This window comes from Eretmochelys imbricata, chromosome 5 (genome assembly GCF_965152235.1).
Source record: "Eretmochelys imbricata isolate rEreImb1 chromosome 5, rEreImb1.hap1, whole genome shotgun sequence".
In the NCBI taxonomy this organism is placed as follows: domain Eukaryota; kingdom Metazoa; phylum Chordata; order Testudines; family Cheloniidae; genus Eretmochelys; species Eretmochelys imbricata.
The window spans coordinates 23087239-23223345 of record NC_135576.1 but is presented as its reverse complement, the minus strand read 5'-3'; the positions used below and the strand labels follow the sequence as shown (position 1 = coordinate 23223345).

At 44.0% G+C, this 136107-nt stretch overlaps 1 protein-coding gene across 1 annotated transcript; it reads left to right on the top strand.

The window, feature by feature from the left end:
• The first annotated feature begins 59724 nt into the window (after positions 1–59724).
• MTMR12 (myotubularin related protein 12) lies at positions 59725–122818 on the top strand. The gene is made up of 16 exons (XM_077816720.1): positions 59725–59967; positions 78794–78848; positions 80456–80595; positions 87510–87582; positions 89632–89762; positions 91942–92035; positions 94008–94131; positions 94998–95073; positions 97740–97846; positions 102163–102287; positions 110963–111044; positions 113247–113317; positions 115218–115390; positions 117139–117306; positions 118438–118599; positions 119855–122818. The coding sequence occupies exons 1-16, from the start codon at positions 59725–59727 to the stop codon at positions 120425–120427; spliced, it is 2397 nt and encodes a 798-aa protein (XP_077672846.1). The 3' UTR covers positions 120428–122818.
• Positions 122819–136107: the final 13289 nt, after the last annotated feature.

Sequence of the window (136107 nt, the reverse complement as noted above, 5' to 3'; positions counted from 1 at the left end):
AAAGAACAGAAAGATCAAATTTAGACTTTCAGTGGTGGAGCAAGCATTAAGATCAGCTTCTGACCCATGTACCAAGGACCTCCCTGTACACAGAGCTTCCAGTACCACTAGTGCTTCATGTCTCTCAAGACCACGCTCACTGAGCATCTCTGGAGATTCAAGTGTGAAAGTGTTATCCTCAACCTCTGGGCATCTGTCACTGAAAGCATCAGGAGAGAGACCTTCTGTGACAGTACCTAGGGAGCTCTATTATCGAAGCCTTTGACCACCAATAAAAAGAGTAGGAGCACCTGTTCTTCTATGAAATGTTGATCACCATCTGCAAGAAAGTTCTAGAGACCTCAGGTCCCAAAGAGAGTTCTTGTGAGGCTTTGAATGGCTCTGCTACGGTGAAGGTTTCTAAAGCATATTCTAATATACCTTGCAATGGGATTCAGTACTGAGGACCTCTTTAACTGAACCTAGGCTAATAGAGATTCTATCTCTAAGAGGTCTGTGTCATCAGACTCCATTATCCTTTCGGTACCTGTACTATCATCATGTACTGCATCGGTACCAATGGAGTTTGACCCTGATCTTTCTCATATCAGGGTTCTCTGTACAATCAATACCGAAACTGGCCTCCAAAGGAAATCATCAAATTCCCACCAATATACCATCGGTATTGCAGGAGTTTAGATATTCTAAAGACCACCTGGTCTCCACTGAGCCAAAATCTGTTACTGGTACCGTCACCTTGTGGTACTGCAATCTGCTAGGTCACCAGCTCCACATTTGTCACTGAGGCAATCTTATAGGCTTCAACCATAGAGGGCAAATAGTTATCGCCTCCCCTGGGATATGTTGAGGAGAGCTCCTCTGACTCACAGATTTTAGTATAGGGTTCTTCTGTATATTCTAGGCAGCATAATTAACCCACATGTACTGATACTATGGAGGATACCAGACCTCAGCTTCCACCCCCTTGGTATGATCAGTAGAGGCTGCTCCTACAATGCCCTAGTGGCCTTGCTGGGATCCTTGGCCCATTTACCAGCAACAATTCAGGTCAGCATCAACCCACTTGGAGCTTAGATAGGGGCATTCTTTTCAACCTCCTCTTCCATCTTTCCAATCAGAGGAGGAGACTTTTGAGGTGCAGGAGGCAAGGGCTGACAGAGGTGACACTAATATTTCACCACCACCTGATGAAGCTGTCATGCCTTAAACCTACTTCCATGGCAGATCAACTTCAGGACGTTTCAAGAGCTGATGAAATGTACTACCTCTATGCTTCAAATTCCATTACAGGAAGTCCAGGATTCCCACCACAAACTCCTGGACATTTTACATGCCTCAGCTTCTGTGCAGATAGCCATCCCTGTCAATGAAGCTTTGCTGGAGCCTGCTATAAACCATCTGACCGGCTCCAGCAACTTGCAAGCATGCAGATAAAAAGTACTATGTCCCAGCCAGGGGTTCTTATTTTCTTATGCTATACTGAACTCTTTGGTAGTAGAGGCTGTCAATAAATGTGGTAGACAACACAATTTTAAGTCTAACCCTTACTCCAAAGACCAAAAGAAACTTGATCTCTTTGATCATAAGTTCTACTCCTCAGCCACACTACAGTTTTTTGAATGATGAATCACCAGGTGCTTATGTCAAAATGATTATTTAAACTACAAGAAATTTTAATTCTTGTAACGAGCACCTTCAGAGAAGCATGGGAGCAATTCAAGGCTATCCTACAGGAAGGTCAGCTTTTGGCAAAAAGATTACAGGCCTCCTTAGATGCTGTCAGTACTGCAGCACAATCCATATCCACTGTAATTGTGATGCAACAGGCATCTTGGCTGCAGCTTTCTGATTTCCCTAGGGAGGTACAAAGTACTGTTGACAACCTTCCTTTTGATGGGAACAAACTGTTTGCTCAGTCTACTGATGACTCACTTCACACTCTCTAAAGACTTGAGGACCATGCACAAATACCTCGGAATCTATACACCTCTGAACACAAGAAGGTTTAGCAGATCTGACTGCACAAAGGTTCTGTCCAGCTCATTTTTTTTAACTTCTGTAGGCCACCTGAGCCACCAACCAATAAAGAAGCTGCCAGCTTCTGTCACAGCTACTTTTTCTCAGTCATCAGTGTCTTCCAACCACCAGTGTTGATGGTTTGATCAGAGTCTCACCTATCCAATCGACAGGGACTTACTGCTACACTGTCCTACCTCCCATTCCTCTTTTGGATACTCTCTCTCCCAATTTCAAGCTGCATTGGAGAGCATAATATTGGACAAATGGGTGTTGGAAGCTATAACATCTGGTGGTTCTTTGTGCTTGCTCATGTCCATTCCACATTAGGTGTGTGCGCACCGCTGCTGGAGATTTTCCCCTCAGTGGTATGTCGGGTCAGCTCTAGCACCCTCTGGTGCTGCATGCTTATGCACTGGTATAAGGGGCACAGCTGGCTCCTCACCCTCTCAGTTCCTTCTTTGCCACCCGTGACAGTTGCTGGAACATCATCTTGTGCTTTGGCCAGGCATTTTTCAGTGGTTTTCTTCTCTGTATGTTAGTTTTAGTCTTAGTATAGTTGTGTAAATATTGTAAATAGTATTAGTGTAGATAGTCCCCCTACTTCATTGTAGAGGGGTCAGGTATCCCCTGGGCTTCAAACCTTGTGCCTCCTGTGGGCAAGCCTGTGCCTGTGGAGAAACCGACAGCCCAGTTTTCTGAAGTGTCTGGGAGAGTGTCACGTCAGATGGCGCTTGTCCAATTTGTTGGAACTTTAAGCCTGGTATGAAGAAAGACACAGGCTAGACAGAGGGCTATCCTAATGGAAGCCGCTCTTAGACCGACATCGGAGCCAAGCCACTTGGATTCAGCACCAAAAACTTCCGCATCAGTGCAAAGCGCCCATCCCGGCACTGTGCGTTTCCCGGTACCATTCTCTATCTCTGGTGCCAGAAGAACCGTAAAAAGCAGCATGTTGCTCTCTCCAGTGTTAAAGAAAGGCAAGCAAGGGGAAAGCAGTGGAGTGCGACCCACGTTGGGCCACTCTATCCCCAGTCCCTTGGCAGCACCATAGAGTTAATCAAGAGAGATGTTGGGTCCTGTGTGGGACCCTCTGTTGATGCCAGGAAGTAATCACTGCACCAACAGAATCATGGTACCTTCTATCCTGGAGGCCTTTGTTGTGGCCAGGGACTTACCACTCCCAGTACCACCGACTCTGATTGGACAACTGCCGGCTCCAGTGAGCATGAGCAGGAGAGAGCATGGTGCTCCAAGCTCCTTCCCGGCACTGGGTCCCTCTGTATCCTCCAGGGGCAAGCCAACCCTACTTTCTTTTACAAGGTCATCTCTGGCACCAATCCCCATACTCTTGGTGCCAAACAGCAGAAGTAAGGGGTACTGCTCCCATGTGGTCATCATGGGAGGACTCTTCATCAGAATCTGAGGTGGAGCCCTACACCCATCCCAAGGACCACCATCGGTACCCATCCTACATACCACCAGACCCCTGTGTGGGTTCCCTCTGCCGGTACCTGGTCAGGTGGTCAGTGTCCTATGCAGTGGCTGATCTGGAACCCATGGGGGATTGCCCAGGTACTAGGTCTGTCAGCCTACCAATCATACTCTGTTGCTTCCGAGAGGTGGGCCCCCACACCACTCAGCTCGGCACTGGAACCTGATTCTAATACCAAACCCAGTACCAATACACAAGTCTTGGGCCCCACGGAGGTGATTGAGGCTGAAGAAGAGGAAGAAGCTCTTCCTCCTCTCCGTATAAGGCTGTCTCGGGACTGAGCAGCTTGCTGCTGGAAGATGACTTTAGAGCCCACTAGGAACTTCTAAACAGGATTGCAACTAACCTGGGTCTAGAGGTTGAGGAGCTCCAGGAATCATCCCACCGCCTCACTGACATTCTGGCTGCAGCAGCTCCATCTACAGTGCACTCTACCCATTAATGAGGCTGTAATGGGTCCAGTCAGCAGACTCCATCTTCTCTTCCTCCCACTTGGAAGAGGGCTGAAAAGAAATACTGTGTACCAGCCAAAGGGTACGAGTACCTGTACTTGCACCCTCTTGGGTCCCTAGTTGTTGTTGCAGCCAATGAGAGGGATAGACAGGGTCAACCAAGTGCTACCCCCAAACAAAACAATGCAAAGAAACTGGATCTGTTTGGGAGAAAAATTTATTTGACAGGTGGTCTACAGCTGCATATCTCAAACCAGCAGTCCCTTCTGCGGAGATATATTTTAGACTGTCTTCCTGCTGGGGTTGTATAGGTACTCCAGAGGACCCAAGCAGGCCTTTTGAAGGTGCGCCCAAGGGCACCATACCAGTTCCCACTTCGGATCCTGATACACATACCCCCATTGGTTTTGGGCCAACTTTCCCACTTCAGCTCGGCATGGTTTCTGCTAGGTACTAAATACACTGGTGGATGATTATATCCTTCAGTTTTCATCCATCCCCCTCCTACACACTCCCCTATCCACGTCCCTCTTCAGAGGCTGTTCTCACAAGCAACTCCTAAGTCAGGAGGTTCAAACTCTCCTATGGTGTGGGGGAGCCTGTGGAAGAGGTGCCTCAAAGCTTGAGAGAGCAGGGGTTTTATTCCCTGTATTTCCTAATGTCAAAAGCCAACGGGGGGGTCTTTGCCCCATCCTGGACCTGCACTGTCTCAACAGTTATCTCAAGAAATAGGTTTCACAGTTTCCCTGACCTCCATTATTCCCTCCCTGGATCTACGGGATTGGTACGCCACTTCTGACTTGAAGGATGCTTATTTTCACATTTCCATCTTTCGAAGCCGCAGAAGATTCCCTTTGTTCCCCACAAGCCGTGAGTGTTCCTGGTGTTGGATGCTTCAGACCTAGGCTGGGGAACCAACCTCGATTGCTTCAGAACACAGGGCCTGCAGTCCCAGGAAGAGCTCTCCCTCCACATAAACATCAGGGAGCTCAGGAGTGGTCCACTTAGCTTGCCAAGTGTTTCTCCCCAAGATCACAGGCAAAGTAGTATGAGTACTGATGGACAACACCACTGCCATGTGTTAATCAACAATCAGGGAGGAGCACACTTCTCCATCCTGTGTCAGGATATCCGGGTTGGAAGGGACCTCAGGAGGTCTAGTCCAACCCCCTGCTCAAATGAAGAACTCCATCCACCACAAGGCTTCCCATCTTCCAGGAACCCGGAACACTCTGGCAGATCACCTCAGCAGATCTTTCTCCTCTCACCACGAGTGGTCCCTTCACCCAGAGGTCACCAGTTTCATTTTCCAAAGATGGTGGGGGAGGGTTTCTTTTTGCCACCAAGCATAACAGGAAATGCCATCAGTTTTGCTCACTGCACAGGAACAGCCTAGGCTCCCTTTCACTTGCCTGCTTTTTATGGACAAAGCTATTCTGTGCACTTCCTCCAATACCTTTGGTTTACAAGGCCCTTCTGAAAATCAAGCAGGACAATGCAAGAGTTATTCGTATAGCCTCAGTGTGGCTGCACCCGCTCTGGTTTGGCACCCTGCTAGACTTACCAGTATCACTCCTGCTCCTATTCCCACTCTGCCTGCTCCTGATCTCACAGGACCACAGTAATTTACTCCACCTGAATCTCAGGACCTTTTACCTGACTGCATGGAAACTCCCTGGCTGAACCCAGAGGAGTAAACCTATTAGGGAACAAATCCACCAGACTTTTCTGGAAAATAGGAAGCCATCTACAAGGGCTACCTACCTTGCGAAGTGAAAGCATTGCTCGATATGGTCATCCCCGCAAGGACTCTCTCCAACTCCGGTCTTCCCTTCAATCTGTTCTGGATTACCTGCTCCACCTAAAACAGCAAAGCTTGGCCACTGCATCTCTGAGGGTGCACCTAGCAGCAGTTTCAACCTTCCACCCACCTGTGGGTGATAGGTCAGTTTTCTCATGACCTGAGAATCTGCTTTCTTAAAGGGTCAGAGGCTTTACTCATTGGATGTTAAGTGTGCCCTCACATTCTACATCAAGAGAACTAAACCGTTCCGTAGATCTATGCAACTCTTTATGGCAATAGCAGTGAGATGAAAGGCCTCCCCGTTTCAGCCCAGGGAATCTCATCCTGGATAACCCCTTGCATTTGGGCATCCTACAAACAGGTGAACGTTCCACCTCCAGCCATCTTGACTACTCATTCCAGAAGAGCCCAGGCCTCTTCAGCAACGTTTCTGGCCCAGGTCCCAATCCAGTCTGCAGGGCTGTAACTTGGTCGTAGGTACGTACTTCTCTCGCTGTGTCGTCACCTAACAGACTTGATGATGTCAGGTTTGGGAGAGCTGTGTTGCAGACCATATGTCCATGAACTCCGAACCCATCTCCTTGGGTACTGCTTGTGAGTCGCCTAACGTGGAATGGCCATGAGCAAGCACTTGAAGAAAAAAAGTTTACTAACATTTCTGTAACTTGTTCTTCGAGATGTGTTGCTCATGCTCATTCCACGAGCCACCTCCTATCCCTCTGTTGGGAGTTAAGACGGCAAGAAGGAACTGAGAGTGTGTAGAGCCGGCAGTGCCCCTTATATAAGCACATAGCACCAGAGGTGCTAGAGCTGGCCCAACTGATACCAGTGAGGGATAGATCTCTGGCAACGGTGCACACAACATATGCACACTTAATGTGGAATGGACATGAGCAACACATCTCTGAGAACAACAGTTACAAAAGGTTAGTAACTGTTTTTTACACTATCCATTTCAGTTCCATCCCATTCCTTTTCAGGGACCTATGTCATGATCAATTGCTGACATGAGATTTTCCTATATTCTGCATTTCGGGGCCATAGAACCAGTTCCAGTGCAGCGCAGGATAAAGGGATTTTACTCCAAGTACTTTCTGGTTCCCAAAAAGAATGGAGGCTAACACTAGTTCTCAGACATTCGAACAAATATATGAAATAACAAAAGTTCAAGATGATGACCCTTGCAGCCATAATTCCCTCTCTAGACTCCGGAGATTGCTTTGCAACTCTTGACCTACAAGACTGATGTTTTCATGTGGCAGTTCCCCTTCTCATAAAAGGTTTTTTCAATTCATATTCATTCATGAACCACTACCAGTAGCAGCAGATACTCACTTTCAGCTTATCCTTGGCCCCAAGGGTATTTTCAAAGATTATGGCGGTCATCGCTGAGCATCTTTGTTATCTAGGCATAATTTTCCCTTATCTAGATGACTGGTTGATTGGGGCAGATCTTATCAGGAAGTATTATCGACAGTTCAGGTGAAACTGTCTCTATTCCACAGTCTAGGTAGGCCTCCATCTCAATCTCAAGAATGTCTGTTTTTGACACCACTTCAACATCTACATTTTATAGACATTTTTGTGGATGTAGTGGCAAATGGGGCTTATCTGCCTTCTAACAGATTTCTCACCCTAGAGAATCTCATCTCAAGAATTCAGTTCAGTTCCCAAACACGAGTAAGAGACTGTCTTCAAGGGCTGGGGCACATGGCAGCTTGAATTTTTGTAATTCAGCACACTAGATTACATTTTCGATATCTCCAGGGATGGCTTCATATGGTCTACAGACCAAACAAACACAATCTGAACAAGTTTGTAACTGTTCCCCAGTAGGTTCTGCAGTCACTCACCTGTCCAGAAGTCCTATTTATCCAACATCCACAAACTGTTTTGACAACATCAGACACATCACTCTTAGAATGGAGGGCACACCTGGGACCTCACACAATTCAGGCAAATGGTCACTGCAAGAATAGCTCCTTCACATCAACCTAGCGTTAAGAGCGTTCAGAAATTCTTGTCTTCACTTTTTCCCTCTAATCAGAGCCAAGTCAATGAAGATAATGACAGACAACATGGCCTGCATGTATTATATCAATTGTCAGGGAAATGCACATTACTCATCTCTCTGCCCTGAATCAATAAAACTCTGGTGCTGGTGCTTAGACAACCAGATAGTCATCTCAGCTTCTTACCACTATGACAAACTACCTCAGCAGACACTTCTCCATAAATCATGAATGGGAGCTGGACTTCCAGGTTGTCATCAAACTATTCTTAGCTTGGGGATTCTTAGAGGTCAGTCTTGGTGCTGGAGCAAATTACACTATGAAGTACAGCAAATTCTGTTCCATAGGAGGTCATGAGGAGGAGATGCTTCTAATTTTATGGGCAGGGCCTTTTCTGTACTTACTCATTGCTTCTAAAGGTTCTCAACAAGATCAAGCAAGACTGAGCTAGAGTCATTTTGATTGCTCTAACTTGGCCAAGAGAGGTTTTGTATCCTTACCTCATCCAATTTGCCTCTTTGCCACTGTGGCTGCTTCTGATCTGCTCCTGTCTGTCTCAGTATGCCAGTCAGAAATTTCACCCCAGTCTGAAGTTTCTAGGGCTAGAGACTTCCTTTTCATACTCCTGAAGGCATTCTGCGCCAAAAAATTAAAAATTCTGTACACAGTAGTTGAAAATTCTTCAAATTTTATTTGTCAAATAATTGTGGAGGTTCCAGCCTTGCACTGGGGAGCACAAGCCAGGGGCTACATAGAGGTGGGAGATCACTGTGCAGCTCCCCCCCAAGACACAGACTCAGCGGTGAGACTGCACCCCTAGATACAGCGCAGGAACGGGCCTGCCTTAGAAACACTCCAGAGACCTGCCCCTCTGTACCAGGTGTGGGCAGACAGGCTCAGCAAAACAGGATCCACCTGTGTGTTGAGAGTGTTCTGTGTGGGGCAGTCGGTGTGGGCAGCTCTGAGGGAGTCAGATGCAGGGGGGATCTCGCTGCATAGGGGCGTGTAGAGGGGTTCTAGGTGCAACAGTAATAGGGCTCTGCAGCTTGGGTCCAGGTGAAGGGAGTTGGGGCTCAGTGGGGGGAGGATAGCTACTTCAAGAAGGAAAAGTTACTTGCCCTGGGAGTAACTGGAGTACATCTGTGCAGTATCCTTAGTGTAGGACATGAGGATGTAAGGGTGTATGCCTGGTTGAATGAGCACTGCTATCAAAAGTCTCCCATCAAAGGCACAGGGGCACATAAGCACCTGAAGTGGAACACCTATGTGGGGGACACATCTCGAAGTAGTTACTGCACAGGGCAAACTCTCCTTTGTATTTTTATTTAATAATGGTATTTATGAAAGCTGTTAGCACTTACGGCTGCTCTGTCAGTAGAAGACTTGTCAGACTGCAGTGCTAACTTTTCTTTGAATGTTCCATACCCCTGGAAGAACTATTCTTAAAACTGAGTGGTTCAGTTTCAAGACTTAGTATTCAGTCTGTGGTTTTTTTCCAACACTGATATCCAAGGTGCCCGTTACGGTTTACAGTGATGTTGACACTTCTGGATTAGGAATGTAACTGAAACAATGAAATAATTGGACTGCATATCTCTGAATAGAATTAGTGTGATTCAGAACAAAAAATGAAAATTTCACTTAACGAGAATATATTCCATTGAACACCCCAAAACAACCCCCCCAAACATTAAACTATGGAAATGACAAGCTATGGTTACATAAACAATTCACCAACTTTAACACAGTTTGTGCATGCACACCCCATTAAACAACATTTCTACATTTTGCCATGAATTCAAGCACCCTTAACTCTGCCTCTGTAACAAAATACACCAATTACAATGTCTACAACCTTGCCTACACATCCCCATGAAAGACTGGTTTAGACAGGCTGTGTCATAAATATAAAGGGAAGGGTAAACCCCTTTGAAATCCCTCCTGGCCAGGGGAAAGCTCCTCTCACCTGTAAAGGGTTAAGAAGCTAAAGGTAACCTCGCTGGCACCTGACCAAAATGACCAATGAGGAGACAAGATACTTTCAAAAGCTGGGAGGAGGGAGAGAAACAAAGGGTCTGTGGCTGTCTGTATGCTGGTCTTTGTCAGGGATAGACCAGGAATGGAGTCTTAGAACTTTTAGTAAGTAATCTAGCTAGGTATATGTTAGATTATGATTTCTTTAAATGGCTGAGAAAAGAATTGTGCTGAATAGAATAACTATTTCTGTCTGTGTATCCTTTTTGTAACTTAAGGTTTTGCCTAGAGGGGTTCTCTATGTTTTTGAATCTAATTACCCTGTAAGATATCTACCATCCTGATTTTACAGGGGGGATTTCTTTATTTCTATTTACTTCTATTTTTTATTAAAAGTCTTCTTGTAAAAAACTGAATGCTTTTTCATTGTTCTCAGATCCAAGGGTTTGGGTCTGTGGTCACCTATGCAAATTGGTGAGGCTTTTTATCCAACATTTCCCAGGAAAGGGGGGTGCAAGTGTTGGGAGGATTGTTCATTGTTCTTAAGATCCAAGGGTCTGGGTCTGTAGTCACCTAGGCAAATTGGTGAGGCTTTTTACCAAACCTTGTCCAGGAAGTGGGGTGCAGGGTTTTGGGAAGTATTTTGGGGAGAAAGACGCGTCCAAACAGCTCTTCCCCAGTAACCAGTATTAGTTTGGTGGTGGTAGCGGCCAGTCCAAGGACAACGGGTGGAATATTTTGTACCTTGGGGAAGTTTTGACCTAAGCTGGTAAAGATAAGCTTAGGAGGTTTTTCATGCAGGTCCCCACATCTGTACCCTAGAGTTCAGAGTGGGGGAGGAACCTTGACATGGTGGCAGCGGTGGGATTAACCTGAAATCATTTTGAGATCCAGTTGAGATTTTTTGAACTAGAAATACAGATTTTAAAAAGGAAATTTTTTTTTCCTTTGGAAAGGAAGTCCAGAAAGCAGCTGAAACTGAAAGCTGAAACTGTGGCCAAGCAGAGACAAAAGGGGATTATCTTTGTGAATTGCAGGTTTTCTTTGCCTGGAGGCAGGGTACTTAACTCCTGCAGGGAAATTCACAGTCTTCCAACCCAGAGTTTTTTTTTTTCTTTTCTTCCTAAAAGTAAATAGGGGGTGTGTGTTCTACCCATTTGCTTTTTCTTTGGGCTGGGTAAGCAGGTTTCCAAGTAGTTGGAGGTTTTTTGCTTTAATTTGGGCCCAGAGCAGAGACAAGGGAATTGTCTTTTTCTGTAGGCTGACAATCACTATCAGAGAATAGGTATTCTATTCCAGCACAGCAAAATTTTACAGCCAAGTTTTGTTTGTTTATTTCTAAACCTCGGGTGTAAAGTTAGTTAAAAACAGAGAGGTTAGAATGGCAAAATCCACGGCTCGACTACAGCTCGAATTAGCCAAATTTCAGGCTGAGGAAAGACAAAGGGAACATGAAAGACAGATAGAACTCATGCGGCTGAAGAAGGAACAAGAAAGGGAGGCAGCGAGAGAAGCAGAACAACACCAAGCGGCTGCTCACAGGAGAGCTATGGAAGCAAGGGACAAAGAACTGGAGGAGAAGGAAAAAGAGAGGAAGTATGTGGAGGAGATGGAGAAGATAAAGGCGCAGCAGAATATCCCAACAAATCCTAGTAATCCTTCTCCAAGTACCACTTCCCATCCCAGAAAGTTCCCCACCTACAAGGCAGGCGATGATACTGAGGCCTTCCTAGAAAACTTCGAAAAGGCCTGCCTTGGGTACAACATCTCTACTGACCAATACATGGTAGAGCTGAGGCCGCAGCTCAGTGGACCCTTAGCTGAGGTGGCAGCTGAAATGCCTAAAGAACACATGAACAAGTATGAACTGTTTAAATCCAAGGCGAGAGTCAGAATGGGGATAACACCCGAGCAGTCTCGTCGGAGGTTCAGAGCCCTAAGGTGGAAACCAGACATGTCATTTACCCGACATGCCTACCACATTGTGAAACATTGGGATGCCTGGATATCAGGAGCAAGTGTTGACTCTCCAGTAAATTTGCCCTTCCTAATGCAAATGGAACAATTCTTAGAGGGTGTTCCTGAGGAAATAGAAAGATACATCCTAGATGGGAAACCCAAAACTGTAATTGAGGCAGGAGAGATTGGAGCCAGATGGGTGGAGGTGGCAGAGAAGAAGAAAACTGGTCGCAGTTGGAGCGGAGACCAGAAGGGACCACCCCAGACCACACCCTATTACCGGGGGCCGCCCAAAGCCCCACCTACCTCCCAAAGAACCCTCCAGACCCCTTATCGTCCCACCACCCAGTTCTCCAGCAACCCTCCTCGCCCCAGTGACCCGTCAGCTGGACGATGTTTTAAATGTAACGAGCTGGGGCATGTAAAGGCCAACTGCCCCAAGAACCCCAACAGATTACAGTTCATTGCACCGGAATCACACCAGAGGTCCACAGGCCCAGATACCTCCCAGATACCCTTGGAGCGGAGGGAAACTGTGAGTGTGGGCGGGAAGAAGGTCACCGCGTGGAGGGACACCGGAGCACAAGTGTCAGCTATCCATGCTTCCTTAGTGGACCCCAATTTAATCAACCCAGAGATCCAAGTGACGATTCAACCCTTCAAGTCCAACTCTTTCAATTTGCCTACAGCCAAGTTGCCTGTCCAGTACAAGGGCTGGTCAGGAACATGGACTTTTGCAGTCTATGATGATTATCCCATCCCCATGCTGTTGGGGGAAGACTTGGCCAATCATGTGAAGCAGGCCAAGAGGGTGGGAACGGTCACCCACAGCCAGGCTAAACAAGCCGTGAGGCCTAGCTCTGTTCCGGAAACTTCTATCAGGACCCAGTCAGAGGTGATGGACCCGGACCCCAGGCCAATGTCTGCAACAGCAGTAGTGGATCCAGTCCCAGAGACCCAGACGGAACCAGTCCCAGAACCGGAACCAGCCGAACAACCAACACCAGACCCCGTGTCAGCACTGAATCCAGTACTTGCAACCTCAACACTAGAGGGCCCCACCGACCCTGTACTAGCAGCAGCCGATAACCCAACACAAGAGGCTCAGCCGGAGCCTGAATCCCAACATAGTGCACCAGCGGAGAGCGGTTCACAGTCAACAGAAACAGCTCCATCCCCTATATCGCTTCCAGAGGGACCAAGCCTAGGTCCACAATCCAATGAAGGACTGATGTCTCCAGCATCAAGGGAACAGTTCCAGACCGAACAGGAAGCAGATGAAAGCCTCCAGAGAGCTTGGACGGCGGCACGGAGCAACCCACCGCCTCTCAGCTCTTCTAATCGATCCAGGTTTGTTGTAGAAAGAGGACTTTTATACAAGGAAGCTCTTTCTGGTGGACACCAGGAAGACTGGCATCCTCAGAGACAGTTGGTAGTTCCAACTAAATACCGGGCCAAGCTCTTGAGCTTAGCCCACGATCACCCTAGTGGCCATGCTGGGGTGAACAGGACCAAAGACCGTTTGGGGGGGTCATTCCACTGGGAGGGAATGGGCAAGGATGTTTCTACCTATGTCCAGTCTTGTGAGGAGTGCCAAAGAGTGGGAAAACCCCAAGACCAGGTCAAAGCCCCTCTCCAGCCACTCCCCATCATTGAAGTTCCATTTCAGCGAGTAGCTGTGGATATTCTGGGTCCTTTTCCGAAAAAGACACCCAGAGGAAAGCAGTACATACTGACTTTCATGGATTTTGCCACCCGATGGCCGGAAGCAGTAGCTCTAAGCAACACCAGGGCTAAAAGTGTGTGCCAGGCACTAGCAGACATTTTTGCCAGGGTAGGTTGGCCCTCCGACATCCTCACAGATGCAGGGACTAATTTCCTGGCAGGAACTATGAAAAACCTTTGGGAAGCTCATGGGGTAAATCACTTGGTTGCCACTCCTTACCACCATCAAACAAATGGCATGGTGGAGAAGTTTAATGGAACTTTGGGGGCCATGATACGTAAATTCGTAAATGAGCACTCCAATGATTGGGACCTAGTATTGCAGCAGTTGCTCTTTGCCTACAGAGCTGTACCACATCCCAGTTTAGGGTTTTCCCCATTTGAACTTGTATATGGCCGTGAGGTTAAGGGGCCATTGCAGTTGGTGAAGCAGCAATGGGAGGGATTTACACCTTCTCCAGGAACTAACATTCTGGACTTTGTAACCAACCTACAAAACACCCTCCGAACCTCTTTAGCCCTTGCTAGAGAAAACTTACAGGATGCTCAAAAAGAGCAAAAAGCCTGGTATGATAAACATGCCAGAGAGCGTTCCTTCAAAGTAGGAGACCAGGTCATGGTCTTAAAGGCGCTCCAGGCCCATAAAATGGAAGCATCGTGGGAAGGGCCATTCATGGTCCAGGAGCGCCTGGGAGCTGTTAATTATCTCATAGCATTCCCCACCTCCAACCGAAAGCCTAAGGTGTACCATATTAATTCTCTAAAGCCCTTTTATTCCAGAGAATTAAAGGTTTGTCAGTTTACAGCCCAGGGAGGAGACGACGCTGGGTGGCCTGAAGGTGTCTACTACGAAGGGAAATGTGCTGGTGGTGTGGAAGAGGTGAACCTCTCCATGACCCTTGGGCGTATGCAGCGACAGCAGATCCAGGAGCTGTGCACTAGCTACGCGCCAACGTTCTCAGCCACCCCAGGACTGACTGAACGGGCATACCACTCCATTGACACAGGTAATGCTCACCCAATTAGGGTCCACCCTTACCGGGTGTCTCCTCAAGCTAAAACTGCTATAGAACGGGAGATCCAGGATATGTTACAGATGGGTGTAATCCGCCCCTCTGAAAGTGCATGGGCATCTCCAGTGGTTCTAGTTCCCAAACCAGATGGGGAAATACGTTTTTGCGTGGACTACCGTAAGCTAAATGCTGTAACTCGCCCAGACAACTATCCAATACCACGCACAGATGAACTATTAGAGAAACTGGGACGGGCCCAGTTCATCTCTACCTTGGACTTAACCAAGGGGTACTGGCAGGTACCGCTAGATGAATCTGCCAAGGAAAGGTCAGCCTTCATCACACATCTCGGGCTGTATGAATTTAATGTACTCCCTTTCGGGCTGCGAAATGCACCCACCACTTTCCAAAGACTTGTAGATGGTCTCCTAGCGGGATTAGGAGAATATGCAGTCGCCTACCTTGACGACGTGGCCATATTTTCGGATTCCTGGGCAGACCACCTGGAACATCTACAAAAAGTCCTTGAGCGCATAAGGGAGGCAGGACTAACTGTTAAGGCTAAGAAGTGTCAAATAGGCCTAAACAGAGTGACTTACCTTGGACTTTGGTGGGTCAAGGAACTATCAGCCCCCTACAGGCCAAAGTGGATGCTATCCAAAAGTGGCCTGTCCCAAAGTCAAAGAAACAGGTTCAATCCTTCTTAGGCTTGGCCGGTTATTACAGACGATTTGTACCGCACTACAGCCAAATCGCTGCCCCACTGACAGACCTAACCAAAAAGAAACAGCCAAATGCTGTTCAGTGGACCGGAAAGTGTCAGAAGGCCTTTAACAAGCTTAAAGCGACACTCATGTCTGACCCTGTACTAAGGGCCCCAGACTTTGACAAACCGTTCCTAGTAACCACAGATGCGTCCGAGCGTGATGTGGGAGCAGTTTTAATGCAGAAAGGACCTGATCAAGAATTCCACCCTGTAGTGTTTCTCAGCAAAAAACTGTCTGAGAGGGAAAGCAACTGGTCAGTCACTGAAAAAGAATGTTATGCCATTGTCTACGCTCTGGAAAAGCTACGCCCATATATTTGGGGACGGCGTTTCCACCTGCAAACCGACCATGCTGCACTAAAGTGGCTTCACACCGTCAAAGAAACTAACAAAAAACTTCTTCGGTGGAGTTTAGCTCTCCAAGATTTTGATTTCGACATCCAACACATCTCAGGAGCTTCTAACAAAGTGGCTGATGCACTCTCCCGTGAAAGTTTCCCAGAATCAACTGGTTAAAATCGTCCTTGAGATGTGGAAAATATGGTTATGTTTATGTACTTGGTAGTATATTTAGAGATGCATGTGTCTTATTAACTCTGTTTCTCCTAGAGCTCCAGGAAAAAATCCCAGCCAGTGTTTCACCCTAGCTGAGATTTGGGGGGCGTGTCATAAATATAAAGGGAAGGGTAAACCCCTTTGAAATCCCTCCTGGCCAGGGGAAAGCTCCTCTCACCTGTAAAGGGTTAAGAAGCTAAAGGTAACCTTGCTGGCACCTGACCAAAATGACCAATGAGGAGACAAGATACTTTCAAAAGCTGGGAGGAGGGAGAGAAACAAAGGGTCTGTGGCTGTCTGTATGCTGGTCTTTGTCAGGGATAGACCAGGAATGGAGTCTTAGAACTTTTAGTAAGTAATCTAGCTAGGTATGTGTTAGATTATGATTTCTTTAAATGGCTGAGAAAAGAATTGTGCTGAATAGAATAACTATTTCTGTCTGTGTATCTTTTTTGTAACTTAAGGTTTTGCCTAGAGGGGTTCTCTATGTTTTTGAATCTAATTACCCTGTAAGATATCTACCATCCTGATTTTACAGGGGGGATTTCTTTATTTCTATTTACTTCTATTTTTATTAAAAGTCTTCTTGTAAAAAACTGAATGCTTTTTCATTGTTCTCAGATCCAAGGGTTTGGGTCTGTGGTCACCTATGCAAATTGGTGAGGCTTTTTATCCAACATTTCCCAGGAAAGGGGGGGTGCAAGTGTTGGGAGGATTGTTCATTGTTCTTAAGATCCAAGGGTCTGGGTCTGTAGTCACCTAGGCAAATTGGTGAGGCTTTTTACCAAACCTTGTCCAGGAAGTGGGGTGCAGGATTTTGGGAAGTATTTTGGGGGGAAAGACGCGTCCAAACAGCTCTTCCCCAGTAACCAGTATTAGTTTGGTGGTGGTAGCGGCCAGTCCAAGGACAACGGGGGGAATATTTTGTACCTTGGGGAAGTTTTGACCTAAGCTGGTAAAGATAAGCTTAGGAGGTTTTTCATGCAGGTCCCCACATCCGTACCCTAGAGTTCAGAGTGGGGGAGGAACCTTGACAGGCTGTTTCCATACTCACTGCAGTGTGTAGCTACACACAGTAGTGAAAGGCTCTGGCAATGGGGAGGCAGCACAGAAAGGCTCTGGGGAGCTGCTGGAGCCTTTCCCTGCTAGTCCCCCTGCAGCAGGCAAAGGTTCTGGCAGCAAGGAGGCAGAAGGACACTACACTGCTAAATACTAAAATGTCAGTATAGGTGACATGGGAGGCACTGCTTGGGTGTCTATAGACACATGTAAGGTATATAAGGGCAACAAAAATGATTAGGGGTCTAGAACACATGACTTATGAGGAGAGGCTGAGGGAGCTGGGATTGTTTAGCCTGCAGAAGAGAAGAATGAGCGGGGATTTGATAGCTGCTTTCAACTACCTGAAAGGGGGTTCCAAAGAGGATGGCTCTAGACTGTTCTCAATGGTAGCAGATGACAGAACGAGGAGTAATGGTCTCAAGTTGCAGTGGGGGAGGTTTAGATTGGATATTAGGAAAAACTTTTTCACTAAGAGGGTGGTGAAACACTGGAATGCGTTACCTAGGGAGGTGGTAGAATCTCCTTCCTTAAAGGTTTTTAAGGTCAGGCTTGACAAAGCCCTGGCTGGGATGATTTAACTGGGAATTGGTCCTGCTTCGAGCAGGGGGTTGGACTAGATGACCTTCTGGAGTCCCTTCCAACCCTGATATTCTATGATATACCCTATGGTTCAGGTGTGTTGGGCACTCTACTCACCTCGGGCAGGTCTCACACTCCACACTGCTATTTATACCTGTGCTAGCTGAGCATGCAGAATATGTACTTGACATGCTCCTTTAAGCGTAGACCTATCCTAAATGAACCAACTCACATCTTTTTCTCAGCATTGTGTACACAAATTTTAATACCTTAACTTAATCATACAAAGCTTGTAAAAAGTTAGACCTTCCAAACAAGCATGTACAAGCTCCACAAACAAAAATCTTTAACAATTCAAGACCACCTCTGTGTAAGAACCTCTAAATTGTAATCTCTTACTGACCAAATAGTTGCATGTATCCCTACTAGACACATCGTTAGAAACAAAGGTGTACTGGACAAACACAGATCAAGCAACTCTTATATCAGATGGTAAATATAGTCCTAAGAAAACAAGAACTGTTAATGTTGTAACAGCCCATCAAACTCAATACTATAGAAAAAATACAGTAGGTGCATTCAAAAAGCTCACTCCAGTTTCAAAAGTGTATTACGGGGTTCAGGGAGTGTTTCCTATACTTAAAATGGGGAATACCATTTTATCCAGTAATAACTACAGCTAGAGTCAACTTTTTAGATGTTCCTGCTGTAGTTTACATACTCAGAATATATAGTGATAAAAAGATGTATTAAAATTTGGTGGGTGCTGTCCACTGAGAATTTTGCTGCCTCAGAGTGTGTGTGTGTGTGTGTGTGTGTGTGTGTGTGTGTGTGATTTGGGGGGCCAGATCCTCAGTTGTGCATTCAGCCACCATGAATTAATAAAATAGACCACATAGAGAAGGGCTAATTTGAACAAGCAGGGCTTCCAGAAGGAAGGTCAAATGCTAGCTGAAAGTTTGCAGTTTCTGCTCATCAGAATGGGAGAAGGGAAGAAAAGAGTCAACAAATTTAGACAAAGAAAATAAGTGGATGGAGACCTTGACTTTAGGTATCTTTGTTACAAAAGCTTATGATTAGATTGTTACAAATGTTTTGTTGATAAGTAGTTCATTGAAGTTAGAAGAAGTGATGACCAAATATGGGTCACTATCAGCCAATGTTCCCTCTAGTTTTTTCCATCCATGTGGGGAATGAATTTTGTTATGTGCACCATATTGGGATAATGCGACGTGTGCCACCCGTAGAAACCAAAAACCTAGATATATCTTTTAGAAGTTACCACCATAGAGATAATTACTTTAGCCAGGCCAGGTGAGGCATTTTAGAACTCACTACTCAAAGAATTCAATTTAAGAGAAAGAGATAAAAATTATGAAATGCATAGACCAGTCAAAAACTAAAATAACACTTTGAAAGAAGTATCAAGAAGTAACAACAACATTATTAGTGTGAGGGATAGCTCAGTGGTTTGAGCATTGGCCTGCTAAACCCAGGGTTGTGAGTTCAATCCTTGAGGGGGCCGTTTAGGAATCAGGGGATTGGTCCTGCTTTGAGCAAGGGGTTGGACTAGATGACCTCCTGAGGTCCCTTCCAACCCTGAGATTCTGTGATTCTGTTAATACAAGTATGTGTTCAGAGGTGGGTGGGGGTAAGAGAGAGAGAGAGATGTATTGCCCCTTTAAGTATGCTGCCCCCACTTTAAGTACGCTGCGCTCTCAAGTAGATCCGCGCATTCAGACACAGCAACAGCTGCCAGCAAGCTCCCTCTGTCGTGAGCCCTGTTATGTCCCGTCCCCCCCCCGCACATACTGCTCTGTGGAGATGAGGGGAGGGGGACACCCTGACATCAGTGCCCCGCTTCCCTTCCTCTGCACAGCATGCAGGAGGCTCCCAGGAGCAGCTCCAAGGCAGAAGGCAGGAGCAGCACACGACAGTCGGGGGAGGGACACCTGAAGAGCTACAGCTGACGTGCATGGGCCTTGATAGCCTGCTGTGGCTGCACAGGGAACTTAGCTATCAGCTATGGGTTTTGTAAAAATTAGTTATAAAAAGACTAGATAATAGAGTACTTTGGAGCAGTTCTCTGAAGCTATCTATCCTAAGGTACTTTTTCCTGACACCATATTCCCTGGCAGGTAAGTGACTGGCCATCGCTGACCTGCTAATTTACTCAATACCATCTCAATTCTAGGTAATTATTTGGGATGTTCTAAACTTATTGCTTAGGTCTGTATGTGCTTAAATGTAATAAATAGTAGTTTTAGATAAGAGCATGCTTCCTTGTATCCATTTTTTATTAGCTGGAAGTGCTGTGTTCCCATTGACTTATTCCTGACATCACCTGGAGTGAAACAGTTAAGTTACTCCTGCTTTGGGTTCTGAAAACTCAGGTAACAGCTTCTACTATGATTTGGACTCAAGATACAGGCAGATGTGAACAACAGTAACTCCTCACTTAATACTGTAGTTATGTTCCTGAAAAATGCAACTTTAAGTGAAACGATGTTAAACTAATCCAATTTTCCCATAAGATTTAATGTAAATGCGGGGAGTTAGGTTCCAAGGAAATTTGGGGGGGGGGGGCAGACAAAAGGCATAGACTGTACAGTACTGTGGTGGGGAGCTGCCCCTGGCTTACCCCACACAGACAACTCACTGCAGACAATGAGGCAGGAAAGGATGCTAGGAAGCACCTTGCGCAGCAGCAGCTCCCCCCAAGAAGAACAGGTGCTGACTGTGCCGGGGGATTCTCCGGCCCACCTCTTCCCATCCCTGCTCCACTGCAGGCCCACCTTTTCCCACCCCCCACTCCACCTCCTCCCCAGAGGAGGCCATGTCCCCGCTGCTCCCCCTTCCTCCCAGCGCTTCCCTGCCACCGAACAGCTGTTTGATGGCACTTAAGATTTTCTGGGAGGGAGGGGGAGGAGCAGGAGATGCAGTGCTTCCCTGCTCCTCCCCCTCCCTCCACTGGTGGATATAGAGTTAGTTGGGCCCTATGCTCAGCTTCATTTTTACCCCCGCCCTTCCCCCCTGCAGGGGGAGCATTTGCTCTTTTCTTTTTTTCTCCATTCTCCTCCTGGGGCTCGGGGTGAAGGGTCTGGGGGGGAGTTAGGGTGCGGGATGAGGCTCAGGGCTGGGGCAGGCAGGAGGTGCAGAGCACTTGCCTGGGGCAGCTCCTGTTTGGGGCAGGGGGTGTGCAGGTGGCTCCATGCAGTGTGGCATCACCCCCATGGCCATGATTCTGGGAGCTGCCATCCTGTCCCACCACCCCCCATAACCAGGCAGGACCACCTGAAGGGGAAAGAACTGCTTCTCTCCGGCCACTGGCTGCCCCTGGTCCTCCTGAGTCCTCTGCCCTGCGGTTGCAGGGCCGCATTCTGAAAGGGGCTTTAGAGCTGCAGGCCAGGGCCCTGCAGCCCCTAATGCCCCTGCATTCTGGGTGGCCCTGCCTGGCTGGGGGTTGGGGGGAAGCTTCCCCACTCCCTCCCTCCCTCCCTCCCAGAAAGCCCTAAGCGCTGCCAAACAGCTGTTTGGCAGCAGGGAAAGCACTGGGAGGGAGAGGGAAGAGGCGGAGAAGAGGAACTTGTGCAATGCTCCCTTGTAAAGTTGCTGCTCTTCCACAGAGTCTTACAAGCAGTGGACAGAGCAGGCAGCCAAACTTTATAAGGGAGCATTGCACAATTTTAAACGACCATGTTCCCTAATGGAGCAGTGATGTAACTTGGAAACAACATTAAGCAGGAGGACATTAAGTGGGGAGTTACTGTATATACACACACTAGTACTGTTTGGGCTCTTATTTCAGCCAACTATGGACCAAATACACACAGAGGCATTTTTTTTTCCTTTTTCCTCAGTGTATAGGTGGTCTGGGACATTGAGAGTGTGGCTGATTTATAAGTTGTTCTGTATTAACAGAGGGTACGTAAGGCTCATAATTGTAGTACCGCAATCCATGTTTCTAACAATCAGTGAGTAATGAGTAAAATATTCATGATAGCGGCTTGTTTAACTTTTCTCCCTTCAGTTTCTGGTGTCTATTTTGAATGCAACATGAGGAGAAAGGGACCCTAGGGACATGGCATATGTTCTGCCCTGAACAGAAGTGCACTACAACCCCGGCTTGTATTAATAAATGAATAGGGCCATAAACCCGCAATCCTTCCCAGCCATATATTATTAACAAACATGGTAACAGAAACTTACCAGGCTCTTCTGCTTCCTCTGCTGTGGGTTCCACTGCAGGATGACCTCAAGGATGTCCACTAATGGGTCCTCCAAATACCAACGTAGGACATGCTGTAGCTTCTCCAGCAGCATAGCCTCTTCAGAGACTGGCATTAGCACCCTGGACACTTCATGTACTTCATCCAGGCGCTGGCTCTCTTCTGGTGGTGCCTATAACTGGGGGCGGTCGTAAGGTGCCATCCCTGCTCAGCAGATTGCCAGGCACCACTATGAGCTCAGGGAAGTTCTCAGCACCTTCCTCAAAATCCTCAAAAAAGAGGAAGGAAGATAGGGAAATTCCCAGAGGTGCCTTTAGCAACTTTGTCCTGGTGGTTATCAGTCTTGAGCCACTTGATTTTCCTCTCTGCATTGATTGCTGATGCAGTAGATCCCCAATGCTGACAGCCACTCAGATATAGCCTTATCGACATGCTCATTTCTTGTGCTCTTGCTGAAATGGAATGTCTTGCTTGCATCACTCCAAAGATTAACCGGAATTTGGGTATGTTCTTCTGACCAGCTAGCAGCCTGCTTGGTACAGGACTTCTTGCAAGTGCTGGCCATAGCTAATGTGAGGGTTAACTGTGTTTTCAGCTGAGCATTCCATGTAGAAAGGAAGGGACCAACTGTAATTCAACCAGGACTTTGATTCTGGTTCCTGGAAATCCAGTTGGAAATGTTGGGATGGGAGGGCTGGGAAACACTGGAGTTGTAGCATGTCATTGGCAGACTTTCCAGATCTGCATCTGGCAACCTGGACTTCAGCAGCGTCCACACTGCAAAATGCCTGCATGACAGCAGGACTTGGGTTCAGCCTCGTACCCCTGGCTGGATCGATGATCCTGGGCTTTCTGGCCCAAGTCAGACTGATTTGTGTGTGGACAGTAGTGGGGCTTGGGCTTAAACCTTAGTCTGACCCTGAGTTGACTATGCAGTATAGACAACTACCTCTGTGCTTCCTGCCACCAAGCCCATTTTCCTGCCTCTACTGCAGATGTAGGGCAGCACCCCTTCACTGGACCGTGGTAGATCTGCCAGCTTCCAAAGATGCTTACACATCACAGTTCAGAGCTTTATTGTTCTCCCTGCTTGCCAACTAGTCCAAATTAACCCTGGGCTTCAGTTCTTCCTGTGACGCACTGAGGTCTGCCCCCAGAGTCCTGCTACTTCTGGGCTGCAGCTAAACACTTAATACTTAAATCATTTTAATTGCTGCTTAATTGACATTTTTAATAGGGTAATTAAAATGTTAATCATTAAGTGGCTGGTGAAGAGCTAATTTATTCTGATAAACATCACTTTTGTCTCAAAACCAAAGTTCTAACAACCTATACCAGTTCTCAGTGACCAGTCCAAGGACCCAGTGCCGCTCCCTGAGATCTCCCTGACACAGTTTAGGAAGGCAGCAGTAAAAAAAAAAAACAAATCGTTTGAATAAACATGGTAACTTCTTTTTATAAGTTTACTTGGCTGACGCATTCATATTCTTTTGTTTTTTCTGTGGCTGGCGTTGGACTGGGGTGACAAAGTGCAGTATCATACAAGGAGGAGGGAAATGCATAAAGATTGCTTATCACTAACAATAGTGAGTGGATGGAGCTGTTTATTTTCTTGTTCTTTATTCTGTGTGCGCGGTTTTGTTTTGTTAGTAAAGCACTTTTTATTTGTGGTAGACATAATTTCACAGAGTCAAGACTACATACCAAATGTCAGACTCATCACCAAACAACATTTAGGCTGCTGTGTGGACTAGTTGTATAACACAAGGAGGTTTATAATATTTGTTTTCTTCTGTAGCAGGCTAAAGGATAAGTCTTTCAGGGTAACCTAGACATTTGGGAAAACTAAGCACTAATTACCAGCTCTAATTATTCTGTGTCCAAAGATCAAATTCCATGGTGGTTATAGCGTGGTTTGCATGATGATATTTTGCTTTGCCTGAATAAAGCAATTCTTGTGATCTATTAACTGCTATATTGTTTCAGGAAATCATGCCATTCAGCTTCTGGTGCATGTTGATGAATAAACTATTTGCTGACTAAGTGTCAAACACCTCATAAACTTATTGGCTGGTATAGAGTTCATTAGGCATATTACTATCATCAGGAGCCGGGTTCTAGGATACCAAATGTGCCCACAGAAGGTCAAAAGACATAATAAAAGTTGTGTATTAGGGGTAGAAGGAATGGGGCCCTTGTGCATGGATATTTGAAACGACATAGTTTTTCCCGACATAAGTGGTAGTGTAGACATGGCCTAAATGGTGATCACTCACTTTACTATATGCTAATAGCACTTGTTGGGCAAAAGGTGAACTAATTGAAAGTGGAGTATTTTGATAGGCTAGAATTTTCTAAAAACCATATGTACATATATCACTATTTGTATACCAGGCCATCAATGTACATGGTGATTTACAAAGCACATTAAACAAGGCCAAGGACAAATAGTTTACAATCTAAAATGGCTGGACAAACATACAACAATTAACTCAGAAGGGAGTAGGGGAGGAGGAGGATTCACAGTCAAACTCCCAACTCAAAGAGAAAAGATGCAATGATTAAACATCTCCTTTAAGAAAAAAGTATCACAGCTCTTAACCAAACACCCCCAAACGTCTCTCCTGCCCATATCAAGGCAAACAAGCCACATTAAATGACGATGTAAATGAACCTCACTTGGCCCTTACAACAAAAATTCCCTTCATAACACCCCACCACCACCATCATGCTCATGTATACACACATCTCTCCAGCCAAACTTTGCCGATATCATGAAAAGGTCTATGCTAATGGAATGGGGGTTACATCACATCTCTATAGAAGCCCCTCCCTTCCTGCACTGCCTTCTGCTCCTACTTATGAGTCCATTGTGCTTGCTGCAAGGACGAGAGGTCACCAGACTCCTCTTCCTATGTGTGACCTCTAGGAGTCTGTAAGGGTTCTGGGAGGGAGTGGTCAGGATGTGTGAAAACATTTTGATTGGCTGGAATCTTCGGAACAGCAGCAGTTAGAAATTGTACTGAACTGAATAGCTACTGCTTGATTGCGAAATATCTCATGTTTCAATCCAGAGAGCATTCCAGAAGTAGTGAGACATTAAAAACAGTGACATAATGCATTTTGCAGAGTTGGGGAAAGTCAAAACCATTCGTGTGGAAATGTTTCACTAGATGTGAACAGGGCTATATGCAAGTTCTGTTCTTCTGTCGATGTGACACTTAGAATTTTCATGATGTGTGTCTAATTATTGTCAAAGATAGATTGTTGCAGTCAAACAGCAAGAAAGGGAAAGCTGGTCTGTATTAAAATGTGTTTTCTTCTGTGCATTCGCCTTCTTAGTCTTGGGCAGCATCAGCACAAAGCATAGAGTCTTTTGATGAAGATAGTGATATGGGTGATGAAGAAATGGAATTAGCTTCACCTTCATTATCTTCTAATAAGAATTTTGCGACTCCATCTGCATCAGCATTTAAAATGACTACTCCTGGAATGACTACTTCAGCTGTTCATTAAATGGCATTTAAAAGATTTTTAGTTAGAATATCCCATGACCAGAAAAATGAATTTGACTATACATTTGCTAGAGGTATTTATACCAGCTATATACCATTTTGTGTACTGTACATCCAATTTACAAAGTACCTGTTAGGATATAGATATTCAGGCCTGTCTGTAAAGGCCTATACTCTAAGAATTTAGGTGTATTCTTATCACTTGACTAGTTACAGAGGTATAAAAGAAAGAATCAAAATCACTGTCTGCCGGTGTAAGGACCTTCTCTTCCTGTGGCAGTCTGAGGCCCTGTTCTTAGGCTAAGGCCTTTGGCTAAACAGTGAGAGCAGCCATAAGCTGGGAAGCGAACATTCACATCCTCACATTCCAAACCAGTCACACTGAAATCAGGTGCTATTGGGCTGTTAGGAATACAATCCTGTCCTGATAATGCCTATCGCCTCCAGAGAAAGGGAAGTGCCTAGAAGATGTAAAAGGAAACTTAGTTTGATAACATCCTGTCTGGCAAGAACTCACTTGTCAATAGCTGGGATGTGAAATCCTCACTTCTGTATGGTTTTGTCATTATAGTTCCCACTTTGCTATTGTTTGTATAATCTCTGTCTGGTTTTGTGATTGTTCCCGTCTGCTGTATAATTAATTTTGCTGGGTGTAAACTAGTTAAGGTGGTGGGATATAATTGGTTACATAATCATGTTACAATATGTTAGGATTGGTTAGTTAAATTTCAGGAAAATGATTGGTTAAGGTATAGCTAAGCAGAACTCAAGTTTTACTATATAGTCTGCAGTCAATCAGGAAGTGAGTGGGTGGAGGTGGTGGTGGGGAAATGGGACGGAATGGGGGTGGGGAAATTGGAATCATGTTTTGCTCAGGCGGGGGGAGAAATGGGAACACGGCCACAGGTAAGGCTCTGTGGTGTCAGAGCTGGGAAGGGGGATACTGAGGAAGGAAACTGGAATCATGCTTGCTGCAAGTTCACCCCAATAAACATCAAATTGTTTGCACCTTCAGACTTCGGGTATTGTTGTTCTCTGTTCATGCGAGAAGGACCAGGGAAGTAAGCGGGTGAAGGAATAAACCCCCTAACAGTACCAAGTAGGAAAGGGCTTCTAGGATGCCTAAGTAGACGACGTGAAAAAGAGAGTGTTGATGTTCTTATTGTGCAAGCTCTTCACATGTCTCTAGTGTCTGATGGATGGAACAACAGTCGTGCAAAGGGTGCCATCAACTTTATAGTAACAACTCCATCACCAGTATTTTCCTCATTCCAGTGCAAAACTGAGGATTACCAGACAACCCAAGGTATTGGTAACTAGTTTAAAAATACAATCAATGAATTGGGTCTATGGAAAATTAGTTTGATTGTGACCAACAACACAGCTAATACGAAAGCTGCTTGGACTTTGTTCATAAATGAGCATCCATACTTTGTGTTATGGATGAGCTGCCCGTACGATGCGGCTTTTCATTGGTGATGTTGGAAATTGACAGCTTTCTCATCATGTCAGATGAAAGGCATTGTCCAGTTTTTAAAAAAAGCACCAGCTGGCATTTTTCAGAGTCATTTAGTGCAGCACTCAGTGTCATTCATGTTGAGTAAGCCTTGTTATACTCGATGGACATCTTCTATTAAATGTTTCAAAGATCTTCACATGTGCAAGAAGGCTCTTCAGTCAGCTGCTGTTGAAGAATGGGTGGGTGGGTGTTGCCACTGCATAATCCATACTGACATTTTTGAGGACAACGTCTTTTGGATGCAAAACTCATTTCATTGCTTGAGCCCATAGCTCAGTCCAATTAGAATATCAAAAATGTTAGTTCTACATTGTCTGATGTCAGGAATGAGTTCCTAAATACTAAGCACGTTTGCTTTCCTGGACCCTGAAGAAGAGCTCTGTGTAATCTTGTGTTTTTCACCAACCGAAGTTGGTCCAATGAAGAGATATAACCTCACTCCCTTGTCTCTCTAGTATCCTGGGACCCACACGGCTACAACAACCCTGTGCACAAGAAGCATATTTGTGAGAACATTGAACATGTAACCCTTGTGCCAGGTAAAGACAGCAGCAACAAGGGCCAGGTTCAGTATCTAGAGTTTCCTTTTCAACAATACAACACAAAACCGGCTCAAGCACCCACCTAGTGACCTGGGATAATTACACACCACTCCTTGGGTGTCTTTAAGAGGCAGTACCTTCCCCTTTGCAAGCACAGACTCTGAGGCCTGGTCTACACTATGAGGTTAGCAGCACTAGGTCAATTTTATAATGGAGTCGTCCACACAACCAACCCTGTTCCTGACCTAAAGGGCTCTTAAAATCAACAGCTGTACTCCTCCCTGACGAGGGGAGTAGCGCTAAAATCGACCTTCCTGGGTCGAATTTGGGGTAGTGTAGACGCAGCGTGAGTGTAGCAAAAACTTTTAATAAAAGGAGGGAAGTAACTCAGCATTAATTTGGGAAAACACTGCAACTAGGATTTGTAAACACAAACTGTGAGCAAAAGACCCCCCACCCCAAGTAAGTTGGGCACTGTCCTTTTCCCCTCGGGTTCTTAAGTCCAGCAACCCAAAAATCCATGTAATGTGCCCATCCCTTTTCTGTACCCCACTCACAGTTGCTGTCCTTGGCCAGGGCAGCCCCAGAGTTCACCTCCCAGCCTCTGTGGAGGGAGTGGTAAGGAGGCACCTTACATGCTCTGCTGCTCAGGCACTCGCTCATCACCCCAACGGCCGATTGCCGCACCTCTGCAGGGCTCTGCTCTGCCCTCTCCCCCAGCCGCCCTGCTGGCCATGTCTCTCTGCCCACCACCCTGCTGGCTGCTTTGCTGCGCCTCTACACCAGCTGTCCGGCTGGCCACTCACCAAGATGTCTTCAGCGCCCCCCCCACACACACACACTTAACACAGCTCTCAGTGATTTTAACTGTTAGTAGGGGAGCCTCATTGCTGGCGCACACTGGGCAGTCTCTTACAATAGAGACACTGTCCCAAAGTAGGTCTAATACATAGACCTGGGAATCAGTGATTTCAGCCCTGCAGTATGTAACAAGACTCTCAGTTGAATCTAGAACACTCTTATTATACCATAGAGAGAGACTGGGTCAAATAGTGTCTAAGACCCTTAAACAAGGCCCACACCCTCTCTCAACTTACTGTGCTTTGGAACCCATGTCCCCAGCCTAGCGAGTGCCATTCAGTTGAGGGCAAGGCATTGGGGTATGCCAGGTACAGTTCTGCTGCCCTTGTTCACACAATAAGGATAACAACGCTTTGGATCCTGCCCCAATAACAAGGAGACTGGGGATCCAACAACAGCCACAAATGGTCATTTGGGCAAGCAATCTTAGCATGCTGAGCACCTAGGCAGGGTGGGTGTATCCATGCAAATGAGATCAGCTTCTGAAGTCTTTCCACAGCTCCCCACTAGATGTCAAGGGAGAGTTCATTCAGACTCTGCTTGCAGACATAGTCCACGTACAACAACCAAAGTGAAAAAGTTTACAGACAGACAAAGTAATGTCGTTACTGCCTCTTGTCTTGATCCATGCTTCCAGGACCAAGACCCTTTTAATGACAAATCTGATCCAGCTTGTGACCGCATAATGGCTGATGCAAGTTTTAAGGGATATACAAATGAACAAACAATCCTGACAGAGGCATATATTATAGACAAGAATCATCCTGCTCAGTCATTTTAAAACAATGTGAATATAATCCCAGCAGTTGAATCAAAACAGCTTGCTCCTTCAAACTGGTGGAAAAGGTGGTGTTCCTCCCTGCACTACATCAACAGCAGCAGAAATTCTTTTAACACTTCAGTTTCATTTTGCAGTAGCAAACAGGTCAGTTTGGAGAATCATCCATTCAAAAAACAAGAAATAGACTGAAGACCTCCACGGCTGGCATCTGCTGACCACATATCACAATTTAAGATTGGAGAAGAAAATAGATGAGTTGATTCAATATCCAGCAGATGAAGAGGAAGAAGGAGATATGGATGAATTTAATGACTACAATAAAAGATGTATATATGAAGCAGTTGAAGTTTATAAAGAAAAATAAAATAATGAAGAGCAAGATGCTTGAAGAGTTAGACTGCTGCCTACCTAGCTTAAGTATATTTAAAAATGACTTATTTTATAGTTGCTAGATGTTTTTTCTCTTTAATTTCATTTCTTTTGTAACTGTTCAGCTTGAATAATGTTCACATTTAAACACTAACTTAACATTGATAGAATTACCTTTTCAGCATTTTTCAAAACTTCATTTCATTGTTTCATATTTTTCCTGAGTTAAAATAACTCATTTAAAATAACTTTTTTTGTAATCAGACATCAGTATCTAAGGCTAAGCCTATTGAAGACCATAAAGTCTTACTCTTTTTTGTTACTGTTCTAATAAATTAGTGTTTAAAAACCATCAGACCATTTTTTTTACATGATTTGACAACATTTTACCAATGTCTGACAGGTCAACTGACCAATTATTTTTGGACCAGGCAACCCTAAAAGTAATTGCCACATTGTCATATGATCTGATCCTACAAACACTGCCGAGTAGAGCTCATTAAAAAAAGGGAAATTTTCACAGAAAATGTTATTCAAAAATTTCAGCCAATTTATTTGTCAACATTCAAAATTTCAATTAAAAATGTAGTCAAAATTGAAAATTTTTAAAATAGTCCTACTGCTAAATGTAGTTCTTTAATATAGGTCAATATTTTGCTACTTCCCCCCTCCTCACCCCCGCTCCCCAATCAAGGAAGCTGAGCTCTATCTGCCCAGAGAACCCATCCCTTCCTACTTACCCATTTTCTTCCCCCTTCTCCAGTCCAGCATCTTCCCAATATATTTCTCAAGCTCTCACCTTCCTTGAATTAGTTTTCCTTTTGGTACATAAAGCATGTTTTTATTCCCTCCACCCCATCTTAAAAACCTACCCTTGATTCACCAGTTCAAAGATTAAGGACAGAAGGGGCCCTTATGGTCATCTAGTTTGACCTCCTTCATAGTATAGGACACAGCATTTCAGCCAGTAATTCCTGCATTCGGCCCATAACTTCTGGTTGAGCTACAGAACATCTTTTAGAAATACATCCATTCTTGATTTAAGGGCTTCCTGTGATGCAGAAACCACCCCATCCCTTGGCAAGCTGTTCCACTATTTCAGGGTGGGCAAACTTTTTGGCTTGAGGGCCACATCTGGGAATAGAAATTGCATGGCAGGCCATGAATGCTCAAAAAATTGGGGTTGGGGTGCAGGAGGGGGTGAGGGCTCTGGTTGGGGGTGTGGGCTCTGGGTGATGAGGAGTTTGGGGTGTAGGAGGGCGCTTTGGGCTGGGACTGACTGGTTCAGAGGGCAGGAGGGGGATCAGGGTTGTGGCAGGGGGTTGGGGTATGGGAAGGGGTGCGGGGTCTGGGGTGGGGCTGGGGATGAGGGATTTGGGGTGCAGGAGGGTGCTCTGGGCTGGGATCAAGAGTTTGGAGGGCAGGAGGGGGATTAGGGCTGGGGCAGGGTCCGGACAGTGCTTTCCTCAAGCAGCTCCCAGAAGCAGTGGCATGTCCCTTCTCTGGTTCCTATGCAGAGGCATGGCCAGGCAGCTCTGCATGCTGCTCCGTCCACAGGCACCGCCCCGCAGCTCCCATTAGCTGTGGTTCCTGACCAATGGGAGCTGCGGAGGCGGCACTTGGGGCAGTGGCAGCGTGCAGAGCAGAGTCCCCTGGCTGCCCATAGGCATAGGAGCCAGAGTGGGGCCATGCCGCTGCTTCTGGGAGCTGCATGGATGGCCCCCAACCCTGCTCCCTGGCTAGAGTGCTGGAGCGGGGCAAACCCCAGACCCTGCTCCCCAGCAGGAGTTTGAGGGCCAGATTAAAATGGCTGACGGGCTGTAGTTTGCCCACCCCTGCACTAGTTAAATACCCTCACTGTTTCTAATTTTTCAGTGTCCTTTTTGAAGTGCGGATACCAGAACTTGACAGAGTATTCCACTAACGATCTTACTAATGACATAGATGGAGATAATACATGGTATTCTCCTGCTTATACATCTGTAACCCTTCTGCCCATCAGAGTTGGCAGCAACAAGGGCTGGGTTCAGGATCTAGGGGTTCCATTCCAATAACATAATGCAAAACTGGCTCGAGCCCTCACCCAGCGACCTGGGACAAATATATACCACCCCCGCTGGGCACCTCCAAGAGGCAATACTTCCCCGCTCGCAAGCACAGAGTCTGAGTGTAGCAAAGCCTTTTAATAACAGAGAGAAACAATATGGCATTATGTTGGGGAAACACCACCAACAGGATTCCTAACACAACCCATGAGCAAAAACCCACCCCAAGCAAATTCATCCATGTCCTTTCCCTTTGGTTCTTGAGTCCAGCAACTCAGAATCACCCAAAGTCCCAAAAGACCAACACCCCAAAAGTCTCTGTCCCTGGTCAGTGCAGCCCCAGAGTTCAAAAGTTTATCTGCAGAGTTTTACCTCCCAACCTAGGTGGAGATGGGGGGTGGGTTAAGGGGCACCTTGCATGGCCCAAAGCTGATTGCCCCACCTCTCCATGGGGCTCCACTTCACCAGCCATCCCACGAATCGCTCCACTCTGCCAGCTGCCCCCATGAGCTGCTCCAGGCATCCCACGAACTGCTCCGCTCCACCAGCTGCTCTGCCAGCTGTCCCATGTGCCGCTCCAGCTGTCCCGCAAACTGCTGTGCTCCAAGAGCCGCTCTGCTCTGCCAGCCATCCTGCAAACTTCTCCGCAATATATCTTCAGGCTCCCCCACTACTTAACACAACACTCAGTGATTTCAGCTCTTAGTAAGTTTAGCTCTTTTGTGATTTCAACTTGTAGTAGGGGAGCCTCAGTGCTGGTGCACCATTGGCCCAATGTGAATTCAGCTCAGCAGCCTGTAACTAGATTCCTAATAGAATCAAAATTAGCTCTGATATTCCTCAGTGGAGAGAGGAGGAAGTGCAATTAGCATGCAAGACCCTTACCATCAACTATTAATACCTCTCTCCATTCATTGGGTTTTGGAACCCATGACCCTTGCCTAGCAAGTGCTGGTTAGTTGATGGTGAGTCCCTCCATCATAACAAAAGGCCAAGTCCAGTTCCACTGTCCTTGATTCACATAATCAGGATAATAACAGTTTATTCCTGCCCCAATAACAGAGAAACTGGGACTCCTACAGCAGCCAAAGTGACCATCCAGGCAGGGTGGGTGTGCCTATGCAAATGAGATCAGCCTCTGAAGTTTTTTTCCACAACCCACCATGACTCACCACCTGATGTCAGGGTAGAGCTCATCCTGACCCTGCTTACACATCCAAGGATCACAGTCGCCTAACTGCAGCTGGTTATGCATCTAAGTCCTTTTCAAAGTCACTTCTTTCCAGGATGCACTTCTTTTCCTCATCTTGTAAGTGTGACCTGCATTAATTTTTCTCTAGATGCGTGACCTTGCATTTGGCTGTATTAAAACATTATTTGCTTGCACCCGGCTTACCAAGCAATCCAGATCACTCTATATCAGTGAACTGTCTTCATTATTTATCACTCTATCAATCTTCATATCATCTGCAAACTATCAGTAATTTTAGGTTTTCTTCCAGATTATTGAAAAAAAATGTTAAGTAGCATAAGGCCAAGAACTAAAGTCTGTGAGACCCTGCAAGACGCACACCTGCTTAATGCTAATTCTCCATTTACAATTATGTTTTGAGATCTCTCAATTGGCCAGTTTTCAATCCATTAATGTGTGCCATTTAATTTGATTTTGTACAGTTCTTCTTTGAGTGCTTGCTCATGTAAATTCTATTCTAGGTGTGTGCGTGCCCACGTGTGTGGTCAGAGGTTTTTGCCTTAGTGGTATCTGTAGGGTCGGCAGTGGCGCCCCCTGGAGTGCCATGCTTATGCGTTGGCATATGAGGCACTGCTGGCCCTACGCCCTCTCAGTTCCTTCTTACTGCCCGTGGTGGTCAGTCGGAGCACCTTTCCTTGCATAGCAAGAGCTACCGGTTTTGTTTGTACTGACTTTGAGCCTTAGGGCCTTGTAAATATAGTTTGTCTATAATAGTCAGCGTTAAGTAGTTGTTACATGCAGTTAGTAGTTAGAATCCCACTGGGGACTTTGCCCCAGGCAAGGCGTGCCTCGGTCTCCCAGATTTAAGCCCTGCACAGACTGTAACAGGCCTATGCCTGTAAGTGACCCCCATAACAGCTGCCTCAAGTGCTAGGGGGAAATCACATAAAGGACAAGTGCTGCATTTATAAGAACTTTCAGCCCAGGACTCAGAGGGAGCGGGATATTAGTTTGAGGGCTCTCCTCATCGAGTCTGCCCTTTGTCCGGCTTCTGAGCCGTCCCACCAAGACTCACTGGGTACGTCGGCCTCAGCGTGCAGTGCGCCCCTGGCACTGGGCTCTGCCCAGTACCACTCCCCGTTGCTGGTGCCCAAGAAGAAAGCAAGGAAGCATGGCTCCCCAGCAGCAGGCAAGAAGGGCCATGGAAAGAGAGATGCAGTTTGGGCCACCCAGCCACTCTGGAGCCACACGTCTGTGCCTCCCTGACCCCTTAAAAATGTCCCTCACCGACTCCCGGGAGTAATATGGGACCCAAACTCCTGACGGCACTGAAGCCTTCCCAAGCTCCGCTGGCACCAAGAGAGCAGAGGCCTCTGCCCACTCCACTGACACAGCACATGCCACAGGAAAAGGCTCCCCACAAGGGCAAGCCAGCTGCAAAGACCCCTCAGGGGGCAGTGGAGCGCCACCAATCCCCTGAAACAAGACAGTTCTCTCCACCTCTGCACCGCAGATGACCAGAGTCGCAGCGCAGATCCTCTGGGGCTCACCCTTGGAAACTGGCACCGTGATTGCGGTCCCCACCGTCTCTACACAGATCGCCTAGAGGGAGGCGTCCGTCTCCATACTACCGGCACTGTTCGCCCTCCCACAGGATGTTCTCTCGGCACAGATCTCGGTTGCCTGCCCCATCACATCTCTGTTCCCTCAATACCGGCACCAATCTGCTCACTCCAGGCACTGGTCTCTGGTGGTGATGGTCAGCAGGCAGATGCAGGCATAGACGGCCCCACTGTGGTCACTGGAAGGGGATTCCTCAGGCACAGAAGGGCAGTTCAGTCCCTCAACCAGACCCCACCATGGCACCCGAGGCCATGTCAACATCGATGGTGCTGGTGTTGGTTTTTGTCCCCAACAGGCACGGCCTAGACCAGGTAGTCAGGGTGCCGGATCACATCCTATGGTTCCTGGATTGGTGGATGAACCCTGGGTCAGTATTGCAGGGAGTTCCCTTCATGGCCCTCTCCTCTGATCTCTGATGATTCAGACCTGGGCAAGCTCAGCATGCAAGGCTGTTGGCTGCAAGACAATCTGGCCCTCCATATCAATGTCAGGGAGCTCAAAGTGGTTCGCCTGGCCTGCCAGGCTTTCTTGCTCCACCTGAGGGGCAAGGTGATATAGGTCCTCATGGACAATACCGCCATGATGTATTACATTAACAGGCAGGGCGGAGCCAGGTCGTCACCCCTTGGCCAAGAACTCTCTGCCTCTGGGACTTGTGTGCGGCAGGCCATTCATCGGGTAGCCACGCATCTGCCCGGGACAAGAAACATTTCTGCATATCGCCTTAGCAGGACCTTCTCATCTCGCCACAAGTGGTCACTGCATCCGAAGGTGATCAGTATGATCTTCTGGAAGTGGGGGACTCCCCAAGTAGACTTGTTCACATCCTGTTAGAACAGGAAATGTCATGTGTTCTGTTCACTCCAGGGGATGGACAGGGGTTCCCCTGTCAGACGCTTTCCTGCTCTTGTGGTTTGGGGCCCTGATGTATTCCTTTCCACCAGTGCCATTGATCCACAGGAGTCCTCGTGAAGATCAAACAGGACAGGGCGAACGTTAGCCTGATAGCCCCTGGGTGGCCTCACCAACACGGGTTCATCACGCTGCTGGACCTTTCAGTAGCTGCCCCGCTGCAGACCTTCTGTCCCATAACCATGCCAGTCTGCTGCACCCAAACCTGGTGTGTTACCCTTGACAGCATAGCTACTACATGGCTGAATGTGGAAGAGTGGGAATGCTCAGCCTGGGTTCAACAGGTCTTGTTGGGTAGCAGAAAACCCTCCACCAGAGCTACTTACCTGGCCAAGTAGAAAAGGTTCACGTGCTGGACTTCGGAACGATGTACCTGTGCCGAGCAGGCCTCGCTGCAGGTGATCCTGGATTATCTTCTGCACTTCAAGGTCTCAAGCTTGTCCCTGACATTGATAAGGGTCCACCTGGCTGCTATTTCAGCTTTCCACCCTCTGTTTCAAGGCAGGTCAGTGTTCGCTCAGATCTGGAGCGTCTTTACCCTCATGTCCAGGACCCTGTCCCTACCTGGGACTTGAACCTCATGATGTCAAGTCTCATGGGGCCCTCCTTTGAACCTCTTGCTTTCTGTTCTTTTCTCCTTGTCTCCTGAAAGGTTTCATTCCTGGTTGTGATAACGTCTGCCCGCAGGGTGTCTAAGATCAGGGTGCTTACTTCAGAACTGCCCTATTCTACAAAGATAAGGTCCAGCTGCGGTCACACTCGGCATCCCTGCCCAAGGTAGTTTCCCAGTTTCATACGGACCAGGACATATCCTTACCTGTCTTCTTCCCGAAGCCTCATAAATCAGAAGAGGAATGCAGGTTGCACGCCCTAGATGTCAAGAGGGCACTGGCCTTCTACATTGACAGGACAAAGCCATTTTGCAATGCAGCTGTTTGTTGCAGTGGCACACACAATGAAAGGTCACCCAGTGTCTGCTCAAAGGATTTCGTCCTGGATCACAGCCTGCATCTGCTATTGCTATGAGCTGGCAAAAGTACCTCCACCAGCAATAGTCACAGCACACTCAAGGAGAGCACAAGGATCATCAGCGGCCTTCCTGGCTCAGATTACAGATCTCTTGGATCGGCAGAGCCGCTACGTGGTTTTCTGTCCATTTATGTCCCATTATGCACTTACCCAGCAGGCTTGCGATGATGTTTGCTTCAGCAGAACAGTGCTGCATGCTGTAAGACCATGAACTCTGAGCCCACCTCATAAGCAGTGTCAATGGAGTCACCTGGAATGGAATCTACATGAGCAAGCACACGAAAAAGAAAAAATGGTTACCTACTGTGACATTCTATCTCTTGGGGGAATGTGCTGTAACCCCCATATTCCTCATTTTCATATAATCGTCATCTTACGTATAAAGCATGCTTTGTAAGGTATTGGGGAAAGGTTATGATCTGCTGAAAGTCATTTCTATATCCATATATGTATATCATTAATGCATATGAAGTTATGAGAATTGTGTAGCATGGTTGTCACTAAAACATGCTGTAAGTTGGGGAAAATCAGCCAGCGATTAGCTCCCCAGAGGCAACAGCAAGGAAAGTAACCAACGCCCAAGTGGGATGTCAAACAACCCATCAACAGCCATTGTCCAGCAAAGGAGCTACAATGCAATGACTCACCTGGGTGAGGCCCCACCAGGGGAGTTACTCAACCTTGCTTGGAGGGACTCAGTAATGCTCACCTGACTCTGAATGGGAGGGTGAGGGGGCAAAGCCAAAGGGGAGGAAAGGACATGATAAAAGGAACAGATGTTTGTCATGCTCTTCCACCTACATCTACAGACACCATACCAAGCGACTGAAGCGCTGATCAAAGGGGAGAGCCTGACTGAAGAGCAACCAGCCAGCCTGCGGTGAGAAGCATCTAGGTTTGTAAGGACACTGAAAGTGTTAAGATCAGCTTATAACGTGTTTTGCTTTTATTTCATTTGACCAAATCTGACTTATGTTTTGACGTATAATCACTTAAAATCTAGCTTTATAGTTAATAAATCTGTTTATTCTACCCAAAGCAGTGCGTTTGGTTTGAAGTGCGTCAGAGACTCCCCTTGGAATAACAAGCCTGGTACATATCAATTTCTTTGTTAAATTAATGAACTCATATAAGCTTGCAGCCTCCAGCGGGCATAACTGGACACTGCAAGATGGAGGTTCCTAGGGTTGTGTCTGGGACCGGAGATAGTGTCATTCGGTTGTAAATAGCTGGGAGCAGCTTACATGCCAGAGGCTGTGCGTGTACAGCCCAGGAGTGGGGGTTCTCACAGCAGATCAGGTTCCCAGAGTCAAGGATTGGAGCGACCTCGCAGATCACCGGTCCAGACAACACCAGAGGGGAACATCACACCTACATATTCGTAACTGGTGCTTGAGATGTGTTGCTCATGTCCATTCCATTACCTGCCCTCCTGTCGGAGTTGCCAGCAAGAAGGAACCGAGAGGGCATAGGGCCGGCAGCACCTGATATACTGACGCTTAGTATACTGATACACTGTACATAGGTGTGGCACTCAAGGGGGCGCCACTGCCCACCCTATGGCAAAAATCTCCAACGACCGTGCACGTGGGCGTGTGCACACACAGAATGGAATGGACATGAGCAACATATCTTGAAGAATAACAGTTACAAAAAGGTAGGTAACTGTAATTACATGGGGTAGTCCTGTTAGCCCATTTTAAATGTTGGCATAACATTAGCTTTCTTTCAGTCCTCTGGAATTTCGCCAGTGCTCCAAGACTTATTGAAAATCAGCACTAGCTGTCCAGAGAGCTCCTCAGCTATCTCTTTTAAAACTCTTGGATGCAAGTTATATGGATCTGCTGATTTAAAAATCTCAAGGTTTAGTAACATCCTTCCAATAGTTGGAATGGAAAGTATTTAATCATCATATGACTCCATCATCTGGCTTTCCCCCCCAAATAAACAAAAATATTTATTGAACACTTCTGCCTTTTCTGTGTTATTGATAATTCTATTATTTCCATCTAGTAATGGACTCATACCATTATTAGGATTCCTTTGTTCCAGATATACTTTAAAAATGTCTTATTCCCTTTACTCTGCTGGCTATAGATTTCATCTTGTGCTTGTGACGGGGCAGAGTGGCCCCACGCTGGTACCACAGAGGTTAAACCTTCCTTTATAGCAGAGGAAGCCATGCTCCTGAGGCTCTGCTGGGCATGCTCCAGCTGGAGCACAGGTATAAAAGCCTGCAGAGCTGCTCAGTCAGGGCTGACTGCCAGAGGGGAAGGAGGCACACTGCCAGCTCCCAAGGAGGGATAGCCTGAGCTCCAGGATCTGAGGTCAGCCAAGCCAGAACACACCTGATGCCCGGAGTACGTCACAGGAGGAGAACAGACCAGAGGAGGCCTTACTCAGAGAACCTGGAGGTTATAGTGAGAAGTGACCCAAGGGAACTTTAGAGGAGAACAGCATTAGAGCCACACAGAGGCTCAGCATGTTTCCAGTGGATCCCCACCAAGCTCGTGGTAAGGGGAACTTGCCACTACCAGGGCCCTAGGTTGGGACCTGGTGGAGAGGGCAGACCCGGTCCCCTTACCACCCCTGCACACCACGGGAATCATACAGACTCTAGCCTGTCTGAGAGGGGTGATTATATGGACGCTGGCCATTGGGCCACACTGCCCTGACTCTTGGGGCGAGTTACATGGACTCCGGCCACTAGGCTGCACTAACCCACCTGTGAGGGGAGAGTTCTATGGACTCTGGCCATTGGGCTGCACTGCTCCAATGCTGGGAGCGATTTATATGGACTTCGGCCGTTAGGACACACCGCCCTGACCAAGGGGTGATTGCATGGAGGGAGGTCATTAGGCCGCATCGGGCCGCCCACAGAGAGGTGAGCACGTGGACTTGGGAGTGGTGAGGTTCCGACGTGCTATCCCACCCTTGCCACAAAGGGGCGGTGCAATGCCAGGCCCGTCACAGTGCCCTTTGGTGGTTTCTGTTTGAGGGCTTATTCCTTCACCCTCTTACTTCCCTGGTCCTCTTTGCATGAACAGAGAGCAACAATACCCGAAGTCTGAAGGTGCAAACAATTCAGTGATTATTGGGGTGAACTTCCAGCAAGCTTAAATCCAAGTTTTTTTTCCTTATTTTTGAATCCCAACTTACTTCCTGTTTGCCCCTAATTTATATAGTAATATTCTCAGCTCTACCTTCACCAATAATTTTACTGAAATTTACTTAACCAATCCTGGCATATTGTAACCAGATTAGCTAACCAATTATATCCCACCACCTTAATTAATTTGCACCCAGCAAAATTAATTATACAGCAGACAGAAACAATCACAGAACCAGACAGAAACCATGCAAACAACAACAAAGTGGGACCTATAATGACAAAACAATGCAGAAGTGAGGATTTCACAACTACATCTATAAAGACATAAGGGTTTCCCAGCTGTGTCTGTTGATAAGTGAGTTCTTACCAAACAGAAATCTATCAAACTAAATTTCCTTTTGCATCTTCTAGGCTCTTCCATTTCTCTGGAGGTGATAGATCCGATCACCTTCCTAACAGCCCCAGATTGCCTTATTTCAATATGACTAGTTTGGAATGTGAGGATGTGACCGTTCGCTTCCCAGCTTATCATAGAATCATAGAATATCAGGGTTGGAAGGGACCCCTGAAGGTCATCTAGTCCAACCCCCTGCTCGAAGCAGGACCAATTCCCAGTTAAATCATCCCAGCCAGGGCTTTGTCAAGCCTGACCTTAAAAACCTCTAAGGAAGGAGATTCTACCTCCTCCCTAGGTAACGCATTCCAGTGTTTCACCACCCTCTTAGTGAAAAAGTTTTTCCTAATATCCAATCTAAACCTCCCCCACTGCAACTTGAGACCATTACTCCTCGTTCTGTCATCTGCTACCATTGAGAACAGTCTAGAGCCATCCTCTTTGGAACCCCCTTTCAGGTAGTTGAAAGCAGCTATCAAATCCCCCCTCATTCTTCTCTTCTGCAGGCTAAACAATCCCAGCTCCCTCAGCCTCTCCTCATAAGTCATGTGTTCTAGACCCCTAATCATTTTTGTTGCCCTTCGCTGGACTCTCTCCAATTTATCCACATCCTTCTTGTAGTGTGGGGCCCAAAACTGGACACAGTACTCCAGATGAGGCCTCACCAATGTCGAATAGAGGGGAACGATCACGTCCCTCGATCTGCTCGCTATGCCCCTACTTATACATCCCAAAATGCCATTGGCCTTCTTGGCAACAAGGGCACACTGCTGACTCATATCCAGCTTCTTGTCCACTGTCACCCCAGGTCCTTTTCCGCAGAACTGCTGCCTAGCCATTCGGTCCCTAGTCTGTAGCGGTGCATTGGATTCTTCCATCCTAAGTGCAGGACCCTGCACTTATCCTTATTGAACCTCATCAGATTTCTTTTGGCCCAATCCTCCAATTTGTCTAGGTCCTTCTGTATCCTATCCCTCCCCTCCAGCGTATCTACCACTCCTCCCAGTTTAGTATCATCCGCAAATTTGCTGAGAGTGCAATCCACACCATCCTCCAGATCATTTATGAAGATACTGAACAAAACCGGCCCCAGGACCGACCCTTGGGGCACTCCACTTGATACCGGCTGCCAACTAGACATGGAGCCATTGATCGCTACCCGTTGAGCCCGACAATCTAGCCAGCTTTCTACCCACCTTATAGTGCATTCATCCAGCCCATACTTCCTTAACTTGCTGACAAGAATACTGTGGGAGACCGTGTCAAAAGCTTTGCTAAAGTCAAGAAACAATACATCCACTGCTTTCCCTTCATCCACAGAACCAGTAATCTCATCATAAAAGGCGATTAGATTAGTCAGGCATGACCTTCCCTTGGTGAATCCATGCTGGCTGTTCCTGATCACTTTCCTCTCATGCAAGTGCATCAGGATTGATTCTTTGAGGACCTGCTCCAGGATTTTTCCAGGGACTGAGGTGAGGCTGACTGGCCTGTAGTTCCCAGGATCCTCCTTCTTCCCTTTTTTTTAAAGGCACTACATTAGCCTTTTTCCAGTCATCCGGGACTTCCCGGGTTCGCCACGAGTTTTCAAAGATAATGGCCAATGGCTCTGCAATCACAGCCGCCAATTCCTTCAGCACTCTCGGATGCAACTCGTCCGGCCCCATGGACTTGTGCACGTCCAGCTTTTCTAAAGCTTTTCTAAGCTTATGGCTACTCCCAGTGTTTAGCCAAAGGCCTTAGCATAAGAACAGGGTTTCAGACTGAAACAGTGAGAGAAGGGCCTTACACAGGCAGACAGTGATTTTGATTCTCTTTTATACCTCTATGTAGCAAGGCAGTGTGGTTCCCTGCCACCCCATAGAGGGACGTGCCCCTCTGGACGCTAAAGTGGGGGGAGCCAGTGGAGCCTGTGCCCACCCCCCAGAAGTCAAGGCCCAGGACAAGAAGTACAAAAGCCCAACCCCAGAACTTACAAGAGACTCAGCCGCCAGAGAAACCTCTGGCCTAGCTCCTGGTTGGGAGACACTGGCAATTGGCGACTGACCCAAGGACTGGCCAGACCAGCCGAGGCCTGAAGCCGACCAGACCCCGGAGAAGCAGTTAAGCCTGCCCGTGGCAAGCTACCCAGAGGAGCTACCAAGCCTACCGCTCACTGGGTACCCGGAGGAGCCCATCGTGCTTGATTCCTTGGAGGACACCAACCAGACGCAGCTACCTCTAGAGGGGGAGGTAGGAAGTAACCTGGGGACAGCCGATCTAGTCTGGCTGCAGCACACCCAGAGCCGATGTCAGTGGTTTGCAGCCAGGTTCCCCACTGACATAGGAGCAGGCCGTCTGCCGCTGCTAGGGCCCCGGGCTGGGATGCAGTGGAGTGGGTGGGCCTCTGTCCCCCCTGCCACCCAGTGAGCAGGTGGCAGTCTCCCCCTCTCCCAGGCCTGTCGGAGCCAGGGCCTGGGCCTCCTGAACTTATTTGTTTGCTCAGCCCCTGCCCGAGGGCCTGAGTCCCAAACACTGCACTGCCCCAGGGCCTGGGCTTGTTGCTTATTTGTTTGCTCAGCCCTTGCCTGAGGGCCTGAGCCACGGACTCTTTGCTGCCTGCCCTAACACAGGGCTTGGGGTTATTGCTTAACACAGTTTGCCCTGTCCAAGGACTGGAGTGTGGGACTCGCTACTGCCTGCCAACTGGGCGCTGTAGCATTCATGCAAGGTTCATGCACTTGGCAACATTCAGGGCACACCCGGAGTGTTGTGTAGGAGCAGTGCACACACGGCTCCTCTCAAGGGCATGAACCTTGGAAACTCGCCCAGAGGACATGAACCGTGGGAAGCCTCCCAGGACTGGGCTCAGGGCCTGAGAGCAAGGAATGCGGTAGATAGATATTGGTAAATAAGAATATTAAACAAAGCCAGTGTATTCCTTTTATCTGTTGGAGTATGTAATGCGCGGGGGGAGAGAAAGAATAAAGGAGAGGGTGGAAAGCTGACAGGAGACCAGCCCGTCGGCAGACCAGCCTGCTTGCTTGCTTAAAGCCTTGTTCTGTCTTGTATTTGGACCGCAACAACTGGCACCCAACGTGGGGCCCTCAGCACTCACCTCGCCCGGCAAGGGTTTCAGACGCGTCACTCATCCGCTTCGCGGATCCCAGTGAGTATTTTTTGTTGTGGTAAGTATGGGAAGCTCCCTCTCTGCTTTGCAAGTGCAACACCGCAATGAGCTACAGTATTTGCTGCGTAAGGCTCAGCATGACTGCCCCTCTCGAGAACTCACTCTCCTGCTACAGGAGGTGAGTGCCCAATGCCCGTGGTACCCTGAAGCCGGAACCCTTAAGCTAGCAGACTGGGAGCGGTTGGGCCAGACATTGCACAAAGAGCCTCAGGCGCCCGTGCAGGCTTTACATGCCTGGCACCTCTGCCGCGACGCGATACAGCGTGTCGCCTCGGAAAGGCCCTCCCTCGCGCCAATAGAGAGGCTGGTGATCTCGCCACTCCCGTCCGCTCCTGCAGCCATCCCCCCTCCTGGCGATGCGACACAGTGTGTCGCCTCGGAAAGACCCTCTCCCGCGCCAATAGAGGGGCTGCCGATCTCGCCACCCCCGTCCGCTCCTGCAGCCATCCCTCCCCCTGCTCCGCCCCCAGTGCGTCAATTACTGCCACCTCCTTTGTCTTCCCCTCTGGAGCCGGTGAGTGGTCACCATCCCACCGTGGGGCCCCATGCTCCAGGGCCCCCCGGGGGGGGTCATCCGCGTCTGCTCAGGGGCTTTCGCTGGTGCAACAAATGGTTCACGCAGCGAAGACTCGCCCAGATCTTACAGCAGAGGAATTAGCTAATCTGGTCTCAGTTTGCCTGGTGACCTGGCAGGATGATGGCCAGGGCAACCAGCTTGCAAACTGGGTCAGTTTGCCTTACTCGGTGATCAGAGAGGTAAAGAAAGCCATTCGCGAGTTCGGCCTCACTAGCACGTATGTACGTGGTCTCCTTGAAGGGCTAGGTACTGGGTACACCCTGGTCCCTGAAGATTGGAAGGCGCTGTTGCGCATGATGCTGACGCCAAGTCAGTATGTTATATGGCTTAGTGAGTATCGGCAGATGGCGGAACGCCAAGCCCAGGTATATATAGCACAAGGTGTCACTTATGAGCAGTTAGCAGGGGAGGGCCCGTTTGCTACCATTCAGATGCAGTCTCAACTCCCTCAGGCCGTCTTCCCCATTATTTCTGCCTGCGCCCAGCATGCTTTCCAGAAGGTCCCGGATTCAGGCAAGCCTACCAAAAGCTTTGCCAGTATCCGTCAGGGTGCATTAGAGTCCTTTATGGATTTTACCAACAGATTGCAGGAGGCTATCCTCCGACAGATGGATAACCCTGTGGCAGCTCAGGAGATTCTGTTAAAAATGGCGGTTGAAAATGCGAACGAGGATTGCCGCCATGCTCTCCAGGCGGCACAAGCCGCTGGCGTTCTAGAGCTGTCGGACATGCTGCGGGCATGCCAAAACATCGGCACACAAGCACATAAAGCTGGGGTTCTGGCCGCCGCCCTGCGGAAAAGCAGGAAGGAGGGGAAGCGTTGTTATCGCTGTGGTAAGGAGGGTCACTTTCAGCGGGAGTGCCGCTCATCGACGGCGCCCGCCCGCCCCTCAAAGAAGTGCCCCAAGTGTCGGAAGGGCTATCACTGGGCTAATCAGTGTCGTAGCGGGTCGGGAAACTGCTCGACAGGTCCCCCCCTAACCCAGGACCAAACAGGGGTGTTCCCCACTCAAACAACTGTTCCTCTGCCTTAAAATCCATAGACTTCATGAGGGCAGCGACTGCCGGAAGTGCAGGGCTTGATTTGATTATGCAGGAGGACACTGATTTTCAGTTGCAAGGGGAGGTTTGCGCCATACCTACACAGGTGACGGGACCTCTCCCTGCCGGATTTGTGGGTCTGGTTCTCCCTCGCTCACATGCTGGGAAACAGGGTTTTTTTGTCATCCCAGGGGTCATTGACGCCGATTACACCGGCGTTATTAAGGTTCAGGTGTGGACCCATCTTCCGCAGTCGCTCCCGCGTGGACGGTCAATTGCACAATTGATTTTAGTCCCCTATCAGGTGCCAGCTGCAGAGGATCAAGCCCGGGGCAGAGGAGGCTTTGGATCTGTCTCAGTTGCCGTCTCACAACACGTCCTCTCAACTTGTTGCTCTAACAATGTCGCTCCACCCCTCGAAACCTCAGTTAACACTTCTTTTAAATAATTTTCCTTTTACAGGGCTGGTGGACACTGGAGCTGATGTTACGGTGATTCGTGATCAGGACTGGCCGGTCAGTTGGCCAACAGTTCCTTCTAAAGAGTTGTGGGGGATCGGGGGTAGCAAACCCAGGCGCCAAAGTTTGTCTTGGGTCACGGTCTCTAAACCAGGAGGCCGTGCCCTTGCTACGATCTGCCCTTTTGTGCTCCCTGTCCACCTCAATATTTGGGGCCGTGACTTACTTGTAAAGCTGGACACCACCCTCAATATTAATATATAATGGCCCAAAACCCTACCCCACCCACCTTGCCCTCCGCATTAAGGATTGCCATACCAATGGTAGAGCCCGTGTGGATTGACCAGTGGCCCCTCCCCCTAGAAAAGCTGAAAGCGCTTCATTCGCTTGTGCAACAACATTTGCATGCACAGCGCTTGGAGAGCTCCACTAGTCCTTGGAACACCCCGGTGTTCGTTATTAAGAAAAAATCTGGTGCATGGAGGCTGTTACACGATATAAGGGAAATAAATAAACGCATCTAACCCATGGGCCCCTTGCAGTTTGGGTTGCCAAACCCGAATTTAATTCCTCAAACCAATCAGCTTTGTGTGTTAGATTTAAAAGATTGTTTTTCACAATCCCCCTTTGCCCACAAGATCGCGAAAAATTTGCGTTTACGGTGCCAGAATATAATAATCAGCGACCCTCTCAAAGGTATCAGTGGAAGGTCTTGCCCCAGGGAATGCAAAATAGTCCAACCTTGTGTCAATTTTTTGTGGATCGGGCCCTTGCCCCTTTTCGTGCCCGATACCCCACACCAAAGGTCTACCATTATATGGATGATATTTTGCTTAGTGGTCCCCAGGTCACGGCACAACAGCTTGAATATTTGTCTCAGATTCTTGGCCAAAATGGCCTGTTAGTGGCACCAGAAAAAATCCAACGCTCTTATCCCTACCAATATCTCAGGCATAAGGTTTTACAAACCTATGCTGCCCCTGTTCGCCCGGAAGTGGTCCTACCCCAACCCCTAACCCTTGTTAAATTACAACAAATTTTGTGTCATTTAAATCGGATTCGACCCTATTTCCATCTCCCCACATCGATGCTGTAGCCGTTGTTCGAGCTCCTATGTGGAGCTCGGGCACCGGGCACAGTTATTGCCATCACTGAGGAGCACATTGCCTGCATTCGACAGATCAATGCAATGTTGAGTCAGCAGTTTGCGGATAGACTTACTGAGGTTCGTCCCCTGCGGTTAGTTCTCCTTGCCACCCCTCATACGCCTACTGCGGCTCTGTTTGTACCTCGTACAGACACAGCCTTCTCTATCATAGAGTGGATATATTTGTCTTCCACTCCTCCATTTATCCTGATTTAGACACCCTGTCCGACCTTTTTTGTAAAGCCCGCCACCGTGCAGTGCAACTCACGGGCACTGATTTAGTTGCCATTGTTTTCCCCTTATCACGTAGTGAATTTGATTTCTTGTATCACACCTCCTTGGCCTGGCAGGTTGCTCTTTGTGATTATGTGGGAGAGATTTCTTATAATCCCCCAAAAGATCCTCGGTTGGTGATCACACAAAAGGTGCCACTAATCGTACATCGTCTTAGCTGCTCTCGACCTATTGTTTCAGCTGTCACTCTTTTTACTGATGGCTCTCCACATTGTGGTGTCGTCACCTCTCAATTAGGTGACCCCCCTTCGTTGGCATTCTCATTTTACACTGCCCCAGCGTTCCGCGCAGCACTCAGAACTGGCTACTGTTATTTTGACCTTTCAATTTTTTGCTGATTGTCCCTTTAATTTGATTGTGGACACCCATTATGTTTATCAGGTAATTGATCATTTACCCCTTGCCCTCATTACCCCTCAGGTCGATGTGGACCTTCTTCGCCTGTTTTTGTCCTTACAGTATCTCCTCTTAATTTTTCTTATTTTGTTGCTCATATTCACAGTCATACCCCTCTGCCTGGGCTACTTACTGAAGGCAATGCGCGCGCCGATCGTGCATTACGTGGTCAGGTAAATTCCCTCTTTTCTGACCCCATTGAAAGCCATTCTTTTTTTCATCAGTCTGCCTCTGTTTTGGCCCGACAGTTTCACATTCCTGCTGATCATGCACATTCTATTGTTCATTCCTGCTCCCAGTGTGCCGCTGCTGCCCCTACCTTTTCTTATGCCGTTAACCCCAGAGGTACCGCAGCGAATCAGCTGTGGCAAATGGATGTCACTCCCGTGCCACAATTCAGCCCCTATTCGTTTTTACATGTTTCCATTGATACCTATTTGGGATTCCTCTGGGCGACCCCACAGCGTGGGGAAGCCACTCCCAAAGTTATTCACCACTTGCTAGCCTGTTTTGCTCTTATGGGTTGCCAGAGCCAGGTAAAAACGGATAATGCCCCAGCCTATTGCTCCACAGCCCTTTCCACCTTTTGTGCCCAATGGGATGTCCGTCTAAAACACGGGATCCCTTATAATTCCACAGGCCAAGCCATTGTTGAACGTGCAAATAGCACGCTAAAAACCTTGCTTGACAAACAATTAAAACAAGGGGAGCTGCGTCTCCGAACCTTAGGAGACATTCAGCAACAATTGCATGTCCTTTTGTTTACTTTAAATAATTTAACACCGAATACAGATCAGCAGACCCCCGCGGATCAGCATTTTCATAAGTCCGAGGTACTGGAAAGACCGCGTGTCTATAACCGTCAGCTGCCCGATCCGCAATGGTTGGGCCCAGTACCTTTAATTACTTGGGGTTGGGGATATGCTGCTGTGTCTCTCCCTACAGGACCGTTGTGGGTTCCGGCCCGGTGTGTGCGACCGGCACTGAAACAGCCTGGCGTGGCACCAGGGGCTGTCGAACCCCATACCGGAGTTTCAGCTGACCTTGGAGGAGAACGCGGTGCCTCCTGGGTCGACAATGGCGAGACGGAGGAGATGTAGCGTCCCAAGCCAGCCCGTGACATGGGGAGCAATGAAAGCTTTGGTCGCCGCGGCTCAACGAAGACTGGCAGCAAACCAACAGCCAGAGACTCCTGAGACTCTGTTTGTGGCCATTCTCGCCCAAATCACTGCTAATTCTGTATTGACTGTGTGCCTTATGTGCCTCCTATTTCCTGTAGGGGTTGACTCGGGAGCGCCTCCTCCGTTACGCGCCTGAATGACATATAACCTATGGGAAAGATTGGCCTCAATAGCAAATGTTACCCACTTTTGTTTATTTGATTTTGTAGCAGCTGAAGAATTGTTAGGTACATGCCTTATTCCAGTATGTCATCACCCTGAGGAAACAGGGAATGAGATGATGCTCGCTGCCTACGCGAACCTCTCTTCCCAGTACTCTAGCATGGTTAATTGGGGCCCGGCCAACTACACTTTACCTTCTTGGGCTTATTTTTTGCTGTTGCTGTGTGCAATGTATTTCCTTTTTGTTAAGGCTTTGTCGAGACCCGCCCTGGCAGGCTCCACGAGTTATGACCTTGTCTGTCCGGGAGTTAATTGGCTTGCAAAAGCAAATTGATGGCTACCATGAGATGGCCGAGCACAAATAAACAAAAAAGGAGGGGATGTAGCATTCATGCAAGGTTCATGCACTTGACAACATTCAGGGCACACCCGGAGTGTTGTGTAGGAGCAGTGCACACATGGCTCCTCTCAAGGGCATGAACCTTGGAAACTCGCCCAGAGGACATGAACCATGGGAAGCCTCCCAGGACTGGGCTCAAGGCCCGAGAGCAAAGAATGTGGTAGATAGATATTGGTAAATAAGAATATTAAACAAAGCCAGTGTATTCCTTTTATCTGTTGGAGTATGTAATGCACGGGGGGAGAGAAAGAATAAAAGAGAAGATGGAAAGCTGACAGGAGACCAGCCCGTCGGCAGACCAGCCTGCTTGCTTGCTTAAAGCCTTGTTCTTTCTTGTATTTGGACCGCAACAGGGCGCGAGTAACTGTTTTGCCTCTACCGCGGCGTGAGACCCTGCGGCCAGACTAGTTCCCCGGACATAATCAGATGGATGTAGTGAGGGGGGGACCAAGGCTTCTGCGGGGGGGAGCGGGCCCCAGGCCTCCATGGGGGGGCAGGGCTGGCTTGGGGGTTGGGGGGTGGGAACCAGCACTCACTAGCAGCGCAGCTGGGGCCAAGTCGCTGTACTCCCGCCGCTGTGAGTGCAGCCCCAGCCCTGCTGCAGAGCTCAGAGGAGTGGGGGCAGGGAAGGAGCGGGCGGAGCAGGAGCCCTGGGGAAGAGCTGGAGCAGGGGCTGGAGCAGCACGCAACTGCACAGGGCACCAGGAAATTTGGACCCCCAAAGTTCCTGGTGCCCTACGCAGCTGCAACTTTGCATATGGGTAAGGATGGCCCTGATTTTAGCAGTGATTTTAACATTCCTATCATGCAAATCTTCTCCCCCAGGGTTCAGCAATCCTAACTGGGTAAACTTATGCTCAGAAATGAGCAGTTCCAATTCCTCTTGTTTATTACCCAGGCTCGTAGCACTGGTACATAGGCAATTAAAGAATTTCTTCTCTTTAAGTCCTTGTGTCTTGATTAATTTTGCTCTCATCACCTCATTTTTATGCTAAATAAGTGCTTATTTGTTCCCTCTTTTCACCCTTTTTGTTGCTAGTCTAGCCAGCCTTTCTCCAAGAAGATTGGTTCCCCTTCTGCTGAGATGGAAGCCATCCAAATTCTACAGTCCCCTCTCCTCATTGAAGGTAGACCAATGTTCCACAAAATGAAAACACACTCTACTTACTGTATCGGGTTGGATCGCAGAAACCCCCTGGAAGTTGCCACTTGATGTGTCAAGACTACTCCTGCCCCTGCTTTCCTGCCCAGTCAGCTTAGGACTTCAGTGCCCTCCCTGGTTTGAGCCAGGCCCGCTGGCCTGCTGCAAACCCAGACCCAGGTCTGAACCACATCCCCTAACAGCTGTAGGCTCAATTGAAAGCAGCTTACAGAAGTGTTCCTGTCTTTAATACTCAGATGCCCAACTCCCAATGGGGTCCAAACCCCAAATAAATCTGTTTTTACCCTGTATAATGTTTATACAGGGTAAACTCAAATTGTTTGCCCTCCGTAACACTGATAGAGAGATATGCACAGCTGTTTGCCCCCAAGTATTAATACATACTGTCAGTTAATTAATAAGTAAAAAGTGTAAGTACAGAAAGTAGGATTTAAGTGGTTCCAAGTAGTAACAGACAGAACAAAGTGAATTACCAAGCAAAATAAAACACACCAGTCTAAGTCTAGTACAGTAATAAAAACTGAATACAGGTAAAATTTCACCCTCAGATGTTTCAAGAATTTCTTTTGCAGACTGGATGCCTTCCTAGTCTGGGCACAATCCTTTCCCCTGGTACAGCCCTTGTTCCAGTTCAGGTGGTAGCTAGGGGATTCCTCCTGATGGCTCCCACCTTGTTCTGTTCTACCCACTTAAATATCTTTTGCATAAGGTGGGAATCGGAATCCTTTGTCCCTCTGGGTTCCCACCCCTCCTTCTCAGTGGAAAAGCACCAGGTTAAAGATGGATTCCATTTCAGGTGGCATGATCACATGTCCTCTGAGGCCCCAAGCCTTCATTCCTCCCAGCCTGATTCACAGGAAGGCCTGCCTGCAAATAGCCATCCACAGTAAATTGTCCTGGTTGATGGGAGCCATCAAGATTCCAAACCACCATTAATGGCCCTCACTTTGCATAACTACAATAAGCCCCCAGTTATATTATTTCTAGTTTCAGATACAAGAGTGATACATTCATACAAATAGAATGACCATACAGTAGATTATAAGCTTTGTAATGATACCTTACAAGAGACCTTTTGCATGAAGCATATTTTAGTTTTTATATATAAAAAAGAGAGAGAGCACGCAAGCATCACTTACCTAGCTAGTGGTTCACTTCCAGAATCTTCTGTCTTCCTTTGTTCACGACACAAGGAGCTCCAAGATCACTTGGATGTTGTTCTTCTGCACTCTGAGTTTCCTGAAGTCATCTACGATCGGTTAGGTATCCTGCAAAGCAATGTTGATTGTGCATGTTGGCACTAACACCAGTGGATCCTGAACTTCAGAAGCCTGTCCAATGTTAATGACTTTTGTCTTGGCTCTGAGAAGGCAGCACGCCATCCTGTTGTTTGCCTGTCCACTGCAGAATGTTCTTTCCATTCTTCTTAGTATAGAATTCCCAAAAAGGATAGTCTTGGAGGACTGGAGATCTCTTTATGAAAACATTTGATTTTCTCCTGGGTTGGGCTGAGCAGCCCCACACAGATGGGTCCCATACTCCTCTTTGTTCACTCAGTTGTTTCAGTGCTGAGGACCTGGTGACTATTGGAAATTTCTAGGTATGTGGAATTACCAGAGAGACGAGGACCGGGAGGAATCACAGCCTGCCCACCCTTGTATGCCTCCAACTGTATAGAGTGCTGCCTTGTCCTCTTACCGCTGGTGGTTAGAACTGCCAAACCTCATCTCTGATTTCCTGTGTTTCCTTCGTAGCCAGTTCTTGTCTTCCTTAAATCTGAGGTGGTAATGATTCCCAACTCTGGTTTTCCAAGAGTTCCTCCAGCCTCTCTGTGGTGCCCCATAGTGCCTGTACTTGCCCTTCCAAACCAAGAATCTTCTTCTAGCACAGCCATCAATTTACACGTCAGACCCAGGAAGTCCATTCTGGCTTCAGGGTGAAAAGAAAACATCCCACATCCATTGCAGATTCGCCACCACTGTTCCGTCACTGGCCATCATAGTACTGAGCATAGAACTGTACCTGGCAAGCAAGGCTATCACATCCCCTTTGAAGCTCCACTGTTTGCCTACTCAAAAGTTTGCCTTGCAAATGACATATACTAAGACATACTGTCCAGCACTACCTCTTTGCTAACAGGGAAAGATTAACTACTCAGAGACTTCAAACATCTGGCATGTCAAAGACCCAAGAATCTTAGTCACAAGACCTATACCAAGACACATAGATCTTTCTCACCTGTCCTAGTTAGCAGCCCACATCCCAGCTATACAACTGTCACAGAAAACAAACAAGAGATAGACCTTAACATATGTATGTGAAAACTGGAAATTCACTGAGGGTATAGAGAGATGGCCAACTGCCTTCGAAAGCAGCAACCTCATGATAATTCTAGGCATTAAATAGAATTAATTTATAATCGGGGGGGGATGCATACTTCATAGCTTCTGCAGGCTTTGGCTTGCAACACCAGGAGTTTCTTGCATCCTTCCAATGCCCCCACAAGCTCCTTGTGTACCACCCTCCCATTTTCATCTATTTCAGGGACTCCCTACATTCTCACCACTGGTAAGAGTTCTGTGACCCCTCCCGTTTCCCCCTTCTTTCCTCCATATCAGCAACTCTGGTTGCTACCTCTCTCCTTATGCCAGGGGCTCTGTGTCTCCTCCTTCCCCACTTCTCAGACTCCTCCAATCTCCCCCCCCACACACACACAATGGGTTCTGTGTGCCCCCATTCACCCCACCACCAATGTCCCCCACTTAGGTTTCTATATATCAACCAACCCCTTACTCCCATACCAGGGTCCCCCAGCTGTTGCATACCAGAGGTTCTGTGTGCTCCAGTAAGAGAGTAATCTGAGTGCCCCTGGTTGAGTGTGTGCATCCCTGCAATTTCTTCTCTGCTCACAGTGCCCTCGGTCTGCCTCTGTGCTTGTCAGGCAGGTCTTCGGTGACTCAGCCCTCCAGCCAGGTCACACGCTGTTCATGTACAAAACAAACAAACCCCTTTCGGGGTCCACAGTCCAAAATGTCCCCAATGTCCTGCAGCCCTTCCTGGACTCAGGCTTCTAAGAGAGTCCAACAGGGCCCACCACAGTACCCTCAGTTGGTGTGTCGTTTTCTGCAGCCCTCCCTGGGCTCAGTCTTTAACCAATCCAACAGGACCCATCACAGTGTCCTTGCCTGGTCTGGCTAGGTTGCAAGGTTCCTACTCTGGAATTGAGCAGCACCCCGAGGGCTTCTTCCTTGAGGACTCGAGTCCTCAGTGACTCCAGCCTTGCTGCTGAGCCACCCCTCTTAGGGTATGTCTACACTACGAAATCAGGTCGAATTTATAGAAGTCGGTTTTTTAGAAATTGGTTTTATATATTCGAGTGTGTGTGTCCCCACAGAAAATGCTCTAAGTGCATTAAGTGCAGTAACGCGGCGGAGCGCTTCCACAGTACCGAGGCTAGAGTCGACTTCCGGAGCATTGCACTGTGGGTGGCTATCCCACAGTTCCCGCAGTCTCCGCTGCCCATTGGAATTCTGGGTTGTCGCGGGTGGTTCTGGGTACATATCATCAGGCCCCCGTTCCCTCCCTCCCTCCGTGAAAGCAAGGGCAGACAATCGTTTTGCACCTTTTTTCCTGAGTTACCTGTGCAGACGCCATACCATGGCAAGCATGGAGCCCGCTCAGGAAACCGTCACCCTATGTCTCCTGGGTGCTGGCAGACGTGGTACTGCATTGCTACACAGTAGCAGCAACCCATTGCCTTGTGGCAGCAGATGGTACAGTACGACTGGTAGCCGTCCTCGTCATGTCCGAGGTGCTCCTGGCCACGTTGGCCAGGAGCGCCTGGCCAGACATGGGCGCAGGGACTAAATTTGGAGTGACTCGACCAGGTCATTCTCTTTAGTCCTGCAGTCAGTCCTATTGAACCGTCTTATGGTGAGCAGGCAGGCGATACGGATTGCTAGCAGTCCTATTGCATCATCTTCTGCCGGGCAGCCATGAGATGTGGATGGCATGCAGTCCTTCTGCACCGTCTGCTGCCAGCCAAAGATGTAAAAGATAGATGGAGTGGATCAAAACAAGAAATAGACCAGATTTGTTTTGTACTCCTTTGCTTCCCCCCCGTCTAGGGGACTCATTCCTCTAGCTCACACTGCAGTCACTCACAGAGAAGGTGCAGCAAGGTAAATCTAGCCATGTATCAATCAGAGGCCAGACTAACCTCATTGTTCCAATAAGAACAATAACTTAGGTGCACCATTTCTTATTGGAACCCTCCGTGAAGTCCTGCCTGAAATACTCCTTGATGTAAAGCCACCCCCTTTGTTGATTTTAGCTCCCTGAAGCCAACCCTGTAAGCCATGTCGTCAGTCGCCCCTCCCTCCGTAAGAGCAACGGCAGACAATTGTTCCGCGCCTTTTTTCTGTGCGGATGCCATACCAAGGCAAGCATGGAGGCCGCTCAGCTCACTTTGGTAATTAGGAGTACATTAAACACCACACGCATTATCCAGCAGTATATGCGGCACCAGAACTTGGCAAAGCGATACCGGGCGAGGAGGCGACGTCAGCGCGGTCATATGAGTGATCAGGACATGGACACAGATTTCTCTGAAAGCATGGGCCCTGCCAATGCATGCATCATGGTGGTAATGGGGCAGGTTCATGCTGTGGAACGCCGATTCTGGGCTTGGGAAACAAGCACAGACTGGTGGGACTGCATAGTGTTGCAGGTCTGGGATGATTCCCAGTGGCTGCGAAACTTTCGCATGCGTAAGGGCACTTTCATGGAACTTTGTGACTTGCTTTCCCCTGCCCTGAAGCGCATGAATACCAAGATGAGAGCAGCCCTCACAGTTGAGAAGCGAGTGGCGATAGCCCTGTGGAAGCTTGCAACGCCTGACAGCTACCGGTCAGTTGGGAATCAATTTGGAGTGGGCAAATCTACTGTTGGAGCTGCTGTGATTCAAGTAGCCCATGCAATCAAAGATCTGCTGATATCAAGGGTAGTGACCCTGGGAAATGTGCAGGTCATAGTGGATGGCTTTGCTGCAATGGGATTCCCTAACTGTGGTGGGGCCATAGACGGAGCCCATATCCCTATCTTGGCACTGGAGCACCAAGCCGCCCAGTACATAAACCGCAAGGGGTACTTTTCAATAGTGCTGCAAGCTCTGGTGGATCACAAGGGACGTTTCACCAACATCAATGTGGGATGGCCGGGAAAGGTACATGACGCTTGCATCTTCAGGAACTCTGGTCTGTTTCAAAAGCTGCAGGAAGGGACTTTATTCCCGGACCAGAAAATAACTATTGGGGATGTTGAAATGCCTATATGTATCCTTGGGGACCCAGCCTACCCCTTAATGCCATGGCTCATGAAGCCGTACACAGGCAGCCTGGACAGTAGGCAGGAGCTGTTCAACTACAGGCTGAGCAAGTGCAGAATGGTGGTAGAATGTTTAAAGGCGCGCTGGCGCAGTTTACTGACTCGCTTAGACCTCAGCGAAACCAATATTCCCACTGTTATTACTGCTTGCTGTGTGCTCCACAATATCTGTGAGAGTAAGGGGAGACGTTTATGGCAGGGCGGGAGGTTGAGGCAAATCGCCTGGCTGCTGGTTACGCGCAGCCAGACACCAGGGCAGTTAGAAGAGCACAGGAGGGCGCGGTACGCATCAGAGAAGCTTTGAAAACCAGTTTCATGACTGGCCAGGCTACGGTGTGAAAGTTCTCTTTGTTTCTCCTTGATGAAAACCCCCACCCCTTGGTTCACTCTACTTCCCTGCAAGCTAACCACCCTCCCCTCCTCCCTTTAATCATTGCTTGCAGAGGCAATAAAGTCATTGTTGCTTCACATTCATGCATTCTTTATTCATTCATCACACAAATAGGTGGATAACTACCAAGGTAACCCAGGAGGGGTGGTGGAGGAGGGAAGGAAAATGCCACACAGCACTTTAAAAGTTTACAACTTTAAGATTTATTGAATGCCAGCCTTCTTTTTTTTGGGCAATCCTCTGTGGCGGAGTGGCTGGTTGGCCGGTGGCCCCCCCACCGTGTTCTTGGGCGTCTGGGTGTGGAGGCTATGGAACTTGGGGAGGAGGGTGGTTGGTTACACAGGGGCTGTAGTGGCAGTCCCTGCTCCAGCTGCCTTTGCTGCAGCTCAACCATACACTGGAGCATACTGGTTTGGTCCTCCAGCAGCCTCAGCATTGAATCCTGCCTCCTCTCATCACGCTGCCGCCACATTTGAGCTTCAGCCCTGTCTTCAGCCTGCCACTTACTCTCTTCAGCCCGCCACCTCTCCTCCTGGTCATTTTGTGCTTTCCTGCACTCTGACATTATTTGCCTCCACGCATTCGTCTGTGCTCTGTCAGTGTGGGAGGACAGCATGAGCTCAGAGAACATTTCATCACGAGTGTGTTTTTTTTTTCTTTCTAATCTTCACTAGCCTCTGGGAAGGAGAACATCCTGTGATCATTGAAACACATGCAGCTGGTGGAGAAAAAAAAAAAAGACAGCGATATTTAAAAAGACACATTTTATAAAACAGTGGCTACACTCTTTCAGGATAAACCTTGCTGTTAATATTACATACATAGCACATGTGCTTTCGTTACAAGGTCGCATTTTGCCTCTCCCTACCGCGTGGCTACCCCCTCAACCCTCCCCTCTCCCTGTGGCTAACAGCGGGGAACATTTCTGTTCAGCCACAGGTAAACAGCCCAGCAGGAACGGGCTCCTCTGAGTATCCCCTGAAGAAAACCACCCTATTTCAGCCAGGTGATCATGAATGATATCTCACTCTCCTGAGGATAACACAGAGAGATAAAGAACGGATGTTGTTTGAACGCCAGCAAACATACACTGCAATGCTTTGTTGTACAATGATTCCCGAGTACGTGTTACTGGCCTGGAGTGGTAAAGTGTCCTACCATGGAGGATGCAATAAGGCTGCCCTCCCCAGAAACCTTTTGCAAAGGCTTTGGGAGTACATCCAGGAGAGCCGCGAATGCCAGGGCAAAGTAATCCTTTCACATGCTTGCTTTTAAACCATGTATAGTATTTTAAAAGGTACACTCACTGGAGGTCCCTTCTCCACCTGCCGGGTCCAGGAAACAGCCTTGGGTGGGTTTGGGGGGTACTGGCTCCAGGTCCAGAGTGAGAAACAGTTCCTGGCTGTCGGGAAAACCGGTTTCTCTGCTTGCTTGCTGTGTGCTATCTTCTTCTTCGTCCCCAAAACCTGCTTCCGTGTTGCCTCCATCTCCATTGAAGGAGTCAAACAACACGGCTGGGGTAGTGGTGGCTGAACCCCCTAAAATGGCATGCAGCTCATCATAGAAGCGGCATGTTTGGGGCTCTGACCTGGAGCGGCCATTCGCCTCTCTGGTTTTCTGGTAGGCTTGCCTCAGCTCCTTAAGTTTCACGCGGCACTGCTTCGGGTCCCTGTTATCGCCTCTGTCCTTCATGCCCTGGGAGATTTTGACAAAGGTTTTGGCATTTTGAAAACTGGAACGGAGTTCTGATAGCACGGATTCCTCTCCCCATACAGCAATCAGATCCCGTACCTCCCGTTCAGTCCATGCTGGAGCTCTTTTGCGATTCTGGGACTCCATCATGGTCACCTCTGCTGATGAGCTCTGCATGGTCACCTGCAGCTTGCCACACTGGCCAAACAGGAAATGAGATTGAAAAGTTCACGGTTCTTTTCCTGTCTACCTGGCCAGTGCATCTGAGTTGAGAGTGCTGTCCAGAGTGATCACAATGGAGCACTCTGGGATAGCTCCCGGAGGCCAATACCGTCGAATTGTGTCCACAGTACCCCATATTCGACCCAGCAAGGCCAATTTAAGCGCTAATCCACTTGTCAGGGGTGGAGTAAGGAAATCGATTTTAAGAGCCCTTTAAGTCAAAATAAAGGACTTCATCGTGTGGTCAGGTGCAGGTTTACATTGATTTAACGCTGCTAAATTCGACCTAAAGTCCTAGTGTAGACCAGGGCTTAGACTTAGTTTGCTGACCACAGCTTCCTACTGAGTCAGTCCCAGTGCAGCCCACTTCCCTGGGGTACCACAGTTCTAATTCCCTTACTTAGTGCATAGCCCACTTCCCATGCAGTGCTCTAGATCCCAACCCAGGGACACTTTAAATATAGCAGCCTCATGCTGTGTCCCTTTACTAACTGCTGCTCTACATTTTCCTGGATCATTTCCCCGTAGTGTGTCTTAATTGAATCCCAGCAGCCAGCCAGCAGCTTTTTCCTCACTCCCCCAGTAACTCATCTGTCCAGCCAGAAACACCTCTTACTTCCCTAATTCTTGCCAGCAGACTGAACACACTTTAGCCCTGCCACTCCTTTTATATGAGTTGGCTGGGCCCTGATTGGCTGCATCCCACACTGCTTCTCTAGGCAGCTTGGAGAACCCTCTCCACTGCCCTTTTCTGGGACAGGTGCAGGAAGGCCAGGAGGCCTCCAGTAGGGGGCCCTCAGATCCTAGTCCAGCCCATCACAGCTCCCCTCCTCCACAGTAGGTCCCCATTCTTCCCACCATACCAGGGGCTTTGCTCTCCTTCATTCCCCACAGCCCACATCACAGTCCTCATTCTCTGTATCATGCCAGGGGCTCTATGTGTCTCTGTGTGCCTTCCTTTCCCTAGATTAGAAGGAAGAGATGGACAGATGGTGCCCTCTCTTTCCTCACTGGAGCAGGCTCTGAGGAGGCAGAACGTTAGGAAGGAAGGAAGTCTTCTGTCTCTTCTCCCTTATCTGCCTTGTGACTTTCAGCAGAAACCAATTATTTCTCTTCTGTCATTCAGGGTGTTAACATGTTAACTCTATTGGGAGGATGAACAGGGTTATTGTTATGCTGCAAGGTGTTAATGAGATGAGTGTGATCAGCAGATGACTGTGAGTCCATGTGTCCCCCGTGTTTCCCCTTAGGATAGTTCAGTTGTCCCCAAAACCAATAGGGTTCTGTTCACTGATGCCTAGAACATTCCCTGAAATATTAGAATTGATCAGATGCAGAGTTCAAAGGTTACCATGGAACATATAGATATAGAGAGAAACACCATTGAGTTGACAAGCCTTGCAAGTTAGGCCAACAAATTTTGAGGTTTGTCAGAGAGTTAACTTCTCTCCAAAGTTATCTAGAAAAGAAGATGAAAATATCTGGGATGTGTTAAGAATGAAGCCAGAGCATCTGCCAGGTGCAACAGTAGGAACATAAAAAGGGAGCTCACCGAAAGAATCCTTCCATCGAACAGTACTTGGAGAGGGAAAGGGAAACCTTATGGGATTTGACAATAGAGGACATGCAAAGTGCAGCCTAGGTTCGACACGGATGGCAGAGCCAAATTTGTGCCCTAAGTGAGGTCTCAGACGTCTGGTGCGGGAAGGCTTATTCCAAATGACAGACCTGGCATTTCTTAAAGAATTGGCTTGCGGCTGAGCAAAGTGCTGGAAGAGCTCTGCTCTCATGGGCTTGCTGCTCTCATGTCTACACTGCAGTAAAAGATCCAGGCTGACCTGAGTTGCAGTGTGAACATTAGCGCTTGCGCTGGAGCTGCAGAAGCCCGAACATGCTGCAATTGTATAGCCCCGCAGCCCGAGCCGCCCACTGCCGGTTTTTTCTGGTAGTGTAGACATAACCGTGGTGAACACTCTCCTCTGCCCTCCAGGCTAGAGCAGATTTGCATTTTGGGTGTTTTATTTCATGTTACAAACAAAACCTCCAGACCTCCACTGTCCCGAGCCTTGCACGTCTCTTGCGAGTGGGGGAGGCTGCAGAGAATCTCCTGACTGGAAAAGAAGGGTTAGTGAGGGGCAAACTAAATAATAACCATAAGTCACAGCAACACACGGACCCACCACTTCCAGAAACGACACACAACTCCACCTCCAGGAGCGGCGCGACTAGCCCAGAGCTGGCAGCTCCATCAGCCAATCAGCGGAGCGCTTAAGGAAGCGCTATTGATTTGTCGACAGGAGCTGTGTCCCTCTTGCCGTTCGAACTTGACTGGCGCTAGGACCCAGCAGTGAGCTCCGGCCTCTCCCCACTTTAGCAAATCCGAGCAGGGGATTTGGCTGTTAAGGCGGGGCTGAATTTGATTGACAGCGATCAGGGTCCAACAGTGAAGCAAGACGCTGTGAGGCGGTTACCAAGAAAGGGCCGGTGACGTCGGGCTGGGGCGGGAGCTGCTATGGGAGGGGTTAACTACGTGAGCCGGAGGCGGGCGGCGCTGCAGTCGGAGGAACCCGACGAGGAGTCTTGGGAGGAGCTGGTGCTACCGCTACCGCCACTGCCGCCGCCGCGCCCGCTGGCCAGCACCGCCGCTGGGAGCTGGGCCGGGCAGGAAGCGCCCGGAGCCATGTTGGGGAAAGGGGCCGGCGGCAGCGGGGCCAAGCCCGCCAAGCCTTCCTTCGTGTCCTACGTCAGCCCGGAGGTGAGTGGGGGCGGGCAGGCTTGGGGTTTGTGGGTGGGGGAGTTGGGTGGGGCGCTGGGCGAGGTGGGGAGGAGTAGAGGCCCGGGAGCTGGGCGTGGGGGCTGCATGTGGGGACTGGGAACTCGGGGGGGAGCTAGGTGTGGGGTTGGGGGGGGGGTGTCTGTGGGAGGGGTCAGCCGAGCTCGAGCTCGCTTGTTAAAAATAGCGATGTGGCGGTTGCTGCTTCAGAGACCCAGGCCAGCCCCCCGACTCGGACCCAGGAGGTCCGGTGGGCGCGTGAGTCCGAGCTGCCGCTCCCGGCTGCCGAGTAGACATACCGTTGATGGGCTCAGCTGCTGCGGAGCTTTGGGTGCTGAGCCTTGGGGCAGTGAGGTGCCTAGTGGTGGTGGAGCTGTGCCAAGTGGAATGGGGCACTGTGAGATGTGCCTTTATCTGTATTGTGGTGGCAGGCACCTTAGCCATGCCAGAGTTTGGATTCGCCAAGGGCAAGTCATGCCTGACTAATCTAATTGCCTTCTATGACGAGATAACTGGCTCTGTGGATGAAGGGAAAGCAGTGGATGTATTGTTCCTTGACTTTAGCAAAGCCTTTGACACTGTCTCCCACAGTATTCTTGTCAGCAAGTTAAAGAAGTATGGGCTGGATGAATGGACTATAAGGTGGATAGAAAGCTGGCTAGATTGTCGGGCTCAACGGGTAGTGATCTATGGTTCCGTGTCTAGTTGGCAGCCGGTATCAAGTGGACTGCCCCAAGGGTCGGTCCTGGGGCCGGTTTTGTTCAATATTTTCATTAATGATCTGGAGGATGGTGTGGATTGCACCCTCAGCAAGTTTGCAGATGACACTAAACTGGGAGGAGAGGTAGATACGCTGGAGGGCAGGGATAGGATAGAGGGGGACCTAGACAAATTGGAGGATTGGGACAAAAGAAATCTGATGAGGTTCAACAAGGACAAGTACAGAGTCCTGCACTTAAGACGGAAGAATCCCATGCACCGCTACAGACTAGGGACCGAATGGCTCGGCAGCAGTTCTGCAGAAAAGGACCCAGGGGTTACAGTAGACGAGCAGCTGGATATGAGTCAACAGTGTGCCCTTGTTGCCAAGAAGGCCAATGGCATTTTGGGATGTATAAGTAGGGGCACTGCCAGCAGATCAAGGGATGTGATCGTTCCCCTCTATTCGACACTGGTGAGGCCTCATCTGAAGTACTATGTCCATTTTTGGGCCCCATGCTACAAGAAGGTTGTGGAAAAACTGGAAAGAGTCCAGTGGAGGGCAACAAAAATGATTAGGGGACTGGAACACAAGACTTATGAGGAGAGGCTGAGGGAACTGGGATTGTTTAGTCTACGGAAGAGAAGAATGAGGGGGGATTTGATAGCTGCTTTCAACTACATGAAAGGGGGTTCCAAAGAGGATGGATCTAGACTGTTCTCAGTGGTAGCAGATGACAGAACAAGCAGTAATGGTCTCAAGTTGCAGTGGAGGAGATTTAGGTTGGATATTAGGAAAAACTTTTTTACTAGGAGGGTGGTGAAACACTGGAATGCATTACCTAGGGAGGTGGTGGAATCTCCTTCCTTAGAAGTTTTTAAGGTCAGGCTTGACAAAGCCCTGGCTGGGATGATTTAATTGGGGATCGGTCTTGCTTTGAGCAGGGGGTTGGACTAGATGACCTCCTGAGGTCCCTTCCAACCCTGATATTCTATGATTGTATGAAAGTTGGCTGACACAGGGGTCTCGGGACCGATCTGCACTTTGCGCAAACTACTGCACTCCTACTTTTGCAAACAGATGTGAGATCAGTCAGAGCTGCACTCTTGCCTCCCAAAAGCAGAGTGTAAAGGGGCATCAGCATGCAACTCGCACACTCAAGTAGTTGTTGGATACTGTAACAGTAGCATGTCTTTTGTAACCTAAAGAAAACCGGCGGCCAGCTGGTCGCTTAGACTGTTTGGAGAGGATAATGGTACTGCCAAACCTGCAAAAGGAATTAAAGTTGATAGATACTTGAACTTGCCCGTGAGGCCAGCACTGTACTGGTTTTTTTGGTTTTTCACTTTCATTCAGCTCTGGTACTAATTGTATGTTTAAAACAAAGTTTGAAATAGAAATTGTTAGAGTTCTGAAGACCTAAACTATAGCTCATATAAGCTAAAAATCCACTGTCATAGCTGACCAAATACTTACAACTAGTATTGGAGAATTGTGGTTTAATGTACAAATCTGGTTCCGTAAAGATAAGTTGTACTTGCAGAACAAGGGGAAGCATTTTACGGAAATTAATGCTGCTACATAAGATAACTTGACAAACAAATGTGTGTAGCCTTCAGTGTCTCATACTTTAGCGTGTTAATTCCAACTTTTTAAGCTAAATTTTTAAACTTTTCCGTGGTGTAATTGATCAGGTCAGATAAACCAAATGTCATGCTTAAGGTTATGATATACAATCAACTTGTAAAATGGCATATTTCCATTATTTTCTATTCCTTTCTTATATACATTTCTGGTATTTTGTTTTGCTTTTAATTGCTGCTCTGTATCGAACAAACTTTTTCTTTGAGCTGTCCACAATGAGGCCTGCGTTTTTCTCCTGAGCAGTTAGTTTAGAAAGCGTATGTGTGCAAATGCTTCAAATTGTTTTTTCCAGTGTACTTTACCCTTCATCTATCTATACTAAACTTAATCTGTTACTGTTTTGCCCAATTGCACAGCTTTAAATCACTTTGAATTTGATTAACCTAAATAGTCTTGTCAATAGCATATTTTGCTATCTCACTGTTTGTTTCTCTTCCAGATGATTAATCAATATATCATCATTGGTTCTAGCACAGACCCTTGGGTATATCACTATTTAACCTCTTTATTATACTGAAAATTAGCCTCTCTCTTGCTTTTAGTTTTGTCTCCCCAATCAATGTCTAAGTCATGACAGAATTTTGGCGTTTTTTTTCCCAGTTCATTGATAGCTAGTTTCCTTAGTAGCCACTTCAAAGGACAAATAATTTATTTTTATCCACTGTCCTGTCAACTCAAAGTGATAGGAAGATCTGCATTTTCTCTAAAGAAGCCTTACTAATATCAACCTATAATATCTTGATCTGTTTTACAGTATTACGTGTATTTTTATTAGCTAATCTGACAGATTTGGAAGTAAAACAGTAGTCTGTAATTCCTCTTACCAAAGACTCTTAAGCAAAGTAAGCAGTCATGCGGTAAGAGGGAAGTTCCTCTCATGGATTAGTAACTGGTTAAAAGATAGAAAACAAAGCATTGGAATAAGTGGTTTTCAGAACGGAGAGAGGAAAGTAGTGGTGTCCCCCAGGGATCTGTCCTAGGACCAGTGCTGTTCAACATATTCATAAATGATCTGGAAAAAGGGGTAAACAGGTGGCAAAATTTGCAGGTGATACAAAATTACTCAAGATTAAATACAAAACAGACTGTGAAGACTTACAAATGGATCTCACAAAACTGGGTTACTGGACAACAAAATGGCAGATGAAATCCACATTGGAAAACATAATCCAAATTATACATACCAAATGATGGGATCTAATTAGCTGTTACCACTCATGAAAAAGATCTTGGAGCCATTGTGAATAGTTCTCTGAAAACGTCATTCAGTGTGCAATGTCAGTCAAAAAAGCAAACAATATTAGGACCCATTAGGTAAGGGATAGATAATAAGACAGAAAATATCAGAATGTCTCTATATAAATCCATGGTACGCCCACACCTTGAATACTGCATGCAGTTCTGGTTACCCCATCTCAAATTGAAAAAGGAACAGAAAACAATAAAATGATTAGGACTATGGAACAGCTTCCGTGTGAAGAGAAATTAAAAAGCCTGTGACTTTTCAGCTTGGAAGAGAGACAACTAAGAGGGGATATGATATTCTATAAAATCTTAACTGATGTGGAGAAAGTGAATAAAGAAGTGTTTATTTGCTCTTTCACATAACGCAAGAACCGTGGATCACTCAATGAAATTAATAAGCAGCAGGGTACAAACACAGGGAAGTACTGCTTCACAAACACATAGTCAACCTGTGTAACTTGTTGGCAGGGGATTTTGTGAAGACCAAAAGTATAACGGGGTTAAAAAAAGAACTAGATAAGTTAATGAAGGATAGGTCCATCAATAACTATTGACCAGAGTGGTTAGGGATACAACCCTATGCTCTGAGCCTATGTTTTCTGGAAGCTGGGAATGGGCAACGGGGGATGGATCACTAGATGACTCTGTCTGTTCTTTTCATTCCCTCTGAAGCTTCTGGCATTAGCCACTGTCAGAAGACGGGATACTGCGCTAGATGGACCACTGATCTGACCCAGTATGGCTGTTCTTATGTTTATGTTCTTATTGTAAATGTAGATTCATTTGAAGCTTTTTTTCCTGCACAGGTATATATTTCACATCTATACAATAGAACCTCAAAGAGTTATGAACCTCAGAGTTACAAACTGGTTCGTCAACCACACCTCTCATTTGGAACCAGAAGCCTGCAAGCTGGCAGCACCCACCAACCCCCCCCCCCCCCAAAAAAAATAAAGGCAAATACAGTAGGGTGTTAAACATAAACTACTAAAAAAATATAAAGGGAAAGTTTTAAAAAAAAAGTTTTGACATGGTAAGGAAACTGTTTCTTTGCTTTTCGTTTAAGATGGTTAAAAGCAGGATTTTTCTTCTGCATAACAGAGTTTCAAAGCTGTATAAAGTCAAAGTTCAGCTGTAAAGTTTTGAAAGAACAACCATAATGTTTTGTTCAGAGTTACGAATAACCTCCATTCCCGAGGTGTTTAACTCTGAGGTTCTACTGTACATCAATTTTTCTATCATTGTTTCAAGTGTTTGAGATGTTAAACCGCTACTGGCTAACAACCTGAATTCCATTTTTCTTAAAATGGAACTTTAGTTACAAACCCACTGTCAGTTCAAAGCCAAAGGTCTTAGTCTTTAAAATGAGTTTAAACTGCTTCTCCAGGGTCGTCTCATAAGTTTAAAAAATGCTTTTACCGTGTTATCCCTTATGCATGAAATGTCCTCTAAATCTGATTTTTGCCAGGACACCATCCTCTTTCATATCACTCCTAAAAACCTCACTCGCTTTTGGGACGCTTAATTTTTCCATTTATTACAATCTGTGTTAGCCCTTTTCTCTAGGCCACCCAATAAATCCTGTCTTCTAGATCAGTCCTTTTTTTGTGAAATTTGTACTTTGGTGACTTTTGCACAAGTGTCATCCCTTATCTAACTGGGAGCCATGAAAATTCCTCTGCAATAGGGTGGATTGATTTAAATCAGTTTTAATCCTGTTTTGCATTTGTACTTTAGTTACCTTTCTAAAGGAAGGTTGACTTTTTCATTATTTGGCAACCATTAAAATGTGTTGCTTGGAACTAAATATATCCTTTACACTAAATTTGGTTTTACTTTTTGTGAACGAGGACAACATGCTATATCTATACACATTTACTGAAGCAATTACATAGCTTAAGTTATTCAGATTACTTATTTTTACATTTTTATGGTAGGAAATGGTGAATGATGCATTTCTTTACTTTTTTTGTACTTGTGATTTGTGTCAAGCTCTAGTTGGATGGAAGTGTAAGTTCACTTTTAAATTCACAAACAGCATTTTCATTTTTTTAAATTAAAGTACCTTAAATATACTGACTATATTAGGAAACAATTATCAAAATTTACCCAAACATTATTTGGATTTAAAACTGATTTATTAAACAAAGAAAGAATTGTCTATAGTGTAGTGAATTGAAGTCATTATTTTTGGTCACCATGTCCTTTGAGATTTTAGAACTAGTAAATCTCATCCTCTCTCACCTAGTTTTTATTCATAGATTGGAAGTATAAACAAGCTTTCCTGCTTTTTTTAACTCAGTCGGTTTGTTAACTTTGAATGAACTAGTCACTGAAGTGAAGTAATTGAATAAACTGAAAGGAAGAAAATCTTCTCTCTGCACCTGTGGAAGAGGCTACGGCTATCAAATGCTGATTTTAGTATTTGAACAAGCTCTGATTACACGTGTTTAGCTAGTGACTTCCATCGGTTCAGTGGTTTGACTTTCTTTAAAACTTGACAGCAAACATGTACTGTTTTAATTTTGGGGTTTTATTTAATTTTAATAGATTATAATACAGTTAAGCCTTAATATGGGTTGTCCATTTCAAATTTTATTTCTGATATAAAAATAAATCATCCTTTTTTAAATCCATCCTGCTGAGCAGAGGTGGGAGGAAAAGTTCTCATTCATAGGGAAAGGAGGCCTGTGTCCCTCATGGAATATTGATGAAAGTTGAAGTACAGCAGGAAGGCTGTATTCCAGATATTATGACCTTGGCTTCTACAATTTTGAGTCCACTTTGGGGCTCTTTGCTTTACAGATGATTTTCATATATTTGTCAGGCCCCATCACAGCAAATCCGTAATCCTTATCAGTTATGGTGCTCCCTCTTAGGCAGCATACATTTCTTTGTGCTCAGATGTCTACAGTGATGTCTCATGTAAGATATCTCAAAAGCCATCTGTCACTGTTTACTTACAGCATAGGATGAATGAAAGAAATATGGGCTGGAGCAGTTACTATATGAACTGGCATGGAGGTTGTTGCAGGAGGTTGAGAATGAGTTAGGGTTAGAAACAGAGGATTTAGACTTAGGCTAGTGTGGCTGGAGAGAAGAGTTGAAGCAAGAAGAGCTAAATAACGATGCAGGAAAAGAGGAAAGGATAAAAAGATGGAACAGGCAGGGAAATATACACCGTGATCTGACAGGATAGTGAATAATGGAGTGAACTGGGAAAAGAGAGAGAACAAAAGCACTAGAGGCAGGATAAATTTTAAAAAAATGTTATAACTAAATACAGTGAATTGTTCCTCTAAACTGCAAGTGTTACCAACTGCTGTCAAGCCAAGTGTAGGTGTGTTCTTGAAATGGTCTTCAAATGCTAAATGTGAATAATAAAATCAACTGCAAATACATTTGTCTTCAAGTCCCCTTTTCTATCCAAAGAGTCCAGATTAAAATTTAAACTGCATCCTTTTTTTAGTATCAAATCTCCTTAGGCAATACAAAAAATATTTTGTAAATATCACTTGGGAATGAAAAGTACGGTTGTTAATGAAAGGAATGTGATTAAGAAAGCTATCAGTTCAGCCCTGCAAAGATAAGTATAGGAGAAAATCTGAAATTCAAAGCAAGTCTGATCTTAGTGCAATTTTCTTTAAACTGATCTCTTTACAGCAAAGATCTAGTTTTCACAGCACTGAAGTATTTTGCATTTTCACAACAGTGGTAGCCTGCTGGCCACCTTTACTCTTGGGTTGGAATATGTGTATAATTTTTTTGTTAAAGCACTTCCTACATTGCTCAGCAGCAGTCTGAATGAGTCATGGAAATATTAGATAATACTCAAGTCTCATAACTTGCATTTACTAAACATGTATTGAAGAATATCATTAGACTCTAGGACCACACTTTCCCCCACTTCAATTTGTCACTATATATAAATCTCTATTATTGATTTATAACTTAGCACTAGATACAGTAGTTCTTCAAATTAAACTGTGCAGATTTTAGGCTTGCTTGATCCAGTTTCATTAAAACGATCGATGCTTTTTGATTGCGTCAATTCAAATCTCTTCAGAGAGACAAGGTGGGTGAGGTAATTTATCTTTTATTGGACCAACTTCTGTTGCTGAGAGAGAGAAACTTTCAAGCTTACACAGAGCTCTTCTTCAGATGACCTGATACAGAATCACAGAATCTCAGGGTTGGAAGGGACCTCAGGAGGTCATCTAGTCCAACCCCCTGCTCAAAGCAGGACCAATCCCCTGATTCCTAAACGGCCCCCTCAAGGATTGAACTCACAACCCTGGGTTTAGCAGGCCAATGCTCAAACCACTGAGCTATCCCTCACACTAATAATGTTGTTGTTACTTCTTGATACTTCTTTCAACTTTCTAGGTTGTTTATCTCTATGTGGACTACAACAACATTGCATACTTTGAAGTTCCACTATAAGTAAAACTGTTAAACACATTTATAGTTTTGAATGCCTTGGGACTAGAAGTTGTTTGTAACTCTGAACAAAACATTACGGTCATTCTTTCAAAAGTTTACAACTGAACATTAACTTAATACAGCTTTGAAACCGTACTATACAGAATTAAAATGCTCCTTTCAATCTCTTAACTTCTGTGAAACAAGCACAGAAACAGTTTCCTTACCTTGTCAAATCTTTTTTTTTTAAACTTTCCCTTTTTTTTTAGTAGTTTACATATAACACAGTTCTGTACTGTATTTGTGCTTCTTTTTTTTTTTTTTTTTTGGTGGGGGGGTGTCTCTGTTGTGGCCTGATTGCTTACTTCTGGTTCCAAATGAAGTGTGTGGTTGACCAGTCAGTCTGTAACTCTGGTGTTCATAACTCTGGGTTCTATTGTACATGAAGTCCTTAATGCAGATTTGTGCCTAATAGTGTCGCAAAACACTTTAAGATTAAGTGCACACATGCAGTAATTTATCAATACCTCCTTTTAGGGTCTGCTTTTCTCAAAGCAAAACTTGAAAAGCTCAGGTTTGGTTTGTCTAGATTTTGGTTAGGCCTTGCAAGACAAAGGAAGAATCTGAAATGCACATGTACAGCTGGAGTTCATATTTTATTACTTTATTCAAATCAGGAGACAACACTTTCCAGACTAAAATAAATAAATTTACCAGTAGTAGTAATCTGTGAAAAATCTGATTGGTTATATCTATAACAGACATTTGATAGCTTTAATAATGGTTAAGGTTGCTAAGCATTTTTAATAGACCTTTGTTTGTTAAACTAATAAATAAAGCATTGGTCTTCAGTGAGAATTTACTTGGTTTGAGAAATTGGCTTTGGTTTGTGATGTGACTGTTTGAATTATATATAGATACACACCTGTGCACTGTAAGTTGAATGCACTGTAGAGTTCAAAAGCTTTGCAAACAAACTAATGCTAAATTCTTTTTTTAAACTCACAGGAAACTAAAGCAAAAGGCAAAAACAGCAGTACTGTTGTAAAACTAAGCATTCAAATCAGATGATGGCAAGAGTTCCATCCTGTCATGTTTGATGAGCAATGTTGCATAATCTGTTTTTTTTTTTTTTTATGGTGCATTCCATATACCTTGATAAGTAATATAGTATGACTTAAGGCTTGCATTTAACAAGGGAAGGCATTGAAAATACTATATATGAAATTATAACAATTAACATTTCCAGAATAACTTTAGCTTTGGAATGTTCTAAATCTTGTACACTTTACATTGCTTTAATGATCTTGCATGTACTATAGCATTAATTTCAGATGAATGCTCATTCACTCCTAACACAACTCATTCTTTATAGCTTTTTCAGTCTAGACTATCCACTGCCATGTATGAATAAGAAATTGTGGGAGTTTTGACAGCCTTTTTTTCATCTAACATACAAGTTCAAAGCAGTCACACACTTGAGAGCTAAATGGGTCTTAAGTGACCTGGTTAGACTCCTGAGTTTCCACCTTCTTGTTCAGCCACTGAAGCATATGTTAGATCAAATATCTTTGTCCACATCTCTTTGAGGTGAGAAGCTCCTAAAACTTCATTAAATATAAAATCTGTCTTCAGATGTGCTGAGACTTACCTTTTCCCCCACTCTGTCCAGACTCAATATCCCTGTTTTGGATGACTTTACTCGAGCCTCTTTGTTCTTAGGACTCTTGTATTTTGGAGATGCTGATCTTATGTAGGGGTTTTTCAGTCTATTGTTTCTTACTGCTTCTATCTTTCCTTCCTTCCTTCCTGTGTCATTCCTCATTCTGAATAGACGCTTCTGAATTACGCAAACTTGATTTACGCAAACCAGAGCTTACGGAAAAAGTTCCGTAAGCTAGAAATAAGAGGTGGAGGGGGGTTTTGGGGTGTGTGGGTTTTTTTGTATGTTTGTTTTTGGTTTTGTTGGTGTAATGGCCAGAGATACAGTTCTGACTTATGCAAGGCATTCCGGAACAGAATGCTTGCATAAGTCAGGGAGTGTCTGTATATGAAGAATCTGGAACTGTGCCTGGTACCTTGTAGGTTATTTATCCCTATCTGGGCACACAAACACCCTCTCCAGACTATCTGTGATCCTGTTTCAGAGGGGAAGACAGCATGTTTTTTCTGTGCTTATGACCTGACATCATTGTCCATCTCCCTTTCGCTTTTTCCAGGTTCAGCCAAAAAGTTCTCTGAACGTAATTCATGTTGCCCTAAACTAAAGAATAGCCTAGTGATAGTGCAGAAACTCATAATAGAAGCAAACATGTCTAGACTACTAAACACAGACAGTGTATTATTGTGTGCTGTATAAGAGAGAGTGAAGACAGTCCCTGCCCAGATCTTGTAATCCATTATAGAATGCACAGTCTGTAAACGTAGTGCCAAAATAAAGTCTGATCACTTTTCATAGTGAAATCCTTCCTCTTTCGTTTCAGAGCAACCTTTCTGTCTGGTCAGTATGCGGCCTCATGTCCCTAGAGTGTTCAGTGTAACCAGAGGCACTTTCTCTGCATGGTTTGGATTTTAAAGTTAGTATCAGGTCTCCCGTGTAACCTGGCTAGCCCCTCCTCTGGACAAAACACATGCTGCTAGGTTTCATTTTCTTTTAACCTCAAAACAATGTTAATATTTTCCTGATTCACACCTGTCTGAACATAACTCTCTCCCTTCTGTAAGTCCCCATATTCAATGGATCCTTTCCAATAAACATTTCTTCTCCAGGGGGTTCCAGGTCAAGGTGGGTGCTCTGCAGGGGCGGTCCAGATGCAGGGAGTGAGAGGCTTGGCGGGATGAGGATTCAGGTGCAGGGGGTTCTGAGTGTGTGTGGGGTGCTAGATGCAGGTGGGTTGGGCAGATGCCCTAGAGTGACTCCTGCCCCCTGAGGCCGAGGAGCGATGGGGGAGCGGAGGGGACGTGCAGAGCTTCCCCCAACTAGGGAGGTCCCTGGGGGTTGGCCCCAGCTGCTCTAGGGAAAGAGGAAGTCCCATTACCCCCACCCCCTTAGCAGCTGAGCCAGGTGCAGAATTCCAATTCCCCCAGGAGTAATTCACTCGCTCACTCACCTGGGCTGTATACCGTATGCTAGGGAAGCAGCTCAGTTGCCTGGCTCTCCTTGGTCCCTGCCCTCCCCTTACACAGAGAACACCTGGGTGGCATCACTGCTCCCCCGCCCCCCGAACGTTGCTCTGTGGCTCCCTAAGGGGCTAGGGGGGAGAGAGCAGAAACTGAAGATACTTTGTGCCTGCCAGTCAGTTCCCCACATGGGTTGTGCAGTGAATCAACAGGAGCAGCTCTCCTGCCCTTCCCTTACGCAGACCATGTGGGGGAAACTGCCCAGCAGGGTACAGAGCTCCTGATGTCACCACTAGTCCTGTCCTACATTCCTCCGCAGGGAGGAAGCAGGGCTAAGGGAGAAATCTGGGTACCCCCCCCCCTTCCCAATGCATTGCTTCTGCAACATATCTGGGGGGGGAGATGCCCCCCTATCTGCACCCATGCAATTACTGAGTTTACTCTCACAGTCGTACTGGTTGAATGCAAACTAGATACACAGTTATACACCTTGTTTGAGACACTCCCTTAACTATTAAACCCAATTAACTATTTTAACACCCACATTGAGATAACTAGGGACAGTTCACACCTCTCAGCTGTTTCAAACTAAATTGATGTTTATTTCCCAAATGCAAACTGATGTAACCTTCAACCCTAAGGATTTAAAACTTTCTTAAATTATAGTTTATGGTCTATGCTTAAAAATTAGATGGACTTTGCTATGTTGCTTAGAGCTATGAAAAAGTTTTGTGCCCTCATCTCCATAGTTAGATCAATCCAACCACTGGTATAAATGCAGCTAGGTCAACTGAAAAATTTTCTGTCCGCCTAGTTACCAGCTCTTAGATTGACGGATGTGGATATCTGCGAACCATTTTTGCAAATCAGATGCAGATACAAATTTTGTATCCGTGCAGGACTCTACTCATGTACTTTGTCCTTTGCAAGCTTTGTTGTGCTTTTTTGAGACAGCTGTTTTGACAATTCATGGTAGTTGTGGTAGCTTGTTTCTGACCCCATTGATGTCTTTGAAGGTGAAGCCATGGGCTAAGAACTACTGAATGGAATGGAACACATAAGTGAAATACTCATGGTGGTCTGACCTATTGAAGAGGCAGGCAGATGCACTCTGCACAAGCTAGAGCCTTTGCAATGCTTCTGTATGGATTTCTCTGGCCAGGAGGAAATTATGCTTCCTAGCAAGTTGGAGATGAAAGAAGTTACTCTTTGCCAGTGATGCTACCTGATTATTGAGGCCTGTTACTAAGACTCCAAGGCTGCATACTGCTTTTAGGAGGAAGACACCTTTGAGAGGGAAGTCAGCATCTTGACTAGTTCTTCAGAATGTTTCCCTCTTCTTACAAACATCTCTTCAGTTATGCCTGGGTTTAGTGTTAGCCATTTCATCCAGATGATGATTCATAGAAGGCATTGTGACATCCCTGTGATTGTGTTGGTTATACCTGAGGAAAATAATGCAGCTAAATAATTTTGTCATATTGTTGACCTCTCGCTACATCTCCAAACAGTGATATGGTAGATATTGATGGGATTGTGCAGGTGAAGTTTTTTGGGGAAGAGGAGTAATTGCCCCACACTACATTCATGCTCCTTTTGGAGAGAGATGATTTCATGGTACACCTCCACTCTGACATAATGGGCTCCTCGGGAGCCAAAAAAATCTTACCGCATTATAGGTGAAACTGCATTATGTCAAACTTGCTTTGGTCGCAAGCATTTCCATTATTAATAGTCACTTCCCGCCCCCTGACTGATCCCTCAAAATCCCCGACCCATCCAACCCCCCCCACCTCCGCTCCCTGTCCCCTGACTCCCTTGACCCCTATCCACACCCCTGACCGCCCTGCCCCCAAACCTTTGAACTATCCAACCTCTCCTCCCCAGCCCCTGAGACCCTCAGCCCTGGTCCAGCACTCTTAACATGCCGCTCAGAGCAGCGTGTCGGAGCCTGACGCGTTGATTTGCCAGAGCGCGCAGCCCCGCTCCCCAGAGCGCTGCTTTACCACGTTATATCCGAATTCGTGTTATATCAGGTCGAATTATATCGGGGTAGAGGTGTAATGCTGTAACATCTATCCTAGTTATGTCCTGTAAGCAGGTCAGTAGTAGTTTGTGCTGTGTGTCAAAAACTATCTGAAACCTGATTAAAAGGATTTAGGAATCAAGACATCTACCAATATCATAACTGTCAGCGTACTTAAGCAATGGAATAAATTGCCTAGGAATCTTCATCATTGGAGGCTTTTAGGAGCAAATTAGACCCCCACACCTGTCAGGGGTGGTCTAGATAATAATTAATGCTATGATTGCAGGGGACTGGACTAGATGACCTCTCAAAGTTCCTTCCAGTCTTATGATTCTATGTATAGCTTGGCTGCCACCACTTGCTGACTTTGGCTAAGATAAGTGTCACTGGAAAGCTACATTTATCTAGGCTTCGCAAAAAGATGTCAGATTTTATTTCTGAACAATTATGTAATAGACGATATCTAATTTGCAGTTTGTAGAACTGGTTAAATTTCACAAACAGTACGTTATGAATAATATCCTTTCCTTAAAAAAAAAAAAAAAAAAAAAAAAAAAAAACGGAGTACTTGTGGCACCATAGCCACAAGTACTCCCCGTTCTTTTTGCTGATACAAACTAACATGGCTACCACTCTGATCCCTTCCTTAGTGGAGCTCACAGGAATTGGTTCTCATGGACAGCACTTGATTGGATATGTTTTATTGCCTGAACTCTAGCTAATCAACCGAATAGGTAGTGCAGAAATCAGATTACCTTATCCTAACACTAATCTTCATGGGCTTTATCTTCAAAACATTTATCTTTTTTTTGTGAAAATATAAATGCTTTTCTGCATCATAGTACTCCAGTTGAGGAAACTGCCCTCATACATAGGATACAAGAATAAGGGCTTGTCTACATTTGACATTTATTGAGGGATAACTTACTTTTCTTTAGTGACTTCTGTCCACATACAGAATCTTCTAGTGTGAGTCGTCTGGCATTTTACTGTACGTTATTGAACCCACTTAAAAAACCCAGTTCCAGGGAAGTGGGATGAGAGTACCTGCCATGAAGTAAGTGTGGATACATCTCCGTCCTGAACAACTGTTGCATATCTCCAAGTCCTTCCACTTCTATCATACACAGCTTTGCCCTTTACCTGGATTATTGTTTTGTTTACCGATATACCCGCTACTCTTCCAGAGTTATCCTGAATGGATGTCGCTTTCCTATTTAAAAGCTGGTGTGCAGCCAAGTGCTGTCCTTTGTGGTTCCAGCTCATGGGGATTCACATACCTGTTATGACTGCTCCATTATCAGGAGTATGCCTTGTGCTTAGCATTGTCCTATGCAGATGTCCTGGACTTCATTGCCCTCTGGAGAGTGGAGTGTGTACAGGCTCATCTGAATTCTAGCCACTGCAGTCAAAAAATCCCAGAATGCATAACCGTGATGGAGCAATAAACCATAGGCTGTCCCACCAGAATACTTAGCACTTACTTTGAAACTTTGCTGTACTGTGTGACTTCATTGATACAAGGAAAAAGTACCTTAATCATCTTAACAGTGCAGTATTGTGCACTGCTCACATCAGTTGCTCCAGATAACAGATACACAAACACTGCAAAAAGTTTCTAGTGCAGACCTGCCCTAATGCTATTCCCAGTCTAGCTGATGTTCCTGGAGGTTCAGTCTTCGGAGACTGTTGCACAGAGAACTGTATCAAAGCTGGAATGAAGGGGACAATGTCTGCATTTGATATCCTCCTAAAGCACAGGCTGATTTTTTTGGTTGCTTGGTGTGGAATGCCAAAGGTTTTTATTTTTAATTTTTTGCAGGTATAACAGCTGTAGTAGGTATTTTGGGTTGCTTTGGTTCAGAGACTGCAAGCAATCTTTCTGTATTGAGAACTGTCCAGAACCTGAGATGAAACTGCAAATCCATAGAGCCCCAGCAGAAAATTCCATAGTTTCTCCATCAGTTCCTATGAACGATGACTGAAACGAGGTAACTTCTAGCTGATAAATATGAGTTTAGAGGGTTAAGATGACTCGGAGGTTGCCATTTGTCTAGGAACAGTTGAAGTATATCTCTTTTTTCCCTAGGGCCATCTGGCAAGGAGAAAAGGGTACCTAATCTGCTCCAAAATAAATGGGAAGGAAGCAGTAGATTCATACACAAGGTACTAGATTAAAACATTCTAATATTAAAAACTATAAATCTACTTTTAATTGTCACCCGCTGTCCAGGCTTTTCAGAAGAAGATAACCTGCACTCTGAAAAATGTGCCTCTATTCCTCTCCCAACTTTTCAGTATAAGTCTAATGTAGAGGTCAGGCTTAAGTAGAAGGATGGGTGGTCTGGGCCAGGGAATAAGGCTAAAGAAAAGGAGACAGATCAGTCACTTTTTGGGATGCAGTTTACCTTAATGTAAAATTCCTGCATACTACCAGTAAAGACCCTTGGACTACTTGAGGATACAACATATCTGCTTAAATTAACCTTCAGAGATGTTTCTTAAAAATGACCTTGTGCCCTCTTTCTGTCTGATGTAGGCAGAAGGCCTGACTTGTTTGAAAGTGTCTTTTCTTGTTTTTTCTTACAAAGTAAGGAATGTAAAGTCTGATCCTTCCTTATTTTTCCAGGAAGATATCCTGGATGTCTGAGATGTGTATTTTGAACTCATTCCTTAATTGAGGCAGTGAGAAGCGTAAATCTTTAGCAAACAATTAGTTTCTCAAATTTATATCTGTTAACTGAAATTATCAAGGTATCAGGCTGTTAAACTACTTGTTAACAATAGTTGTCACACTCAGGCATGTTGCCATTTCATACCAGGTTTCTCAAGGAGATGCAAGTTGAATTTCTAACGCAGAAAACATTCTTTTGGGAAAACCTTTCAGGTTGTCCTTTTTGATCTTTTATAAGGCTTTTTTTTTTTCTTTGTAGATCACCTTTAACTAAAATGGCCATCTTGTTTTGCCTGCTTCTCTTCACAGGACTGCAGCTATACATTTGAGAGATTCTAGCTCACCCCTTTTAAAGACAGTCCGATGAAGTGAGCTGTAGCTCACGAAAGCTTATGCTCAAATAAATTTGTTAGTCTCTAAGGTGCCACAAGTACTCCTTTTCTCTTGTAAGTGTTTCAGTTTGTGTTAACTGATGGACGTAAACTTTCAAAAATCCACGGCTGTTCCCATTGATTTAAGTGAATAATTTTTTTGGTTCTAATTTTGCCAACTGCCTGCTAGTGAGCCACAAGTAATCTCCACGGAATAAATTAACATTCATAGCCATACAATTTTGAAACAGAGAAAGTTGTTTTAAATAGTCTTAATTATGTATGTTAAACTTGGCTTCAGTAGTCTAGGAAAACTAAAAATAAGATCATGTTTGTCCATCGGAAGGAAAGCTGGCTGATGTGTGCACATGAACTAAGCACACAGGAATTGCAGAGCTGGCTGTGTGTACATGTGTGACTGTGTCTGTGTTCTGAAAAATGGGAACTATAATTCTTCATCAATTATAGCAATATTCTCTCCCGTTGATGAAGCATCAATAGTGGGGGAAAATAGTTCAGTTTTCCTTATGTTCGTGTTTGTGTGGAGGTTTGATGTAATGTTGGTCTGCTTTAGTGAATTACTGGAGTTGCTGCCTGTAGACAAACTTTGTTGATTTAAAAGCACTTCTGAATTTCTGAACTCTTCAGTTTCATTTAATTGTTTCAAGCTTCCATTCATGATACAATAAACACACATGAGTAGCTGTTATTTTTCCCCCTCTTCCATTAGCTGTCATCTTCCGTCTTGAATTTTTTTCCATGATTGCCTTACCTTACTTTTTTTACAAGTTTAACTACCTTTTCTGTCTTCTGTCCCAGCACTCAATACTTTTTGCTGCTGACCTGCAAAGGATTCCTGGTATTTTGTTTGGGATGTCTATACAGCAAAGAAAAACCTGCAGCTAGCCATGCCAGCCGACTCTGGGATCCTGCAGCGTGGAAGGGTTCCAGAGCTTGGGCTCCAGCCCAAACCCAAAAATCTACACAGCCCCTCAGCCAGAGCCCTGCAAGCTAGAGTCAGCTGGCAGTTTTTCTTGGCTGTGTAAACATACCCTTTGCCTTGTTAGATGCTGATAAATAAGATCGCCATTTTGCATGTAGGTTCTTCTGGGTCTGGATACAAGTATCTGTATTTATATGCCTGGATATGAGTTTTTAATTTTGTGTTTGTGCCAGGAGGTATTTCTCTTCATTTGTGCTTAGCTTGACAAGACTCAGGCATACTGTTTATTGTTCCCTCTTATTTTGACCTTTAATAAATTTTCAACTGGCTTTCTTGGTTGAGTCACAATCTCTTATTAGAATACTGGGCACAAACTAACCTTAGTTTGCAACAGCTGTGGTTCCTTTGGTTTTCCAGTTAACCAATAGTTCTCCACAAGGGCTCCTAATGCATGTTAGGTGAAGCTGTTCATTGTGACTCCAGGGCGGCGAGGGAGCATTCTGAACTGCCTGTGCAGGAAGGATTATGTTCTTTGATCTTGGGAGACTACAGTAAGGTTGCACTAATCATGCTGAGTACCACTAAGGCTAGCGTAATCAATATTAAGACGTTCTCTGGGACCCTCATCTGGGTTGTACTGTGTGTATGACTCTTAATTGAAATATGCCATGTTCAGTTTGTGTAAAGGATTTCTGTCTGAGCTTCTGGAGTCACTTTCTGTGAGATCTCTTTAATAGTGACAGTGCTTTTTAGGTGTAACTTACATATTTTACTCCCTAGTTTGTTTATTACATTATAGTTACTAAAATATAAAGCGTCATGGCACTAGAAAGATGCTACATAACTTCAATACTAATGCTATAGTTCTGACAGATTTGTCTTATATGGAGGCCATAGTGGATGTGTAACTTTAGGAGCGGGGAAGTTGGGGAAACTAAATTTTACTTGAGAAATTTCTACCTACTTGTGCTGTTACCTGTGCTAAAGGTACTAATGGCAGTGATGCTGGCTTTTTATTTAATATCTTTTTTACTCAGTCCTGAACTGGATACTAGTTGGGTTCCCAGCACAGAGATTTAATCTTCATTTTAAAAGAACTGCACAATTGCACGTTATGGGTGCCAGCCACCAACTTAAACATAAACATGGTGGACAAATGACCTATAAGACCTACTGCCAAACTTGGTCCTTTTTAAAAGGGAAAAAGTCACACTTCTGCCTAGAATTTTTTTACCTAAGGTTATTAATAAATTGAAATATTAGAAGGAAAATATCTCTTCAGTTTTATTTCGTGTTTGACAGCACTCTTATTCAGATCTTTCACAAACCAGAAGAGTAACAACTTTTTTAAATTAGGAAAATTACTAATATTGCAAAGACTATTGTAAAATTACAAATATTGCATGAGGTGTTGGGGCCTCAGCTTCTAGCTCTGGTCTGAAATTTATTTCAAGTGGATGGTGTCCTTTTAAATATCCCTATCTCTTCTCTCTTGCAAACTGAAAAGTTAATAACTTTTTTCCCCCTACCTCTTGAACAGAATAGTGCTTTGCTGATCTCTGAGGTAATCTAGTGTTTACATTTAAGAAAGTCATTCTGTAAATGGTACTAATGTATTAAAGTTCTTTTCAAAGGAACAATGACTCTTCTTTTGTTTTAGGAAATACACATAAAGGAACCCATAGAAAAGGAAGTAAACCTTCACTTGTTACCAGGTAACTGCTGTGTTACATTGTGTATTGAATTTAGAATTCAAAATTATGTCTTTTATATAGCCACATCTTCATAAGAAAATATTCTCATTTGTTTGGTGCAGTAAACGCTCAAGAGACACCGGTATCTTGAGTAATAAAATAGAGGATGAGAGGTAAGTAACCATACAGGCTGAATGTTCTGTTTTTGCATCTGCATGGATTGTTCTAAAATGCAAAGTTGGTATTTCTGTTGAACCTTGAGTACTGTGTTTATAGGTGTCCTGCATGGGGAAAAATTGTGCCCAGGTTTTATGTTTCTTTATTTTATAAAGAAGACTTAGAAGGAATTTAGGAAAATATATAATATTGGAAATGTAGGTCATGTCTTGGCTGAAAGCCTGACTGGAGAGCTAGAGCAATGACCTCAAGAAAACAGTGCAAGTTGAGCTATTGAAAAGATTTTTAGTTACAGTTCAAAATTACTCTTACACTTTTGGGTTTTTTTACACCTATTCAACTTCAGTGACTAACCTTTTAGATAAAAAGCCTTTGGTAAAGATAATCCCTTTTCCCTTTGATTAAGATGTTAGAAATCACAATAAACATCTCTGAAATCTTCCAAATGTTCTCCAACAAAAATGGGAGAATGTAGCAGTAATAAAATAAAAAGTCAAGCCTTTGCATTCTTCATAAAGATGCTAGAAAGGGCACGAGCCCAACTGTTTAGAATTCTTTAGTCCACTTTTAAATTTTTCCTGTATCCTATAAAAAATCAACAAAAGCTAGTGGAGTTAGTATTAAGCTTGGAGGTCAGTCTTTGCGTGTGGGATATAGAGCTTAATTCTCGCCATCACAGATCCATAATGACACTTACAAATGTGGTCTTAAGGCCTTGGAATGTCCTCAGAACTTGTATACTGTTGGTAACCTATCAAATGCATGTCATGATTCCCAGCCAAAACATCATTAAGATCATTAAATTTGTAGGTAGAAATTGATGCAAAGCATTAGAATGCTGTAGGTTACAAAAACTTGACAGTGAGAGAAATTGTAATTGAGACTTGATTTCATGGAGGTTTCAGAGTAGCAGCTGTGTTAGTCTGTATTTGCAAAAAGAAAAGGAGTACTAGTGGCACCTTAGAGACTAATCTCCCAAGACACTTGGTGCAATCCCTGTCTACAGCACAGGGAGGCAGCATTACTTTAAGCTTCTCCAGAATTATGCCTCCAATTTGAATCTGGAGCAGCCACTTGGATTGGACCCACCCTTACATCTAAACTCAATATATTGCTTAGATGTAACTGTCCACAAGGGTACAAATTGTAATATGGACATTTGTCCATTAGAAATTAAGATCAGCAGTTCATTTCAAAGGCCATTGATTTGTTTTTTGGTTTAAACTTGAACCAATAATCTAAAGATAGAATGCCCAGTTGAGAAGACATCAGTCCCATGAGCCATTTCTCTGATTTTTCTGGCACTTCTGTGACGTGGTAAACTCAGCCAGCCAATGCATAGGAAGTTGGACTCAAAGTTAATGTTGAGTTGGAGATTGAATAGATGACTTTGTGTCTTAATATCTGAATGTTCCATTACGCTGCAAGCTAAGACTGTTTATTTCAATCAGGTGAATTGCTGCTCTGTGAGGCAAACACAGTATTAAAGTGTGTACAAGAAGATGGGTCAAATCGTGGAGCCTGCGGGAAACTCATTTGCACAAACTTCAAGATTGCTTTTCTTGGTGATGAATCTGCTTCAGATGATAACGTAGGAAGACAAACTTCATTTGGCTAAGTCTTGTGAATGTACTTCTCAGTAGCAAGTAATATACACTGCCTCTATGCAGCCTTTTTTCCCTTCCCCATTAGAGGGAATGTTTTTTAAAGAAATGAAAAGGAAAGCTTTGTAGCAAGCCTTGAGTACCACAAACTCACTAAACCCAGTTTGTACACTCACTGTCCCCACAGGACCCTCTGTGGCACGTAATGATTAGCAACAGCAGTCTCCTTCTTAGTCATGACAGATAACTTTTATTTCTTGAGTCCATCTCTTCTGTGAGAGGTCACAATTTTCTCTTCAAAAGCACCAATTGTTATGTCCCAGAGTCAGAACAGAGTGCTATGATAAAACTAATGCTGTCCTGTTTCTAGGTGAAGTCTCAGTCTCTAGTTCTCATGGCCTGTTTTAGAACTACTAAACTACTAACTACTACACCCTATTGAAAATTGTTCCTGAGAATAATGTGTTTTTATATTATAATACTCCCAAGTTTTAGGGAAAAGATTAAGTCCGTGGCTATATTGCAAGTGGGGATGGGTTTGACAAAAGCATTCTTTTGAATAGATCAGTGCAAGCCCCTGTGGGCCCTCTTAACAAATTTAAACCTGGTTTATATCAATTCCTTGTGAGTTGGTAAGGAATCTGTATAGGTCAAGCTTAAATCTATTTGAGTGTCCACACAGGGGCTTTTACTGGTTTAATTACATCTTAAAAACACTGCTTTAATTAAAAAATAAAATACATCTTTATTTAGACCCATGAAACTTGTAATGTAGAGTCTAGCCTTAGTTATTTATCTGGCCCCATTACTATAGTAATTGCCCCATTGCCCCACAATCTTTTATCCTCAAACCCTTGTGAGGTACAGAGCTACTAGCCCTAATTTATAGATGCAGAACTGAGGCACGGAGGAGCCTGGTCTACACTACAAAGTTAGCTTGACGTAAGTTGCCGTGCATCAACCTATTTGTGCATGTGTCTGCATGCAAATTTGTGTCCTGCTGATGTAAGCACCTTGTTTTGCTGTGTTGTCGTAACCACCTCCTTGAATAGCATTGAACCCTGGTCAACCTACTGAGATCAGTGCAGCGTGAAGGTAAACACTGCATGACCTGTGTCAACCCTGACAGTTGTTCAGCAGCTGTCCCATAGTGCAACAGTTGTGAACTCGACTGCCAGGGGTCATGGAGACTAGAAGCCTTCCCACCCCCAACCCCCGGCATGTATTTTTGAAATGCCTTTCATGATTGTGCTCCTTTGTTGTGGGCAGTTGCCCAACCAAACATGCTGGCCCTACGCCCTAGATGCGCTCCTGCCTGGAGTAGACAGGAGATGTTGGATCTCCCAGGCCTCTGGGGGAAAGAGGCTATGCAAGCCCAGCTATGGACCAGCTGTAGAAATGTAGACTTCTACAGGCAGATGCAGACAAAGGAGTACATCAGGGATCCGCTGCAGTGCTGCATGAAAGAGAAGCAACATGCCACAAGGCAAGGGAGTGCAACAGATCTGTGCTGAGCTGTAGACATATCTCTTTAACAATGAGCTGTATGTGTTCTTAAAGGTGTGTAGTGGGCCTTCACTGATATCAATATGGACTGGTTAGTGAAGTGCCCCCAGTGATCCACCAGTGCTTGCATAACCATAGAAAAATAGCCTTTTCTGTTCATGTACTCTGTGGTGTTGCTGGTTGTTAGAGTGGGGTTGCCACTTGCTTCTCCACAGTCAAGGCTGCTCTCATTCTGGTGTCCCTGTCCTGGAGGGCTGGAGCAAGCTTGGCATACAGATCCAGGAATGCGGCTTTTCAGATTCAAAAATTCTACAGCCACTGCTCATCATTCCAAGGCTACGTTATGATGCAGTCCCACCAGTCACTGCTTCTCATGCCTAGAAGTGGCACTTCACCATCTGCACTTGCTGCATGAACGCTACCAATAACCTTGAATTGGTGGTTTGTTTTTTTTTTTTTTTTTTTTGCTATGTGGCTCAGCAAACTATCCTCCAAGAAATCGTCACGTCCTGTGGGTCTGCAGGTATAGGAGAATTGTGCCTCCTTTATTTGTAATATTCATGAGAATAGTGCAGAGCTCTGCAGGCTCCATTCTTCTGTCAGTAAGGGGGAGACCGAAGACTGGCAATTTTAAATATAAAGTAGGGCTGTCGATTACTCACAGTTAACTCACACGATTAACTCAAAAAAAATTAATTGCAATTAATTGCAGTTTTAATTGCACTGTTAAACAATAGAATACCAATTGAAATTTATTAAACATTTTGGATTTTTTTTTACATTTTCATATGTATTGTATTCTGTGTTGTAATTGAAATCAAGTGTATATTTTTTTATTACAAATATTTGCACTGTAAAAAGGATAAACAAAAGAGATAGTATTTTTCAGTTCCCCTCATACAAGTACTGTAGCGCAGTCTTTGTCGTGAAAGTGAAACTTACAAATGTGGATTTTTGTTTTGTTACATAACTGACATTTCAGAGCCTACAAGACTACTCAGTCCTCCTTCTTGTTCAGCTAATCGCTAAGACAAACAAACATGTTTGTTTACCTTTACAGGAGATAATGCTGCCCTCTTCTTATTTACAATGTCACCAGAAAGCGAGAACAGGCATTTATTTGCATGGCACTTTTGTAGCCAGCATTGCAAGGTTTTTACATGCTAGATATACTAAATATTCATATGCCCCTTCATGCTTCAGCCATCATTCCAAAGGACATGCTGATGATGCTCGTTTTAAAAAAAGAATGCATTAATTAAATTTGTGACTGAACTCCTTGGGGGAGAATTGTATGTCCCCTGGTCTGTTTTACTCGCATTCTGCCATATATTTTGTGTTATAGCAGTCTCGGCTGATGACCCAGCACATGTGTTCTTGAACTGAACAACTTTCATTGCAGATTTCACAAAACTCAAAGAAGGTACCAATGTGAGATTTCCAAAGATAGCAACAACACTTGACCCAAGGTTTAAGAATCTTAAGTACCATCCAAAATCTGAGTGGGACGAGGTGTAGAGCATGCTTTCAGAAGTCTTTAAAAGATTAACACTCCCAACGTGGAAACGACAGAACCTGAACCACCAAAAAAGAAAATCAACCTTGTGCTGGTGGCATCTGACTCATAATGAAAATGAACATGTGTCAATCTGTACTGCTTTTGTCAAGGTTCCTCCCCCACTCTGAACTCTAGGGTACAGATGTGGGGACCTGCATGAAAAACCTCCTAAGCTTATCTTTACCAGCTTAGGTCAAAACTTCCCCAAGGTACAAAGTATTCCACCCGTTGTCCTTGGAATGGCCGCTACCACCACCAAACTAATACTGGTTACTGGGGAAGAGTTGTTTGGACGCGTCTTTCCCCCCAAAATACTTCCCAAAACCCTGCACCCCACTTCCTGGACAAGGTTTGGTAAAAAGCCTCACCAATTTGCCTAGGTGACTACAGACCCAGACCCTTGGATCTTAAGAACAATGAACAATCCTCCCAACACTTGCACCCCCCCTTTCCTGGGAAATGTTGGATAAAAAGCCTCACCAATTTGCATAGGTGACCACAGACCCAAACCCTTGGATCTGAGAACAATGAAAAAGCATTCAATTTTTTACAAGAAGACTTTTAATAGAAAATAGAAGTAAATAGAAATAAAGAAATCCCCCCTGTAAAATCAGGATGGTAGATATCTTACAGGGTAATTAGATTCAAAAACATAGAGAACCCCTCTAAGCAAAACCTTAAGTTACAAAAAAGATACACAGACAGAAATAGTTATTCTATTCAGCACAATTCTTTCCTCAGCCATTTAAAGAAATCATAATCTAACACATACCTAGCTAGATTACTTACTAAAAGTTCTAAGACTCCATTCCTGGTCTATCCCTGGCCAAGACCAGCATACAGACAGACACAGACCCTTTGTTTCTCTCCCTCCTCCCAGCTTTTGAAAGTATCTTGTCTCCTCATTGGTCATTTTGGTCAGGTGCCAGCAAGGTTACCTTTAGCTTCTTAACCCTTTACAGGTGAGATGAGCTTTCCCCTGACCAGGAGGGATTTCAAAGGGGTTTACCCTTCCCCTTATATTTATGACAGCTTTGGATTCTTATCTAGCAGAACCTGTCATCAGCATGGACGCATGTCCCCTGGAATGGTGGTTGATGCATGAAGGGACATATGAATGTTTAGTGCAGGGGTGGCCAAGCTGAGCCTGAGAAGGAACCAGAATTTCCCAATGAACGTTGGCAAAGAGCCACAGTAATATGTCAGAAGCCCCTCATCCGCTATCCCCCTCTAGCCCCCAGCCCCTTCTGTCCACTAGCAGCCCTCCCAATCAGCACCTACGCCTCCCGCCCATCGCAGTCAGCTGTTTTTCATGTGTAGGCGGCTCTGGTGGAGAGGGGGGAGGAGCGAGGGCATGGCAGGCTCAGGGGAAGGGGCAGGGACGTTGGGGGAAGGGGTGGAGTGGTGGCAGGACCTGGGGTTGAGCAGTGAGCACCCCACAGCACATTGGAAAGTTAGCATCTGTAGCTCCAGCCTTGGAGTCAGTGCCTATGCAGGAGCCACATATTAACATCTGAAGAGCCGCATGAGGCCCTGAAGTCGCAGGTTGGCCACCCCTGGTTTAGTGCATCTGGCACATAAGTATCTTGCGATTCTGGCTACAACAGTGCCATGAGAATGCCTGTTCTCACTTTCAGGTGACATTGTAAACAAGAACCGGGCAGTATTATCTCCTGCGAATGTAAACAAACTTGTTTGTCTGAGCGATTGTCTTAAGAAGAAGTAGGACTGTGTGGACTTGCAGGCTCTAAAATTTTACATTGTTTTATTTTGAATGCAGTTTTTTGTACATAATTCTACATTTTTAAGTTCAACTTTTATGATAAAGAGATTGCACTACAGTACTTGTATTTTTCAATTCATGTAATACTATTTCTGGTTTTTTTACAGTGCAAATACTTGTAATCAAAAATATAAAGTGAGCACTGTACACTTTGTATTCTGTGTTGTAATTGAAATCAATATATTTGAAAATGTAGAAGATATCCAAAAACATTTAAATAAATGGTATTCTGTTGTTTTACAGTGTGATTAATCACAATTACTTTTTTTAATTACCTGACAGCCCCTATTATAAAGTGTGAAAATTATAGGATATGGATGGTATTGTGGGATAGAGAGAGCTACATGTTGAGGTCTGACCTCCCAGCGCTTGTCGTTTCTATCTCGCAACACATTATGAAATGTTCCCAAAAGGCATCATGCCAGATGGCAGCACATGGCACACTGGGATACCTACCCATAGTGCTTTACATCAGCCTAAGTGCTCTTGGTAAGTACCTGCTGCACCAACATAATATGCACATGCATGAGTGACATAGAAACTTTGTCATCTGTATGCCAGTGTAACTTGCGTTGACCAAAGTTTGTAGTGTAGACGTAGTCTAAGTGACTCGCCAAAAGTCACCTGAGAAGTCTGTGGCAGAGCAAGGAACTTGAACTAAGATCTCCCAAGACTCCCACGTGTAGTGCCTCAACCCCTGCACCATCCTTCTCAAGATGTGTAAGTCAAGGTATTGTCTGAACAGGTCTTGCACAGCTGTGGAGAATCCTTGATTGAGGCTAACTAATTCTGGCTGTTTACACACTTTTTTCCCGCCTCCAGCCCAGGAGATCTTCAAAACAGTGTAGGGAATTGACATCTTCCCTTAACTTAGTTTACTTGGACTGTGCGCTCTTCAAAGCGGGAATGGCCTTATGTTTGTACAATAAGATCCCAGTCTTTGAGCCTTTGGGTGCTCCAACAATAGAAATAAATAATCCCCTTATCGGCTTTGAAAATCTCAACAGTCCTTTTGTCACCTGGAATCTGGTAGGAATGTTAGGAGTCTGTAGAATGTGAATAGCTGCATGACACATGTTCAGTGTCTGTTTTAAATTAGACATATTAACAATTAAATTCATAAGAACCAAAAATTCAAATTTTAATTTGAAGTTAGTACAGCTAAAAACATTTATTTGGAAGACTTACACTTGTAACAGTCTGCCAAAAAAAATCAACTTTATTACTGCTATGCTTAATATATAGAAGCAACAGAGCACATCTGCCAAAGTGACTTAAAAATTATACTGAATTTAACCAGTTTCATAGAGCACAGTGTTCTTCAGTGACATTGGAACAAAATGACTTCCTTTTTTCAAATATCTGAGGTTAATCTAGGAACGGAAGCACTGAGTTGGTGTCTGAGAAAGAAATCTGAAATTATTTTAGATTACTCAGCCAAACCCTCCCCCCAAAACTCTGTACAGTTAATTTTGTGAACTAAACTAATTGAAGCAAGATTCTAATTCCATATGTGTAGTGCGTGTGTTTCTTGTAGTAGTGTAGTGTAGTATAGTGTAGTATACTTGATATGCATGGCAATAGATCAGACTAAGATTAAGCCCATTCTGAAAATTAAGTTCTAATCTAAAAAGTGATTGCAAAGCTGGCATGATTTAATTTCATGTTTGTATAATTGATTTCTGTAATAAATATGCTCAGTTGATGAGCAAAAGTCTTTAACTATAAACCCTGCAAACTTTTGTGTGGGATTTTCTTACTCATGTCACTATCAATAACAAATTCTGCAGACCAGATTTTGCCTGCCTTTAAAGATATTACATAACTGAAGGCTAGAAAACAATTTGGAGCAATAGAAACTAGTGCAATCTCCCACTCTTGCTTTGAAAAGCCAATTAGTGACAAGTATTTAGCTACTTTTTACTTAAGTAAATATATATTTACTGAATACATAGGATATAGCTCTCTAATGGGAAGGTGCCATTGTTTAGTTTGACTATAATGGGCTTTATTGACAGGAATTTTGTATAACATGAAATGTTTTGTCTTTATAGGAGCCAGAATTTAAGAATAAGATCATAGGAGAAAATGACATAACTCTGCATTGTATAGACCACATTTATGGAGGTAGGTTCGCTTCCCCATTTCCTCCCCCCCCCCCGCCCCCTTTCCATCTTACATTCCACATAACTCTAAAGACATGGGCCCAGTTTTTTCAAAGTATTTAGCTACTGACAGTCAATGGGACTGAAAATGAGATTTAGGTTCCTAAATTAGTTAGGTGTTGCAGGAACTTAATACCTTTTAATACCTGGACTTGGTACTCTTTAACCAGTGCTCTTGGTCTACAAATGTATCTATTTAGGATAACTAACATCATTGCAATGTAACTCTTTCGTCACTTGGAATAAATAATGAAGTGAAACATGGATGGATTTTTTTTTTTTAAACATTCATGTTTCCTATCCTTTCAAGTAAAGTTGGATTGAACAGATTGAGCACAAAATGCAGCATAAGTCAAGGGGTCATCTGATACAGGTCTTGCATAGCTTTGAAAATTCCTTGATTCAGGCAAATCATGATAGTTTACACTTTAACCTTGTAGATGAAATTGAAAAAAATCTACATTTTTGTTTGCGTATCTGGTTAGGTCAGTTTGGAAGTCAAATTAAGTGGGGAGATATCACAATTCTTGGCAAAGTGCTCCCAGTAACATATTGGGTTAAAACTGGACCATATCAGTCTTCACACCTACTAAGCCACTGAAGTATATTTGATGCACGGAGGTATAGAAGTTCTTCACTTTATTGGTTCTGGGTAATATCCCATCAGAGCAATTTAAATATTGAGTTGCCAAGTGATTACTTCCTGCTTCTGTGGTGGACTTCTAGAGAAGTACCATCTCAAAATAAAAAACATTCCTTTCAGCATTATCTGAATGTTAGAAAAAGGGATGGGGAGGAAGGAAAAATAAGAAATTTGTACCAAATATTTGGTTCAGCTTACTTAAATTAAAGTCTCAAAGATAAGTCTACGCTATGTAGTGTTAAATAAAAATTGAAAACTAGTCTGGGAACTTGTAAGCAGCAGGATGTAAGCATTAGTGGAAGGAGTACAGTCTGGAGGAGAGTAGGGGAGGGAACCTATGATCTCGTTGTGCGTGTTAGAATAGGAGGGGAGAGGAAAGGAATAGCCTTGGGAGAGAAAGGCAGAGCCTAGTGGCATAAGATATTGTGTTTTTTGGTCACTGATGCAATTGTATAGTTGGCCTTGTTTAAATACCTTCAAGTGAGGGAAGGATCTGGAGGTCGCAAAGAGCTTTGTGACCACTCTGGCAAACTTGAATTATTCAAAACATTTGAATTATCAGAACCTCATCTTAGCATTTAGTGTGGTGTTAAAGATCTGCTCTCTACTGGACAAATCAATTACAACCCAAATTGTAATTTGGAACAACATATCAATACTTACACGTTTGGTTTTGCGGTGTTGCGTAGCTGCTGATGTTTGTCGTTGTTGAATGTGGCAAATTAATGTAAAAATAACGATAGGCTGGTGGCTGTGTGCCCACCAAAGATTAGTTCAGATAAGCACCCTACGGTAACTTTTAAATTCTATCTGAACCAAGGTTCAGAGGTTTCCACTAGGCCCAATAGCTTTCCCATAAAACCGCCCCTCTTCTGGATTATCTTGAAGGAAAGCCTATATGCTATCATAGTTTTATCTGAAGTGACAAGTTAAGTCTTATTTGCTCCCACGGCAACTTGGTGGGCTTCTTTCCCTGTCCTCTCTGCCACAATTTAATGCCCACGCTGAAACTGTGGTTAGCTGCTTGTGTGAAGCAGCCAAGGGACCAGTGAACAGCATAAGAGAAGCCTCTGCCCTGTTCAGCAAACCAAACCAATGGTGGTATGTAGTCAGAACTAAGAACTGCAGCCAAAAACTCAGTACTCCCTATTTGAGTGAAAAAGAGGAGACCTAGGACAGACCACAAAATCTTGAGATTATCTCCCCTGTAAAGATCCTGTTGACAAGTATGTCTGTCTGCACTGCAAGTCTGTGTTTTAGGATACTTAGTAAAACTCTTAAGTTGACTCGGTTTAGCTGGGACCCCAACAAGAAATGCCAGAATTTTTAATGTTGTTATATTCTTTCTTGGGTGTTTTACCTCTGTAGTTTACGATGAGAAAAAGAAATCTCTGTCTGGACAACTGAAGAAATATCCAGATAAATTAATTATCTACTGTAAAGATCTTAGAGTATTTCACTTCTGTCTGAGGTACACAAAGGAAGAGGAGGTAAAAAGGGTAAGTATAGCAACATTACATATTTGATAACTTTTTTCCCCCCTTAAAAATCAGGGGTGGGATGTTAACAGGATATTTTAATTACAGGGAAACGATGTAGGATTTCTGGAGAATAGGGAGACTGATTTGAGAGCTGTTCACTGAAACCCTTATGACAAAGCTTGCCTTTTGAGTCATTCACTGTTGGGGTGAACTATCATGGAAAAGTCACTCTTTGGTTTGATTAAACTTGCTTCTTTAACCATCTTTCTTTGTGTGCATCTAATAACTTAAAATGTCGGGTGCACTGGCTTTTACTGTGGAAATGTTCTACCAGCTTGGAAGTACTGCATAAATTGCTCTAGAGCTTGTCTAGCTAAAGAATATAATGTAAGCTGGCTTTGTATTTACTTGTTGTACTGCCTTGCTAACCTTTTATCTTCCTGCTACCTTGTCAGCTCCCATCATAAACAATTCTCTGATAACTTGGCATGCAAATTATCTCTTCTGACACTGAAGGATTTATTTGGCTTTCTTTGAATTAGAACTTAAATTTTAAGACAATGATTAATAGTTGGCTTTTGAGTTGTTTTACAGTTTGATGTAGCTAGTTTGCCTCCAGACTTAACTGTACTTTTAAAAGGTTTAACACATTCGGTATACATACCTTTTAATATTGATCTAGGGAGATGTAGTATTTTCAAAGGTAGGTGATTTTCCTGAATCACACAGTAAGATTGTAGCTTCTAGGAATAGAACTCAATTTTCTTGGATCAGAGACACAGGCTGATTCACAACACTACATCTACCTTATACACACCTGTCAAGGTTCCTTCTCCACTCTAAACTCTAGGGTACAATGTGGGGACCTGCATGAAAGACCCCCTAAGCTTATTCTTACCAGTTTAGGTTAAAAGCTGCCACCACCAGAGTGTTACACAAAGAACAGGGGAAGTGCCCACTTGGAAATGTCTCACACCCCCTTTCCTGGGGAAGGCTTGATAAAAATCCTCACCAATTTGCATAGGTGAACACAGAGCCAAACCCTTGGATCTTAAGAACAATGAAAAAACAATCGGGTTCTTAAAAGAGTTTTAATTAAACAAAAAGTAAAAGAATCATCTCTGTAAAATCAGGATGGTAAATACCTTACAGGGTAATCTGATTCAAAACATAGAGAATCCCTCTAGGCAAAACCTTAAGTTACAAAAAGACACAAAAACAGGAGTATACATCCCATTCAGTACAGCTTATTTTATCAGCCGTTTAAACAAAACAATCTAACGCATATCTAACTAGATTGCTTACTAACTCTTTACAGGAGTTCTGACCTGCATTCCTGCTCTGGTCCCGGCAAAAGCATCACACAGACAGAGAACCCTTTGCGCCCCCCACCCCCCCCAACTTTGAAAGTATCTTGTCTCCTCATTGGTCATTTTGGTCAGGTGCCAGCGAGGTTGTTAGCTTCTTAACCCTTTTTCAGGTGAAAGGGTTTTTTCTCTGGCCAGGAGGGATTTAAAGGTGTTTACCCTTCCCTTTATATTTATGACAACACCAAAGTACATTCTCTTGGTAAGAATTTCAGTTCTGACCTTTAACATAAAAAAACCAAAACCTTCAACTGAGAAGGCTCTCGCCAAAAGGTGTGTATGAAGAATGTCCAAGATTGACATTACACAAACAAGGGAAATAACTAGGCAGCATAGTTGTCTTAATGCACACATGCAACTCCTGCTGGTATTAAGGGAGTTTCACACACACATCATAGGAATGTACTCAGGTGAAATATCAGATACCTTGGTGTCAAAGGATGCACTAAAACTAAGGTTGAGTCCTAGTCTAGGGTGAAGCTCATCTAATGATCTTTCTAAACTCTTAAGACATTCCTTCAAAAAAAGTATAAATCTTTACTAAAGGGCTCCAGAAAAATTAAAGTGGAGTAATGTTATGATTTCAGAATTGCCCTTTAAATATAGTGCTAGACATAGGAGCTGCATAGATGCTCAGGCAAAGCCATCTTTTTGAATTTTAAATTGGGTCTTTAATATCTTGCTACATTTGAATCTTATTGACACTGTCCATTTAAAATGCGTAATCTCTTCCTCTCCTTGGCTTGCCTTTGAGGGTCAGCTGCTCTTTGCATCAGCTGGCTTTTATTACAATCTGATATATACTTGTATATTTGTTGATCCTTTCTTAGATCGTCAGTGGCATAGTTCATCATAGCCAGACTCCTAAACTACTTAAACGCTTGTTTCTGTTCTCTTATGCAACAGCTGCGCCAACCAATGCAGGTAAACTTAGTTCTTTATTTTTTTTAGTTTGTTGTAACTACCACATGCTGTCATTCCTGCTTCCCAGACTATACCTGCGTGTGATTTTTAGTGCCCAGAAGTGTGCTAGACCTATGACAATATCCCTACATTTGGCAGAGTTATAAGCCTCTGAACATTTTCATTTGTACATGCTAAGCAGAAAGCTCTAAAATCTCCAAACGTGCCAGCTGCATGCTCCTAGCCCCCAATGGGCTTTTGGTGTCGTTTTTTTGTATGTAATATAAAACTTAAATACAATTTTTAGCCCAGAGAAGGTGGTCTTCATATGCCCACTTAATGAGCCAAAATTTTTGGTTATTTTGACAATAACCAAAAATTCATGGCTCATGACCTGTCCATGACTTTTACTAAAAATACCAGTGACTAAATTGTAGCCTTATTTATGATCAATTTGTGCAGACATTTGGCATATACAATTTTTTTTTCCCCCAATTCCAACAAAATACTGCTGTTGATTTTTCCCTTTCGTACTTCTTTCTATTTTAGCTAAAATACTGTCAGAAGGGTGAATGTAACTTCCTGCTCTCACTTTTTGGACTGAGTGAAACTGTTCTTGCATCTTTCAAAAGAGATTTTGCATATAAACACACCCACCCTTATTCCAGGATTGGATTTTCCCCCCAGTCATCTAGGAAAGATGCACTGATCAGCCTAGCATGGATGGTAACTTAAATTTTACTAATCCAGCAGGTTTATCAGTGAAACGCATCCTGCAAAATAATTTAAAAGTTCCAATTTAGCCATATCTGGTTAAGTCACACAAAGTGGCTTGTTTATTTTGAACAAGCAAAGCAGTTGTAGATAACGTCAATTTCTTAAATTGCCAGTTTTAATAGAAACCTAGCTGATGTAATAGTGCTGTTCTAATAATGTTCCTGCTGATTCTTCATTCCTTGTGCACCCAAAACATCTATTTATTTTATCAAGAGGCGTTTTGATGCACCATGATGTTGGCTCAGGCATTTAGCTTGAAATTGAATTTTTTTTTTTTTCAATATTCCAGTAGGGTCTGAAGATCCCAGCTAGCATTGAGGTCACAGTGTTCTTGGCACTGAACACTAGTGACAGGCCCTGTCCTTAAGCATTTGATCCAAATAGACTAGACAAAGTGGGAGAAGGGGATGCAACATATAAGCAGAGTAAACAGTGTTGGTTGCACGTGTTGCAGAGCACATGGTAGGTCTTGGCTGTAGACTGCTAACTAGCCTTTAAGCATATGGGAGCACTATTAAAAAAATATATGTATAGATCTTCGTGTTCATCCAGGACTGAATTAATACCCCTAAAGCCCCTGCTGCAGCCCAGTGCCAGAATGGCTTTATGTTAATTAAAAGGCAAGTTGAGTATAGCATTAATAGCCTTGATGCCATAATTGTGATCATTTACTTTTAAATTAGGAAAAAGACTAGTATACAGGTGCCCCACAAAATTTAATAGCCCTGGGCCCACAGGAAAATTAATCCAGCCCTGTGTGCATCATCACTTTAGGAACACTTGTCTTGGTTTAAGCAGCATTTGACTGAGGACCAAGTAGTAAAGATCAGACAGAAGCATAGAATGTTCTGTACAAAGGCACATTAACTTGGTGTGTTCAAAGCATTCATATATTAGGGGTTCTGTATATGCACTGGGTTTAAAGTGGTTGCTTTACAATGAAAAATGCCTTTGTGATAGCAAAGTAATTACAACTATCTCTGTAAACCTAAAAAGAAAAGGAGTACTTCTAGCACCTTAGAGACTAACCAATTTATTTGAGCATAAGCTTTCGTGAGTTACAGCTCACTTCATCGGATGCATAAAAGCAGAAAATGCAGTGAGGCTGTTTTTTACACAGTGTATGTATATACAGACATACACAGCGAATACAGACTAACACGGCTGCTACTCTGAAATCTGTAAACCTAATATCTAACTGGATTTCTGTTGACAGACACACAAAACCAAACTGTGATGTTTGATGCTATTAAGGATTGGCGTGAGGAGTTGGAACGGACCAAAGGGAACATGAAATATAAAGTACTGAGTGCCAACGAAGCCTACAAAGTCTCTGAAAAGTAAGCTTGAACTCAAGTGTAAGAGTGTGTGTGTGTGGCAAATTCAATATTGAAGTCACTGTTCATGTTTCAAAACATGATGACTGATGAACACCAGTGGTAAATCTTTACGTCCCATGTTGAATCCATCTTCCAACTTATTTCTCTAAGGCCTCAAGCATCCTAAGAAACACTTAGGCCTGGTGTATGCTTAAAAATTTTTGCTGGCATAGCTATGTTGTTCAGGGGTGTGATTCCCCTCCCACCACTAATATAACTAGGTCAGGTATAGTCTAGTTTAGACACTGTTATTTCAGTAAAAAGGTCCTTTGCCAGTTTAGTTTACTCTATTCGGGGAACTGATTTAGGCTGCTACGTTGGCCCGCTTTCCCCCCCCCCCCCGAAACCCCAGCCAAACAAAAAACCACACCCACAGATCCTCTTTTGCTGATACACAACTCTCCCCACTGGAGGGAGTTGTGTGAGTTTCTATCTGTCAGCAAACCCTTTCAAGTTTAGACAAGACCTTATTTTCAAGTGGAAATCCTTTAGTTTTTAAGATTCAGCAGCATTAAGGTTTTCATTAAACTTTTGACTGCAGATATGTACCAACTCTCAAAACAATGGAATGCGAGTTCTCAAGATACTACTAAAGCTATCTGGATAGCATATTGCAAGTACTTAGCCTTCAGTATCAAATGTCTTTAAAATTTGTACATTTTATTGTGCGCCTTCCAGAACATAGCTGCTGATTGATGTAGGAAATTGGGAATTACTAATTTATTCAGATTTTCTGATTTTTGTGGCTAGTACTTCCAGCATCATACAAGGGGCATTAAATCTGCTGTGGAATTCTTTGCTGTAGGAAATGTTTCTCTTTTCTTTAGATTGCCATTGTATTTTGTTGTTCCCATGTCCCTCTCTGAAGAGAGGATCTTGCAGTACCAAGGAAGAGGCATTCCTGTGAGTATACATGTGATGCTGAATGTGAACAAATGTAGATGAGAAAATTTTAACTTGTACTTCAGACAGACTAGTCTATAAATAAATTATTCATTATTTAAGTACATTAGTCTTAATGTAGTTCATATTGCACTATTGAAGTCATTTCTGTAACAGCAGACTCACCTGTAAAAGTGGAAGCAGCAGCTGAAAATAGAGGTTATACATAAAGCTTCCCCTTTCCCCTAAAGAACATATAGAGCAACAGTTTTTACTTTACCTCTCATTACATATCTGAATAAGGCTATGAACAGATGTGAGAGTATTAATGGACCCCACACGTGCTCATGGCATTTGCTGACTAGTCTGTCTTCCTTGAGATTTTGAGGTTCTCCAGAGGCACTTGTTTCTTGGCATCTGCAGGACTCTGCTTGGTGCTGGGTTGCTGTGCTTATGACAGTACTTCAGCAGTGAGTGTTAAGGCACTGAATGTGTGGTCACATCATAAGAACAGATAAGGTATGGTGGAGATGAGAGAGCAAGGCAACTTTTTTATATAGAGACTGCTGATCATCTTAGGTCAGTGATCCCCAAACTTTTTAGGATCTTCTCTCCCGCCCACCCCGCCGGGGTCCAAGGCTGGGGGTGGTCTGGGGTGGGGCCACGGCCAGGGGCTGAGGCTGGGGGCGTGGGCAGGAACAGAGCTGCAGCTGGGCTGTGGTGGGGGCTGGCAGCCAGGTGCAGCTCTGCTCCCGGCTCTGCCCCTAGCCTCGGTCCTGGGCCAAGAATGGGTTCAGGCCTGGGGCCAGGATCTGGGGATGCAGTTGCGGGTGGGACCTGAGCAGAGCTGGGAGTGGGGAGGGGCTGGGTGCTGCTCTCTCCTGCCCCCCTGTTGGGATTGGCCCCAGCCCTGTCATACCCCCTGAACATTCCTCTGTTTGGAGACCTCTGTCTTAGGTGCTGAGCTAAGCTTAGGTGAGCCATTGACTTCACCTATGAAAAGCAAGTCCTTTCACACGTTTAGTTTCTAAACTAGACACTTCCTGGAGGAAAACATTCGCTGCCTTTATTACCCTCATTAAACCGAATTCAGTGCTCTGATCCTCAAATATGCCACAGGACAGAGTACAGCAAATGGCATTGTTATACAGTAGCCTGCTGTTACCATGATGGCTTCTTCTAGTGAAAGCAAGAAGTTTTTGAAGCCCATAAGTTAATTTCCGGTTACAAACACCAAGTGAAAAACTACATTTAAAAATCACTTCTGTGACCGAATTAGTTCTGGTTAAGATGGCGATGACAGGGTAATGTGGCAGACTTGTAGTTTTCTTGATGCAAGCAATCAGTCCCCTTCCTGTTAAAGTACAGCTCTTAATCTTTTTGTAAAATGGTACCATTGGACTTAATTACTTCCAGTTCAAATTTTAGTTTACAAATAAAGCTGTATTCCAAATTGCCAGTGCTACATATTCTCTCTTGGATGTGGAAGCCAAGCTGGGGCTTTTCTTCTTTCACACTAGCAGATACTCTAGACCAAATTATGACTTGGTTACACTTGTGCAATTGTTGGCATCTAATGGTGTTGCATAGGAGTAACTGAGTCATAATTTGGCCATCATATTTCTGTTGATGTATGAAAAGGAAATAGACTTTGAAAGCCCAGTTGTTTAAGGTGACCAGTTTAGGAGCCACTGATAGGATATGCCTCCATGTTAGCACTCCAAAAGTGTGGACCATTGGAGGGACAAAGGAACAAGTTTTCATAAAGTGAACTTTTCTGCAATTTCTACTTTTTTTTCTTTTCTTTTCGAGTGTAGATTCATTCTTCTTTATGGCTTGTTGTTTGTTCTACTGTCAGTCTTGCTTGAAGAAAATCTCAGATTGCAGTTTAAACCTGTGCATCAAAATCTATGTCTTCCAATGAGACATGGTGTAATACTGCCCTGTAAAATAGAACTATTTGTGAGCTAGTTTTAGGAAGATGCATACCATAGGAGTTTCTCAGCTCCTATTTTAGTTGTACAGCTACTATCTGTTGGACAAGACAAAGCAGTCTAAAGATTTATCTATGCAAGAAAACTGAATGGAATAGCTATTGCCAATTCTAGTCAATGTATGCAAGCCCAGAGGAAGAGCAAAGTCTCAACCATAACTGATAAACATATTACACCTACATTGTCCATTGCCTGTACCTAAAAAGAAAAGGAGTACTTGTGGCACCTTAGAGACTAACCAATTTATTTGAGCATGAGCTTTCGTGAGCTACAGCTCACTTCATCGGATGCATACCGTGGAAACTGCAGCAGACTTTATATACACACAGAGAACATGAAACAATACCTCCTCCCACCCCACTGTCCTGCTGGTAAATTGGTTAGTCTCTAAGGTGCCACAAGTACTCCTTTTCTTTTTGCGAATACAGACTAACACGGCTGTTACTCTGAAACCTGCCTGTACCTAATGATTAAACTTCTTGAGGGTAATACTATAGAATGTCATGTTTGGAGCATTTGCCGTTTGTTCTAAAGTACAAGATAGCTGCTGAATGATTCATTGGATGCCCCAAACTATTCGTGATAAAGCAGCAGGAAGGGGTTTCTTATAGTCTAATGTTCACTCAAATAGAAACCTGTAGCTGTCATATATACATGAGACTTAACTAACCAGGTAAATGTGTTTTTCTGTAGATTTGGTGTTGGTCTTGCCATAATGGTGCTTCTCTTCTCAAAATGTCTGCTTTTCCCAAAGAACAAGAGGACAACACTTCACAAATGCACAAAATTTTCTTGGATGGGTCAGTAATAGCTCTTCTGTCCATGACCTTTATAAAAAGTGCTTCTTTTGTCTTCTGTATTCTATGTCTGTGAGCCTACATAGCAACAAGAGACTATTGCTTTTGATAAAGTTTTGTTTTCTATCCAGGGTATTTAAAAGCAATTTCTTATTAGGGGTTTAACTTTAAGCGCACATTGTAATAGTGGTATCATTGGTCAAGTAACTTTTTTTGCGGGGGGGGGGGGGAGGTGTGATCTCACAACTATGTATGTACTCACTAGAATAAATCTCTACAGAAACTGTTTGGGGATAGGTGGGGAGAGATTTCCTCTGTTAGCTTTTTTTTTTTTTTTTTTTTTTTTTGGTAACTGCAGGCTTTAGCTGCAGTTAGCAGCAAAGCCTGTCATTTCTACAGATTCTCTTAGTCTAGTTGCATCCTTTGCAGGCAAATGAACTTCAAACACCTCTCCTTTTAAAAGCTCAACTTAAACCTGTTTTAGGCCTCCAGAGTTATATAATCTTAAAAACCTTGCTTCTCCAGCATTGATTTAGGCTGTAGAGGAGATGTAGCTGCTTCCCTTAAAGTAGTTACCAATTTCTAATCCAAATGAGCTGCAGCACCAACAGAGGCAGTTGAATTCTTTCAACATTTGATGTTGAGGTGAACTGGCAGCCCCAAACCAACTCCCAATTCATCTAAAATAGGACTAAAGGTTGTTAAACTAAGGAAGAAGTGGAAAGTGAGTTTTAAATTGCCATCCTCCATGAGCCCAGCTGCCCTTTCAGGAGTAGTTTCTTGGCTCTATGAACAGTTACCACCCTGTGCATTATAAAGGAGAAGACTGAGCCACAAGCAGCTGCTGAATGATAGCTTATTTGGGTGAAGAAGATGAAGATAAACAAAATTTTTAGGGGGGCTAAAATAATTAACTTAATATGCTTTAAACAGTAGAGAAGGTTTCTAACCCTTCCCCTATATTTTCTTATGCTTCCAAATTTCATAATGGAAGGATATGTTGAATAAACTTTCAGAATTGTTTGAAAAACACTTTTTTGCAAAAGGTAAAGAACCATATGCAAATAGCAGATAGCCACAACAAGATGTGATTTGCTGTCTTGGGCCGTTGTCTTCAACTACCTGAGAACTCTGCCTTGTCTGTACTAGGAAGTGCCTAGTGGCTAACTACTACCACTATCAAGTTTTTAAACATGATTGTCATTGTATAGCTGAAGGTAAAATCATGCTTAACGTTGTGGTTTTTTCCTAGTATATAACTGGTCTACACTTAATTTTACTGGCATAGTTGTGTTGGTAAGTGGTGTGACTTTTTTTGTTGACAGTTATGCTGGTAAAAGCCTTTGTATAGATGCAGTTATAAAGGTAAAGAAGTGCCTTATACTGGTATAACTATTTTAGATTCCTGAACAAAAATAAGTTTATCATGGTTACAGGGCTACTTGTACTTCTGTCTCCTTTTCTGGTCTCAGTGCAGTTCCTCAGGTGTTAAGCATTATGCTCTTACCTTTTGTGGGGAGTGTGGCGCTGGCAGCTAGCTAGCTTAGGGCATGACCTCAAAGAGGTGTTAATTCACTGTATTTGGGCAACAAAGGAATGTTAAATAGCACAGACAAGCCCATTCACTTGTGTTGATAAAAATCAAGAATAGATGTTAATTGTATTTACCTTCACCCTAAAAAGAAAAGGAGTACTTGTGGCACCTTAGAGACTAACCAATTGATTTGAGCATAAGCTTTTGAGAGCTACAGCTCACTTCATTGGATGCATACTGTGGAAATTTCCACAGTATACATCCGATGAAGTGAGCTGTAGCCCACGAAAACTTATGCTCAAATAAATTGGTTAGTCTCTAAGGTGCACAAGTACTCTTCTTTTTGCGAATACAGACTAACATGGCTGTTACTCTGAAACCTACCTTCACCCTGTTAGACATATACCAGGGGAACCAAAATAACCTGTAGTTGGTAAATCCTTTTAATGTCTTTATATTACCTTATCATTCCTTTATATTATGCAACTATACCCAATTGTCATTAGATCAAAAGGCATGTATTTCACATTTAGATGTGAGTTTGTTTAATGAAGAATTGTTTGGCTATCACATTGTGTTTACAAGACAGAAGCCTTAGGGGTGAAGCATTAGATCTTCAGAGCTATTAGGACTTTATACAGACTTGGGTATCTATTCTTCTATTGGAGGAACACCACATGCTGTGCTAAAATTACTTGCCTGGCTATTTCCAGTTATAAATTCTGGATCTTGGGCATGATCTGGGCATCTCAAATCCACTGAATACTATATTGGGGGAGGTTGAGCCATTGGACTGAGATCTCGCCCTCCCCCCCCACCCAAAAAAACGCCCAAAAAAACAAACAAACAAAAAAATTTTAGGACACCCTGAAAGATTCATGGAAGAACTCTAAGAGACTTAGGGAGGATTAGCAGACATTATACATCTGCTAACAACTAGACTCATATTTTGATTCAACCGTAATGTATTTAATCTGCCTTTAATCCTTTTAATAACTCATTTCTTTTTTCTTAATGAATCTTCAGTTAGTTTACGAAGGATTGGCTAACACAGTATTGTTTTTGGTGAGATCCTGAAGTATCCAGTAACCTGTGGTGAGTGGCCAACCCCTTGGGGTTGGAAGAACCTATTGTTGGTGTGTTTTGGTTTTAGTAACCTTACACCATAAAGTCCAGTATGCCTGGGTTGTAAATAGGGGCTGGAGTGCCAAGGGGATTTCTGTATTCCAGGAGTACTCTTTATTACTGGCTTGGTGAATCTAATGATAGAATAGACCACCAGTTTAGGGGCATCTGCCCTATTTTCTGACAGTCTGTCTTGAGTTCAGGCATTCTTAGCTGTGAGTCACTCCAGACACAGTGACAGGTGGAATCTTGTGATTCTCCCACTCTTAGGGTTTGGCTACACTTGCAAGTTAGAGTGCATTAAAGCAGCTCCAGGCACCCTAACTCATGACCGGTCCACACTGGCAAGACACTTAGAGCACCTGGACTCTGCAGCTGGAGCACTCCTGGTAATCCACCTCCACGAGAAGCATAATGCTTGCTGCACCTCGGCCGAAAGGCCCCTGCGTTGGTGTGAATGAAGTGTGGCGTTACTGCACTGCGATCAGCCTCTGGAAACATCCCATAATGGCCACTCTTGTCATTGTTTTGAACTTGGCTGTAGGAATGCGGATATGCCCTTTCAAAGCTCCATTTCTGACAGCTGGCATGCTTATCTGCTTCGGGACAAAGCAACCATTAGTGTGGAATGTTGCTGCTGTCTAAACTTACAAGACAGCATGGTGATATGCTCTCAGCCCCCCAAAACCCACTCTCTCTCCCCCCACATACACACAACACATTCCCTGTCACACACCATCCCACTCAAAAAGCATGTTGCAGCCACTTGCACGCTGGGATAGCTATCACAATGCACTGCTCTCTGTGACGTTGCAAGAGTTGCTAATGTGGCCATGCCAGTGCACTTGAATCTGACAGTATGGACACACTGCAGCGCTTTCCCTACTGCGCTCTCCAAGGGCTGGTGTAACTCACAGCGCTCTACATCTGCAAGTGTAGCCATGCCATTAGGCCGGCTCCCCAAACTACAGCATCTCTATGGCAACTATGATTATTTAGGTCTAACTGGCTTCAGTGTCTGCAAGTCCTCCCTTCGGGAGCTGTGACAGTGGTGAATACAATGATCCAAAACAGCTTTCTTAAAACCAGAGAAAAGGGTTTTTAACACAACAGTCATTCATGACTATCTTGCCTTTCTCACTCATTCAGGGAGTGTCTCTGTTGAAAACCAGCCAAAGTTCTTTGTTCTCTCTTGTGTCTCTTTAGCCAGTTGGCTCTGCATTGTCTCTTATTACTTGAAATGTTTGTTAGATGTGACTGTTGGTATCACCCCCTCTTCCCTGGTACATATCCGGACAGACCTGCTAGTGTATGTATTTAATGTATGCTTACAGTATTCATAAATTATTACAGATTAGCTGACAGTATAAGGACTTATACCATATAGTTGCATCCACACCAGGACAATTTTGCTGGGTTAGGATTGCTAGCGTATGTAAAGCAGCAGAACTTTTGTCGTATGGACAAACCCATAGCAAGGTTGTTGCTGTGTATTCTAAAATAGTCCACTAATGCACACCTTCTTTTTGTGGCTAACTGCTCTGCTTTTGCTATACGTATAGTGTATATGGGGTGGGACATGAACCTTGCTACCTTCAGTGACAACTACCAGTGTTTCAGTTTCTCTAAACTGAAAGGTTTTATCTCTTTGATTATTCAGAGTTTATAAAACAATTAACAAACCTCCTTATGAAGTCTTGAAAACTGATGACCTTTCAAGCAGCCTTCCATCTCTTCAAGACATTCAAGCTGCATACACTAGATTTAAACAGCTGTTTCTGATAGGTAAGTTAAAATTAGAGTTAAATGAGGTGGGAAGAACCAAGAAGTGATACAAGTTCCTTTAGAGACTTGCTAATTTTGCATCCAGATACTCAATTACATCTCTAACAGATCTTGAATACAGTTCTTGATGTAAGAAATTGGTGGTCTGTTTCTTCTGATTGTAGGGTGAAAGGAGCCCTTTCTGAATAGTTATCTGATGATTGTTTCTGCAGCTCAAGTGAGATCTGTGCATATTTGATTGATGTATTAAACTGGAAGCCTGCTGTTGTCAACATTGTTAGCCCACACTAACAAGTCACTGTATCCATTAGAAAATGAGTTACAAAAACTTAGAACACACAGCAATTGGAAACCAACTTAAGTCTCATTAAAATCTAATGGTTAAAATAGAACACTGTTAAGCAGAAGTCTCAGACCTCCCATACCTATTTAAAATGAGGTTATATCAATGTTTTTAACCCTAAAATACTTGCAAATAGGCATTGGTAGTATTTGGAGGTATTTCAGAATTTTAGAGAACACCAGTATAATTGGGGTGATGACACTACATTCTCTACAAATGCAATTAAGTTTGACTTCATCCTGATTAACAATATATATTGCAAACATAATGACTAAATGAACTTTCACCATTTTTGGTGTACCTTTTTAAATTCTGAAGTGCTGTTTGAGGCATGTCTTCACTGCCTGGTTAACTGGATTTATCTACACTCCAGTTAACTACTTTTGTGTTAACCTAGCTCAGGTGAGAGACGTGACACTGCAAAATAACAAGAGTGATTTTATGAGCAGCTGACAAGTTGTTCTGTAGCCTATACCTCCTGACACTCCAATTCAGGGGTTTCGTATGTGGACAGGACTAAAGATAGAGACAACATTTGTGTTAACTGCAGAGAAAACAGTTTTTAAAACAGGCTAGAGAAGAGCTGTTAAATTGTATAGTCACTCTGCTGCAATTTAGGGGAAGGATTAAATCATTAATTTAAATCACTTGTTTTTGAACAAAACCCATTGATTTAGATCAGATTGTGAATTTGTAGAACTGATTTGAATTTTTTTTGCTCTTACAATTTTAGGTTAACATTTATAAGCTAAATTTTTCAAATGCCACTGATAGGGTCTCATTTGAATTTTATAAGACAGCCGCAGGCAGAAACAAAATATTGAAACTTAGGCCCTGATCCTCTGAGCATTTCAGCAGATATGTAACTTTACTTGTGAGGTAGTGTCATTGAAGCCAGTGGGACAACTTGGGCTTTGGTTAAGCATGCGCGTAAATGTTTTCAGAATGAGGTTCTAAAACTGTATTTTTATTAAAACTGGTGTAAAATCTTTATCACTTCAAAACAAAATTACTTTAACAATAAAAAAGAATTAGACTTTCAATCCGTTGACTAAGCTACTGTGAACTTTTATACGTATAGGCCAAAATTTGACTCCTATGGGTGGGATTTTCAAAAGCACTCGGTGTGTCTTTACTGTGGGGTTATCCTGGACTCTTACTCAGATGTTGCCCCTTACAGCCCTCCTGTCCACACACAAAAACCTCTCACAGGGTTAAATTTTTAACTCAGATTAACTGGCCTGACTGGGCATGTGGATTAGAGACCTGGTTCGGCTTTCACTCAGGCTGGTAACCTGCCCGTTTTATAGTGAGGACAGGACACAAGCTAAATTACTTCAATGCTGATAGTCCTCTAGTAGTACCTTCTCACAGTTCTCCACATGTGCCGAGGACAGATAAATTGTCCTGCAATTTGCTGGGAAAGAATCCTACTACAACACAAAGAACCTAGGGATATGCCCCAGAAATCCATGGGGCTTACAGCAGTGGACACAGGAATGCGGGTAGGGCTTTGCAGGGTAGCTGCCTGTACATAGGCTAGGTTAACCTGGGTGCAGCTCATGTGGGCTAACTGCAATGAAGACATAACCCTAAGTGATAAGAGCACAAGTCCTACTGACTTAAAGCTGCAAACCCTGATGGCATATAACCATTTCAGTTTTCTTGACTTAAGGAAGTTCAGTATATCTGGTGGTGGTGGTGGTGGTGGTTGCAAATATAACATGGGCTATTTACTTATCAGCTGTTGGTGGTGATATCAGAATAAAGATATTAGTGAGACCTTAAACTTTTTTTTTTTTCCAATTTAGATGAGCATTTTAAATGTGAAAACTTCTTAGTAGGAAAAATCTGTAACCCTTTCTGCATCAAAAGCATGTCCTTGTGAGTTGGTTCTGCAGCTCCTCCAGTAGTCCCACTGCCCCTTCTTTCTAGTAGGCCCTCTAGTTTACCCACTGACTTCAGCTAGCTAGTGTGTAGCTACTAAACGTGTGACGGTCAGCTATCTCACACGATCAGCCTGCCTCCTGGCAGTTTTTTCCCTTTGCAGCTGCTATTAGGTACCTAATCCAACTGCCTTCTGTTGCTTAGAAATGTCCTCTCCTCCACAAAAAGAAAAGGAGTACTTTTGGCACCTTAGAGACTAACCAATTTATTTGAGCATAAGTTTTTGTGGGCTAAAACCCACTTCATCGGATGCATGCAGTGGAAAATACAGTGGGGAGACTGGGGGGGAGGGATAGCTCGGTGGTTTGAGCGTTGGCCTGCTAAACCCAGGGTTGTGAGTTCAGTCCTTGAGGGGGCCATTTAGGGATCTGGGGCAAAAATTGGGGATTGGTCCTGCTTTGAGCAGGGGGTTGGACTAGATGACCTCCTGAGGTCCCTTCCAACCCTGATATTCTATGATTCTATGAGATTTTATATACACAGAGAACATGAAACAATGGGTATTACCATACACACTGTAACCAGAGTGATCGATTAAGGTGAACAGTTATCAGCAGGAGAAAAAAACCTAGTGATGATCAGGATAGCCCATTTCCAACAGTTGACAGTTTTTTGTACATGGATATTAAACCGTGTATTAAAACTAATCTAGATTGTTTTAAATATATAGTTGAATCAGTTAAGACTCTTATAATTCAGCTTCAAACTAAAAAACCTAGATCTGAAAATACTCTTCCACTTAATTATTTTAAGATAATGACAGTCATACAAGCAAAGTATTTCTTTTAAAGGAGTCTGAAAGAAAATTTAGAAAAATGTGATGTCTGCCTTTTTCTCCTCTGACATATAAAAGCTTGGATTTTTAAAAAAAATCTTCCCCTTCTTTTAGAAGCATCAGGAATATAAATAGGCTTGGCAGAATTCTATTTTTTTCTAATATTGATGACTTGTTTCATTTAAGATTTTTTTTCTATTTTATGTACTTCTATTTTTACAGTTGTGCAGGCTAAGATTGGGGTTAGGGCAGTGCTGACAGTGGGGCTGATGGGGCTCCCTGTATGGCCAATGGGCCTAAGACACTGGGGTGCAAGGAGTAGGGGAGGCTGCGGTCATTCTTCCCCCGGCGGGCAGAGACCCACCATCCAGGACTGTAAGGTGGGGGACGAGCCCCCAGCTGCAGGGAAGGCCACCCTGCTGCTGAACAGTTCCTGCCTGGGGATGGCTCCCATATTGCTGGAAGGTGAGCAAGGGAGTCAGGGTTGTGATAGCAGAGCTGCAGAGGGCTCCCTGCACATCTGTAGGGACAGTGACACCCGATCTCTGCAGACTCGCTGACTGTTCCACTAAATGTTTTTTGTCAATTTCAGTGTCCGCTAGAATTAATATTTACCAACAGTTACTGATTTTAAAATCAAATCCTGCCAATCCTAAATATGTCATAAAGTATTTGATTTGTTTTACTTTTTTGAAGTATCAACTCTGTTGAGCTTCCATACATTGTAAATGAAGAGGCAAGTCTGCTGACTCAAGATATCTTCCTTCTAAGCATGCTCGGAGTTGTATGTAGTCTGTGTGAAGCACTCACAAGATGTTGAGGAGGACCATAAAAGTATCTAGACAGGTTAAAGTGTTAAGTTCTTTAGTCTGTCTGAAAAATCTCTTTTCCCCCATAATTGCTGCACTTGGGGATGTCAAAATTCCACAACCTCCCCAGTTGTTCAGAGTTTAAGGCTAGATAAGACATGAATATATATGATGTAAAACTCTATTTTGTGGAGAAAAAAACTTAGTTCTTCGAGTGATTGTTCATTGTTTCATGTCAAGCAGGTGTGTGCACACCAGCCAGAAGATTTTTCCCCTAGCAATGTCCGTAGGGTCTGCCTGGGCACCTCCTGGAGTGACGTCTTCATGGCGCCCAGTATAGGGGCCTGCCAACCCCCCACCCCTCAGTTCCTTCTTACTGCCATGACAGCTAGCTGGAACTTTGCTCGCTCTTACAGCAAGCGCCTTAGCAGTGTCTTTTTGTCCTAGTGTACATAGTTCAATAGTTGTTCTCTACAGTTAGTTTTTTTAATATAGTTAGTAGTGGATTGTTAGTTTGTTTCCCCTTCGGGGGTATGCCTGGTCTCTGGGGTTTAAACTCTGCAAGTCCTGTGGAAAATTTATGCCCAAGAGTGATCTTCACTCTTCTTGCTTGTGGTGCCTTGGTGAGACTCACCAAAAGGACAAGTGCTGCATTTGCAAGGGTTTCTGCCCAAGAACCCTTAAGGACCGAGATCAGAGGCTAAAACTCCCGCTCATGCAGGTGGCATTGAGACCACAGTCTGACCCAGCACCGAGCACATCCTCTTCGGTTTGCACTGTTTCGGCGCCTGTGGTGTGCAAAATGGGCCTGGCTAAAGACTCTAAAGCCCACTGGCACTGCCCTGGCTCGGGCCCTAGGGCGTCGGCCTGAGTTCGGCACTGCTCTCCATTTCCGGTGCCGGTAAAGAAGAGGCCGCTGAGGGACCGATCACCCCCCTCGAAACCTAAAGGGCTGGCGGTGTCCACGAGTGTCTCGGGACAGACCGCCTCTGCCTTGCTTCCGCCCAGGATTTCGTCAACTCATGACTCAGCCGGGGTCCAGTCATGTCCCCAGACCATCTGGTGGACATACAGCCACCATCAACACCAGAGGCATTCGAGACAGCAACGAACCTGACGCGCCTCCCAGTGCTGTCCTCCCCCCAAAAGAGGGACAATTTGCCAGCCCCCTGTTTCACTCCAGGGGTAAGCAAACCATGATGGCCTGTCGGTCTCCATCTCCGGCACCACCCACACAGGCACAGGAAGTGCACCGCTCCCCCGGAGTCGAGTCTTTGTTCATTGGCGACCCAGGGGACTGCTCCTCCATGGTCTTCTTACTCAGAAACTTCGGAGTCGGAGGTGGATTCAACTCGATCCAGCAGATCACGGAGCAGGAGGTCCAGGTCCTGGCCGAATCATCATCCGTACCCGGCACCGTGGCTGCAACAGTGGCAACCACGTGCACAGTGGCCCTTCTGGACACCCTGGACGTACCATCAGAGCCAGGGTCAAGCCCAATGCCCACACTCCAGAACTGCATCGGTGCCTTCGGTGTTGTTCGTGCCAGAGTCACCGCTGCTGACGGTGCCGCCCTCAGAGGGAGTGGCCCTGCTGACTCAGATAGCTTCGGCATCGATACCTCAGCCAGCTCCGGCACCGGCTCTCCAGGCAACGGCACTGATGGAAGCCTCAGCTAAGTCCCTATTGACCCCATCGGTCTCAGTCCCTCTGGATTTGTCTGCCCCAGCACTGGATGCGGTGCAGAGTTCATCAGTACTGGCTCCACAGCCCGAGTACCATGTCCTGAGGTACTCCAAGGGGGCCGAGGGCAGTGAACTGGACCCACCTCCTGTTCCTCGTCCTCACCTGATGAAGCGGTCGTAGTCTTCGACGGCCCCAGCTTTGGAGCACAACCAGGTTCTTCAACAGGTTTTGAGGCGGGCCGCCCAAAGCCTGGGGATTCAGGCGGAGGAGGTGGAAGAGGATTTAGACCCTCTCATAGATATCCTAGCTTCCTCTGGCCCATCCAGGGTTGCATTGCAACTTATCAAGTCAATAAAAGAAACATCTAAGAACTTGTGGCAAACACCTGCTTCTCTGGCACCTATGGCCAAGAAATCTGAGTGCTGCTACTTTGTTCCCTCTGAAGGGTATGAACATCTCTACATCCACCCTCCTCCGGACTCTTTGGTGGTCGATGCGGCCAATCAGAGAGAATGTCAAGGGTTTCAAGGATCCACCCCTAAAAACAGGGATGCCAAGAAACTGGACCTGTTTGGCCGAAAGATCTACTCAACAGGAGGCCTGCAACTCTGTGTAGCCAACCAGCAGGCTGTAGTAAGCCGCTAAAGGCATAACGCCTGCTCGTCTATGGCTAAGTTTACAGAACTCCTGCCCCACCTTGATTATCGTGCACATTGTAGGGAGAATGGTCACTTTGGGTGAGCTATTACTAGCAGGATAGTGAGTTTGTGTGTGTGGTTTTTGGGAGGGGGGTGTGGGGGTGAGAGAACCTGGATTTGTGCAGGAAATGGCCCAACTTGATTATCATGCACATTGTGTAAAGAGTTGTCACTTTGGATGGGCTATCACCAGCAGGAGAGTGAATTTGTGTGTGGGGGTGGAGGGTGAGAAAACCTGGATTTGTGCTGGAAATGGCCCAACCTGATGATCACTTTAGATAAGCTATTACCAGCAGGACAGTGGGGTGGGAGGAGGTATTGTTTCATATTCTCTGTGTATATATAACGTCTGCTGCAGTTTCCACGGTATGCATCCGATGAAGTGAGCTGTAGCTCACGAAAGCTCATGCTCAAATAAATTGGTTAGTCTCTAAGGTGCCACAAGGACTCCTTTTCTTTTTGCGAATACAGACTAACACGGCTGTTACTCTGAAACCTGTCATAGATTTTACGGTTTTTTTGGATGGATCCTATATGCAGTCCATTATTGCAGGGGAAGGAGAAGTTGCTTATATTGGGCTTTCTTTGTCCTGTGACCCACAAGATGAAAACTGATCTGCAATCAAAGGGACACTTAAGTTAAAATTGACCCTTCTTTGAAAGCTTCTTTGCCTGTTAGGAACGCTCTTAAACTTTCTAAAAACATGTTTTAGTTAATTGACTATGTTCACACAATGTATTTTTGCACTTCATGCAGCTTAACTGAGAATAGGCCAGTTCCTGTCTTTCTGCTTCTAGTGCATTCTTAGCCCATGTTTGTAAACACTTTATGAGAACCAGTAGAGGGTGTCTCCTCCCCTGCAGCCCCCAAGAGCACTCAAGCTGCCTCCTGTGAATCCAGAAAGGAGGTGGGGAAGAAATAGCTGCTCTTCCGAATATTTTGGAAGGGCAGAGAGTGGATTGGGAAATATGTGGAGGCAGATAACCTATTCAGGGGGTTGGGTCAGGAAATTCAGGGATGGTTCGTTGAGAAAGACGGAGTGGGAGAGGGTGGCCTGTGTGGGCAGAACTGGTCAGTCAGGTTTGAGGGTGAACTTGGAATGGCTTGGAGTGCAGAGGATGAACTGATGGGTTCTGCATGGTGTAGGAAAGAAGGAAGAAAATTAGTGGGAAGGATGGGAGTAGGAAAATAACCAGAGAAAATTTTTAAAAAAGCATGGAGTGAACTGAAGAGAACAGGGAACAGATACCAGAATACAGAAGGAAAGGACTGGGTTTAAGGATCATACGTGAGAGCTGTGTGAGATGTAAGGGCAAGTATGAGTAAGATGTCATGGGGACAGAAAACTAGGAAATGAATGAAGGGAAAGACTTGAAAGGGCAGGGTAGGGGTTAAGGAAGCAAAGTTCTCAATTAAAAAAAAAACTGTCAGTGAAGTAAAGAAGATTTGAAGAGTTCTTGAAGATCAAAACAAGAGATATGCAGCAAATCTCAAACTCAGAGCGAATGGCAGCAGAAACACTTTTTTGTGTGGGAGAAGCTTTTTTTCGTTTGTGGGATGAGGTAGACTTGAGTCCTGGAGCAACTCCCGAGGTCTAGCACTCTAGAGAAGCGTGTATAGAGAAGATGATCAGATGTTTTTGTTTCATTTTTAAATGAAATTTACAAAAATCTTAAACCCTTCTGCAAACTAGTCTCAGCCTTGGTTATATGTCTGTTGGGTCCCTGGGATTTTAGTACCTATTTGATTTAAAAGGAAGCAGTCAACTTGATACTTAATCGGCTTTAGAAAAGTTTAAGCTAAATAAAACTTTTTTTTGTTAAATGTACTGCACTTGTCGGAATCCCACTGCCAATTCTGTGGTTTTACTATTCCATTTTCTTATTTCCAGTGTTTCTCTCCCCATTGCTGGGACAACTTTATTTAGAATTCTAAATAAGCAGGTAGGCCTGAGTATGTTGTTCAGCATAAAATGTGTTCTAAAAATACAGAAATTGGTATATAGAAGATTGCTGAGAACTCGCATCTCCAGTTTAATTTCCTCTTGTCTCCTCATGATGCTCCACAAACTTCCTTATTTGGTTTACCTAGATATGGACATACAGTAGGGAATACTGGAATCCAAACTTTCCTCAGATTGTTTTAGAAATATTTTCATGAAGCTTTATAAAGGCTTGTAAAACTGCTTTTTACATAACTTTATATTTTGGGCCCAAACTAAGTGTTCACTTTTAAACAATGAACAGGTTTGATAGAATTTTCAGTTAGATTTAGTCTTCAGAATCTTAAAAGAAAATGTTGTCTGTTCAGTGCCTTGTGCCCACTCTGGTTGAAGGGCTTGGTTATTTTTTATTTGACAGACCACTGTTAACTAGCGTGATGCTTGCACTCACATCCCAATTTTCTATTTTTACAGATAACAACAGTACAGACTTCTGGGATACTGATGTAAAATGGTTTTCATTACTGGAGAGCACAAACTGGCTGGAAATTGTTAGGTTTGTTAATATATGTTCTATAGGTTCAGTCTTTATTAAATGAATCTGTGGTGATTTTTTCCAGCTATGGTTATTGGAAAACTACTTTTAAATCAATAATGCTTTTTATATGAAATGGATTTCTTGGGATCTTTATCAAAACACTTTGGTTCAGGAGTCTGAGATGCATAGAATACATTAATTGTTTTTCTTTATGATCTAATATCAATAGAAAATTTACATGCAACAGCAAGAGCAGGTGTAAAACAGCTGTTTAGAGGACAAAAACCTCCCAAACTCTGGTCACTAAACTTTTTTCTCATTGGCGGAAAGGGACTTCACATCACCTGTTTCATGAACTTCATCAAGAATGGAAGAATAAATGAAAACCTAACAGGACAGACTTCTTTAAGCCTTCAACTTCTGGACCACAATAGAGTGCATGCCGTCACGCCCCATAGACAGGGTAGCTGGAGAAGAGATTTGTGGTACTGTGGACTATTTGTGTACTGGGGACACTTAAATTCCCACTTGTGCTCATGCTAATTCAGGTCAACTGGTGGGAACCAGAGTGCAGATGAGTCTGGTGGCTAAACTCATTCTTTTTTCAGTGGTGTAGCAATACTTGTTGCAAAGCAAACCCAACTGAAATAGTGGTCATCTGCACTGCTGGTAGCTATAGCATAAACACCAGATTACCTGAACCAGTGATTACAACCGTAATAATTTTTTGTAAGCTTTATATGTAGACAAGGCCTTAAACAAAAAAAATTCTACTGCATGTGAAGCTAGGTGTCCTGCAAAAGTCTGTCTTCAGTAGAAGATCCAAATAGAATCGGTCTCAGAAAATTTCAGTTTTTGACGTGATCCTGAACTCCAGAATATGGAAAACCTGTCCTGATCTCCTGAAATGTCCTCTGTAGTATCCATCTGTGTTTATATAATTCCTGTGTGTAAAGTTGAGAAGTAAGTACTATCAAATGTAACACATTTTTCTTTATTGGAGACTGACCAAAAACTTTCAAAACAGCCAGACTGGTTGGAGACATTACCTTTCAGGATACTAAAATCCTGTTCCTTCCTCCCTCCCCACCTGCTGACCCCACCCCACGACTAGAGGAGTAGTATGATACATTGTTTGCACTCTCTCTCCTCCTGTTTCCTGGATTGCATTTCCCCTTTCTGGGTTGCCTGCGAGTTTTATACAAGAATTTTTCAACCTGCATGCATTAATGTGTGAGCATAACTTCTAGTGATAAACACAATCAAACCAAATGCAAACTTCTACCCACTTCACATCCTCACTCTTGAAAAGAAGCAATTTCCTTTACTTGGCCCAGTTTGCTTGCTGAAGTGCCAAGAATCTGCAGAGCAGTCTTCGTTTTGGAGTCCAAACTTCTGAATGAAGCAATATGACAAAATAGACACTGCAGATGAAAGTACTGATTTATGTTGGCTCATTTGCAAGAATCTTACCTCTATGCAAATGTAAAAAGTCGCTAACTTTAAAGATAGGTTTGAACTTACCCAAAACTTCTCCAAATTGTTTTTGTATTTCGTTTCCCTTTTTCAAAATCTCACTTGTTCTTCCTTAGGAGAAAATACTGTCTCTAATGTGAAAAGTTTTTTTTGGTTTTTATTTGCATTTTCAGAGGCTTTGGTTAATCACCATTCCCAAACTCTTACAGAAAATATTTTCCTACCTTTCAAGCTTGTTGAGGATTCCTATATTGCTCTCAATGTAAAGCATGTATAGAGTTCTGGTGCTTCACAATAATAATTTCTTTATAACATGCAGTTAGAAAAAGGCCAGAATGAAGTAAACTCTATTTGAAGGCTAGATATATTGATGTGCTATGAATGCCTACGACAGAAAGATAGTTATAAACTGGAAATATAAAACTACTCTTCAAAAACGTGCACATTGGAAATAGAAACTTTTGTAAAATCAGAAAACAAGAAAACTTCTGAGCCCAAAGATTAAACTTAAAACATGAATTGTAATTGGTTAAAATTTGAGAGAAACAATCTAAACCACAGACTTGATTAAGGAATCTGCTCTACCCAAACTTGCTTCTGATTGGCATGGTCGTTTTTTTCAGGGGAAACTAATATAACAGATCACTGAAACTATATGAACTGTCATAATGCTTCTCAAACTTAACTAGTTGAAAACCACATTTGAAAATATTAGTTTTGTCTTATTTCTTCATACCACATTAGGCGATGTCTGAAAAAAGCAATAGAGGTGGTTGAATATCTGGAAGAACAGAACACAAACGTTCTCCTTGTAGGTAAGAACCTTTCATCGAGAGATGATATCAGATAAATCTTCTCTTTATTCCTCCCACCCGCCTACCACCTTGAGAAATGTACTGAGTTTAAGATACACCCTTAAATATATATACGGAAGGGGGAAATTATGGTAAACAGAGTTTAAAATTCATAAATGTCTGCTATATTTAATGTTGTGGCACTTCACATACAAAACTTCCGTCTGTAGTGTAACTAGTATTTTTCTTTGAGATTTTGGCATGCGTAGTCTCAGCCCATGAGGGAATCACTTGAAGGGGGTAAAGATGAATAATTAAAGGACTATTATGTTTGAGTCAAAAAAATTTTTAGTAATGCTTTTTGGTCTAAAAACTTTAAATTTACAGGTTAACCCCCTAATATAGTTAAACCGCTAAATAAAAAGCAAATGTAAAGTTGAATCTATTCACCCGAGTTTGCTCAAATAATGTGTGTAGTGTTGTCATTGTGAACGTTGTACAGGGGATAATGGCTTAATTCGGCCTACGCAGACAGAACCCAGTACGTTTATCTGATACATGGCAATTCTGAGAATAGTTGTTGCATTTACATTCACATGTAGTCACCAGTATATACGGTATATGATATACAGGATCAAGCCCTAACTATACTGGTCTATATCTAAAACTTAGTCCACATATCTGTGTATTTAATTGCAAAGTAGATTTTCCCAGACATGTTAGTTTCCTCAAATTGTGGGTCAACTCTGGGTCATTAACTGAGACTGGGAGCTCTATCTTATGTTGAAAATATGAAATGAGGGAGTTATTTTTATGTTAAATAATGGGGAGAGGACATTAGAGAGTACAGTGATTTGAAGTATACAAATATATTGAGTGCTGACAAACATGCTTCATGTCTCAAAGGCATAGACAGGTATTTGCCACAAAAAGCTTGCAATATAGTGAACAAGACAGTATAGGAGGCAAGGGGATATAACAAAGCAAAATTAATGAGGCACAATTTGGTATACACCTTGTTCCATGACTTCTCCTTCCTCCCATGTCTCTTCCCTTTAGTTGTTCCCTTTTGCTATCTGTCACCTCATCCAGCCCTCCATCATTACCACCTCTGTCATCTTTTCACATCATGAACATTTGGATTGAGTGTAGGAGGGTTAAAGAACATGGGGATAAAGCAGATTAACTACTTGGGAGATGCCCTCCAGAGTCTAATGTTGAGTGTGTCTTCTGCTGCTCTCCAGCAGGGAGAGCCAAAATTGATACATACAAACTTTGAAAACTCTTTTGAAGATCATGTTTAATATTAAGGATTCAGTAGGTGAGCTAGAGATGTGAACCAGAGTGGATCATCAGTGTGTCTAGTTCTATGTAAAATGCCAAATGTGTGAATTGGGTTTTTTTTCATAAACTGACTAGTAAATGTATTTTTCTAGGGCAATTGTGGCTTGACCTGACAGGAGCTTTTTAGACATCAAACTAAATTTCCTCTAATTAACAAATTGTTAAATACAATAGAACCATTTTTGAGGGAGGAAGAGAGTACCAATTTGTTTAAACATTGCTAATTTTTCCACAGAAAATGCAAGAACAAGTTTTGGGTGCTTAGATAACAGGATGATTTTCAGTGTGGGAGAGAAGATCATGGAATAAGACCATAAAATAGAATAGTACTTACTGCAATGTTACCTATTAACATCTTTTTCTGTAAAGACACTACCAGTGCAGGAGGTATTCAGCACCTCTAAAAAGTCTCTTCCTTAGGCATCCAAGTCTAAACAAGTCTTAGCAATTTTTTTGGTCAAAATTATATTTCCATAAGTATCAGTCACACCAAACTAATGTGAAAAAGCATTTGAATAGTGAGGGGAGCAATATGCATTACCAGTGACATTTTTGTCTTTTCAATACTACTATCTAGAGGAGAATGCCTCTGATCTGTGCTGTGTGATCTCCAGTCTAGTTCAAGTGATGATGGATTCACACTACAGAACAAAGTTTGGCTTTCAGAGCCTTATTCAGAAAGAGTGGGTAATGGGAGGACATTGTTTTTTGGATCGCTGCAACCATTTACGGCAGAACGACAAAGAGGAGGTATGTTTCTCGACTCTTGGTTATGAACAGCTTCACAAAGCTTGTTCACTATGAGGGATTATGTTAGGTGTTTGGGCTAAAGGTGTCTGCTTTGAAGATATCTCAATTGTAAATCTTGTCTTATGGATTGCAGATACTTCATTGTGTATTCTTTATTCCGTTGGGAAATAGCTCTTTTTAAAAAGTTTACCTTGATGACATGTTATCTTGGAATATTACTATTCACTAGGTTACAGTATATACACTAGGTTACAGTTGAGTGTGTTTTGGTTTTTTAGATAAGTATTTCATCATTCATAAACTTGCAGTAAAGCATGCTCTAGAGGTGACAATTCCACCATAAATATGCCTGTCTGATTGCACTGTTTGGCATGGACTTCCTGTTTTCGAAGGAGGTGTAGCGAAACACTCCGAAGTTGTCTTTCGAAAATAGTAGAGCATAGAGCAGGAGCATAGAGTTAACTAATCAAGCAGGGGAGTGATTTGAAACATCCACAGTTTGGGATTCCACGCAATATTGACTTTTTAACATGGATTTAATTAGATCTCTGGATTGACTACCATTTAGTTCCCTATGTAGTCTGAGTTCTAGGAATAAGGTAATTGCATTATTTTTTTTATCAAGAGAAGGAAATCTATAGCTTTTGAAACTTTTTGACATAGCTTCCAGTGACTCTTGATCCAAACTAATCTCTAGCATTCACTGCTAATCCAGTAGTTCTGGCAGATCTACAGTTTTCATCACAAGCTAATGCATTTCATGTCTCTTGCAAAAAGGCAAATTGTTAATCTATAGATTCGCAATTGGCATTACAAAATTTTAAACTATATGCATCAGCAAAGAGCAAACTATGCTTTGTCTTAGACCAGTGGTCACCAACCAGTCCACTGTGATTTCTGGCCACTGAAAGTCCGGTGGTGTAGCGGGGCTGCCACTAAGGCAGGCTCCCTGACGGCCCTGGCCCCACACCGCTCCCCCAGAAGCAGCCAGCGTGCCCCTCGGGGAGGGCAGGGGTCTTCCTCTGTGCGCTGCCCCTCTCTGCAGGCACCACCCCTGCAGCTCCCATTCCCTGGGAACAGGGAACTGTGGCCAATGGGAGCTGCAGGGGTGGTGCTTGCAGAGAGGGGCAGTGCGTGGAAACATGTGTCCCCACTAGGGGACGCACTGGGGCCCCTTCTGGGAGCAGCGTGGGCTGGGGCAGGCAGGGAGCCTGCCTTAGCCCTGCTGCACCACTGATCAGGAGCTGCTCTAGGTAAGTGCCACCCGGAGGGAGCCCGCATCCCGGCCCTGAGCCCCCTCCCGGAGCCAGCACACCATACGCACGCCTGCACCGCCTCCTGCACCCCAACGCTCTGCCCCAGCCCAGAGCCCGCACCCCCCTTTCCAAACCCCAGCCCTCTGTCCCAGCCGGGTGAAAGTGAGTGAGGGTGGGGGAGAGTGAGCAACAGGGTCGGGGGGGATGGAGTGAGAAGGGATTTGGGGAAGGGGCGGTGTAGATCCTGGGTTGCACTTAAATTCAAAAAATGATCTTGTGCGTAAAAAGGTTGGAGACCACTGTCTTAGACAAAACAATTGGGTAAAACAGTTCAACACAATTCACTATAAATCCAGATTGCTGTTTTTTAGATAGGTTTGTGTATTTCGAGACATTCAAATTATTTAGAAGTATGCCATCTGCATGATAGGCCAACGTGTGGTGTCTTTTTTTTTTTTCATGAAATTGATTTAATATTTTCTTTTTATTTAGGCTCCTGTTTTTCTGCTCTTCTTAGATTGTGTTTGGCAGTTGGTACAACAGTATCCTCCGGCATTTGAGTTCACTGAAACTTACTTAACTGTCTTATCAGACAGTCTCTATATACCTATTTTTAGCACCTTCTTCTTCAATTCACAGCATCAAAAGGACGCTAACATGGTAAGGGTGTGCTTTTGGGGAAAAGTGGTGTGTTAGAGAACCCTTTTGCCAACGGTATGGGTAATATTTAACAAAAATTGACTGGCATTAGAATTAGCTACAAAATTGTTTCCAAGGAAAATTTGATGGCAGTGTAATCTAGATGAATTAACACAGGGTAGGGAGTTTGGAGGTGCTGAGTTCTGATCCTGATTCTGTCATTGACTCATGGATTTGGGTAAGTCATTTCATCTCTTTTGTGTCGTCAAACTGTAAAAGTCAGATACTCGAGCAGGAGTGTGAAGCATTATAACACTGTGTTTGAAGCATTATAGATATTAGATCTGGGTTTTTTTGCTACTATTCTAGCAAAATTGGGATTTATTTATGGGAGTGTAAGACTTTAAGAGTAACTAAAATATCTTTAAAAGATGTCTAGTACTGTTACAGCTGTGGACTGGGTCCTCTGCATTCCATGGCCACAGAATTCACTTGCTGTAGAATTGTGCTCAAGAATCGACGCTTCACTTCTTGTACATTTCGTGTAGCCCCCTTGATAGTAGAAAACCTTTAAAACATGAACCAGCTGTGAATCAATGCATGTCCTTCCGAAGTCTACAAACAGCCTGAAAAAACAGCTGATATGCAGTGTCCCATTCATCTATCTGGATGTTAACTGTGATGTTTAAATATAATTCAGTTGGCAACATTATCATTTTAGCAGATTCTCCTTTAATATGCTTATCTCACAATCCTGACCTGCCTCCCAGGTGCCACAAGCCCTGTCAGTCTCCTACTTAGTTTTCAAACCTCCAGTTTCCCTTTTGACAACCTTCATGATGCAATTACGGATTTTCACTGCAATAACCTTGCATATTGAAAACCCAATAGGGAGACAGTGTAAAATAAAATGGTTAATACCAAAATAAACAGAAGTTACTATATAGACTGCATTAATTTCTATATTTAAAAACCTCTGTTGTTTTTTAATTTTATCTGAGTTTACTGCAGAATCCAAGGATCTAGCTGCAGAATTGTGTCCAGTTTGCTGCAGAGTATGTAGGGCTTGGTCTAAAATTCTGATTTCATCGTAAGTCTTGTGGAATTCCATTCTTGGCCACCTCTAACTATTTGATCTGTTTGTTTTGGCAGTCTGGAGAAGGCCACAATGCACAAAGCAGCCATTTCAGGTTTCTCACAGTTTGGGATTGGTCTGTGCAATTTGAACCTAAAGCACAAGTTTTGCTCAACAACCCTCTTTATGTGGATAAGCCAAAGCTAGACAAAAGTCAGCGGAAAACTACACGATTCAAAGTAAGATGGTTGATCATCTTCATTCAGAAACCATAAAAATATATTTTCCACTTTTTGTGCAAGTCATTTATACTTGGAGCCAAAATGTACACTGTATTTGGTGAGATTTAAAAGCCCACATTAGAATCCAAAGGATTCTGAGACCTCTTTTTGCACTAGCAAGAAGCAGTTCTATTTGATCTGCCTGCTACCGCTGCAAACTAATGCAGAAACACTTAGATGGAAGACCTAACCTGGGCTGCTATGTCTGGATGATTAGTTGGCGAAAGGGTAAGTGTAGTAATAAACTCAATATATTGCTTATTGCAGTGCCAAAGCATTTATTGCCAAACTATTTAATAGACACTTTACTAGACTTGCTTTGCTGTGGTTCATGAAACATCTAATCCAAATGCATAGATAATTATAAAGCTGATAGATTACCTTAATCTGAGTTTGATCTGGTAACTAATGGGTCTGTTACAGTATTTTTAAGATTGTCCTGGGCATCCGTTTTTGTGGATAGGCATTTTTTTTATTATAGGGTAGTAAAAATTCATATAAAATATACTTGGTTTCTGTCATGGCATTACATGGTGTCTGTCTAACTAGGAGTTTTTCATCATAAATTTCCTGGGGCTGGGGCTAAACGTTCTGTTCTGTACTAAGAACACTAGCTGCTCAACAAATAACTAACTGTGTATCTGGACAGCTACAACATTATGCTGAGAAACTGCAATTGGAGGCTGAACAGTGTGAAAATATAAATTTTCTTTAGTGTGTATGGACTGCTTGAAATCCGTGCTTTACTGGAGTTGTTTTATCACTTTTAATCGCTATAGCTCCTTAAAAGTGCTTTTAAAATCCTCTGATTTTGCTGAAAAAAAGACTTCATGCCCCAGTGATACTGAGTTGCTATAATTGGAGAACAAATAAGAGTGAATTTCAGTACAAGGCAACAAAACTAGTATAGTACTAAGTCTTATGAAACCAAGCTGACATAAGCAGGCTTTTTTTCTCTGACTCTGTGCATTGGCTGCCATATACATTGGCCGCCATATACATATACACATATTGACCATATACACAGCAGACAAATGTATGAGTTAAATAAACCAGTATGACTTTGTTTACTGGTAGGTGTCTTAATAATTCAGCATTATTTGAATATAACTTTTGTATAACGTGGCTCATTTAAAATGTCTTCAATTTAAAATATAGTTCTAGTGCAGTTTAACTCTGCATTTATTAATTTTTTTCGTTACTTTTTTTTAAGCATCACCGACAGCTTTCTTTGCCACTGACGCAAACAAAATCTTCTCCAAAAAGAGGATTTTTCAGGGAGGAAACTGATCACTTTATTAAAAACATTCTGGGCAAAAGAATTAGCAAACTGATAAATTCTTCAGATGAGCTTCATAATAACTTTTCAGAATTCTACGATAGCTGGCACTGTAAACCTGTTGACTTTCATGGACTTCTGCTGCCTCATATTGAAGGGCCAGGAATCAAAGTTTGGGCACAGCGATATTTACGATGGATTCCTGAAGCACAGCTGCTTGGCGGTGGTACAGTTGCCACTGCAACTAAAATCTTGGACATGATAGAGGAAGTTCAGCGCTTACAGAAGAAAATGGATGAAAAACATAGTCCGACAGTCACTCAAGGCAGGGAAGCTCTTCCAATGCTGAGAAATTCTGCCCGTTTGTCATCCTTGTTTCCATTTGCTTTGCTTCAGAGACATTCTCTCAAGCCAGTTCTGCCCACCAGCACCTGGAAAGACTTGGAAGATGAGGATGACTTGGCCAAGAGAGATGATGAGTTTGTTGATTTAAGTGAAGTGATTTGACATGACTTGAGCTGAGAAATGAAAGTATTGGCACAAATTTCAGTGAGAGTTGTACATGTTAAAAACTTTAGGTTTTAAATGTTATGCTGTATCCTAATGATGGAATTTTTCCCTTCAAGTGTCTGCATCTGACTTCAGCCAGTATGCTAAAATCATAACCTAGATCTTTAGCACTGAAAGAACTAGCTATCATAATTAATATTTTATATAGTCTGTGGAAAGGCATTGATATACTTCCATTTCAGTCTAGCAATGTTTACTGCAGACAGATTTTACATGGGTTAAAGAGCAACACTGCTTTGTTGTGAAATGGCTGTACTGTAGTATGTCAAGAAAAAAATGAAATATAAAATGGCTATACAGTCATAAGGAATTAAGCTATTTCTCTCTAACTTATGTCCTTGATACGAACCTCTGCATAATCACTAAGGTGGTTACATTATTGGAAGTAGTTGGTTAAACTGACTTGGCGTAACCGTTCTCCACAAGTGGTAAACTGGAGAAAGGTAGAGAACTGTAAATACTCATATACAAACAAGTATAATCCTTCATTCTTTGAAGCTGAGAAAATACCATCCATGGTACCCAGGGCTTATTCCTCTATACCCGTTACATCATGAATTGAAATTGTGAATTGGTCATCCACTTCTATTCTGATAAATTATTCCTTCTTGGCCTACAGAATTTTACTTTCAGTGTGGTATTGTAATGGGCAGTCTGGCTGTTTTCAGCCTTGGCATGTGCTTAGCTTAAAGACCGGTCAGTCGCAAGGGCACTTCACATCACTAGTCTTACTCCTCATGCCCATGATGCCATACAGTCCTGCTGCCATGATATATTAAATCCTAGATGTTTGCTGCTAGTTATAAGTAATGGTCAGATTGAAAGACTCAAATTTACTAGAAGAATCTCCTCTCAAATGGAGTAGGACTTTCATGCTCGTCTCCCTTCTTGATGCCATTTGCCTTTCAAGGCTTTTTGTAGCTTGCACCTTCTCTGCTAATAGAAAAAAAAATAGTTTTATACACCTACAATAAAGCTGGACTTTTATAATCCATTGCCACTTGGTTTATAAACTTGAGGCATACGTTAATTATGAATGTGGCCTTCATGTAAAAGCTGAATATTAGAATCCAGTTGCTGGATTTTGGCATAACAGTACCTCAGTGATAAAAGCCATAAAAGAAATGCCTGTCATAAACCTCTTGCTCTATTGTGTATATATACTCATTTTTTTAATGGAGATCATTGTACTTTGTAAAATCCAAGTTTTTACTCTTTATGAAATATCATATCTATGGTCATTTTGCACCCGAAAATGCAGAAAATAGTCCACAAGATGGAAGTAAGTCCTAAAAGCCTTTACTTTGGTGAAAGGATTAATAATACTGTGTGTTAAGAAACCTGCATCTAAGATTGTTCAGCTCATAGTAATCAGGAATGTTTAACTGGATTGCTAAAGAGGAGTCTTAAACTTTGCACTGAATTTATATTCCTTATGGACAGCAGATCCTGTCTCTTTTTTCTTGCTTCTCTTTAACTGTGTTATGAACCAAGTTTGGTCTGCTAAAATGAAATACACTGATCGGGGGAAAGCTGATGGAGCTGGATGCCAAACTGAAGCTTCTCAAGTCATGGTTGCCTTAAGTCTTAATAGGGAAGACTATTAAGAAATATAAGCTTGCAATATTTTTTTTTAATACACTAGCACTACACTTATTTTCATAGTGCATATGAGCCTTCTTATAACTAGCACTTGCCAGAATTGGCTGTCTTGCACTCACATCTTTCAAACTATAGATTTTAATTACTGTAATCGAAAATCAGGTGTGTCAAATATGTATGCAATAATCCCTCCACAAAGTAGTACAACCCATGTGTTTTATGGGCAACAGTTATCTTATCTTCTAAGATTAGTTTACTTGGATTTCATATTTTTAAAACACTGCCATTGGAAACTTTAATTTTTGTTGTATAGAGAGATTCTGTTTGTGCTCTTGACAGTCAAATTATTCAACTGTTATGTATTCAGTCATGAAAACTATGTATTTATGTAGGAAAATGGATGTCAAATATCTTTGTATAGAAAATTCTCAAATGAGTTTGTATGGAGGAGATATTTATGTGCAGGATGAAACATGGGAACACTTCTCTATTGTAAATGTAGAGTGAATGCCATTGTTATGAGTTCTGTTTTCTGCACTGTGGGATTGGAAATGTACTTAACTTTCCAGACTTCTGGTTTTCTGTTTATACCTCAGAGTTTTTACACTGAATGCAAGTTACAGAAGCTTTAACAGTTTGTATTTTAAAATCTTCCTGTTTCTCTTAAATAGGCTGTTTAGAGAGTCTATATGTCAATAAAATGTACTGACTTCTCTTTAAATGAAATAGTTTATGAACTTTTTTTGTGCTGAATACGCACCGAGAAATTTAAAGCAGAGACGCTCACATTTTTCTGTATTGACACGAGAGGTGATTGTAGTGGTTAAACGTCCCGTGCTTTTTAAAGCTTTGTAAGTTTGCTAAAAATGAAAGAATGAAGCTAGTGTAGAACAATGCTTGTGACTCTTATTTCTGCTTTGCCCACAGTGTACGTGATCTGTCAATTTAAATTTTGAGGGAACAAGGAGCTGCAAAATGAGTGACATCAAAATAGTATAGGGGTATTTCTTAAAAGGGGAAAATCTTCCCTTCTGCAAAAGGAAAACATTCAGCTCCTGTGTTGTGCTGTTTTATGATGTATAGTGGTGGCTTTTTATATTGGAAACTCAACTTAGAGCTTGTCTACCCTAGAAGGCTTTGACTAAATCACTTGTGAAATTGATCTGAAGAGTCAGTGTGAAAGCAGAGCAATTGTGAAGGGAAATTTTATTTTTAGTTGCTGCTTTAAAACACCTGTTTAATGAAACACATAAATTATTTCAAAGATTTGACACCATGCTTTCTCAGGTGTGAGGTCTCTCAAAGCAAATGTATTGTGAGCTCTCAAGCTGGCCACCAAGAAAGCTGGAAGACCAAACTTGGAACTATTGATTTTTCATAAGCCAAAAATAAGCATAAACTTTAAAAAAAAAAAAAACCCTTTCAGGATATTTTTCTGCATCAGGAAGTGCAAAAAAAAAACCCCAACCCCCCCAAAATACACGCATTTTAAAAATCTTCTGTGGATACCTTTAATTACCTGCCTAGGATGTTTTTTCTCTGTTATAGTGACAGTTTTGTGCCCCAAACCTCAGACTCAAGGAGAAGTCCAATGTTTACTTACAGGTCCCAGTAGAGCTGCATGTTAACTGCTTTAGCATTTCATGGCTGTACACTAGATCCTAGTCAGAACAGTACCCTCTTCTCCATCCCACAAGTTATAAGGATCAGTAAACTTTGGCCATTTATCATTTTGTAGCAATTCCATGAACACAACCAGGAACAGCAGTCTATGTATGGTAAGTGTTGTTTAGGGTGTGAAATGCAGAGCTATCAAAAAATCTAACGGTGATTGCAGGCAGTTCTTTCTACATAGCACCAAACTGCTGAAGGCTGAATTAGAAGCTCTTTTCCCATTCACATTGAAAACCCAAGCATGTATAAGAAATTGCGTCTTTTTTAGAAAAAAGTAAAATGCTTTCAGCATTAGGTGTCTCATGATGACATCTACTTATTTTTTTTATTTTTCTCCAGGGACTCAAACTGACCAAGTGTGGCTCAGGAGGCTTCCCATGTCACATTTAATATTTTCTGCATGAATAGACGCTTGCAGGCATCTGTCAAGAATGTTGTAAATTTCTTTGTGCTGGATTGAAAGTACCAGTGTAAGGTAGCTATATCGGTGTAGATCCCCACACTAGACCATGAAGAGCGTTCTTCCTTTATAGGATGGGAGAGGGGTAAACAAAACCCACAGCATTGCAGCCGGGAAACATTGCTGAAAGAAAACAGCTGCACTGGCCAGGAGAAGGTTTCCTGCCGGAAACCAGAGCTGAGGCCTATTCTTAGGACAGAAAGCAGACTTCAATAGGCCTAGCAGATATGATGGATAACAGATCTGTGTAGCTGATTATAAAAATGATTTATTTAAACACATACTTTAAGCCAGGGTTTCTCAGACTTCTAGCATTCCTTTCCCTAAGGAACCGTGTTCTCTCTTCTCCCCTGATAAGCTCATAAAGAGAGGAGGAATCCCCTCTCGGAACAGCTTTGTAGAAAAGAAAAAGTAAGAATGTTCAGTTATCCAAGTTCACAACTATTTGTCTTTTTTGACAGCTCATATTACCCTTCAAAACCCTTATCAAATTGAATATCGCTGAGTCTTGAAGGAAAATAATCCATGTACAAAAATCTGACTCTCCTCCCCAATTATTTGCTGTTCGACAAAAACACATCTCAGCCTGAAGGCCTCTCCGTCCGAACACATGCCCCTCTTTTCAGCTGTCACTCAGTTGAGGTGTACTAGTCCAGTTCCATAGCAAAGATTCTAAAATTTTACTTACTGATTTTTAATACTCCAACAAACATTTTATCCTTCCAATAAAATAAACTAGGTATTTCCTATAATATTTTACCTGGTTAGTCACATGGATTGCAAGAACAGGTAGCCAAGTAGCATTACGCTAATTTGTACCAACTTCAGTGCCTGCACTTGTGTCCACGACTCATGGTTTTCAGGTTAAAGAGCAATGTGAAGTGAAAACCGGACATGTGTGGCTAATTCCAGATGGCCTTTCTTCTTCTTGAAGATGGCTGGGGGAAGTTTTCAAAAGCACTTAACTTTCAAATGGAATTTGTGCTCCTAAATCCCATAGGTGCTCTTGAAAATCTTCCGCTATCTTGGAACAGAAAAAAACCCATCTAGAATCAGCCAAACATGTCTACATGTAAAGGCAAAACCAGAATAGTCTTTTATTTGGGTAAATTTTAGTTTATAATATACTGTGACAAAGTTCCTGCTCTACCTTGGTGGGTCTTGCGCTTATTGGCGGATTTGCTTGCCTTGGAGCTTCATGGCAGCCCTCAGCTTGGCCGTTTTTCTGAACCCACAGTCCAGGTCGACTCCTCCTGTGTCTGACCAGGAGTTGGGAGGTTTGGGGGGAACCCGGGCCCGCCCTCTACTCCAGGTTCCAGCCCAGGGCCCTGTGGAATGCAGCTGTCTAGAGTACCTCCTGGAACAGCTGTGTGAAAGCTACAACTCCCTGGGCTACTTCCCCATGGCCTCCTCCCAACACCACCTTTATCCTCACCATAGGACCTTCCTCCTGGTGTCTGATAATGCTTGTACACCTCAGTCCTCCAACAGTCCACGGTCTCACTCTCAGCTCCTAGTGCCTCTTGCTCCCAACTCCTTACATGCACACCACAAACTGAAGTGAGCTCCTTTTTAAACCCAGGTGCCCTGATTAGCCTGCCTTAATTGATTCTAGCAGCTTCTTGATTGGCTGCAAGTGTTCTAATCAGCCTGTCTGTCTTAATTGTTTCCAGAAGGTTCCTGATTGTTCTGGAACCTTCCCTATTACCTTACCCAGGGAAAAGGGACCTACTTAACCTGGGGATAATATATCTGCCTTCTATCACTCTCCTGTAGTCATCTGGCCCGACCCTGTCACAATACATACACTCCCTACATGCTTTTTGTTACCTCTGTATGGCACAAATCATCATTCTTTCATGGTCCCTTTATTTCAAACTTAATGGAAACCGCTCAGACTTGTAAAAATGTGAAAGTTGTCATTTTTAATATTCAGGGGAGAATCGTATCTGAATTCTACTTATTGATTCTGAAGTCATGAAAATTCTAATTAACATGCAGCTAAATCAAAGCCAGCACTAATCTACAGTCTTGTTCATTGTAATTTTTTTTAAACAAAATCATGAAGTGTTGAATAAATACTTCATTACACATTATTTAAAGTGGTTCCGTACACTCCATCTAACTGCACTGGAAACAAGCCATTTTCCTTTTCTTCCTTTGTGTTTCTAGCAGGCATTATCATACAGTATCTTTTTATTTATGTATGAATGTGATGCAGTAGTAGTATACTTTAAGCAAAGTACAATAGATGCTCAAAAATCTACATCTTTATTAAATCATCAGAACATAGGGAAATAAATGGATGTATCTGTTTCAGTATGATCCAGCACCACAAAACAAAAGAGCACATCTGCCACCTGGATCCTTTGCTCCTTATATATAGAAATCCAATCTCTTTGCTACCAACTGCTTCCTCTGCGTTTGCCTGCTCCCCACTGAACTTTCCAGGTGGGTTCACTCTCCTAGGAGAATCTTTCCTAGTATGCTTTTCTGGGAGCTGTTTAAGTTTGAAAGACCATTTTTCCATCTGCCAGCTGCTCCTTCCTCCTAACTGGTAAGCATTCTTATTTTCCCCCTTCCTCTTCCTAAGGAGGTGGCCTATCCTCGCAATAGAATATAGCTATCACGTGTTGTAGATAGTCAGGCTATGGTAACTAAGATTGCTGAATGGATTACAGTACAGTGTCCCATTGCTCACTGCAGTGTGGAACATCCCAGCTCTGGTATCTGTGCTGTAACACTTAAAATAAGGAGAACAGAAAATTGTACTGAACAAATACTTGGCAATGATGGTGACCTTTCTGTGAATGGAAAATGCTGTAACTGTAAAGTATGGTTAGCAGATCCTCTCCTTTTCAGTACTTTTGCACTGTCTTCAGCAAAGAGCAAATGCAGCTACCGTGCGAAAGAGTGAGCGAGGTTCTATTCTGCCTCATCAGAACCATACATTCTGGTTACGGCAAGGGCTGCCCTGGGAATTTACTAAGACCTGGTCTACACTAAGAGTTTGTCGGATTTAGCAGCATTAAATCGAATTAACCCTGCACCCGTCCACACAACAAAGCCATTTTTTCGACATAAAGGGCTCTTAAAACCAATTTCTGTACTCCTCCCCCAACGAGGGGCTTTGCGATGAAATAGACATCGCCGTTTTGAATTAGTGTTAGTGTGGATGCCATTAGAAGGTATTGCACTCCGGGAGCTATCCCACAGTGTACCATTGTGACTGCTTTGGACAGCACTCTGAACTCAGATGCACTGGCCAGGTGTACAGGAAAAGCCCTGGGAACTTTTGAATCTCATTTCCTGTTTGGCCAGGTGAGCTCATCAGCACAGGTGACCATGCAGTCCCAGAATTGAAAAAGAGCTCCAGCATGGACCGAACAGGAGGTACTGAATCTGATTGCTGTATGGGGAGAGGAATCCGTGCTATCAGAACTACGTTCCAAAAGATGAAATGCCACAACATTTCAAAAAACCTCCAAGGCCATGAGGGACAGAGGCTACAGCAGGGATGCAACACAGTGCCGCGTGAAATTTAAGGAACTCAGACAAGCATACCAGAAAACCAAAGAATCAAACGGACGCTCCAGGACAGAGCCCCAGAGATGCTGCTTCTACGCTGAGCTGTATGCAATTCTGGGGGGGGGGCCGCCATCACTACCCACCCCCTGTCCGTGGACTCCGATGATGGGGTGCTCTCCGCCATGCCTGAGGATTTTGCGGATTGGGAAGATGAGGAGGAGGATGAGCTTGAGGAGAGCACACAGCACATTGTTCTCCCCGACAACCAGGGTCTTTTTATCACCCTGACTGAAATACCCTCCCAACCCAACGAAGCTGGAGAAGGGACCTCTGGTAAGTGTACCTTTCTAAATATAATACATGTTATAAAAGCAAGTATGTTTTTTTAATGATTAAGTAGCCCTGAGGACTTGAGATGCATTTCGTGGCCAGTACAGCTACAGGAAAAGTCTGTTAACGTGTCTGAAAATGGAGTGGAAATCCTCCAGGGACATCTCCATGAAGCTCTCCTGGAGGTACTCTAAAAGCCTTTGCAGAAGGTTTCTGGGGAGGTCGGCCTTATTCCGTCCTTCATGGTAGGACACTTTACCATGCCATGCTAGTAGCAAGTAATCTGGTATCATTGCATGACAAAGCCTGGCAGCGTATGGTCCCGGTGTTTGCTGGTATTCAAGCAACATCCATTTTTGTCTGTCTGTGTTATCCTCAGGAGAGTGACATTGTTCATGGTAACCTGGTTGAAATAGGGGAATTTAATTAAGGGGACATTCAGAGGTGGCCGTTCCTACTGGGCTGTTTGCCTGTGGCTGAAAAGAAATCCTCCCCGCAGTTAGCCACGCAGAGGTGGGAGGAGGGGAGGCATTGGCCCTGAGCTGTTCACGTTTGGCTAGCAGGGATATTCCTTGATACCAGCCACGCGGTGGTGGGAGGGGTAAAGTGATCATCCCCCAGAGAATTGGATGCGGGGGGTTAGTTTGGTTTCTGCTGCTGCACATTAACAGGAAAACCGCAGCACTAAATGGCCAACTCAACGTGCTTTGCTTGGTATGGGAGATGAGGGTGCTGCTGTTATGAAGGTTGCAGAAGCTGAAAGACTATGGCTTACCATGGCCACCTGCAACCCAAATTCTGTTGCCTGGCACTGCGTATGTGATCTCTAACACCAAAGCCACAGGCACTCAATATATGATGCAAAATGCGACCTTGTACCAAAATCACATGTGCTATGTAATGTGAATAGTGGTGTTCACCGTGAAAGAGTATAGCCATTGTTCTGTAAAATGTATCTTCACTCCCTTTTTTTCCTCCAGCAGCTGAAAATGTTTCAAGCCTCCCTCCTCCGTCCCAAAGGCTATCTCAGATAAGGCGGCGAAAAAAACGCACGTGCGATGAAATGTTCTCTGCTCATGCAGTCATCCAGCACTGACAGAGCTCAGCAGAATGTGCGGAGGGACACAATAGCAGAGTATAGGAAAGTGGCTGATGAATGTGAGGAGAGGTGGCAGCAGGAAGATCAGAGGAGGCATGAGGCAACGCTGGGGCTACTGCGGGATCAAACGGACATGCTCTGACGTCTGGTGGAGGTTCATGAACGGCAGCAGGTTCACAGACTGCCGCTGCAGCCCTTGTTTAACCGCCCTCCCTCCTCCCCAAGTTCCATAGCCTCCTCACCCAGATGCCCATGAATGCAGGGGGGAGGCTCCGGGCACCCAACCACTCCACCCCAGTGGACAGCCCAAGCAACAGAAGGCTGTCATTCAGGAAGTTTTAAAGTGGCCTTTTCCTTCCCTCCTACCCTCCTCCCACACCCCACCCAGGCTACCTTGTGAGTTATCTCCCTATTTTTATGATCAATTAATAAAGAATACATGTTTTTTAAACGATAGTGACTTTATTTCCTTTGCAAGCAAGCTGTGATCGAAGGGGAGAGGGCGGGTGGCTTACAGGGAACTTAGGGGCAACCAGGGGGGTGGGTTTTCATCAAGAAGAAACAAACAAGTTTCACATAAAGAAAAGGAGTACTTGTGGCACCTTAGAGACTAACCAATTTATTTGAGCATAAGCTTTCGTGAACTACAGCTCACTTCATCGGATGCATACTGTGGAAACTGCAGAAGACATTATATACACAGAGACCATGAAACAATACCTCCTCCCACCCCACTCTCCTGCTGGTAATAGCCCATCCAAAGTGACCACTCTCTTTACAATGTGTATGATAATCAAGGTGGGCCATTTCCAGCACAAATTTCTCACCCGGGGGGGTGAGAGAACCTGGATTTGTGCTGGAAATGGCCCACCTTGATTATCATACACATTGTAAGGAGAGTGATCACTTTAGATAAGCTATTACCAGCAGGAGAGTGGGGTGGGAGAAGGTATTGTTTCATCGTCTCTGTGTATATAATGTCTTCTGCAGTTTCCACAGTATGCATCCGATGAAGTGAGCTGTAGCCCACGAAAGCTCATGCTCAAATAAATTGGTTAGTCTCTAAGGTGCCACAAGTACTCCTTTTCTTTTTGCGAATACAGACTAACATGGCTGTTACTCTGAAAAAAGTTTCATGTAGTACCTTGGCCAGTCATGAAACTGGTTTTCAAAGCTTCTCTGATGCGCAGCGCTTCCTGCTGTGTTCTAACAGCCCTGGTGTCTGGCTGCACGTATTCAGGGGCCAGGCGATTTGCATCAATCTCCAACCCCACCATAAACATCTTCCCCCTTACTCTCACAGAGATTGTGGAGCACACAGTAAGCAGCAATAACAATGGGAGTATTGGTTTTGCTGAGGTCTGAGCAAGTCAGTAAACTGCGCCAGCGACCCTTTAAATGTCCAAATGCACACTCTACCACCATTCTGCACTTGCTCAGCCTATAGTTGAACAGCTCCTAACTACTGTCCAGGGTGCCTGTGTCCGGCTTCTTGAGCCAGGGCATTAAGGGATAGGCTGGGTCCCCAAGAATAACTATAGGCATTTCAACATCCCCAACAGTTGTTTTCTGGTCTGGGAAGTAAATCCGCTCCTGCAGCCGTTGAAACAGACCAGAGTTCCTGAAGACGCGAGCGTCGTGAACCTTTCCCTGCCATCCCACGTTGATGTTGGTGAAACGTCCCTTGTGATCCACCAGTGCTTGCAGCACCATTGAAAAGTACCCCTTGCGGTTTATGTACTGGCTGCCCTGGTGGTCCGGTCCCAAGTTAGGGACATGCGTTCCGTCTATAGCTCCACCCCAGTTAGAGAATCCCATTGCAGCAAAGCCGTCTAGTATGACCTGCACGTTTCCCAGAGTCACTACCTTTGATAGCAGCAGCTCAATGATTGCATTGGCTACTTGCATCACAGCAACCCCCACAGTAGATTTGCCCACTCCAAATTGATTCCCAACTGACCAGTAGCTGTCTGGCATTGCAAGCTTCCACAGGGCTATTGCCATGCGCTTGTGAACTGTGAGGGCTGCTCTCATGTTGGTATTCTTGCGCTTCAGGGAAGGGGAAAGCAAGTCACAAAGTTCCATGAAAGTGCCCTTATGCATGCGAAAGTTTTGGAGCCACTAGGAATCATCCCAAACCTGCAACACTATGCTGTCCCACCACTCTGTGCTGGTTTCCCGGGCCCAGAATCGGCGTTCCACGGCATGAGCCTGCCCCAGTAACACCATGATTTCCAAATTGCTGGGGACCACGGTTTTAGAGAAAACTGTGTTCGTGTCCTCATCACCGCACTTCCGTCACCTCCTCGCCTGCTTTTTCAGGTGCTAGTTCTGCATAAACTGCACGATAATGCGCAAGGTGTTTACAATGGTCATAACTGCTGCGGTGAGCTGAACGGGCTCAATGCTTGCTGTGCTATGGCATCTGCTCGGGCAATCCAGGGAAAAGGGTGCAAAATGATTGTCTGCTGTTGCTTTCACGGTGGGAGGGAGGGTTGACTGACATTTACCCATAACCACCTGCGACAAATTTTTGGCCCCATCAGGCATTGGGAGCTCAGCCCAGAATTCCAATGGGCAACGGGGACTGCGGGAGCTGTGGGATAGCTACCCACAATGCACCACTCGGAATGTCGATGCTTGCCACGGTACTGTGGACGCACACCGCCGAATTAATGTGTTTAGTGTGGACGCATGCACTCAACTTTATACAATCTGTTCCCAAAAATCAACTTCTATAAAATTGGAGTACTTTTGTAGTGTAGACATGGCCTTAGACCCAAGGGTCACCACATCTAAAGTGCATGTTAATTAAATTTTATTATAAAATAAATGTAAACAGAAATAACTGCTTGTACTTTAACTCGCTTGGGAAAATAACAATTGGCTTGTGTTGAATTGGACTATAAAAGGCATTCACAGCCATTAAACAATAGCAAACTTGGGATCTGGATGGTTTGTTGAGTGACTAATTTCAGGCCCTGACTTTTTGAGAGAGATTTATGAACACCTTAGTGTTTTCTAAGATGGTGGCCTTACTTGTGACTCAACTTGCCATTGACTATCACCTTCCATAGACAGGAATAGCAGGGACTATTGAGATAAATTAAATCCACTGTTAGAGAAACATTTAAACGTTCTAGTATTGGGTAGAGGCCCTGTGTATAGATAAGGCCCCTGGAGTTCTGCAGCTAATAATGGATTCTGGAAATGGGCTTAAATGTAATTACAATAGCCACAGAATACATTCAGTCTGGCAGCAGGAACTAGCCATGCTTATAGATGTTCTATAATACCTTTACACATTGTTAAGGTAACTACAGCATACACAAGGGATATTGATTGTTAAAGTTAATACACGTTCCATTTTTAAACTGATAAACCTTTGTTCTGAACATTTTCTCTTTCAGATATTAAACACAGAATAGTAGTATACTAGCACATAAGTATCTTGCAACACCGGCTACAACAGTGCCATGCGAACACCTGTTCTCACTTTCAGGTGACATTGTAAACAAGAATTGGGCAGTATTATCTCCTGCAAATGTAAACAAAACTTGTTTTTCTTAGTGATTGGCTGAATAAGAAGTAGGACTGAGTGGACTTGTAGACTCTGAAGTTTTACATTGTTTTGTTTTTGAGTGCAGTTATGTAAGAAAAAAAATCTACATTTGTAAATTGCACTTTCGTGACAGATTGCACTACAGTACTTGTATTAGGTGAATTGAAAAATATTTCTTTTGTTTTTTTTTTACAGTGCAAATGCTTGTAATCAAAAATAAATATAAAGTGAGCACTGTACACTTTTTTTATTCTGTTGTAATTGAAATCAATATATTTGAAAATGTAGAAAACATCCAAAAATATTTAAATAAATGGTATTCTATTATTTAACAGTGCAATTAATTGTGATTAATTTTTTTAATCACTCAATTAATTGCGATTACTTTTTTTAATCACTTGACAGCCCAATTTTTTATGTTTTCTCTATAATGCTTTTATTTTAAGAATAAATGTGCTTAGGCTGCATGGTAACCTATAACTTTTAGCAATACACTGTTCATAGCCCTCAGAAAGAGAGAGCAAAGCACAAGCACTTGGTTTTGTAGGCGCTCAGGCTTGCTGGGGAGTTCACAGTGTGGGCAAGGAACTGTGAGGCCTTCAATCCCTGTTTGAGAGAGTGAGATGTGAGTCTCCACCCAAGAGAGTTGACAGATGAGAACCGGAAGCCTAAAGTGAGTGCCCTCAAGGGACCACAGAAGGGGAATAGAGGTGCAGTTTCCCTGCAACTGTGACAGGCACATTAGACTCTCCATTTGAGCATCATCAGATGTCAAGATTAATCAGAATGACAGATTAAACAAGTTTGTGGCTGGCCTTCTAGCCACCATTACCCACAAATCGTAGGTTTTGGGATCAGTTTCCCTATCTATCCAAGAACCACACTGTTGATATCATGAGTAAAAGGTTATTCTTATAGCTCCAGAGAACTTTCTGTTCAAGGTAAGTTCCTTTTTCCACAATTCCTTGGAAATAGTTTTCCCATCATTTGTTTTAACCCTTAGCACTGCTTTGGAAGATTGTTTGCAGTGTTTGTTATAGCTATGGTGGTCCCAAGATATGAAAGAGACAAGGTTGCTGATGTAATAAACTTTTATTAGACCAACTTCTGTTAGCAGAAGGTACAAGCTTCACAGATGCTCTCCTTCAAGTCTGGGGAAGGAAACCAGACTGTAAGAGCCAAATACAAGTTGGGACAAATTGTTAAACATAAGAGGTTTACATATGCTGTTGGATACCACTTAAAATGAAGTGGTAGATTAAGGGTTAGCAGGCACTATGGGGTGTTACAAGTTCTTGTGATGAGCCATAAAACCAGTCTCTCTGAGTCCATGGTTATTTTGTGTCTAGCAGACTTATGAATTTAAGTTTCCATGTTCATCTTTTGAAGGTGTTGTGCAGGTTTCCTTTTGAGGATGAGTACTGAAAAGTCAGCTATGAAATGATTGCTTTGTGAGAAGTATTTGCCCACATGTGATATGCTGGTTTTGTCTTTTCTAATTTTGTTAGAGTTCATTCGAGAGTAGAGTTACAGTCTGGTTTTACCCACATAGTTGTTAGGGCATTTGATAGGCATGTGTAGGACCCAGGAATCTTGAAAGGTGTGTAGTGGAGGATATTGATTATCTTAGCACCAGAGATATGTCTGCAGGTTTTGCATCTGTTGTTCTGGCAGGGTCTGGTGCTGCTTTGAATTGGTGTGTCCTGGTCCGTGAGGAGCTTGCTTCTGAAGATGTGCTTGGTGAAGTTGGGGAGTTGTTTGAAGGCCAGAAGAGGGAGCTCAGGAAAGATTTATTTCAGGGGTGTGTGTACTTGAAATGTAAATGACTATTCTTTCCTTTCATAAGTTGTGTTCCCTTAATGCATTAAGTTTTATAAAGTTCTAAATCATTTTTTTGAATTTGCCTGGTTCACGTTACAGAATAAAATTCTATTTTTGGGAACATAGTTCATCTTTATTAGTTCACAACATATGCTCGCTTGTGCTGAGCACCTCTGACACCCACCAATTTCCTATTACTTCACTTTGTCACAGAACCCATAACATTCTCAGACAATATTAATAGGTGCATTGGCAATATTATATTCCTACACACACACCACTCACTGCAAGATTTGTACTGGGCTGCAAAAAGCGAGGCCAAGCAAAGGACACTACAGCAACACACACTGTTCTGGCTCTCTATTAAAATGGTCTTTCAAAGCTTCCCTGAGCCGTATAGGTCCACACTGAGTTCTTCTTGTAGCCATTTTATCTGGCTGTTCAAATTCAGCAGACAGCCACTGCACCTCCCTCCCCAGTGGAAACTTCCCCCCTTGGCTTCATGGATATTATGCAAGACATAGCAGATAGCTATAACCATTGGGATTTTTTTTCACTGAGGTCCAACTTTGTAGGTAGACCGCGCCAGTGACCCTTCAAACAACCAAAGACATTCCACTGCCATTCTGCACTTGCTGAGCCTGTAGTTGAAGTGCTACTTGGTGCTGTTGAGGTGGTAGGTGTACAGCTCTGGGAACAAGGGGTGTAGGCTGAGTCTCCCAGGATCATTATTAGCATTTCAACATTCCCAATAGTAATCTGCTGGTCAGGAAAGAAAGTTCCTGCTTGCAGCTTTCTGAACAGCCCTGTGATCTTAAAGATGGGCACATCATGCACCTTGTCTGACCAGCCCACACTGATGTTGGTAAAGTGTCCCAAGTGATCTACCAGCACTTGTGTTGCCATAGAAAACTAACCGTTTCTGTTGATGTACTCTGTGGCAAGGTGCTAAAATAGGGATATGCATGACATTTATTGTCCCTCTGCACTTTGGGAACCCCATTGCTGCAAACCCATTGTCAGAGATGGTGATCAGTGAGGAGGGATGCGTGGGTTTGCAGGGATTTTGAAAAGAGGCATGAAATATTACGGGATGTGGATGAAGTTATGGGATGGAGAATATTACATTATGGGACATTGAACCCCTGCTCCCAGTCACCCCTGAGTGACTCATTTCAACCCCCTAAGGCACTGCAAATACTTCACAAAACACCCTATGCTAGCTGGTGTTGAGTTGCACACTGGGATAGCAACCTACAATGCACTGAACTCTGCATTGATACAAGTGCACCTGGGGAGGATGCACACCACTGACACAAGGAGTGTAGTTAGGGTTGCCAACTGTCTAATCACACAAACCCAAACACCCTGGCCCCACCCCCTACCACACCCCTTTTCTGAGGCCCCGTGGTGCTCACTCCATCCCCCCCTCCCTCCCATCGCTTGCTCTCCCTCACTCTCACTCAGTTTCACTGGGTTGGGGCTGGGGCAGGGGGTTGGGTTGTGGGAGGGGGTGCGGGCTCTGGGCTGGGGCCAAGGGA

Bases quoted from the DNA above. Each gene is read 5' to 3' on its own strand.
- MTMR12 (XM_077816720.1), top strand. From the start codon at position 59,725: ATGGGAGGGGTTAACTACGTGAGCCGGAGGCGGGCGGCGCTGCAGTCG. The intron at 113,318-115,217 runs GTAAGAACCTTT...ACTACTATCTAG, and splicing joins CACAAACGTTCTCCTTGTAG to AGGAGAATGCCTCTGATCTG. The intron at 118,600-119,854 runs GTAAGATGGTTG...CTTTTTTTTAAG, and splicing joins GGAAAACTACACGATTCAAA to CATCACCGACAGCTTTCTTT.